The 116,778-nt window shown below is 37.2% G+C and overlaps 1 protein-coding gene across 1 annotated transcript; it reads left to right on the forward strand.

Moving 5' to 3' along the window:
- Positions 1-1,958: 1,958 nt before the first annotated feature.
- On the forward strand, positions 1,959-86,004 carry LOC139738746 (extended synaptotagmin-2-like). The gene is made up of 25 exons (XM_071649385.1): positions 1,959-2,152; positions 22,809-23,158; positions 26,975-27,016; positions 30,396-30,533; positions 33,271-33,347; positions 39,658-39,733; positions 40,267-40,356; positions 46,731-46,786; positions 47,326-47,446; positions 51,426-51,525; positions 52,830-52,900; positions 54,680-54,765; positions 55,843-55,891; positions 57,143-57,232; positions 57,871-57,969; positions 63,158-63,232; positions 64,864-64,950; positions 65,849-66,001; positions 67,626-67,682; positions 71,067-71,359; positions 79,097-79,189; positions 79,557-79,691; positions 81,468-81,573; positions 82,320-82,369; positions 85,874-86,004. Exons 1-25 carry the CDS (start codon positions 1,963-1,965, stop codon positions 85,935-85,937), a joined length of 2,748 nt encoding a protein of 915 aa, XP_071505486.1. The 5' UTR covers positions 1,959-1,962; the 3' UTR covers positions 85,938-86,004.
- Positions 86,005-116,778: the final 30,774 nt, after the last annotated feature.

Consider the following 116,778-nt stretch of genomic DNA (forward strand, 5'->3'; position numbering starts at 1 on the left):
TCAACACTTCAATAATCCTTCCATACTCTTCGTCATTTGCCTTACATGCTCGAAACGTCATGAATTTTTGACAATAACATTACTATCATTACTAAAAGTGTCAATAAGGGATGAGGAAATGCGATGTCGATATTGCCACTAGTCAATTACTAAACAAGCACACTAGAATGACTACTTGGAGATTTGCCATCTAACACCCTCCAGCGGACCCTTTGGATTGATTATCATGCAATAAGGATCCATGAGGAATGTTTCAAACAGAACAATGAAAAGCTATTTACAGTTCAGCTTGCACGATCCGTTCAGAATACCATCAATATCATAATCATAAAATTCGATCATAGTTTGGTCCCAGTAGAGACAGCCAACCATCTCTGGTATGCAGTGTTTAGGCCTACACAGACAAAACTGGAATACATTTCCGCCACCAGGAGGGCTCCTAAATGTGCGAGAGGTTTCCACCACTGGTTGATTTGTTATGATCTCTGCCCCATTTGATCTGCCTTTTACGCTTGTTGCACTCAGACTGATATTTGTTTACGTCCTGCACTCTTTGCCTGTATGAGTTGGTATTGAAAAAGGAGAGGAAAAAAGAGACAGCTGCAGTATTAGGACCGTAGGTATGTGGCACTCGCCTACGCTTGAACCTACGCACTAACTGGTGACTTGCCTCGACATAGGTCAGGTACTAGAGCAAAACCATTGGATGTCATCTCAGGGGCACGGAGTGACACTGATCGGGGGAGTTCTGCGATGATAAATCGTGTTTAATTCCTCCTCGCTCGAGAAGACTCTTACCAAGACGCGTCATTTCAGCTCTACGAGTGTGCAGCGAAGAACAGACGAATGCGGAATTCCGCCGCGAGGTGTATCGAGATATTCCGGTTAAAAGATTTTGGAAATACAACTATTGGATATCGAGCGAAATATAGGCAAGGGCATTGCCTCATAGAAGGCTGTAAATACGCCTGAGTCTGTTCGTGTTTGTTTTACACTACAAACTGAGTGGCACATTACGATTTACCCTCCCAGTTGAACTGGAGTCGTCTGCTTAATTCTTCAGTTACAGAGGTAAGGACTCACTATCAAACAATTTGACGATAGTTCTTCAATCAACGACCAAGTTTCTTCCATGCTGCAGTTTGCTGGACCTCTTCAATTACTTCATGTCATCTCATTCGATCAATAGAGCAGCAAGCTGTCTGCTAAATTCTCAAAGAAAGCTCGGAAGCGCGCCCCAATGAGCAGTGCACTGTTTACTGTCTGAATGCAAAGCTATGATACAATAAAGTCATGAAATCAGCTGATTGCTTCGAGCTCTATTTTACATCAAAACAAAGCTCTGCATGCTCCACGCTGTTTTATGTTCTCATTACTGGCCTGATCGTGACGTGAAAGGAATTTTTCGCCAAACTTGCAAGATCACTCAAAGAACCACTCAAGGCATCAGAAAGCACCTGCCATTGACATTACGTAAACTTTGCAATTACCGGAAGTTTGGAAGCTGTGATTCAAGACAGCTTTGTATCGGAAAGGGGCTTGCGTTTCAACAATGCAACTGTTCAAGAAACGATTGAGACTGCAGGGATGGACTGTGCAACGTGAGATATAATATGACTTGTTCGGTCGGTTTGGAAAACTCACCGTTTATTATCAGGCTTTGAGCGTCATCTACACACGAGTGGAATGATTTTGCTGTGTATTTGATAACATTTAACTTTCTCAACAATATTGATATTGCGAAATCTGTAAGCCGTGTGGATGTTATCGCTCGCAAACAATGACTATTTTATTTGTTTGCTCGAGGGATCCACTGAATTCGTATTCATCATTGCTGTGCCGTTTAATTCTCAGTGCGTTGCACTGTAGGTAAAAACGCCTCTAGTATTGTCCAGCGAAAAATTACCTTCGCTTCGAGGCCAGTTTTGGCATTATTCCTATCAGCTCCAATACCCAGCCACAATGCCCGATATAGCAAACAAGCGTCGCACGTCTCGGATATCAGTGTCCAAACTCAACAGGCCGTTTCCACTGCAGTCGCCGGACTTTGTGAAAAAGTTGAATCCAGACAAACTGGGACAGAAACTGAATCCACATCTCGGGAAGCGGTTTTGGACGTCCATCGGCAACATGTGGTCCAGAATTTACAATGGTGAGTTTGACACTTAAAAAACTTCCTTAGTGTACGCCAAATATGAACTACCACAGTGAGATGCCTTGATAAGGAACTAGTAACAATATTTTAACACTCAGCTATTCATCAATGTCTAGAGGAGTCGAGAACAGACTGTCGTAAATTCCTCATAAATACACCACTGTTAAGGTACGTAATAAACATAAGCAAACAGCAATTGTTTCTTTACGATTATTGTTATATCAACGGGGCGAGCACGTCCCGTGGGTTCGTAGGGCGGAGGCAGGAAGGGGGAATCCCCCGAGCTACCCTCAGTTATTTCTTAACACCGGGCGTGTACACTTCTTTGAAGAGTTTCACCAATCAATATTGACAATAATGTTTTGAATAGAAATACTTGAAAAAGCAAAACTTAAAATATGACTTTACTGTGTACAACCATCGATTTCGCAAAACATTATACAGTTGTACTGGCACCGAGTGACAAACTTATAACATTCAAGGTAATCATCAAGAGGAAATAGATTGGTCTGAATTTGGAGACTAATTAATGGGGGAACGGGCGTGACCTCTACACCTCGGCCTCATCTCCCGGTTCCCTAGCCTCAAAGTTTTAGCGTATGAGTGCTACGTACGTTAGATCTCCATGGTTTTTAGACATCTCCGTATCGTTGAAATCCGAGAGCTAAGTATTTAATTCGTGCCTAGGAAAATATAGATACGCAATTATTAGTCATCACTGCAGCTGGAGACACGGGTGCTGCTGATAAGAAAATATGTACTGATATTCGAAGTGAGTGTATCACTATATGATTAATATCTTCACCCTATACAGCTGTGATGCTTTCACCAAAGATAATCGTTAATTATTAGTGTTCTGTGTCAATATTTAGTTACACGGCTGAGTCATTGTTTCATTGTTTAGTGTCTATGAAGACTGACTGGTTTAAGTCGCCTCGTTACGAGATCTCTATGACAATAGACTGCATGTTAAACTTAGTATGCCACGTGAGTTGCTCATTTTTGCTGCCAACAAGCACATTTGATTTGGCAGCCAACAATTCCTGTAACTTATCAGCCAAAATAAATGAACAACATGCTATTTTTGGCATTGTTATACTCACATCAAGGAACTCATCGTCTCTTCAATGATGATGACATACAGTACGTGTAAACACATTATTGTTATTGTGGCTCAAAATAAGACAGAAACTCTTGATTTTTGTATGTTTGCTACTGTCTAAAAGAAATCGAGTGAAAATATTTACTCTTGAAGGAGTGAATGCAAAAAAGAGTGAATGTAGAGTGAAAATGGAGTGAATTTTGAGTGAAAATGTTCATTTTCACTCGTTTTAGAGTGACCTCAGGGATCACTCCAAAGAGTCTTTTCAAGAGAGCAAATTCAATCCACCAAAATTAATAATTCATTGCGGCTGAATCATAAGATTTTACGTGGTTTGATGGCATTGTTTACGTTTATTGGGATTTACCGATGTCATTAAAGAAATAATGTTGTACTTGCGAAAGACATACACTTTTGACAATTGGGGATTACTTTTTAACGCATTGTGCATTTTCTTTTGTTGACTACAACTATATTCTCAGTAAATTGCACAGTATTTTGTCTTTGGTCCCTCTTCTCTTCTGTTTTTTTTTTCTTCTTTCTCTTTCCTTCCCTTTTCTTCACCCAGGGGCGGATCTAGCTTTTTTCCAAGGGAGGGGTTTGAGGGGCTGAGCTGGGTATTGCGAGGGAGCGTAGCGACCAAGCCCGAGCGAGCGAAGCGAGCGAGGGGGGGGGGGGGAGGGTGTGGGAGGGGGGTATCCCCCCTCCCACAGTAGGGAGATTTTTCATTTTTAGGGTTGCCAGCTTGCGATTTTAAGCATACTTACATGCTCTATTTTTTTTCTTTTTTGCCGACCCTGGCTCCGCGGTCCCTGGGTTTGTGATGTCCCAATGGCGATGCAGAGCATCGTCCACAAGGCGATGTCTGTGAGCCGCGTGGAGCCGCGTGGCGTCGCGCCGATTTTTTTTTTTTTTAGCTATTTGAACCCCGTAAGTGATGTTTTCCTGGCATCTACTAACGTAATGGAGAACATAAAAAGCAGTCCATGATATTACGTCTTATTAGAATAAGATCAAATAACAGTTTAAAACAGGCGCGCCGGAAGCAGTTTTGGATTGGGGGGGGGGGGGGGGGGGGGCAAACATTGGAGGGGGCTCAAGATTAGACCATGCATATGTTACACAATATACACATACACACACACACACACGCACACGCACACACATCTATTATATATATATATATATATATATATATATATATATATATATATGTAAAGTGGCGTACGGTGGGTCGAAACATGGGGGGAACCAAAGTAAATAAAGTAATTTTGACGGTCTGTATGCTTGTGCGTGTGTGCGTGAGCAATAATGGGACTACAATACATTACGGAATGTGATACATTCAACAACGCAGTCATTGAGGAACATTGTAAGTTTTCCTTACATGGATTATGGAATGACGGTGTGAAACGATCGACAAATTATATACTGTCAGCAACATAAGGTGAATGGCATAACAATAAAATGCGAGCGAGCGAAGCGAGCGAGCTTGAAAATTTTGATATTCTGCAGTTCCAAAACTGGAGTTTTGTAGCTATATATTTTGTTTTGGAAATAAATGGGAGCGCATCGGGCGCAACTGCTGGCAATTATTGGCAGCAACATTAGGAGAATGGCATAACGATTCAATGCGAGCGAGCGAAGCGAGCAAGCTTGAAAATTTTGACATTCTACAGTCCCAAAAAGGGGTTTGTAGCTACAGTATATCTTTCACTTTGGAAATTAATGGGGCGGCGCATCGGGCGCAACTGCTGGCAATTACTGGCAGCAACATTAGGAGAATGGCATAACGATTCAATGCGAGCGAGCAAAGCGAGCGAGCTTGAGAATTTTGACATTTTACAGTCCAAAAACTCCCGTTTGTAGCTATATCTTTCGCTTTGGAAATTAAGGGGGGGGGGGCATCGGGCGCAACTGCTGGCAATTACTGGCAGTAACGTTAGGAGAGTGGCATAACGATTCAATGCGAGCGAGCGAAGCGAGCGAGCTTGAAAATTTTGACATGTTACAGTCCAAAAACTCCCGTTTGTAGCTATATTTATCTTTCGCTTTGGAAATTAAGGGGTGGGGGCATCGGGCGCAACTAATGGCAATTACTGTCAGCAACATTAGGAGAATGGCATAACGATTCAATGCGAGCGAGCTTGAAAATTTTGACATTCTAGAGTCCAACAACTGCCGTCGTAGCTATGTTTTTCGCTTTAGAAATTAAGGGGGAGGCGCACCGGGCTCAACTGCTGGATGCGAGCGAGCGAAGCGAGCGAGCTTGAAAATTTTGACATTTTACAGTCCAAAAGCTGCCGTTTGTAGCTATATTTTTTCCCTTTTATTCATATATATACATATTTATTTTATTTTATTTGTTTATTCATTTATTTTTGGCAGCCCAAGGGGGGGGGGGGGGGTTTAAACCCCCTAAACCCCCCCCCCCCCCGTAGATCCGCCACTGTCACCTCTCCTGCTTATGGTCTATCTCCTTCACCCTTTCTATACCGAATCTTCCTTCCGATCTGTTGATGTTAACTTTGCTCTCTCCATATTTATGTATCATTCAAACCACACTATATAGATAACACAGATATGTGATAGATCATTCAACTTTATGATTATACATGATATTTATGACAGATAGGGTACAATTCGACACGTGTACTGTGAGAGATCGAAGTCTATACGAATGCACTCGGATGTCTGAGGCTCAGCTTGATATCATGACATCTTGTCATAACTGTCAACCGATTAATATTGTACAACACAGAAATTACATAAGGATTTTTGTGTACGTGCAAGAAAATCTTTAGAATTTTCTGTATTGCCCGACTGATAAATGCGTATACTAATAATAAGAATAAAAAATAACAAATTTCAATCAAAACAAACTAAAAGAGATAAACCAGACCTGAGCATGTGAAATATAAGAATAAATGGTTAAATGAAACAAAAAGTATACAAAGAACACTATCTTACGTAACCATCAGCCAGGAAAGAGTTAAATGCTTGTGATGGCCTATATGCATGGCGATTGCTGACACTTGATTTTAAAGGACAAGTTCACCTTCATAAACACAAGGATTGAGAAAATGCAACAATATTAGTAGAACACATCAGTGAAAGTTTGAGGAAAATTGGACAATCGATGCAAAAGTTATGAATTTTTTAAATTTTTGTGTTGGAACCGCTGGATGAGGAGACTACTACAGCTTGTGAGTCATATGCGTACAACAGTATAAAGAAAATATAAAAGAAAATTCAACATATTTTCACTTTTTTTCGCATAATAAAAGAGCAATTGACTTGCCTCTTTCTAAAGGCAGGGGGAATAATATTACCCATAACATTTATCGGTAACGAGTCAGGGGAATGTGTACTTTTTTCAAAAGATGGAATTTTGTGAAATTCTCTTTATATTTTCCTTATATTGTTGTACGCATGTGGCATCTAAGTTATTCATACACTGCAGTAGTCTTCTCATCCAGCGGGTACTGCACAAAAACTTCAAAAATTCATAACTTTTGAACGGATTGTCTGATTTTCCTCAAATTTTCAATGATGTGTTCTACTAATATTGCTACATTCTCTCAATCCTTATGTTTATGAAGGTGAACTTGTCCTTTAAGTTCTGTAACACAGGAATCCAGGACAAAAGTAGCAGCTAGCGTTTTTTAAACGTACTCTCTCTAAAAAAAGAAAATCGAGTGAAAATTTTCACTCTTGAAGGAGTGAATACAAAAAAGAGTGAAGTTAGAGTGAAATTGGAGTGAATTTTGAGTGAAAGTTTCTATTTTCACTCATTTCGTAGACGTACGTAGACGTGTGGGATCACTCGAAGATTTTTGAGTGATCCCTGCATGAGGTCACTCTAAAATGAGTGAAAATGAACAATTTCACTCAAAATTCACCCCAGTTTCACTCTTTTTTGTATTCACTCCTTCAAGAGTGAAAATTTTCACTCGATTGTTGTTAGAGAGTATTGATTCACTGGAAATCTCATTTTCCGCATTGGAAAACAATAGACATACAGATGAAAATAGGATAAACACATAATAAACATTATCTGTGGAGTGTGTTTGATGGCGGAGGTAAGATGAGAAGTAATCAAGACTGAAATCAATGGGGTTGGGTGAAAGTTTCGAAATCGGAGAAAAAGCTACCCCTTTTTTTATTAGTTGTCTTGGGTCCGATAGCAAGACTCCACTCCATAGGCTGGCAGGAGTTGTATAGGGAATGTGGGCGTGGTGGCCAGGGTTCCCCCTTGTAGTTGCCATCGCTCCCAGGTCCGTTCTGGCCTGGTGCAAGTGTACCTGTTAGGGCCCCGTTTATCGGTTGAATAATTGCCTTACTCAAGTGGTGCCGGTATAGAGTACTGTCAGCCACTGACTGAAAAGAACCACGAAAAGTGAAATAATCTTTAAAGGAGTGCTACAAATCGCGTGATACTACAAAGAATTATATTACAGTCTTCCATGCACTGAAGCTGCAGCAAGATTTTCAGTAATCTGTGAAAAGATTGCAGGAGACTGTAACACTAGCAAATTGAATAAAGAACAACAAAAAAGATTGGAATAAGAAAGTTAAGCACACACAAAGGCAACATAGCAAACAAGAGCTTTTCGTCTTACCTCCCTGGAAAAATCCACACAAACAATATTATTGTGCATTAACCGGGACATTACGACTGCCCGGTATTTGTTACGCTATTCTACCATGTCTACTGTGCAAACTCACCGTTAGTAGTCTGCTGTTCGACACCGTATTACAGTTTGCTTTATTCAACAGAGTAATATCAGACGAAGAAAATAACATAAGATTCATCAAACCGAACGTTACATATGAAAATTATGCCATGTCGAGGTGTCACGTCTTTACCGAATACACACAAATTGGATGAGGAGATGATCTCGTCAGCCTACATAAACTAGGCCCGTTGGTTTGCTTATCAAAGTATCAGCTCAAACTCATGGATTTAGGTGGTCTACTTGCAACTGCAATTTTCCGTAAAAACTGGTTACTGCCGGTTTTCCCAAAACTACAATCACATCAGGTGTATTCTGAGGTAAAGGATACACGTTATTTCTATATACTGATTCGATATAAAACGAGAGGACCTATGTGGAGACTTGTGTGTACGGTTCGGGGAGGGGGGGGGGGGTATGAATAAGATAATTTATCATAATTATGTGAAGTGGTGAAATCGTCACATCTATAGAATTCAATACTGGGTTGATACTTCTATCACTGTAATATAATGAAACCTCGGCAGTTTTAAAATTTCACAACTCTCTCAACTAAAGTCGGAGTTAATAAACCTCTATATACCATCCTATTCTTGTGCTTTTCTTTATTTCGATTTATCAAAGCCAATGCGGACATGGTATTAACTTGCACGCGCAGTTTCAAATAGGAGGAAAATTAGTGCATTAAGTGACGTAACGTGGTATAAGAAAGAGCGACATAATGGCGTATTGGATAGCACTGACATGACCAGTAAAATAAAGAGCGACAAACTACCTTCGTTTGGGATGTCTTTTTATACCTTTAAAAACATTTCTTCAGTGACAGGGACATTGTGACACGCCAGTTAAAAGAAAGGCGGAAAATCATTTCGTTTTTCAAAGCGTCAGTTATGTTTCCTTGATTGTCTATAGAGCTGTAATAGGTAACTTGAGACTTGATATAGGAGAGGTTCTTGAGGAGGAGGAAGTTTTTTTGTTCCTCATGTCGCATCCTGGACATAATTATATCTATTATTGTTGTCTTTTAACGGTTCTCAGCTGTTCAGTGCATAATCATTGTAATCCAGAGCATCCTAGCCATATCAGTAACGTGTTACACAATCACAATGATACATTATTTCTATTCTAAAGAAAAAAAAAACATATGGAAGATATAAGATATCTTATAATAATAATGTGAGTTATAACAGATATTGTATTTTCATCGTATCTATAATTTTGATCCATCTAGCAGGTCTCTTCAGCCATCTAGGCCTATACAGCCATAATGGTCAGATGGCCCTGTAGTTACATCTTGTATTCTGCCGCATAGGCCTGTAAATTACCATGTATGTGGACCGGAGGGGGGTGGGGGTGGGATCGATCATTCAAGGTAGTTTGCAGGATTCGAAGCTGGGACATCCTCGTTAAAGGGTTCTGTGCCCTATCCACTAGACCAAGATTCTCCGAGTAGCATGCTGTATTGACATCCCTCTTGACGCAAAACAGTGTAGCTGTGATGAGCACACTCATGACAACGTTAATGGTGTGATTTTTCGTGTGGTTTTTCTTGAAGAGCAGAAACTAATATGAAAGTCCTTCATTGCACAAATAAGACTACATTTATTGTAATTCTCGTTCTTAATGTTATAATGCTGCTAAGCTGTTATTTTCGCGAATTTCGTGAATCACAGTTGGATCGCGAATTTAACTACACGCGAAATTGTCTCCAAGCGCTGGCATTAACGCAAGCCTCGGCGTCGATTCGCGAAAACATCTCGCGAAACTATGACCTCGTCATTCGCGAAAATATCTTTACAGCGTATACAGTGATAATAGTATAGTAGTAGCAGTAATAATAATGATAACAATGATGATGATGAGGATTATTATCATTATCAATATTTTTGTGCGTTTATGTGCGTACGTAGAGGTGTGGGTTTGTAATCATTGGGGGATGGGTCATTATTTACTCCTATTTTATGTAAAGTAACATTTCTATTTAAATAATTTGATTTGATTTTTTATTGTTTGTATTTCAATAAGTAATCAAGTGTGTAGATTTTAATATTTTACTGTTCAATAATCTCTGATAATGTATGAATGCTAATTTTGTGTTACGATGAATGTTTATGTATTTTCATCATTGGCAGGGCTCTCTGGAAGAGCAGGACCTGCTGGTCTTGATGAGACTATGCCTACCCTGTGAAAATAAAACCGAAATGAATAATAAATGAAATGAATATTTTATCATCATCATTATCATTATCATTTTTATCATCATTATTGGGGCTATTGATGTTATGTTTATGATTGTTATTGTTCATATATTGCCATAATATAATATTATGGTCGTTATCAATATCAAGAGATGCCAGCCTGGCATTGAAATATATAAAAACTTTAATGAGAAGGGCTTCATGTATGTCATGTGTATTTATGTTCGTGGTATTCAGCATACCGGTCATTGGTGACTCCTGAATCCGTACAATCGTCTAAACTCTGCAACGTTATCGTGCCTGTGTGATGCAAGAATGACGTGCGATCTAAAAGTAGGAGTTAAAAATTCAGGCCAGTTGTACATTAAAAACAAGGTTACTTATAGAAACCGTGTACCAGATTTGATATAGAATGAACTGCTAAGAGCAGACACGTTATATAGGCTATGAGTTAAGGATTGAGGAGCGATTAATTATCATGTTTGTCTGAAAGAGGTCAATATGTTTAAACATTTTGTGATGACGTGATATGAGGTCCAATTTCGTGTGCTTGATATTAATCGCTTATCGAGTACACTGTGAGGTGCATGTTTAGAATGGCCTACATCCAGTTCTCTTATTACATCACAGCTTGATATTATATATAAAGCAGTTCCTTAGGCCAAGATGGACATATTGCACTAACTCACGAGACAACACAGATTTAAAGACAAATTCATGTACAATTCTTTTATATATTTCATTCGTGCGTAATGGTTGAACATGCATGCAAAAACATTTAGTAAAGCTTGCACACATATATTACTTGTTCAGATTCAGGTGGACAGAAATTACGTTTTAGCTTTTATACTACTCTTTTTGAGGCATACAGTATGTAATAATTATAGACATAGAGTAGCAAACACAATTTTACATGATTGCATATTAAGCACATTGAACATGGTAAAGATTTGTGTTTAGTTGGATAGATAAAGATGGAGTGATGGGGGGGGGGGGTATAGGGATATTCATGGAGGGGTAAGTGGGAAACCTTGGTCAAACAGCTACCCTTCTATATGGAAGTGACGGTAACAATTACTATTTTTTCATTTGTCTATTAATAGGGTTTGGGGTGTTTGTCAAATTTGGCAACTTTTAGGCTATTGTTTTAGGGGTTCACAAGCACTCGACTTTTACTGAGTAAAATGCACATGATGAGGACAAGGGAAAATACATACGAATGAATAATAATGGATCCTTTAGAATACAGATATCCTTTGATTAGACATAATAATGATCTTACTCAAGACCGACAATACTGAATTCATAACGAATAACACTTGCGGGTGCATAATGTGTCTTTCAGAATGTATTATTATTGAAAACGTCTTACTAATAATGTTACACATTAGTGGTGTGACATTTCACAAGATCTGGATGTTATCATGATACCAAAATGCCCCCCACAAAAAAGAGACAAGAATGATGAGCGTTTGGTAAAAATGAGGGCACAGACATCATAAATACGTCACAGATCACAAGAGAACGTCACGAGAGACTGGGCCCACTAACACCGTGCTATTTACAGCTATAACTCTCCCTTCCACGGGCCTAATGGCCTCATAGCAGAAATAGATTTATAATTGCAAACAAAAAAAATGAATTGAAAAATGGACTCCTCATTGGAAATGACAGATTGGCAGGCTTGTATAAATCCACATCATCCAAACGGCATGACCGCTTAGCATTTCCGGTTCATGTATAAATCTGCATGGGAATATTACAAGTCTTGATACGGATGAATATAGTTATAGTTATATATACAGTATCTAGGTGTGTTCCATTAAAAAAAAAAAAATCATTGGGGGGGGGGGGTCAAAAGAAATCAAAATTTGTACATTGGTCTTTCTGACGTGATGCGAGAAGTAGAGCATTCATAGTCACCATTTGTCACTCAATTTGTCGCATCATCGATGTATAATGATGATGGCCCTTATAAGGTTGATCTTTTAACGGTGGAGGGGTATAGGGTGAGTAAGATCCGCAAGCGCCATGCTATTGTAGGTAGTTTAGGTTTTGGAAAGATCCATACGAGTATTTGTTCACTTTTGTTTTTTTTTTCTGGATGTGAGTTGGCATACGCCGCCATTGATTTCCTAACTACCCACGTGAACTGTGGAGTAAAATCCCACGCTCGACAAAAAATAGCGTTTTGCTTTCCTCAGTCTCAGATTTGAACATCATTCAAGACGTGTCTTTTTCTCAAACTCACCCTTGCTTTAGCAACATTCGCTAACATTTGACTATCATAGAATAGATGAGAACAGGCAGGAACTTCCACTGCACTGAATCATTGTCCACCCACTCGGGTTAGGACGTCTAACGAAATTCGTGAGATATTTTACGGGGTCACCTTTAGAGCAACAAAATCACAGCGTCCGAATTTCTGATATTTTCAAGTTTCAAATTGGTATGTCTCCGGCAAGACCTCATGCTGTTGCTATAGCGTATTGGCAATTTGGTGGTCGTAAGTTCAATGATTTTGTTTTCGCGCTATGTGGATATATGAAACCTTGGACATCAGAGCATGGAGGTAGAAAAAAACCTTTCTACCTCCATGATCAGAGTGAGGCCGGGGGGAGGGGGCGGTGGTGATGCGGGTCCAGGGGAGGGGGTCAAGATTTAATGTTCCCCCACCCTCACCCTCAAACTCTTGGGTTTTGTTGTGTGTGTGTTTGTGTGCGTGTGTGTGTGTGTGTGGGGGGGGGGGGGTGTTTCATTTTGTTCGATCTTCCCCTTTTTTTTCTTTTTTTTTTGGACCAAAAATGTGTGTGTGTATGTGTGTGTGGTGGTGGTGGGGGGGGGGGGGGGCACAACCCCTCGCCCGGTTCCTATCCGCGGCCCCTGCGTGGAACGTACAGCCTTTTTCACCAACACGGTCACAAACCCAGAAATTTTGTCAGAAAAAAAAATATGACGCCGTCAGATCATATAAAATCCAGTCCTTAGGCAGGAATCACAGCGATATTTCAGAATCAGAATCACTTTGTGACCCTGTACACGAAGTCTTTCACTAGATAGGCCTAGTGCTGGCGTCATGTATATTTAATCCTTGGGACGCAGTCATCCCATTCTCTCGGACGACCATCGGTGAATTAGAGCTGATATTTATTTCATTGTGATGAAAAAAAATATATATCTATTTTCTTCGCCCCCTGATATAACCTCGTTGAATATTGACCGAGAGAAAGAGAGAGAGGGGGAGAGTTTTTTTTTTTGTTATTTCATTGTATTTTTGCTACATGCTCTTCCATTGAAAACAAACAAAATGACAAAACAAGCCGACCTTTTGTATCCACATATCATCGATATACAGTTAACAAATGAACCAGACTGACCTAAATTCCTTCTGCTGACAGGGACATTATGCTGCGAGTATATAGAAACACAATTTCATGCAAGTTTTCCAGCATTGTGTATTTCTGGTAAGATCAATCTTGTAAACGAAGTCAGCTCAAAAGCCGCCAGAGTTGTACGTCAGCTTGAGAATTATAGAAGTCAGATACGGGGAATCAATGGCCTGTTTAAAACACAGTTCATGGTGTAGACCGCAAGAATTATAGCTATGAGGATACTTAGTATCACATTGATTTTAGAGGAAATCGACATTTACCCGCAAATGTTCTCATCATGGAAAATAAAGAAAACCTCAATTTGCACAACGAGAACAGAAATAATAAAAGTATGTAACTTGGAATTCTTTCTTAAACTGTTCTAAACAAAATATAGTATTTCATTCACTGTTAACATCGAAACAGCTTGTAATTCAATGAAATTTAAACTTGTTTTCTTCTCTAAATTTCGTATGAGAGTTAAAGCGGCACCGAGCATGACTTCAAAGTATAGAGGAATGTTAGACATTCTATGCAAATCAAATAATATTTGCTGTTTGCATGGATTACGTAGAGTTGCCACTCCCCGGTACATTACACAGCGAGTGTTACACCATGCTAATACCCCAGGCCTCCTCTTTGTGACCATGTGTGTAATGAAGTGAGACGTGCGTCGTTATGTTTGTATTCAAGGTGCCTACCTATAGACGTGAGTCTGCGAAGAAGGTACATGTAGACCTTTATTAGGAAGTCGAGTATCCCCCCTCGTTGAAACGAAGAAAGCAAATAAGGGACATGATAAGGAAATCTCGTGTGTTTCCGAAATTAGTTCGCTATAAAATAATAATACTAATAATACTAATATAATAATGATGATAATAGTGATGATGATGATGATGATAATAATGATAATAATAATAATAATAATAATAATAATAATAATAATAATAATAATAATAAGAATAATAATAATGATAATAATGATAATAATAATGATAATAATGATAATGATGATAATAATAATACATACATACAATTTCTCTTGCGCCATTTTCCATTCTGATTGAATGTTCAAAGCGCTTTACACCAAAGCAAACAGACTGAAAATACATATACAGTAAAAGAAGAATACAAAAAAGAAGACAAGAAAGTCTGTCTTCAAAACGCACTGTGAAACAAATAGGAGTTTAGATTACTCCTAAAAGACGTTATGGAGCCTGAGCTTTCAGCTCACGTGAAAGTGAATTCAAAGTGTTGGTCCAGCGAAGTATCGAACGAGTTTTGCCATAAATCCATGCATGCCAATAATTACTACATTGGAAAACTCTTTTCGCAATAATGAGATCTCTTTGTGTTGTTATTCATCATAACGAGGTTCGCCAGATTATAATAACCTTTCTTTAGTATACATCACGTCTATGCAACTGATAGTGTTGTCTTTCTGTATCATTTTACGACATCTCGTTATAGATTACTCCCTCCCTCATTTATACACTTCGTCAGCAACATTTTGTCTGAAAACAGTTGCATCTTCTTCCAACTGTCTAAAGTAAGTGAGAGGCGATACTGGAATTCATTTTTTTTTGGTTTTTTTTGTTGGGGGGGGGGAGTGTTCTAGACGAAAAAAATGAGGAAAAATGACAAACATAAATATCTGATAATGCATGTGAACATTTGTAACCATTACGCGAATTATCATCGATTGCATTGAGCCACCATCAGATAAGAACGATTGCATCAGAACAAATTGTCAATAATAATACAATATGCAACTACCCGGATTAATGCAAAATTATAAAGATCTGATTTGGAATTGCCATTACAGCTTTTATCACATCAAGCAAGAAAGTCTCGCATTTTTCAGCACTAAAATCATAGTCCTTTTCACTTCAAGCAATGCTACACATCCTGACGTATTGTGAAATTGCCATTGTTCTACAATTATCATTATTCAAACGTACAATGAACGAGCTGCGTATTACACTGTATTGACTAATAAAGTCTGTTTTGTTGCTTTTACTTTCCAATTGAATCATTTTTAACTTTCGCTTTCTTTCTCATAATGTGTAAAGATCTCAAAAAAATGTGCGGGCATGCAAGATTGGCACCAAAACAACACACACACAAACACACATACATACACACACGCACACACACATACATACACACACGCACAAAACAAGAACTTCCGAGACAAAACAAATATTTAAATACAAGCAATTTATTAATGTTGAACGACGAAGACATATTCACACACATGATACCTTTATAAGTAATGAAAAATTAAAGAAAGATAAAAATATATAAAGAACACCTCGCACTGAAACACATTTAACAAATCACCCAATAGTTCAATATGTCAGAACCAGATTTTCTCAAAATACCAAAATGATTATTCGTCATCACACAGCTTCAGCACAATCGTGTTTGCAGTCAGAATCTCTTTAGTACGCTATACACTAACACTATGAAACAAGGTTGCATCAAACACTTTGGTTAAAATTGCGTCAGTGTTTTCACTCAACTCTGATTAAAAAGGGACTCACTACTAATCTCATTATGTGCTTGCCTTGGTTGATTTTCGTTGAATGTCACACTTCCTTTAGTTTTTTACTTAAACACCAATACGCGTTTTTCTTGTGCCCTCAACCTCCTTTCCTGGTCACGTTTTCTCTTTCGCAATACGACCACGCCCAAGAAAATAGTAACAACAGTAGCAGCAACAACAACAAAATGAAAATAAACACACTCAAACAAACATGTTCATACTCATCCTCCCACCACGACACAAAAGACATCTGAACTAACTGCAATCGAATACTCAACATTAATATCAGCCGAAAGTATGATCGCGGAAGTGTGTGAAAAAAATATTTCCTTATCAACTTCCTCATCGCTGTAGAATTGATATGATGCGTTTAGTCTGTCTATCATACCAGAGAATTGAATCTTCCATATAAGATTAGCCTTTTGAGGCTTTTCGTGGCTACAAAGGAAAGAAACATTGTCATTGAAGAAATAAGATAGCATGAAGACTTTCAAAGGCAGAATATTGGAATTTGCCGTCGGAAAAGACGTGCGAGAGGTGGTGCACACGGTGGCAAGCATTTCGGCTGAGACAATGGCAAGGCGAATTCGAAGTGGTAAGAAAGCTTAGTTTCACCGTGTTGATCATGTTTATGGTTTCTCTGACATTTAGTGTAAAATGAAGAGGTCTCAACAGTTACACATATCTTGTCAGGGTGAAAACTCAGCTTAAGAAATAATTGTCGGAATATCAACAGGACGAGGGCCATCAATAGCTTACATTATGAGTCTCTTCTGTATCAGGTGATAAACTTTAATACTTTCTCGTATCATCGTATGTTACATTACTATACTGTCCGAGTTGGATCAACAGCAAGCAGCTCACGGCATTACGATGAATAAAATCTAAATGGTAAACAGTTAACTGTTATTTCTCCATCTTTATAGTTTAAGCTTTCATCATTTGAAGGTAATACAGTTATTTGGGACATGGTGGTGGAAGATCGTTCACCCAAAATATCAGACTGGCCCGAAACCTGCATTGTGCACACTTTTTTTGGACGCTTTTTATAGCCTTTATTCAGACAAATCAAATGAAATTGTTACATTGTAATGACACAAAATATAACTATAACACAATTATGTTTAACGGAAAACAAAAGGTTGTGTGCAAAGAAGTATAAATGAAACATACATAAATTGTTACATTTGACATGATTCATGAATGTACAATAAACACCTCATACATCAGAAATGGAATATACATAATTCTAAGGCACTCAGCCTTCCTACTCGAGGAAAGGAGTCACCAGTCTGAATAAAGATTTTGTCTAAAACAAAATTAATACAAAAAAACGTATGAGGTGATGGACTTTCAAAATCTTTAAGATGTATCCTATTCACCAATAATGAACATCATAATGACTAATATCTCGCAGGGTCTTATGGAAGTGGAGATTCATAATCAAATAATATTTGATTAAGTTTTAATGATATGAGGATCAGAGAAAATAAACAAGTGGAGCGGGCAAAGCTGAAAACACAAGAGATTCGAATCATTCTAGATTCGCTGAGGTAAATACAAAAGATATATCTTAACAAGATGCAATAGTTAAACCCGGTATTTTTAGTATAGTTTTCCCATTTCGCGTAGTGTAATGTCAATTTATCCTTTAATGTTGCTTTTTCGTATTCAAACTGTTTTGAGGTGGCAATTGCCCTACATATTTCTTCACAGGTTGGAGCTCTTCCAATTTTACGATTAGTATAAATCATATGCTTAATCAAAATTAATACATGATTCAACAAGGCATTAAGTTTGATATTTTCCCTGAATCCAAGTAAAACATCCAGCCAATTTATATTAATAAACTGAGGAAATTTTAGTTTATTTTCTACCTCGTTCCATATTCGATAAATTAGAGGACAGTCATAAAATATATGATATGTTTCGACCTTTTCCCTACAAAAGGAGCACAGATTTGAATGTGTTATTCCAAACTGGTGAAGTTTATTATTACAAAAAATTACATTATGCAGAAGCTTATACTGGAATTCTCTCAGCTTCCAGTCAAGTGTTGAAATTCTAGGAATAGAGAAACAAACTGCAGTTGCCGATCTATCCATGTTTAAAGCTAATACTTCTGGGTATTTGGAAAGGAAAGAATCTTCAATTGTACCAATAAAAATATTTTGAATCATTTTTGAAGATACTGACACTAAGGGGTACGCTTTTTTGTTAATATTAAGACTAATTTCAAAAACATCAATAGGGCTATCATTCAAAATATAATCCCTCACATTACCTATTCTCGCCACCTTCCACTCTGCTGGAAATTTGTTGTGTATTCATAAAGAGAAATTAAATCGTTTATAGACATTAAACCCTTTCTTACAAAATACGCCCCTGATCTAATTTTTCCACCAGCGTCAATAACATGTTTAATTTGAAAAACATTAGCGTTAAATAATTTTTCGTTAAAAGAAAAATTCCTACCTAGAAATAAAAGTGTTATTAAAAATTATTCAATTTTCATTGTGCGTTTCTTTAACAATAACATTCTTTCTTTTCAAATAATTCCATATATCTAAAAATTCTAAATACAAATTCGGCGATTTAATATTTAATAACCGGGGATCATAACTGCAATGAAAATTTAATCTCCCTCCTACTTTCTTAAATACATATTCAAAAAACTGTTTCCACTTCATAATCTTATCACCACTAAAAAGTCTCTTAATCCACATTACGCGCTGGGCATACACTGCATGTACCGATAAGATTCAGCATTTTCATTCCCCCATTATCATAATTCGTGTACAGTAAGTTTCTCTTTATTTTGTCACGACCGTTCCAAATAAAATTAAAACAAATCGTTTCCACCTCTCTGAAAACCCATCGAGGTACTGACATTATTGAAGAGACGTATAATAGTTTAGATATAGCAACCCCTTTCCGAACACTTTTGCCCTTGCGCGATCAGTCAACAGCGACCTCTCCGTTCATGTTATTGTTTACAATATTCAGGGCAGTCTGTATGGCGGTGGATCCTCGAAGCTTATCTCCAGCAAGCTCTGACCTTGTGTTTGCCTCGAAAGCTTTCACAGACAGGGATAATGCCAGTGATCAATGCATGCTCAACTCTTGCAATTCATATGATGTGGTGAAAACACGCGTGATGGTTTTGAAAGTATGTAGGGCCTAAATGCTACATAAACGTGAGGAAAACTGAACCAAAACTTTAAAACGGCGGGAGCAGTTTCCGTCATTTCTGAGTATCTGTGTCGTGATGACAGTATTACTTATGATATAGAGTAACGGACTGTCTGCATGGTCATAATGTGGTCTTTGTTATCGAACAATTTACTGGTATTGTCCTCCAAACAATAGATATGAAATATGAAGTGGGTTTATGAATAACGATATAATTATTTATTAATTCATATTAATTCATAAACGTGAATATGGAATTGATATATTTTTGTTAACATATTAATGAAGTTCACATTTCAAAAGTCAAGCTTACCAATTACCACATCTCAAATTGCATCACTATCAATTATGGATTTTCATTTTTCATTTCCGCATTCATAAATCAAATACATCTTCATATTGTTGAGAACGATATGAAAATGAGGACTGTAAAGACAGCCCCTTTGCCTTATGATCTTATCAACGTGGCATTGACAATAAATCTTAAAACTGTTGTACGAATGACCCTCAATAAGACCTGTCCCTCGCCAACTGAAGTTTTATTGCTTTAGTTTCTCTTCTATGGGATGTAAGATAAACGCGATATATATCCTTATCATCCTATTTCTTAATCTACTCCCGACTTTATCGCTCCTACAGCTGCGGCGGTTATACACTGGCAAAAAAGATCGAAAAGTTTAAGTTTGATATAGACTGCATTGTTTGATTGATTGTTTGATTGTATCTGGATAACTAGCAATATCTTCACAATGTATTTGCGTCCAAACGTGCTCCATGCTGGGTTTATTGAGTAATCATAATCTTTAGCAATAAATATAACTTTTCCTTTCGTATAATATGTGTTGGCTAATAATGAAGGGGTGGATTTAGCTGCAAACATACTCGTTATTGTGTGTTTGTATTACGTAATAATGTAAACTGGAATCATGAGTTTCATATTGCTTCATTCCCCCCCCCCCCCCGAACAGACACATTAAAAAAAAATGTGAATGAATTTTCACAGTGATTCATTTGCACTGAGTCATCCCTGATGAAGAGGAAGGATCCTCGAAAATTCGGATTATTCATTAAAATCAAGATTGGCATTTAATGCATTCCTCTGTTGTGACATTATTATCGCATTATATATATGTATATATATATATATATATATATATATATATATATATATATATATACATATATACATTCTTATACATATAAGAATCATCTTAAGCCTATTGAAGGAGGCAGACTTAATCAGAAGAAGAAGAAGAAGAAGAAGAAGAAGATATCCGTGATCCGTGTCTTCTCTTGTGATAAAGCGTTTAATTCTTCAGGGTGCAACGTCAGTGAGAATAATCATGATCGAAACGTGACTACATGTGCAGACCGAACATGAATAATAATCGTCTCTTCTTCACATCAAAATCTATTTTGTCGTCATCTCCACGATTAGTGTCTGCCCATACAATTCATTTCGTAGGATTTTAAAAGACGCCTTATGAATCAACAGGATAACTAAAAATGAGACTTTTATTACTCACTGCTAAATTGTAATGGTGGAGGACTTGTTAGTTTGTCTCCTGCTCGGCTATAGGTCATTATATCCCCTTCATGACACTGTTTGCTTACTGGCCAGAGCTCACAAGAGGGACTGGGCCCTGGGCGTGTTTGAAAGTGGCTCAACTGCATGTCATCTACGAAAAAACAATATTATCACAAATAAGTAAAATGGTATTCATCCCAGGATGTTTTCTTGGAGTGTTATGATGATGATGATGATGATGATTATAATAATGATAATATTGATGATAATAATAATGATAATAATAATAATAATAATAATAATGATAATAATAATAATAATACTAATAATGATAGAGAGACTCTTATAAAGCGCTCATTCTACCTAAAAAGATAGAACAGAGTATATATAGGCCTACATATACTATTAGGCCTATGTGTCACGTTAACAGATTATCACAGTGAAGATAAGAACAAAAAACAAACAACATACATAATACATACAGGTAAACAATTGTCAATTTAAATTGAAAAAGGTATATAGGTATTGGTTCTTTTTAAAAGCATACAATAGAAGATGCTTGTCGAAAAGATAGGCTATTCTAAAGTTTTGGACCCAATTTATTTATGAAAAAGAACGGTCCCCCAACTATATGCTTGTTAGTTCGAGGTACCTGTAATCTTTGCGAGTTCGCGATGAACGGAGATTTCGTGGTGGTTGGAATGGTAAAATATTAGGTCCTATACGTCGTTTTTGGCAGATCAAAACCCACGCGTTCCAACAGACAGTAAACAAATATTGATAATGATAATAATAATGATAATAGTGATAATAATAATAATGATAATAATTAAAAAAAATAATGATAATAAAAACGTGTTTGCAACACGCTAACTAGCACACCAGCATATCACACGCCCCCGGTACAACCCTCTGTCGTGTTTTGGCAAAAAGGTGTAGGCCCTTATGTCTGGCGTTTTACAGCAAGAACAAAGCCGAGAAAAATCGACTTTAAAGTTTTGGCAGTTTCCTTGACAGTAGAAGCCATCTAAACTGTGCTGCGCTCAGGGATTTAATTCCAGTATGTAGTATACACTTCAAATTTCCTTTCCTGATAATTTTCTTGCATCAAACTTTAAAAAAAATACTTCAGAATTAGCACTTTTAGAGACATACACCTTTTTGCCAAACCACTTTTACAGGGACTGTGCACAACCCACGCTGTTTTGGCAGAAAGGTGTATCTTCACATACACCATGAGAAATGTATAGAGATGCACTTTTTTGCCAATTTATTAAAGCAGGAAAACTGATAAAATGATACAGAGATAGCCCCAAATATCTCGGAAACAAAGGCTCGATGACTTACGAAAGTTAGTCACATGAAAATATCGGCATCGAAAACCCCTCAAATGGTAAAAACCAAAAATGTGATATTTTTCAGACATACAGTTACACCTTTTGGCCAAATCACAAGTTACTCCTGCGATACAAAAACCACACCCTGGATGTTACACCTCACTTGAGCAACGCTCCCCAGTGATGTGAAGTGCAACGGTGCCTCTTCCTTTTCAAACACAAACAGTAGCTATTGTAGAGCTCTTCAGGTAGGCCTAGGTGTCGTGTGTGTTTGCTTACAATTTTAATTGACAGTCGCAATGCGGCTGGTCTATCACTTTGACTCAGTACTAGTGCTGTACGGGGATTATCCCAATTCTTTTTCAATATCAAAGAGATTCTCTTGACACTGGCATTTTTATACTCTGAGCCCGCGTCGCATTGTCCGTTATATTCTAATCCCAACTCGTTTTATGGGGATCTAGTCGGATCGGATCGGACAGTTACTATCGATTACAACCAAACCGTTTTGCACTCCTCATCATTGCATACTCTCAGGCTAGCCATACGCGCGCAGTGCATACATCACTGTTCGCGTTGTAAGTGTTGTATCCACTCACTCCGTATCTTTTGTGTGTTGTTTGGGTCTGTGCTGTTCGCAGATGCGGTAGATACCCTACGGAATTTTTGCTTCAGGATGGTGTCCAGAGGAGGTTCTGAAGGTGGGGAAGAGATGAACAAGGAAGCTACAGATGAAGTCTTCGCTGAGGAACCAAAGCATGATCTGTTTACTGCTGTAAAGAAGCACAGCTTCACTCTGATCATTTTACTGATTGTCTGGCTGGCTGGGTATCTCGGATTCAGCGTGCTATGGCTTCTTCTCGTCGTTGTTGTCAGCGTGTGGAGAGAGCGGGCCAGCCGCCGCAAAGCCGTTACCACCGCTCTGGCGAGGCATGCAGTGAGGAATGAACGAGAGAGCATCGTCGGAGTGGTTCGAGATCTGCCATCATGGGTAAGACATCACCCTTTCACTCATATCATACATGAAAAATAAGCCGTGAAGAATAGTGAAGAAACACGTCAATGCTTCTAAGTTCTACTACTAAGTAGTTTAGGCAGTGCTGTAGATTTCTAGACAATAGTCCTGTTTGTCAGTGAATAGTGGACTCTACTATGACCAAAAGTCTGACAAGAGATGGACTCTTTATGGAGAGATGTATACTTTAATAGACACCCTTTTTTTATTGCTATTCAGGTGAATCCTTTCATTGTCTAACAGTTAGACCTGCAGATCCACTAGTTTCATAAAAAGTGAACAATAGATTTCTTTATTGATATGTGCACATGTCTAGCTAAAGTAGATCTATTAATAATTCCATGCAAAATCAAGGAGCAAGGAGCAAGAACAGAAATGCTAATTGTAATTCAATCAGTGGTTTAATAGATGACATCGCATCTTTGACTGTCTGTAGGCTTGAATGAGGTTATGTTAACTATTTAACCAACATCAAAGTTTCAAACTGAACCCTGATTGGCTATAGTGGAATACTTGGGTGACCCGCACCTCGTCATAGTTAATGTTTGCCCATAATTGAATCACATTTCGCCACTGAAATTCTTTGAAATCCAACTCACATACAGGAAAAATGCTGAAAATTCCAATGGAATCACAAGTTCACTGATCGATATTGAAAATTTGCAGCTATCGTCGTCAAAGGCGAACGATGCGAAAAAGTTGCGCGCTAAGGAAGGGGCCCGCAACTCGTCACCCGCTCTCCCATAGACCTAGCACGTAAAAGACGTGTGCGGGTGACCGTGATGTTCCCATAGACATACACGTAAAAGATGCGTGCGGGTGACATATAACACATATTCCTATAGCCCTATTAAAATTTCAGATTTTCGCGAAAAACTGTTCGGTTTTCACCACAATTTGCTTGGTTGTGGTAGTCCTGCTAAGTTTCAAGCGTACAGAAGACAGTCCCGGGCATACATTTTTGTTCAGTGCGCTCAAAACGATTTTAAGCGGGGGTGGCGGTATTCGGGCCCCTGACGAGGTGCGGGCACCTGGCTATATTGCTGACCTGGGTTTCATCCTTACTGTATTTGTCAACTGTTGTATATATTGTCTAGTACCACGGTAATTTGTTACTTTTACTCCTTTTGCTTTTAGGTGTTTGTTTGTTTGTTTTTTTCTTGAATGATGAACACCCATTTCATAAACCAAGGGGAATTTTTGTAATGCAATGCAATGACCAACTACATGTAGACTGGTGCTACTTGTACAATGTATATAGCATGGACCTACTTTGTGTTGTAGGTCCATGGATCTAGTGACACAAAGTATGGATACTTTTTACAACAATCATCCTTGAAAAAAAAATGATGAGAGGAATTTCATGTTCAGAAATCATTCAAAACACACATAAATAGAAACATCAGTCTGACATTTCTAGAAAATAGACTCGAAGAAAGTGATTCAATTACAGTGCTCAGTAAATATGAAGTTGACAAGAAATATCATTTTGGCATATTATGCAAAGAGCGCTGTGTATTCTTTGTAAAGACTGGATTTGTGATTACATATCAATTAACATGCAAATGATGCAATTGAATGCTTATCATGGGATGAATCAGCTGGTGGATGTAATTTAACTATCTCAGTTTTTACCTCTTAGTTTACATAATGAAAATGTGTATCATGCAAGCACACAACCAGAAGCAGAGAAGCATCTTACAGCTGTATGTGTTGAATTTGTGTTCCTCTAATGTGAGCAGTGATATGGCCATTCCCCCCCCCCCCCCCCCCCCCCCCCCGATTGATGGTGCATGCACAATGTCAAGGTTTTACACTGTTGAAATGTAAGCAAGTGTGTTACATTCCATGCTTTCTGACAATGAAGCATTCAGTTTATATTTGATCTCATTGAGCAAAATATTTGTAAGTGATGAGTTTCCATGCACTATTACAAGGATGGTGTGCTTGTGGCTGCAGAGAGCCTTGAATAAACCAGATATAGGCAGCCTGTACGGTGTCTTTCTATGTGTATCATCATTTGTGGTTAGAACCGAGCTTGTGAGTCAACAGAAATCCTTGTAACCTTAAAACTGCAATTTCTCATCTCACATATCAAACAGTTTCTTTTGATATCAATCATGATGGTTGTATTATTTTTAAAGTGGTTTTCTCTGTTTCATGCTCTACAAAATGTTAAACGGTGTTTAGTTCTGGCAAACTGCATTTTTTAAGGTGTATATTAAAATAGTGGGATAAGTTCATGGAAGTTACAAATAGTTTTTTTTTTACAAAGGCAGTGTCCAATTCATTAAGGTGATTATATTTTGAAATAGTACATCATACATCATTGTTTAACATTATTATAGATCAATAAACATTATATGAATGCCACGAATTTGATGTTCCTGAAATACACTACATGAAGCATACACTGTACAATTGGTATCCATTTTAAGGAGTGAATTTTTGTATTCAACAATGATCTGTTTCCATCAGAAACCAATAAAAATTACTCCCATTTCTGTTTCTCATTATAATGAATTTTAAAGTGTCACAGAAGTTACTTTTTTTTAGCATTCTAATGTTTCTTCAAGTGTATTGTTCAAATGATTTAATAGGCCTACTTGAAACTTGCCACGATTGTAATCCTCCTAGATGTGGATGTTGTACCATTCTAGGCTATTTTATTTGGAGGCGTTTCATTCAAATGAGCCTGATGAGAATTTTTTATTCATTAGATGAGAAGGTATTCTTTGAAGCATATCCCTCAATGCCTCAGAATCAATACCTCTGCCAAGCCCTTCTAACTGTCCGCTCATGCTTTGTTGATCATCAATGGGATTAGTTTGTATTTTGACTTGTACTTTGTAAGAATAGTCTTCAGAAGAGGAAGCTTATTCCTTTCATGACTAAATTCTGTGCTCTACTTTTGACTACTTACAGACTGATACAATTACTCAGTATTCTCCCTTTGTTTGTTTGTTTGTTACTGTAAAACGATCAATTTACTGATTTTGAGTCTTTCATGCTCCTTGATGAAAAAAAAAAGTAGTGTGATATATTGGAGAGAAGTTACAATGTACCTCAAAAAGAGCAGGGAAGCACAATGGAAGTGTAATCAGCAGATATTGCAGCAAAACCAAACCTGAGATGAAAATTCATTGAAGAATCATTCAATTTGCAATTCACTAGGCACAGGTCCTAAAGTACTGTAGGTCACATGTCAGTACAGTGTAGTGTGTGTCCAAAGTTGTTATCAGAGTAGGATTGATGGCATGTTGCTCTTTGTGTTTTTATTTCAAGTTAACTTGCTTTATTAATGCAAGGTTTCTATCTAGGGCACATGGTGAATCTATTACATCCTATATTAAAGAAAATATATTCAAAAGTTTCTGGTCCTTGAATTTGAAAAACAAATCAGGGTTACCAATAGTACACATTCAGTCACATGACCCAGCTAGCCATGTACAATTGTACAAGGTGCTAAAATTTGTATGATGCACTGCTGTTCATGAATATGTTCCTGAATTTTATTTGAACTAATTCTTTAGCTAATTTCTTTATAGCTTTACCCCCTGTTTTTTCTTTTTACTGATTTTCAAATATCATTGTCTACTCCAGAATGAAGAGTTACTTTAAACAAATACTCTAATTATACATTTCTAACATTTTATGATTTTTGTGATGATGATGTGAGCAAAATGATTGGTGTGCTTATTGACAAAGTGACATTTGTACTCGTAAATCTTCAATGTACACTGCTATACCTTAATATACAGTACTTTATTCAACCTGATTTCTCTGCTGCAGGTGTATTTCCCAGACACAGAAAGGGCAGAATGGCTAAACAAGGTGAGTATAGAATATATAGATGCATAGATTCACACACACACACACACACACACACACACACACACACACACACACACACACACACAAAAGTGGTTCATATTGATGTCCCCAGAAAACTTCATGGACATAAATGCTCATCAGCAGATGAAATTTTATGTCTATTCTTTTTTTTTTTTTAAGATCTGCTTGAGGACAAGAGGAAATTGTGATCTGTTCTTTCGTTAATGAGTGAAAAAAAATCTTCGAAATTAAACATAAAATTGGTACGTTGATATTTATACTGATTTGCAAAGAATTCTACATTTGTACATTGTCTATATTAATGAGCCTAATGTGTCAGAGGTCATGGTTCATGGCTTAGTAAGAAAGTTCAAGTGGCTTTTGATATTGAGTTTAGACAAGGAAGAAGGACAAACAATGACAGACAAATTTTATCAGTTAGACCTGTTCTTTTAGAAGTAAAAATGAGAGAAGGGAGTGTCCTCTTAGAAAAATCTTAAAACTGGCAAGAGGTGGTAAAAACGATTGGAAATGAGTGTGGAAAGGTATTAAATTAACAGAACTTTGTGTCCTCGCAGAATACATTTGTACAGCTTTCCACGAATTGTTAAAATGCCATGGATGATGTTACTGTCTGTAGATTGATTATGTCAGCTCTCAGAATGTCTTATTCCTCCTTATCAAGTAATGCACATCTTGAGTTGATGAGGACTGTCATGTTGCCTTCTAATGCTAATGATTTTTCTAATGTAGATCATATGTGTGTGCACAGTTATGCCCTGTATACTGAGTGTATGGGACTGTCCCTGTCATCATCATTGGTTTCAGTAGTATCAACTGAAAAGTGGCCATCCTGACAAATTACTCCTGTGCACACACTTCAAAGGAGTGAAGATTGATGCCTTAAAGGACAAGTTCACCTTCATAAACATAAGGATTGAGAGAATGCAGTAATATTAATAGAACACATCAGTGAAAGTTTGAGGAAAATTGGACAATCAATGCAAAAGTTATGAATTTTTTTAAATTTTTGTGTTGGGTCCGCTGGATGAGGAGACTACTAGGGCTCGTGATGTCATATGAGTACAACAGTTTAAAGAACATGTAAAGAAAATTCAACATATTTTCACTTTTTTTCGCATAATAAAAGAGCACTTGACTTGCCTCTTTCTAAAGGCAATGGGAATAATATTACCCATAACAGATATGTCAGTAACGAGTCAAGGGAATGTGTACTTTTTTCAAAAGATGAAATTTTGTGAAATTTTCTTTATATTTTCCTGATATTGTTGTACGCATGTGACATCACACATTGCAGTAGTCTTCTCATCCAGTGGTGACTGCACAAAAACTTCAAAAATTTATGATTTTTGAACGGTTTGTCCGATTTTCCTCAAACTTTCAATGATGTGTTCTACTAATATTGCTACATTCTCTCAATCATTATGTTAATGAAGGTGAACTTGTCCTTTAATAGTAGTACAGTGGCCTGCAAGGGAAAATTGTGTTATTCACAGAGACAAATGTTGAACGTCATCTGGAATGCACAAGCCATGGAGGCAAAATGCATACAGTGTAATAGCTGTTAGAGTTGATTGAAGGTTAGGATGATATTGATATTGATTGAAAACACAAACATACATTGTCAAATCTTGCATTAAGTGGGTCCAAGCATTGCTTCGGTAGTGTACCATCTGTAAATCACCAATGGACCTTCTTACATGAGGGCCCATACAAATTGTGCATAATCTCAGTACAGCTCCACTTCTTGCTACTACACAGTACCACAGAGAGTTCAATGGCTCAAGTCAAGAAAATAGATTACCAGTAATATCAACCTGGTAGTTGAGATAGCTTGTGCTGAAGAACGATTAATGCTAAAACTTGTATGTACAGAATAAGTCAGCCATCAGCATGAAATGCTTTTGAAGGTGGGGGGGGGGGGGGGGGGGAGAGGCTGCTAGTCATTGGTACTGTTGCTGGACAATATTAAAAAAGAATTCTTTGCTATGAATGGCATAAAGTACCTGAATCACTGATCATCATATCTTACACTGCAAACATGCATGTGGTATGTGTTAGTCCTGGAGAAATGTTGACAAAATGCTTCAGAAGTCAATATTTCCTCAGCTGTCAAGCATACTGTAGTTTCTTAGGACGTGGCTTCAGGGGACATGAGTGCTTTGCTTCCCAGGATATCTGATGGCCACAATAGTCATACTGTGACCAACTGATTCCTATTGGCCATGACTGCTGATTGTTGCTGATGCTAGAGTTTCACAACCAAGACTGGTGCCAGTGTCAAAGGCCCAAAGGCCCGCTGAGAACCAAATGAATTGGCCAGATGGGCAAGCATGACCAGGCACGACCAACTTCAGTCATGGGTTCAAATTGAGTGTACTGTTCCTCTGAATGAAAGTAGATTGGAATGAATTCTGGGCACAGTGAGATCAAAGCCATCTTCACTGTTTTCATTTTAATAGTGGATTTAAAGGTGTACATTAGTGACATAGAAAAGGAGTAAACTGCAATGCACCACAACATACTTACTGTATTTTCTACTGAAATAAAGTATATGTACTGTATGACCAGTGTAGAAGGTAACTCATAATGAAATACTATGAGATACATTGTTTGCGTCTGATATATGATCAAGCACTATTAGTATGTGTCCACTTTACAAGTAACCTGAAACACGCATTTTTGAATTGGCTATCAATTTGTAGTCTTTAAATAAAAGTAAGGGATGATTATTCAGTATTTATTTTCATTTGTAAGGTCAAACTATACATGTATCTTTGACAAATCTTGCTCATCAGTGCACAGAATACAAATGTAGATTTTACTATCAAGTCTACTGTGCAGGATTCATACACATTTTTTTTTTTTTTAGAATTCTTTCATACACCCCGCACAGTGGTTGTGGTGAAGGCAGTCAACAACTTTTGTTTGTCGTTCTGTTCATTTGTATGTGCAGAATTATTTCTGATCATTGGGATAACTTGAAAATGACATGCTAGATCTATGATTGCATTAGACATGTACACCTATTAAATACATTCAAATATGCATGTGAGTATAGCTCCTTGTGCAGTGCTAGAAAAGTACATGCTGGCCTTTCCATAACATCCTACAATGTAGCTTTGTTGTGGGGCAAATTAGTATAATGCAAGATCGATTTCAAATGAAATCTAACATAATTTGGTTACTTTATGTATTGATACTGGAAGCATTCTGCCTTCACATACTTTGTCAGGGGTGTAGCTGAATGTGTGCAGTTAATTGCTCTATATCAAAACACATAGCGATGTAAGTAATGCATTGCAAAATCTCATTTGAGCAAGTACAATTTTCTTCACATACTGTTTCTTTTGTGTAGATTGTGAAGCACCTCTGGCCCTATGTGGAAGGGTATGTAGAAGATCTCTTGCGGACCTCTGTGGAACCAGCCGTCCAAGACAACCTACCATCCTACCTGAAGTCATTCCGCTTTGAGAAGATCCGACTGGGGAGATATGTAAGTAGTTTATTAGATATCACTCGTCCCATATATATGCAGATCTGTAGGCCAATGAAATCAGGCACTTGGGTGTGATAATCAAATGCTGCAAAACATAGCAGCTTTTGAAATTGCTACGGGTATGGTGAATTTGCAGATGGATGCTTTCAGTTTGTGTGTGAGTGTGTGTTTTCAGTGACATTTTGTTGGTAGAAAAGTCATGGTTGTTTGAGGACATTCATCTCTTTTTACTCAATGTTTGTTATAAGCAGTCTTAAAAGGTACAGTGTTTATACACTGTACCTTGAATAAATAAGACCATAGATAGCCTACACATCTATTGAAGGTTGTGTACATGTGATACAAACCATACAGCCAGTATTACATATCTTCAGCGTGCCAAAGCTTCAATATATTACCATTGGTATAAACACATCACAATGCAAGGTGAAGGTTTCATTTAGAATTAATGAGCTTGAGTGTATAAATTTCCTACTTGCAAAGAGCAGTTGAATGTTACATTACTATAGTTTCTAGGATCCTGGTGATATTGTGAAATGCTGGTACTGTTGAGGAGTTTTTTTTTTTCTACATTCTCCCACAAGCATTATGTGATGAGCTATCAAATATTTAGAGCCAGCTACCAGGAACTTTTAAACAAGTGCATTTCAGATGAACAATAGAAGTATCTGTTGAAGTGAATTCAGTTTTATAGCTAAATGAACATATCAAAGAATCTATTCAAAGAGTCCATAAATTTCGTCATCAAAATGATGAAGAGTTGTTGCCTAATACTCACTTTGTACTATTTTGGCCGTGTCTTCTTAGGAAGCCCCCTTGGTAGATAAATCTGTAGCCCTGTACTAGGCATCTCATACCTGAGCTGGGACGACAGCTCTGCAATATCTATTTTCATTTTCTGCTGTCATTTCTCCGTTCCTTGTAAATCATCCTGGCTTCACTACCAATGAGTCATCTGTCTTGACCCTGTCTAGCTTACCGGTAGAGGTAGTCATTAGTGCATTAGTGACACCCCAGCTCCTCCCTCCCCCCTCGGAAAACAACAACAACAGACGATCACAAACAAACACAGACAAAAGAGGAAAATAGCCTCAAAAAAAAATAAGAGATAAGTGCAATATTAGCCAAAAGCTTTTAGCTTTAATAGCTAGAACAAGGGAGTTGGTGCAACTGCCAGAGTTTTACAGACAATACGTAGTAGAGTGGTAGAAAATATTGTATCTTTTTGGAGATCTGTCTCCCATCACACTTCACTTTTCAAATTAACTTGCGTGAAGAACTCGTCTAGAGTCTGAACAAGCATGTCTACATGAGATAGCAGTTCAAACTGTATCCTCCATACAATCAGCAAAGAAATGAATAAAGATTAAAAATATTCCCAGTATTTTTGGTTTTCTGAACAGGCCCTCTTCCAGTTGCTTTGTCATTTATTAAGAACAGCTCTACTAATTCAAATTAAAATTCAGTCTTCATAGAATTGCCATTAATTGTTGAACCATGAAGGCAATGTTTTTTGTAAGAGTTGTCATTGTAACCTACAATGAGTCCCCACTATATCTTCTGTTCATTAGACCCACACTGTCTTTCACAGTACAGGTGCTAATTCACATGACTTCCCTTCTTCCTGTAAAACTTGAAATTCAATGGTGATTAATGTGTATGTGAATAGGTGTTACATTTTTTTTTTGTTTTTTGGTTGAGTTGCTTTGAGTCATCATCTCAAGTTACTCTAGAAAGTTCAAGTGTGTCGGTAGCTACAGCTGTATTCAAATTTGCATGAAATGTTTTGATCTTTTACAGTGCTTGAATTGTCAGTTTATGCTGCAGTGAGCCTGTAGACATTTCACACTGTGATGCTTTGCATTTGGACTCTCACATTTAAGGACAGTAACAAGGGTTGGGTTTACAAAGAGAAATGGAGAAAAAATAAAACAAAAACAGCAGAGTCAAATTCAGATTGGGCAATCATCGCACTCTTCCCATGACTTTAGTTGATCATGTTTGCACGCACATGATTCACGTCATTACCCAAGGCATGTAATTTCAGTGATAAGTATAGATTATTTTTAACTTGCCACGATGCATTGCATGTTCAGATCCCTGTGACCTTAATATTTTACAGGCGGGAGTCTTGGCCGTCGCAACAACAAAGAGTGTGTCATCAAGATTCCATTATGTGATATCACCGTCTGTGTCTAGTCTTTGACCTGTGATTTCAGGCAACTTGGCTCCTAGTCTTTTGCTTCAGACTCAACCGAATCTTAAGATAAACCCTCATAGTGTAAATAATCAATACAATATTTATTAATGCCAATTTTTCACTGCACTCTTTTTGAGACGTGAATGTTATCATTGACTAGTCATTTAAATGCCTGGACAGAGGCTTTCAATGTGCAGCATACCTTTGAATCAGAGTGGCAATATTCATGCATTGCTCATTTGTTGATCTGTGTTGACCATTTCTGTATTTCCAATGATTTGAATTTTTGATTACTTACGTATCAAAACATACATCTTTAGAGCACTCAGAAAGAGAAATTAATTGTATCGCTAATTTTTTTGGACACATTATACATTCTTTATTACATTGTAACACATTTCTTACCACTTGTCAATGTTTTTCCAATACAGCTGTATATCCTGTCTCAAATGTATGCGTTTAACATCTGCAGAAAGAATGAAGACCTAGCCTGAAATCTTATCATTTCTTGCACCTATTTTTCTCTTTATGTAGCCACCAAGAATTGGAGGAGTCAAGGTGTACACAGAACATGTGGGCAGAGATGAAATGATCCTAGACCTTGAGATCTTGTAAGTGAAAAACATTATGTCATTCATTTTATAACTGTTGATGTGATTCATGTGTTCCACTGTTGCTCTCTTGTTTATTATACCAATCGACATTGAAATAATAATCAGAAGAATAAACTAACTCCGTAAACTTTGTATGGTATTGGTTCCCTGCTGTCTCACTGATGATATTGTGGTAGAATAGTGAAGGTTCAATGTGTGGTGTGGGCAGGCTGATAATGCACAGTCACCAAGGTTGATACCTTGATAAAGAGAGAAAACGGGTAATGGTTGCTTCGTCAGTCTCTCATTAGTCAACTATTACTCTTGTGATCTCTACTTGCCGCCAAACCAAATGTGATGCTATTTTTTAAAACAAAGAAACAGGTAGGTAAGCAAAAGAGAACCGCAGTGGGTTTGTTTTGTTGGATGGAATGCAAACCTAATTCAGCCTGTTGACATGTGTCATACTGTATGTGCATATAAATGTCTTCCAGATTATTGAGTGGATACACAGTAGGCCTACACAGAAACTCTGATATAAAGTAACCTCAAGTTAGGTAGAATTGCCATCAATGCTTTGCATGCATTTTTCTACAAGACATGATGTGTAAAGACTGAATGCCAGAAGCAGTGGCAAGATTCCACAGCAGCACATGAAACAAAAATCAAACTCCTTTTTTTTTTTGTTTATTGATACTGGTGAGGATGCCACCAATTATTACTTAGTTATCACTTCTTTTGGGCAGTTTCCTAAATGCAGAATAAATTTAAGGAAGACCTCAAGTGATAATTTGCTATCATAACCTGAACTTGGTAAGAGTGTGTTCTTGTTGATTAGTGAACATTTGTCGAATGATTTGAGAAGAATAGAGAAAAAGAATAGAGAAAAAGAAGAATAGAGAAGAATAGAGAGAAAGAAAGATATGTAGAAGGGAGAGGGAGAAAAATAAAGAAAAAGAAAGAAGATAGGAAGAAATAGAGGAGAGAGAGGGAAGGAAAAGAACAAAAAAAAAAGGAGTGAGGAAGGGATAAAAAAGGAAAGAGAGAAGGATAGAGGCAAAGAAAAATCACAATATGTTGACATGGTGACATTTTCAGCTTCAGTGTTGTCAAGCAGATATTCCTTTATACCTTGTATTCACTCATAAGAACATGAGAAACATACTAGTACTGCCCATGTCATTCCAAGAATTCTGGGACAAAGTTGAATAATGTTTCAACTTTGTACAGCAAATATAGCTGGCAATATAAACAATTTTTTTGGTACATTATGGCTAGTTTTCAGTGGTTCTTGTTTTAGTAGGTAGAGACACATGCGTGGAATCTGACAGTAAAGGAACTAAAAAACTTTGCAAATGATTGACAAATTGCCATGTATCGACCTAAATAAACACTGAATTGATCAGTGTTCGTAGTAGTAGCCACATTGTGACAAAAGAAATCATGGGCACAGACTCGTGCAGGATTTGAACCTATTCATGTCGATGTAGGGCAATTTGTCCATCAGTTACAAGAAAAACAAATGGATGCATAGAATTTCATCAATTTGAGTAGAAAAGTTTGTGCTCCATTCACAATGTCCAGATGGTGGCATAGTGAGCTAGCAGAAGGATAGAGTGGCATTTATTAGCAGTGAGTAAGAGATCAAGGGGCTCTGGCTTACAGTTCTGTACTATAACCCTTGTCTGCCACTTTGTACCCACCCCACCTGATACATCTTTGAGTGGGGGAAGGGGGGGGGGGGAGGGGGAGGGAGGTGATGTTGAGGAAAGAGGTAATACGGTGAGCATCCTTTGTAGTGGATCATTCGATTGCAGAATGATTCATGCTCTGATATTTGATAAGGATTGGGTTTCTTGGGTGCTTGGCATCCCAGGGAACATTTTAAATCAGTCTGCGGCTAGAAAGAATGTGTTAAGCTACATCGTTACAGCATGTTACATTATCTGTGCAGTGTTGACATGTCTGCTGACTTGTCTCACTCAAATAAATGGAGACATCTTTAAAATAAAGGGGATGGCTAGTAACCGATCAGTGGGAATCAGTGGGAATGCTGAGGGATGATTGTTCCAATCCTTGTGGGATTCATTTAAGAGTACATTATATATCTACTGTTGTGTGAAAATTATTTGCTTCAGAACGGTCTCATATTCAAGTAATGTGCAGATTAATGCCCCATCACTGACCAGGGACGCTTACCTGGAAACATTAAACTGCACAAGGAAGGATTGGAACAATCATCCCTCAGTATTCCCACTGATTCCCACTGATCAGTTACTAGCCATCCCCTTTAAGTGTGATGGGGGGATGTAGATTTGCTGCAAGGACCATTCAAATGATCCTTGAACTAGGATTGGCATGTGATAGCTGACTGCTTCAAAATAGTGGGCATGTTTAATGAGGACATCGCGGAGACATCAGAGAATATAATGTTCAAAATAATGCAAATGAATAATATAGAAATTGTCATGGAAATGTGTAAAAGAACATTTCAAGTCCTCTTGCTAATCCAAAGCAGTGCTCCCTGTATTGATGACATTACATTATGCAAGGTAACAACTGTGAAAGAACCATATGAGCTCCTTTACTATCATATTTTTTCATGCATGTTCTACAAAGTTGATTTGACTCTGAATTAAAAGTATATTTATGAATTTGTTATGCCAAGGACTATCTAGAGTCTATTCAGGCTGACTGGTACTGGAAGCATGAATACCTGTATTTATAAAAGATGTTGATGCTACACTTTTTGCATTTGAAGTGAAAATGTGAATGGAGTATACTTGTAGTGTGTTACTCAGCTCCATTCCACCATTCAGGTCATAGGGTTGTCACTGAAATTTTCCATTTATGACAGCACAGCTTCAAAGGCTGTCAAAGCAAGATATGCCTGTACGTAGATCCAGCCAATATTCTGATGCTTGTGAACATGAAGCACAGATGGTTGTCAGTCTGTCACTACAAAGAGACTGAACTCGCATCCTGCAGAGAAAAACAACAACAAAAGCCCCCAAAGTGCATGAGCAGTGATGCAGAATGCCCGTTTATCACCATTAGCTCAGTGAGCTGGATAGTTCATGGTTACACATATTCAGTGGAAGGTTGTGATGCCAGAGGCAAAAATGTTACATCTTTTTACAGTACACTACAAAGGTCTAAGAGTATACCACGTGTTGAAGGGGTGAACATGTTTTTTTTTACAGTTGTCTTCATTTTCAAACCTGACAAAGGCTATTTAGGTGTTGGAATGATTACTGGTATGAAGGCATGAGGCAATATTGAGCCCATTTTACCATTCTTTTTGATGATCACTCTGATTGGCCATGCAGTTGTTAGAAACATGAACATCATGTCTATTCAAAGCTGTAGTACTTACAACTCAAAATTTGTTAAAAGTTAGATTCTCCATTACTTCACGTTACTTTCAGCCAGCCTTAACAGGAGCATAGTAATCAGAACTATTGATTATGCATAATTTGAATGGATTATTTTTTCAAAAGCACACTTGTTATTGACTGATTATTACCCACAGTTATTGGCCCGAAACAAACTGAATACAAAGTATAAAGCACACAATGGCAAGCTGTGGGTAATATGCAGGTTGTGTGCCATTTGATGCCTAATATCCGTGAATTGGACGTACAATAAACAAAACTCAATGACCAAAGAAACAGAGTTGAGCATGCAACAATTTATTAACAGCAAAAAAGAAAAAGAAAAAAATAAACTGAATGAAATGTTTTATTGCAGTATTAGGCCACTTTAATAGGGTACAATGTCCCCCCCCCCCCTTTTTTTAGAGCATGCATGTACTATGCATGGCTTTCATTGAGTATAAAAGCTACATGATATGTTGCGTTGTACAGCAATATGGGCATTGAATTTGTCTTTAAACAAGGGGCAGTGGGAATGGTATGCTCATAAGAGGAAATGGTTGAAATAGTGTAATTACTTCAGACTTTGTTGGATAGAAATTATCTTGAAATTCATGTTTGCACTTTCTAGCTTCTTAGCAGTGATTAATAGCAAGGTACATGCTGACATACTTTCTTCAATTCAGTTTAGATTTATAGAGGTTTGTCAGTGTGTCACAGTCATCAATGTTTACAAGTTGCTAAACTGCAAAGTACAGCAGCTGATGCACATTTCACAGACATCATTAGCCATTACAAAAGCTGTTCATAAAATGTACAATGATATCTTTGTGGGTTTAAGATTTCAAGTTTTTCTTCTCCTTCCTCTTCTGGTTAGGTCTGCTTCCTTCAAAGTTCAAATACTTACAAAATTAATGTTCCTGAGCATCAAGTGTTTCTGAATCTTTTATCTGTTATCTGCATTTAACCTCAACAAATTTATTTCATTTGGTTGCAAATGCATAGATTCTATGATATTTCTACTTTATATGATTTTGTATAAATTGTTAATTTCCACAATATTTTAAATTTGCGTGCAGTACTAGCTTTTTTTTTTAGACAGCACTTGGTCTACAGCATACATTACCGTTACACACCTTTGCCAAAGACAATGATTCTTTAATAAATGACGCCATGTTGTCTTTTATTTCAGAACCCTCAAAACTTGGCTTGTTGATTTCATTTCTTTTTCTTTGTTTCTAGTAAGATACATACATTGATAAATGATTTTGTGCTGAAACTACTTTTGAAGACAATTTTCAGGTTGCTGTGCCATTTTTCTAACCGCTCGGTTCCCACACTCATTGTGAAAGCCATTTTGTGTAGACTGCCTCTTGTTGTTTAGCCCCTTGTTGCCACGGTGAAGTCATGTATGACAGCCCTGTGTGATTACGCCTACAGGAAAAGTGAAGAATGGCACAAAAGACCGCACCTGGAACACGGGGGGTGTTTTGGGAATATTGTCTCTCGCCTGACATTTGAGCATGACTTGATTTCAGTCAATATTGTACTCTTTGTCACTTTTGCTGAGAATACAATTGAGGCTGTGTGGAATTGTAGGAGGGATAAGATGAACAGACAATACAGAGTCTCATGTATAGTGCTGTATAATTAAATAAATGGCTTGTGTGCCTTATTATCAATGCATGGGGGAAGGCAGCTGGGCATTGCCCAAGTTACAGTATTACACAGTCATGTATGGTGTTCCAGTATACTACACAGTTATGTACATGTATGGTGTTCCAGTATAAATCGGTCCTTGCATTTATACCACAACAGCCAGTGGATACATATGTACCGTATGATATACATGCAGGCATTTTTAAAGTAAATGATGCAAACCTGCCACCATGTTTACTGAACTGAAGGTATAGCTGTATGGCTGTGGCATACAAAGAGGGAGTATTGCTTGTAAAATGATGTAGGTACAAAATGTGACCCGCTACAACAAAATGGTCCTAAAGTCGCGCGCGGTCGAAGCCGTGAAAATCGAGTTTGAAGTCAGAGCATCAAAATTGGTCAAAACTTAAGATTTTCTAAATTTGACATATTATTAGAGTCTGACATGTCTTCTATCATCTGTTGAAATTTTGAAGCAAAACGATGAAAGGAAAGACCAAAAAATACCGTTTTTCTGGGCCATGTTTTTTGACGTTTCAACGAAGCAGAAACTGGTTCGAACATTTGGATTGAGCGCCACAGATAGGCTCCGCCCCTGACAACGACCAGAGTGATCTCATTGGTCAGTTTGCTGCTTGCCGCTAACTGAAGCATGAAGCTCGCACACTCCCCAGTCGACTGGTGCGTGGTGGCGGGGTGCGCTATGCCCAGCCGCTTCTCGTGGCATCCTGGTCACTGATTGGTTGGTGAGGAGACCGCCGACGCTGTGTTTGAATGAGCATTTCGGGGGTTGCTAGGGCTTACCCTCTATTGTCGGAGGTGAAAACTGACTTGCGTGTCCCTTGATCGTGATTGCATCGCAAGGAGAACTTGTAGGGCGCTTTTCTCGAAACAGTGATTTCCCAGATGTCTCGACATGCGCTCTTTTAAACATCGATATCTCCGCAGCCGATTATTTTTATAACATGTGTTATATATCAATTTAAAGCAGAAAGATTAGGGAATTGTGTCATGCAATTTTCAAATAATCGACCTCGCCCGACTTTAGGATCATTTTGTTGTAGCGGGTCACAAATGTATTTTTAAATGACTATTGTATAATCAATTCTAAAAGCACAGTCACATCTGCAGCAGTTATATCATGTTTCTTAAAGACAGCATGCAATGAACTGGTTAGTTGTGATGAATGCTGCATCCCTCTGATTGTGTCATGTTTGTTTTGGTTTTATAGTATTTTGTCTCTTGTTGCACATCTGACTGAACCATCTATATCCTATCAAATCTAATTGCTGTAGCTATGCTGGAGACTGTGACATTGAGATCAGTGTGAAGACAGTGAAAAGACTCAAAGCTGGCATCCAAGATCTACAGGTAACCCTCATCACTCAGTAGATTAGTATTTTCTTATGTTTTATACCAACATAAAGTGTTAATTACCCTCTATTATTATCTTTGACAGCAACTTGTTTGTATACCATGTCAATGACAATGAAATTTGGTTCGTAGGGGATATAAACTTTGTACATATTGAATTATAGCAGCTGTCCTGCTTTGGTTTTAAGAGGTACAAACAAGATTTATTCATGTAAATGAATATACCCCCCCCCCCCATGATTCCTTTTCTCTCCCAAAAGAAGCATCCCAATAAACAAAGAAACAAAAATCAACAATACCAACTTGAAGCACAATCATGATGACAAAACTTGATCATCCCAAACATGATCCTTCATTAGAAAATTCTGTGCAAGACTCAATGTCTGCCTCGGTTTTAGAGAAGAACTTCTTATCATGTCACACTGTCAGACTGTGTTTGTGGTGTTTTCAGTGTCGATACATAGGGCACATTGACATTCAAGTGTACGTAGAGTGTTGCTGACATGTGATCATCTCCTTTATTGACACAGCTCCATGGCAACCTGAGGGTAGAGATGAGGCCTCTTGTCAATAAAATGCCTCTGATTGGTGGCCTGTCCATCTACTTCCTCAACAGACCGGTAAGAAGTTCTATGGTTGGCTGTATTAGTATCCATTTCATTGCAAAACTTTCACTTCTACATACAGGTGCATTTCCACCTGTTTGTAACCTTACCTACATGTAGTCACATTCCATAGCTTTGATTCGTAGACTCTATTGCTGGTAGCTTGAATATTCAGACATGATAAGATAGTAAATTGGAAAATCATGAGGTCTGCTCGGTACCACTTGCACATGACGCTCATTTAATTAGAAAGACAAGGTATGTGTCATTAATCAATGTTTGTTTTGATATTTGTATGAATAGTTAATTTTTACAGGTTTTACTTTAAGTGAAGGGCCTGCTTTCAGCAAAATCAGCTCGCACAGTATAAACAGACGAGAGACTGCTTTTTCAAGCAGGTATTTAAACCTCCTCAAGGAGATTCAAAATCTTGCACAAAACAGGGTGAAAAGAAAAGCAAGGTCTCTCATTTTTTTTCTTTTTAACAGCAATCTTCCAAATATTAATGTGGGCATTGAACACCATCAAGACAGGAAGTGTGTGGTTATTGAGGCTTACCATCAGGGACTAATGACTGTCAGTTTAGACATGACCTGATTGTGGTTAATGTTTTCACATTGAAGAGTAGTTTGTTGAATGTCAGAATGTGTTCCTTGTTCAGTTGACTCTGAGTTGACTCACAGGCAGCCTTGCCTGTGGATTATAGTAAAAGGAGCCCAATGTGTAACCTCTTTTTTCTTACCAGTATAATCCAGGGATGAAAATATGAGATATGGTTTTCAATGACATAAATTTCATAAACTTGAAAGGGGACTGCTAATGGAGACTTTAGTTTGCCTGCTTTTGCTTAAAAAAACACATACCTATGAAGTATTGTACGTAACATGTATTTTACTTCTGGAGTCTCCGAAAGAGACTACATTGGAGTTTTTGAGAAAATGCATAATTAGTGTTTATGAGTAGTGTGTATTTGTATCACTGTCATATGTAGCAAAATCAAAATCCTTTCCTTGCAGAGACCTACATATAAGATATCATGCATATTTTTCTTTATTTTTTTTTTTTCTTCAGACTGCTCTTTTCAAAGATATTGTTATTAACTTCTATCCTCAGAATCTCCAGAGATTTAGTGTAAGATGTTTCTGGTCGGGCGGGCAGTGGCTTGCACGGTATTTCCATATCATTCAATGTTTTGTTTTCTTCAGGTATCACTCAGTGTAGGATGTACACTGTATGGTGCAGTTAGCCTTATACAAACATAGTAAATCTGTAGGCTGGAGCTACTGTTGGATGTGTATAATGCCATGGTTTTTGAGCTATCAGTATGACAGTATCATCTCACTGAGTTCCATGGATTTTTAAAAATCTGAGTCATTTTGGACTTGTCACAGCTGAAAAGGAGAAGTACTGACTCTTCATTGTATAAAAATATACTTTTATTCATTATGTATTAATACAACAAAATGCAGAATGCTCTCTTGAAGCTTAATAGCATTGCAAGACATAATTTTCCTGAGATCGCATAGCGATTTGCCATGCATTTTGGTATGACTGCTATGCAAAATGTCATTTCAATAGCAACTTCATTACATAGAAGACTTGTACACCATTTTGTTGAAAATGTATGTCCGTGGTCTATTTTTGCTGTTCAATTTCAAGACGGAAAATTATTCCCTGCATTGGCATAATCATATGATTACAACCCCCCCCCCCCCCCCCAAGAAAAAATAAATGATGTATAAAGATGGTTGGTGAAACAGGTCTATAAAACTGTGTAGATACCAAAACCCATTGAGGATGAGCTGATTTTGTTAAAGCATGCATTTCCCATTGACACCTGCCTGAGTATAGGTCTACTAGTAACGTGGGGTATACTAGTCTTCAAGTGGGTAATACCTTCATGGAGAGACTGTTAACCTGTTGAGGATGGACTGATTTTCCTATCTAATGGGGTGTTGCAAGAAAGTTGCAATCAATAGCAAATAATTGCTAACTTTGAAACAACCATTCTGATTGGCTCAGGGTCTGCCCTATTACGAAGACATGCATGCAACAATGATTTTGATTGGCCAGTGACAATCAGTTGCAAGTTGCAATTAATTGCAACTTTCTTGCAACACCCCATAAGACACATTTCTCACTTACCCCAGCCCAAATATCAAATGAAAAAGCAAAGCTTGTTTATGGCCAGGGAACCGCCATGCCAGATGATACAATGCAAATGAGACATCTAAAATTGCTTCCCTAATTTCATGTCAATTCCTACAGACCCTTTGCTTTTGATAATATCATATTCTACTTTCCTTGCATGAATGATATTTTGTGTTTATATTCATACCGTACATTCTGTTGGAACATGTAATGAAGCTGGGTGAAAAACAAAAACAAAGAACACCTACCCAAATAGTACCATTTTCCCAACAGATTGAGTTTAAACCCAGCATACAACGAAATCATACTATTTTGCAATTTATGGCATGTTGTGACTTTCTGCATTTACACTACAATATTGACTTCCTACCAACTCTCCTAAGATACTTTGTACACACAATGAAGGGTTGACCTTTTATAACTACATTGTTTGACTCTAAACCTGTCTATCTAATCGATCTAATCAATCACCTAAGCGGTCTCTTGATATCCCCATGTATTTACCAAGAATGAAATAGGATCACATTAAGGTTGCTGCAAGCCTGTGAGCATGATATCCTTCCGCTGGTCTTGAATGTGATCTATATTGTATCCACACTTCCAGTAACAGGATATGAGAAGAGACCTGTGTCACTAGAGGATTTAAATGGCCCACTGTGTTTATTGTACCACACCCATCTCTTCCTGGTATCTTGTACCAGCAGCATGCAGTCTTGCATTATAAATACTTCCATGGCAACATGAGATAGAAATAAAAACAAACAAAACCAAAGGCTACATTATGATAATGATTTCATGGACTGAGCCACAAGGATGGTTCTCATCCTTTGCAGATGATGCATTCCTGTATCATGATGCAGCAGAAATGATCTCTAGACACTGAAATACCGTCATGCTTTCTGGCTCACTCACATAGTTTTCATGCCATGCTAAGCTATGTGCAGGGCACATTAGACACTGGAAGGAGGGGAGTGTGCTGCAGTACAAGAAGTTTGCCTCACAACAAATGACAGATTTGCTAAAAAATGAGAGAAATATATAGGTGAATATACCCTGTGATGACACCCAAAATACAGTGCTGTATGATTATCTCCAGTGTCTTGACAACACTGCTTTGACCAGAAGCACCCTCAGTAGCTTTTACTGAAATCTGAAATGTACCTTTAAATTTGGATGGTGATACAAAGATGCAGTTGGTATTTACACATCATCTGTTCTACCGTGCATGCACTATTAAAAACATGCACAGAAACACTGATTTTTACATTCTGAGCTAACAATACACTAGACATACGATAAATGTATAATACTATTCCTAATTTGACTATTTTCTGTGAGATATTTCATGAAGATTTGCCAAGGAGCAAAAGAGGGGGGGGGGGGGACTATCAACAGAATTCAGGAGATAATTAGAAGGAATGCGAGCATGGAGAGAAACTCCAACAAAATATCTGCATGTGTAGAACAACTGGCAGACAAAGTAAATAAAATAAAATATCTGACCAGTCAATCATATCCGACAAGTTTTGAGAAATTCTTTCGTCTGATTGGCTGATTTCTCTGAACTTGTCAGATATAATTGACTTGTCGGACATTTTATCCGACAATTTCCTTCATGAAATGCCCCCCAGGAGTCAGAAGTCTGATATAGAGGAAATGAAAATGACCCCCCCCCCAAAAAAAAAAAAAAAGAAAAAAGAAAGAAAAAGAAAAAAAAAAGAAATCAGAGATAAATTTAAGTTACAGAACCCAAATTCTGGTGGTTGCAACAAAAGTAAAGATGCCACTGCAGTTGTAGAGTACATCCAAATTATGTGGTTGGGGAGATAGTCAACTGGCTGTAATGGATGATCCATGGTATGGATGCATGAAAGGAATAGCTAGCATCGCAGACTTGCAACACAGAAGCATCAACCCAAGGATTTATGACAGCTGTGGCATTCCACAACTGCCTTTACACCTTTAAGAAGAGTTGAAGACATGCACGCTTTTAAAGGGGGAATGATGCTCAAATATATGTGCACACATTGAGTGAAAACAGTGATATAAATTATAGTAAAAACACATTCTTATAATTTCTACTCATACTTTAGTTTTATCATCTCTCCTACCTCTCTATTATTCCAATTAAAGTCTCAGCATCTTCATACAATCGTTATTCTTGTAATTTAAACAGTCTTAGCTAGTGTGGCTTAAAATAATCATGTAATGGACAAACTGGCATTACACAGCGCTAGAAGCATTTTATGATAGCCCATTATTTGTAAACAGTGTCTGTTTATCATCCCTGATACCATAGTAATAGAGCTATTTGTCCTAGATCAATATTAATGTTTACACACTGCTCTTGTTACCCTAGTGGCACGTGTCCAAGTGTGTGCAAAGAGATATCACCCACTATGTGCATAGAACAGCAGCCATTCTCAACACTTCTTGGTTTCAGCCATTAGATTGCAGTTTCTATTGCTTAATAGTTAAAGTGTCTAAAGAGTAGCCTTTGTTTTTTTTTATAACATAGCAAACACATCATATACATGTAAAAGCATACATTTTTGACAGATGTGTGACAAAATATACAGTTGTATGCAGATGTGTGACATCTGCATATTGAAATGCCCAGGCATTTTAAAAGTGTAAAACTTGTCTTTGATTTTTAACTCTAGTACAACATTTGTGACAAGTGGCATTTATAGAAAATAATGTTGAAAATAGTGCTTTTTGCAATGCTGCACACAGGCACTGGTCCAACAGTCCCTGACCTGTAAAAAGCACTGTTGGACCAGTAACTTTTTCAGGAATGGACCTGTAAAACATGGAAAAACTGGGTACCTACCTACCTGTACTGGTCTGACAGACAGATCGGACCAGTAGAAAAAATGGGTTAGTGTGCAGCCCTGCTGTTTGGTAGTACAATGCTTTGTGATTACAATAGTGCTTTATTATACAATATATTAGTGCTTTATAATAATATTGTAAATTCACAGTGATCCATCTCATCTGGTGCAGGCTAAATTTACATTTAGAAAAGGCAGATTTGATTATCTTATCTTTTTCAGGGACCATTACTTACATTCATTGTACAAGTACATGTATACAGATGATGGCATGATCATGCAAGCATTCTGTTATTTTAAGCATATAGAAAAGATTGTTTTCTTCCCTGTTTGAAACCCTCTCACTTTAAATATGTTTTTCTGTCTTACCGTCATCACCCCCCTCTGTCCTTTTTCCCCTCTACCCCTCTCCTCCTTTACCCCTTTCCTCCTTTACCCCTCTCCTCCTTTACCCCTCTCCTACTCTACCCCTCTCCTCCTTTACCCCTTTCCTCCTCTACCCCTTTCCTCCTTTACCCCTTTCCTCCTCTACCCCTCTCCTCCTTTACCCCTCTCCTCCTTTACCCCTCTCCTCCCTTACCCCTCTTTTCCTTTACCCCTCTCCACCTTTACCCCTTTCCTCCTCTACCCCTCTCCTCCTTTACCCCTTTCCTCCTTTACCCCTCTCCTCCCTTACCCCTCTCCTTTACCCCTCTCCTCCTTTACCCCTTTCCTCCCTCTACCCCTCTCCTCCTTTACCCCTCTCCTCCTTTACCCCTCTCCTCCTTTACCCCTCTCCTCCTTTACCCCTTTCCTCCTCTACCCCTTTCCTCCTTTACCCCTCTCCTCCTTTACCCCTCTCCTCCTTTACCCCTCTCCTCTTTTACCCCTCTCCTCCTTTACCCTTCTCTTCCTTTACTCCTCTCCTCCTTTACCCTTCTCCTCCCTTACCCCTCTCCTCCTTTACCTCTCTCCTCCTTTACCCCTTTCCTCCCTTACCCCTCCCCTACTCTACCCCTCTCCTCCTTTACCCCTTTCCTCCTCTACCCCTTTCCTCCTTTACCCCTCTCCTCCTTTACCCCTCTCCTCCTTTACCCCTCTCCTCCTTTACCCCTCTCCTCCTTTACCCCTTTCCTCCTTTACCCCTCTCCTCCTTTACCCCTTTCCTCCTTTACCCCTCTCCTCCTTTACCCCTCTCGGCTGCCCTCTTCCACTGTATCCATACCCCACCACCACTCTACCTTTCCACTCCATTACCCCTCCCCCACTCTTCTTCCCTCTTCCCTTTTATCCCAATACCATTCTGCCTCTCTGTTCTTCTACCATCTCTTATCCAATCGACCTGCTCCTCTCCCCCTCCCCTCCCCCTCTACCGCTCTTTCTCTCCCGTCCCCCTCTCTTCTTTTTCCCATGTCCCAACTGCAGGCGATAGACTTCAACCTCACCAATTTGGCAGATCTTTTGGATGTCCCTGGATTGAGGTAAAATTTATTTTATTTACAACTTATGGTATGTTGCAATAAACAGGATGGTCTTGCTGTTTGCATCACATGAATAATTATTCTCTTAAAAAAACAAACCTCAAGTCAGTATTTGTGATATTGCAAAAGATAATTAACATACTTGTGCCAATTGAGAAAGGAGGTATTGTTACCCCAGGGACAATTTGTAAGTGCAAGATTCATGTAATGGTGTTTACAGTAGTACAGTTGTACTTGCACATTCCCTTCCTGCCAAGAGTATTGATAACAAGAAATGCCCTGGTAATGTTTGCAAAATGTCATTCATCATACTAAGCACCGAAGTTAAGATGTACTTTGAGTATCTCTGCACAGTGAGTAGAGTGCTTTGATGATTTGATATGAATCTTAACTGAAGTAAGAGTGTCATATTCATACAGCCCCCAAATAGTGTAAAATTGTCTTTGACTTTAACACTACATTGTAAGTGAAGTAAATTTTTGGCCATGCATATAAGGGTACCAACAAAAATATGTACTTTCCGCTTTATTTACCACCAGCAATCTGCTGCATGGGATCTTGGAGGACCAACTGGCTTGCTTCCTGGTGTTACCAAACCGTATCCCACTCACCCTGATTGACAGTGTAGACATCAATGATCTCAGATACCCTATGCCTAAGGTAAACCTTGTCACGAGACTCACTGGAACTACATTCACACAAACCCCAAATTAGTGGTTTTTGAAAATCAATTTTTGCAATGGGATCCTAAAATCGTTAATTCATGTATGTGGACACACAAAAAGAAGTGAACTCTTGTGATATGCATCACTATGCGAAAATCTATTCCCCTTGATTCAATCTATTTTCAAAATCTTGTGCAATAATTTGCCCTGTATGGCATGTTTGAATGCCACGTGAAAAAATGATCAATATTTAAAATCCTATTGTTCAACTTGGCACACAAGGTTTAAACACCCAGATGCCAAGGTCATGCTCCAGCTATCGTTCAGGCGTGCCAGTCTGGAGCTTCAAAATGCTTTGATTTGCAGCCAAGTGATTCTTTGATTTTGCTGCAACTGAACAGTGACAAATAGAATTGATTTTCACATTGTGCTGCATAAACTAAATGTGGCTTTAGTGTCTGTTGATGCTGGATTCATCTTCAGCCAGGGATCTCCTTACAATGATGGAAATGATAATCACCATAGTAATGGTAGATTCATATAGTGCTTGATAGAGAAGTTTTCAAGTGCTCTAATGTATTGAATTACAGTGACTGTTTACAGCGATGAGTTCAAAGGATTCTCAAATAATGCCAATTATGCTGGTGTGACCTAGTTTTGCATTCCAGACAAACTGGATTGCAGTGAATCTCTATGAGCAAGGACTTGGAATGCACTTTTGATGGTCATAAATCACAAGTCAGAAAGGCTATTGCCAGGGAATTATTTCGTTTTGCAATCTATTTTCGGCTAATAAGACATTATGGTTCAGTACTAGTTCTTGTTGAAAGTGTATCTTACAATCTATTGTAACTAAAAGTGGAATAAAAGCTTTTCTCATATAGCATTGCTTGTATGTGTTGTGGCAGTGGAGGGCATCTGCACATTAAAAAATATTGCACAAAATACCGGTAACTGTATCTCAGGAGACTGAGCCAGTGTATGAGAAGTAAACAGATATCTTAGAAGCATTTCTCATTGACTTTTTCATCAAATTAGGTGGCGTACTTGTACATATGTATTAACACATGCTATAGCCTATCAAAGTGTAGTGAGATGGATTGAAGATAATACTAATTGGGCTGGTATGTACATGTATATATAACTTACAAGGACAGTCACATTATATTTAATTACTGACCTTATAATAATCCTGTAAGTACACATTTCTGTCTCTTATCATGGTGGCATTCCTTCCTGTTTAACAACAGTGCTTTTTTTTTTGTCAAGCACTTCAGCAAGTATGGCACCTGTCATGTTCTGATAAAGTGTTGTACTTTGTGGCCCGTGATAAGATTCCTGTGGTGCTCTCAGTGTTATTTGAAAGTCTTAAAGCTACATTCTAAGCATGGGAAATAAACACACACACACACACACACACACACACACACACACACACACACACATATGTCTTTCACAATTTATTAGACGGGGGGGGGGGGGGGGGGGGGGTTAGGACTGCTGAAAACTGCTTTGAGCCAGTGGGGTTCAATGGAGTCAAAAAATTTTATCTCTTGACAAAGATTCTGCTTGGATCAAAACCGTAGGCCCACAATTTATAAGTTGATTTTGCTCTATGTTAAATCATCTTTATTGCCCATTGTCTATCACCCTTGATGATGCAATGCATTTATGTAAAAATTAATGATGCTAAAAGAGAGTATTGACACCACCAATCAAGCCATCAAGTATTTCAACTGAGTAGTGCTTGCCATCACCGAATGCATCCAATAAAATGTGTTTTTTCCCATATTTTATATCCTTGTGTAATATCTCCTCTGTTTAGCTGATTTATGCTAATTACCTGCAAGCCACAATCGAAGGTTCATTTAAGGCCACAAAAGTCAGCCTTGGCAACACTTTGCAATAGGAAACACATGTTATGACAATCACCCTGTGATATAGGAGGAAGTGAGACCTTCTCAAGGTTGGCCTTGAGTTGATTACCATCGATGACAAAATACATTGTGCCAGTGAGTGTGCACACATTCCCAAGGGGTTTGATAAATGAAGTTCAGTTCCAACAAATATAGAAGAACATGGTGTAGGAATCTTGGAAGTTGCTTTCAAAGTTCATTCATTTTTTTTAAATTTATCTTGTTTTTTAAGAGCAGAACTTTTGCAACAAAGTGGATTATTCTATACACTGAATTTTGCATATTTTTTGATGCTCGGGGCCCTGTTTTATCAAAAGATAAATTTAACGTTAAGTCAAAATAATCTATGATCATCCTCTCAAATCAACTCTAAGTCCACTTAATCTATGATTAACTTCCAAGTCCACTTGAAGTCCGTCTTATCAAGACACCCAGAGTTGACATCAACTCCAACTTCCTAAAAAATCAACACATAAGTTTTCTCAACCGCTCCAAATCTATGATTAACTTAACAGGTGATAAATATCAACTTTAAGTAGAAACAGTCTAGGTAGACTCAATTGTAAGGCAATTTACAGAAGAAAGATGACTGTCACACTTTCCTAGTCTAGCTGGGGTCTTGTCACAAATGTTTGTCTGTTAAATGCTAACCTTTCTCTAACATTTTGTTGCGTTTCTTTCATGTAATTATGGTCTTTTCCTTGCATGAAATTCACGATCGGCACGCATTGCTTACGCAAACACCCTCGACAGCAGTCGCAATCCCAGCCTGCGCGCCCGCGCCTCGGCACGCCGTCCGCCCGCCAATCAAGCTATCGCCAGCAAGCAAGTAACCGAGTACAGTACTGGAACTGGAACCACGACTGTGTGTAATGCATATCTTGCCAAAGTAAAGAACCCATATGCGAGGAAACCAGTGATTTCTGACGTGCGTAAGCCTACGTAGAGCTAGCTCGGCAATAGATACTAATTAAGAGTTTAGTAGGCATATACAGAAAATAAAGAGTTTAATTCTATATAGCACCGAGTACGAGTACGACAGTAACTTGAGATCCAGCTTAACGTTAGGCCCAACTGGTTATAGATAACGTTCAGCGAGTCGTTTGTACTTACCGTAACACGTAGTGGCGTACTGCTGATTAGAGCGTCTAAGTCATTCTAGAATTTCGACATTTTGATGATGTAGACTTGCGATCTATTCTTTACAAAGCCGATCTGCGCCGTAGAGGTAAAAACAAGCTACTGTAATCACCACACTCTAAGTTTCCATAATCCTACACGTAAACACACAGGACTTCAGCCTATTGAATTAAGACTTGAAGTAATCCTACGTATTTGCGAATCTTTACGGTACACGCGTACGCAGATTTTCGTTGAGCTCGGGATGTGCTAGATCTATCGACCTACTTTTTTCAATACAACGCAAAACGGCGTATTTTGCGGTTTTGTTGCAAACTTAATACTTCTAATTCAGCGGCTGTATAGCGCTAATAATACTGCGTCGCACTAGCAGACTACGAATCCGTGGCCATGGCAAACAATCATGTTTTTGTTGTTTGTTTTGCTTAATGTATTGTTTTGTTTTTAAGCAGACAGTACCGGAAACCAGCCTCGTCCCGTGTTTTTAGTTTTGACTAAATCAATAATTAAGTCATGGTGATGAGCTATAACTATAATCGACTATTAAGTCTCTTCGTAAAACGGAAACTTGCAGTTGATTTAAAGTTATAGCAGACTTCAAGTTGGATAAAGTTAGCGTTGATTTCACAATCAACGCTAACTTTATCTTGATAAAACAGGGCCCTGATGGGGTAAAAGTTTTGCACAAATTCTATGATGTGCACCATCTGTGGTACATGTAAAACACATATTTTAGCCCCTGAAGATAATGGTACACTATATCCTTTGGAAGTATTGTAGATGAAATTTACTGAAAGAAAGGCATGGGCAGCAGTTACACAGACCACCCTGAATATTTAAATCTTACTGAGCTTATGCCTCCATTTGACAGTGTTTACACAATGCCGCTCATGAATTATTTTGATGATATGTTTGCAGGGAGTGTTACGCATCACAGCAGTAGAAGCAAGAAACCTGGTGAGGGCCGATGTGGGTTTCATCAAGAAAGGAAAGTCTGACCCCTACCTCAACATCAATGGTAAGAGACAGCTGCAGTAATTGTTATTTTTCTGTACATGGTTTGATCTAGCTGACCTGAATCAGTGGAGATAATTACAGTGTTTAGGAATTTTGAATTCAGTGTTATTTCATGACACACCCACTTCCTGTAAGCAGTGGGTTAACCCGTTGAGGACGTGTCTCGAGTATACTCGGGCAAACGTCTATGGGAAATGCGTGTTGTAGCAAAATCAGTCTGTCCTCAACAGGTTAAAGACCCAGCAGCATGGGGGAGAGAAGGGTGGCTCAATGGAATCAATCTTCATTTGCTGCATACCGGGGGTACACTTTGGACATGAAAAATAACATCATGACTAGGGCAGTCCTGCTAGTGAATATGTGCACCCAGGCTTGCCGTCATTGATAATGTTTGAGTCCAGTCAATATTCTTCTGCTGCATTTTTGCTGGGTATAAAGCTGAACAAGATTTGTTACAAAGATTTCGAATTTATCTGAGTTGGGCCAGCCTGCCCACTGCATGGTCTCCCCCATGTTACCAGGTCTGTAACACTGAGTCACAACAGAGAGGATGTATGATCATTTCATTATGGTACAGTAAACAGTCCAAGAGTTGGAAATGAGAAATATAGATACTGTATATCATCTAGAATAAAGAGACAAAATAGGACAAAAGCACTGTTCACATTCAGAACATCAGTATTGTAATATTTTCGTAAAGTAAATGATACATATTTCTTGTCAGAAAACCTGGCTTTGGTTGCCATTATACTTGGTTTAAAGCACAGTTCATAGGACAGAAAATAGCATCATGTGAATTACTTGAGCATGCAATGGTGCAGTGTGATTCTATTGTGTAGAATATCACTGTCTAGAAAGTGAAACTTGTTTGGAAGCAGCCAGAGTACCACTGATATCCCCTCCCCAGAAATTAGCCACCTCTTTTGCCAAGATTATTCCCAGGTGAAAAGATATATAACATAATAATGTTTACTTGACTGAGAACATTGTTACATAAAGTGTATATCAGACTCCCAAGGATATCTACCATCAAAGTCATATACACGCACACACACACACACACAAAGAAATGCAAAGAAAAAGAAAAGTGTGAAAGTATCATCTTTTCCCATCTTTTTCAAACTTTCATTCCCTGAAGGTATCATCAACCTGATTTTTAATTTGAATGGCACAAGTGCAGAGTTGTAGTATGTGCATTGGTAGCAGCTATAAAGGGACTTGATAATCTTAAGTCAATCCACATATTGTATGTGGATTGAACGTGGAATACAAGTTAAATATCTATCCTTCATGTTGTTTTTCTAGTTGGTATGCAGAAATTCAAGACTAAAGTGATTAACAACAATCTCAACCCTGTGTGGAACCAGACATTTGAGGTATGTGTTTCTCTTTGCTTGAGTGTTTTTACCAGCAGGTTAACCCGTTGAGGACGAGTTCCGAGTATACTTGGGCAGGTGTCTATGGGAAATGCGTGTTGTAGCAAATCAGTCCGTCCTCAACGGGTTAAGAGAGGGAAATGGCAATACCAAAACACAGTGAACATAATGTCTTGAAAATGCCATGTACGCGTACAGATAAGATGTGTACCGTTCACAGCCATGCTCTAGCCCAGACCAGCGAGTCTGTAGAATGTAAAGTGCCTATTTTGGCATCAGATGCTTCTGTGAGTTAACTCCAAATGCACTGTACAACTGTAGTGCTTCCTGTTTACAGCTGGGATTGTAATACTTTAACAGCTGATTGCCTCGTGATTTCTTTTAGTGTGTTCCAGGTTTAGTCAGCATCTGACCAGGCCATAGCTGTGTAGTGTTTTCTGGAATATGTAGAGGGGGCTTACAGTCATTTTCTGGACGAGTGTATTTTTATTCATTTTTTTAAATATTTTTGTTGCCCTCTATATAGATTGAAATTATGACCTGCACATTTGGCAGATGTACAAGCCAACAGAAGACATGTGTTAGCTTATAGTGTATGAAATAGTGAGTCATGCTTATAGAAACTTGGAAGCTTGCCTTCTTAATTGGGTTACCATTTGAAACTGAAAAAGAATATAATGTGTAGCACACTGAAACAAGATGCTTGGTGTGTGGTTCCCTCAAGCTAGAAAAGAAAAGATAGAAGCTTCACATATTTGACTGGTAGTCATTTGGAAAGAGGGCTTCTCCCAAAATGTTATATTGTGAGTGTGATCAGCAGTGGGTGGGGAGGATAAGTTGTTTCAGATATGAGACTTTGAATCTGTAAATTATTGGTCATAGTCACATACTTGTAATTCATGTGCTGGCGGTTACTTTAGTATTGCACGAAACACTCAAATAGTCAAGTTTCCATTAAATCAGTAGTGTCTATAAAAGCAAATCAATAAGTGCAGTAGAAGCATGCATGTAAATATGAAGTGAAATCAATCATAATTTTTCTCCTGTCGTAGAAATGATTTCATAGGCTTGTTGAGATAGGTTTTAGAATAAACACGGCCATTGATGATGTGACTTGATGAATAGCTTATTTTTGACAACCATCAATTTATTTCCAACATAAAATCCCTCATACTACGTTCTTACAATTTCTCTCAGCTGTGCAAATTGTTCTGTGAAAGATTATTTAAGTGCACAGTTAATGACGAATGGTAATATTAAGACTCTCCAAATGTTGTAATGGTGATTTATATTACATTCTCATGATGTTATTTCACAGAATGTGAAGTAATAGCATAGATTATGAATGCTTGATAAATATCAACGTCATGCCAATCATTTCCATCCAAATCCACACAGGACAGTTCTCTAATGAGTCAATAGTTCTGAGATATTACCTTATGTGGCATTTTGACCTCTTCTTATTATATGCTGTAATTTATTGAGAAGGGGAGAGGCTGGAAACTGTGTATGAATGAAGCAGAGCTGCCAAGTTCCCCTGATTCTGCAGAGTTTCCCTGAAAATGTCAAAATCTGTTCATGTTTGAATAAGAGAATATGAAAATCTCCCCGATTTGGAAATTATTTTTGCCCATTGAAATGCATGTAACACACAGATATCTCCCCGATTGCTGTGTGGAATCTCCCTGATTTGGATGTGGGAATGTTGGCAGACCTAGTGAAGTGATTATAGGGCAGTACATGGCTGATTGTCTAGTCTGTTGATGTTTACCTTGGTAGGCCTTGGTGTTTGAGGAACATGGACAGACCCTGGATCTGGATTGCTGGGATGAGGATCCAGGAAGCAAGGATGACCCTCTTGGCAAGTAAGTCACTCCCAGTCCACTTTCCCTTCCTCTCACACCCCAGACACATACCTGCAATAGGCTTTCATATACATAATGAACATACTTTTTTTTCCCCAATAAATATTTACTACCTTACAATAGCCATGTCAGCTGCACATTTACATCAGACTGTGGTCAGTTAAACAGATTTATCAGGTGCCAATATGCCAGGGCATTAAATGATGTACTGATATCCAATTGCTCAGCACTTATCATATTTTTAGTGAAGTATTTGATTCTCTTGTTTCATTTCCTTCTATTAGCAGTAATGTTAATTATCGTTTTTGTACACAGTTTAATGATCCTTAAATGTTACAAAAAGGAAAAAAGAAAAGAAAAGAAAAAAGTCATTGTTTTGTTTGTTTGCCTTTCCTCTCTGCTTAAAATCAAGTTGAGAAATGTTTGACCCTGGACAGTTAATACAGAGTAAATGGAAGCTGTGAGTCCAGTAGGAAACCAAGAATGAGTTGATCCCTGACACACTGATGAGTTGATCCCAGCCTGGTAGACTCTCCGTGTTGATCCCTGTCTGCTAGGCTCGAATGAAATGATGCCTTTTACCTGGACGAATAGAATCAGTTGATACCTTCTTTTAAACAGTGTTCAAAATTTAATGTGAACAATTGGACCTGTTACAGACTACAGGAAGAATCCCCCTTCACCTCAAGGAGAGGTACAGTAGTTGTTGAACTGGTTTGCATAACCAGGGCTGCCTGCACACGCACACACACACACACACACACACACACACACACACACACACACACACACACACACACACACACACACACACACACACACACACACACACACACACACACACACACACACACACACAAAAGACCAAGAACTTGTATGATTATGTATAGTATGATCATTTTAATGCATCCATTGGTGAGTGTACCTGATATGTACATATAACCTTAAAGAAAAACAAAAGTACTAAAGCTACACAAGCTCTTGAACAGTTGTCACATAGTTACACTAATTTTGTATAATCTCATTTAACATTGTGAATTTGACGATTTTGTAAATGCACATGTTTCTGTTTTACAGCATCAGCATCGACATCCATTACATCTCCCGGATGGGAACCTTTGACTCAGTAAGCTGAAATCTTGACCTTTACAGCAGTCAATTTGTTTGCCTACATGTACTGCTGTCCCTCTTTGATTTAATAGCAGTTAAATAGAGATAAGGAGTTTGCCTTGATAGCATAAATCGGACATTATGCATATTGATGTCATTTTGTCATTTAAATTAGTCATACAAATTTGTTTGCCTACTTTTATCACTATGTCATTTAATAGCAGTTATTCAAAGATAAGGAGCTTGCCATGATAGCATAACTTCAACATTATATGTTGACTTTGCAACACTGTGAATTACTGTATAATGCCTCCTAAATTGATCTGATGACCTTGATGTAATCATTAATATCCCTGTACTATAATATTTGAAACTTTGTACTTTCATTGTTCCATTTTCTTGGAAATGGCTCAAACTCATTCATTTGTTTAAGAAGTAATATGTTTTTCATGTTGAGGAATGTGTATCAGTTAGTCATTAATAGTTGTAAAGAATGAATATGAAAGCTATTAAAGCTTGTTTGCCAAACAGCTCTAGCATAAAGAATATTACTGTTTGAATTGAAGAAAATAGGTAAGGTAATGTCAGTAGACAAAGAAATGAACATGTCATCATATGTTTTATGTCTTGTACAAGAGGGCACATCGGCAAACACTGGAATTTTGAGCAAGAATTATCAGACCATATGCAAGAGATTTTTTTTTTTTTTTTTTTTTTTTAAGGAGAGTTTTAGACTCGCTGTTAAAGTGTGTACATTGGAATCACAATCGTAGCTAAAGGAAACATTGATGTGTGTGTGTTCTGAGACAGGACACCTACATGTATGTGCCAAATGAGGCTGTTGGTTGCTCCCCATGCAGGGTGATACATAACTTTACCACTTGCCCGGTCGGGCAAGCAGACTTTCAAATTCGCTGCAAAACACTTTGCTGACCACTAATTCTATTTGCCCAAAAAGAAACAGCAATTTTCTTTTGGCTTCTGTATGGTTGACTTTGGGAGTTTGTTGGGGGGGAATAAGGGGAAAAAAAAGTTGCTTCAAGACTTTTTACTTGCCCCATTTGGGCAAGCATTTCTTCTCAGTGTTCAAAAGCACTTGCCCAAATTTGATTTTCACGTGCCTTGGGTAATCGAGCAAATGCTTATATAGTATCCTGCCCCATTTTAACTCTGCCATTCCTAACAGCCACCTGTTTGAGTAGAATGTCAGTAGCATCTTGTGAATGTAACCCTGAGAGAGTTAACCCATTCTATCGTCATTCTATAGTGGCTGCCTCTTGAAGACATCAAACATGGAGACCTTCACCTCAAGCTGGAATGGCTTGTCCCATCAGAGAACTATGATGTCATTTCTGAGGTAATGACCTTCAACACCATTCATTATTTGTGTTTTTTTTTTTGTGTGTGTGTTTAAAAGATAATCTTTGTAGACATTTTATGTGGACCATTATCTAATCAGCCACTTTTGTGATGTCAACTTTATGTACTGACACTATTTACATGGATGAACAGGAAGACGAAGGAAAAAAAAAATCCATTCTTACTTTGAATAAATAAAACGGTCAAATATAATTGATGAATTAGTTGAACTGATTGTCTTGTGTGGATTGAAAATTAGCTGAATTTATGTTTAAACCATTGCACTATGAAACATTATAACCCACCTCAGCCTAAAAGCTGGCATATTTGCATATATTCCGTGCATAGAACCCCAAAACAATTGCGAAGAAAATTTTACATGGCAACTTAAATTTGTATCAATTGCTTGCTTTGATCCAGGCGCAAATATTCTGCCCAGAAAGACATACAAACTTGTTTTGATATATCTGCTTCACTCTGATTGTAATAACATTGTAATAAATCTATACAGTGTTCTTATGTACATTTTTACCTTTGTGCCTTCAGATTTGATATTTTCCTTATTCAAAAAAAAATTAATAGTTGTGTTTTTAACAGTTACGGCAAACACACACTTTTTGTGTTCCTTCTTTACAGCAAGTTGCAGACTGTGCTAAAGTGTCTTCACCAACATCTACTGAGCTCCTGTCGTGTGCTATTCTGGTGGTCAAACTGGACTCAGCCAAAGACTTACCAGTCAGTACACAACATCTACTCTGTCAATAACAATCATGTTATCACGTACCATGTAACTATTACATCTAAACTGAATAATGTGCATCTCGAACTGTGTCACCTCTAAGCACATTGTGCAATTTACAAGAATATATCTGTTCAGCTGAATAGTAGAAGTTTTAGCTCAGATGTCTACTTTATATGATCATATTTTAGCAGTGTACACAAACATGAATTGTGTGCTTAATACATGTACACCATAAGATCCTGAATGGTTTGTTGATTTTATGTCTTATATAACATTATGAATATACTATCAGTGCAATGTCTGTCATAAGTAAAAGGATGTGTAAGTGAACAAAGACAGTTGACATGGTGAACATACTATCAAGCAAACTTCACATAAACTTAGGCTCAGGTGAGCTGTTGCAATCATTCACCATCCAGCATCCGTCATATGTAGCCTTCGTCCGTAGTCCTTCGTCTGTCGTGTGAACTTTTCTCACACATTTTCATCTTTTTGAAAACAGGTGGCTCGGTATGAACAAACTTGCCAGGAATCATGGAGGAGGGGGGGTGGGGGGGTTGGGAGGGGGAGGGTATCACAGTTTGAACACATTTTATTTGGGTGTTGCCTCCCAAATTGGCTGATTTTCATACTTTTGGACATTATCAGCTTCTTTTATTTGGGTGTTAGTTTCATGAAGTTATTTTGGGAGATCATGAAATGGCGACAGAATGAAAAATTGCCCTTCATGGACATAAATACATAGCAATTACCATGATAAAAATCATGGGCATACATTCTTGTGTGGGATTTGAACCCATGATCTCCTGATTGCTAGACAGATGTCACCTCCTCTAGACTACTGAGGTTCTGCCGGATAGCCAGTGATGATGCTGATCCCTTATGGCAGCTGTAGTGTTACAGCATATTTATTCACATATTAGAAGGTTAGATTGATTAGTAAACTGACAGCCAAAGGTTGTATTTTGTCTCTCTTTGTTTGCTTTTTTTCTATATGGAAGTCATCATTCCTATCATTGTTTGTAGCAACATTGTTTTCAAGTACAATTAGGATGGGAGAATCATTTAGGAATGATACAAAAACAAACCTGACATCGATACACTTCTGTCCGCTATTACAGCAAAATCCTTTAAGGGATCATATAGTTTTTGTTGAGACCTAATTTCAGGTTTCTAACATTTTTTGGTAAGATAATGAGAAACCTCTTATGAAATATGAAAGAACATGTAATTCCATTAGGAATGCAATGTTTATTTGGTGAAAATTGATTTTGAAATGGCTGAGATATCGAAAACAGAGCGATTCTAATAAAGTGTGGAAACCACCTTTTATTACAATTGCTTTGTTTTACTTTGTTTTTGTATGTTTCAGTCATTTCAAACTCAATTTTCATCAAATACACTTTGAATTCCTCTTAACATGGTATGCTCTATACTATTTCATAAGTGTTTTCTTGGTATCTCGCAAAAAGTTACAAGCCCAATTCTCATCTCCACTAAGACTGTACAATCCCTTTAACCTGTTCAGGACAAGCTGATTTTGCTGTAACACATGTTTCCCATAGACACCTGCTGAGAATACTTGGCACTGAATCTGGTGCTTTCTTCATACAGTTTTCTATGTAAGATTTAAGATAAAAGATATGTATATGAAAATTTATGTGACTTCACATCCCATTACAGGTAAAAAGGACTTCTCAATTGCGTCGCTTTTCAAAGCATGCTCAAATACCTTACTATGAGTCAGCGGTAGGTGTGACGCAGTCCAAATTTGCCACAACAACAGCAAATGCTTTGCTGTATTGCGCAATGCATGATCACAAAAAAAGAATTAGAACAAAGTAGCAAATATGTTTCACAAAGAATTAGCTGTGCTATGCTTACCCAGAATTCATGTCATTTCATAGCTGATATTAAAAAAAAAAGAATCAAACAAAGCTCATGAATTTTTTTTTTTTTAAAACCCCAGATTAAATATTTGACCAGAATTTATAGCAATCTTTAAATATATGTATGGTACATCCATGTAGTAAGGCAGATCAATTTGCCAGGTGTATACTCAGTTATGTATTAATTGGCAAGATACAAAATGGTATGTAAAGACATATCAGGAACAGTAGTATAATATGGAATGGCATAGTATCCCTAGCCTTATTCATTTTAATTAAGCCCCATTAGTAATGATACCAGCACATTTTGTGTGTCACACCAGCAGATATTTCAGAGCAAATACCTCATGAACATTGTAGTAGTAAATGATGTACATAGTGAAACTGAGGCATGCTGTCTACACAGGCTCGTGTTATACATTTCAAACATCTTTTCGTGATCATTACTAGATATTGGCGTGTCCAATCATAGTGTTACAAACAAACCTTTTGTTCTTTTTTTCTCAACAATAAGTCATCTATAGAAAAAGAAAGCATAGTGCATTGAACAAAGTACTTGTCTTTCCTGTATATGTTTGAATTTTGCTTCACACAAGTTAGATATTGTATTGATAAGCCTTTGAAACAGCTCTTTCAATGGATCTGATTTGTGCTTATCTGAGGTTATAAAGGGATAGATTCTTGCTCATACGTAGCTTGCCATTGCAATGTTACATTTTGATTTAGCTGAGACAGACACTTGCTACTTCTTTGTACAGAAACTCTCTTTAGTTAAAGTGGTACCTGGTGTTGTAAGTATACAATTCCCCCAACCTTTTATCCTGTTTGAGTTTCTTTAGTTTTCTTTTTTTTTTCCCCATCGATTTTTGATAACACATTCATTGCTGTGTAAAACTGTATAGTTTTGGACAGCACAAGTTATGCATATTCAGCAATAAGGAAATCAAAACTCCTTAAAGAATAAACAGTTAGCTAGCTCTGTGAAACTGTATTACACTAAGTTTGTAAATTGTAACATACATCAGTTTTACTATTCTCCTTTTGAGTTCAAGTTGCTGGTCAGGCCTGTTCACAATTCATGATCATGTTTTGTAGAAAACATGTATTCTTATCCCCTTTGAAAGATCTTGCAATATTGTCTTACCAAGCCAAAACTATGCTGCTCTCTTTAAATGTGTTGAAGTTAACTCTCATTGGGAATGTGTACTCTTGGAATTCACTTTTGTTTGTTGGTTTTTTCATTTTCATTTTATTGTCATTCACATTTGAATTGACCATGGTAACAAAAACATTTCTTATGAATTGTTTGTTTCTGTTTCAATAACTTGATTGACAGTTTGAATCACTACCAGTGTACCATGTTGAGAGCACAGTATGCAATGCATGTATACAGTCATTTCACTGGCATTATGTACATCATTGTTAAAATGCCACACCTGCAAAGACTGTACAACATTATATAAAGCCTGCAATGCTGGTTTAGCCTGCAATGCTGGTTCATCCCCTCCCCCCTCCCCCCTCCCTCATCAATGACAATCATTAAGTTATCAAATGATATAATAATCTTGCCATTACATGTAATGATGGGCTAGGGAACGCTTGGCAATCTTCCATGTTGGGGAAGGAGGGGGGTGGCTGGTGTGGGGAGGACCTGAGCATGGAAAGAGGCCCCAGTGATGATATGATAATTGTGTAATATAGTGATGATATATAGTGATGATCTATGGACATAATTAACTAGACATACCTCAAGCTGCATCTTCATCAGTCATCCAAGTGCATCAAGCCCTTTATGTTCTGTTTGCCCCCCTCCCTCCTTTTTTTTTTTGGGGGGGGGGGGGGGTGGGGTTGGGAGGAGGGGGTGTTTTGTACAGGAAATAACTTTCCCTGGACCACCTTGTAATAAGATGTCTTAACTCCCCTCCCCCCCCTCAAAAAAGAAAAAAGAAAAGAATAATAATAATAATAATAATAATAATTGCATTTATATGGCGCTTCATACTGACGTTTCTAAGCGCACTTTGCTACTCATACAAATAGATTAGAAAACACAATAACATTAACAAAATCAGCATTAACAGTCCAAAAGAAGAAGAAAGAAAAGAAAAGAAAACAATAATAATGATAATAATAATGATAATAATAATAATAATAATAACCATAATTATTATTATTATTATTATTATTATTATTATTATAATTATAATGATAATAATAATAATAACAATAATGATAATAATAATAATAATAATAATAATAATAATAATAATAATAATAATAATAATAATGATAATAATAATAATGATAGAAAAATGCATATACCACTCATCAAAATAAATGACAGTTATAATTTTCAGAGGAGAGTACAATTCTGACAAATAATGATATACTTGGTTGTGCCAGAGTGTGTGCCCACAAATGGCTAAAAAATTAAGCCATGCTGATGCAATATATATGCTAAAACTGAATTCCGTGCTGTAAAACTTTCTTTAGTTTGTTCACATTTATGTTTAGTAGCGTTCAAATGTGTACAGTTGTTTACTTTGAATAGGCAACATTGATGGGTTTATTTGGGTCATAAATAGAATATTCATTATTATAAAGCATTTTTAGCTGCATGGGATTATTGCTGTATTTCCCTTTCATCTCTAACTCCGTAAATGTGGAGGAAATGTTTTTATTTATTCATTTTTTTTTTTTGTTGGTTGCCTTTCGAGTTGATAAGAGTGATTGCATTTTATAAAGCTGTTTTCATTGTCTTTTTCTTCTTTCTAATTTGTTTTTAATGTATTGCTGTACTCCTTAGTATACCATCACTCTATATGAGCTTTAAACTAAGCAGAGCTATTCATCCCATTATTCAGTGTTCAATGTCATCATGAATATGTCTGTTATTGTAATGATTCTGTCTCAGTATTTGTGGGAATCAAGTCAGTTCAAAGGGGCCATAAAGATCTATCACTACATGTGAAAGTACATTGGATCAGATCTCATAGATCAGGTATAATCATATTTTGTGTTGATTTCAAAATGCCTCTTCTTAAATTGCTAACGGGGAATAATCTCAGATTCCTTCTGAATGCCAAGATGTCTCGTTGAACAGAAAAGTATAATATCGTTAATAAAAAGTAAATTGCAAAGGTCCTGTAATAAACCTGCTTTATCAAAGCTCTATATCCAAGGACTTGAATCTTCTAGTGAAATTAGGAATTAATGTTGCACAAGATTTACAGATCGCTTTGACAAAGCATGTAACCTGTATTTCTGTCACTTCCTTGTATGCTGTACCCAGGTGTCCTCTAGGTCTACCAGTATGCCCAGTCCTGTGTGCACTCTTACTGTGGGACAAACAACCTACAAGAGTCATGTGAGTATTCCACAGATCTGTGGGTTTCTTCTTTTAGGTATTTGCTTAGCAAGGAAATGTAAATATAGGACTTATATCTTCACTAAGGTCCAACAATTTTTATAGCACCATGAAATAAAAAGAAACAACAAACAAAACAAGCCCCCCCTCCCCCAGAACACACACACATGCACACAAAAACAAAAACAAAAACAACAACAACAAGAAACAAACAAATGGCCGACGGAACAAATAGACGGACTATGATGACATAGCAAAAATATACTGATGGATGGATTGTGTTTGTGTGGATGCAAGAGATAGAGAATGGAAATAGGGTCCTACACGGTTTGATTGAAATTATGGTGTGTGTTTTTTCACTACTCTGTCATATATTTTTAAACACTGCACTAATATTACAGTTATTTTTATGTGATGATGATGGATATACATGTAGCTCTGGTTTTTGACCAGAGTTATATCCTGCACTCTGAAATAACACTTATTAATATGCTTCACAACATCATCACACACTCCTCTGGAGTATTCATGGTTAGAAAGATTGACCTACATGACTATATTTTCCATAGAGTGCTCTGGCTGTTTTGTCTACAGGGTTTACTTTATGCACTTTAAGGTTAACCCTAAAAGGGCCGGGGGAGGGGGGGGGGGGGGCAGAATTCGCCCCCCTCGACGTTTTGCGCTGTAATTCTGTAATGCGAGAAGGACTCGTCGCGAGGCTTCTTGACTTTGTTTGTTCAAGTCTCGCGCAACTTTTGAGACCAAATTTGCGATGTCCGCGCATACTTTTGCGAAGCCACGCCCATTTTTGTAATGGAATGTCGCCCCAAAACGGGCACAATTTTGTGATTTTGTGTACATTTCCTATGGAAAACAGTGCTCTGTCATGAAAGTCATGAAAACCTGATTATTTTTACAATTAATCACTTTCATTGATTAGTTATGTGCTAATTATGGTAGAAAAGTAGTCAGTGACAATTTCCAATGAAAAAACAAAGAAAAAACAAAAGTTGAAAAACAGAGAAATACATAAGAAATTCTGAAAACAATAAAATACATAAGAATTGAAATGAATTTTGGAAGTTTTTGTGATGTACAATTGTTGAATATGCTAAAACAGATTTACAGATCGAAAATTAGACTCTCAATGCTTTAAATTAGGCTCAAATATGACCTTGAGCTTAATTTTCATAATTAATTAATTAAAATTAGAAATTGATTGTTTAAAAGAATGTTATGACACAATCTTGTAGATTATGACGCGGGTCTCACGCATGCAAAATTTCATCGCGATCGCACCACCGATGGCCGAGATCTCGGGGGGCGGAATCCATCCCCCCCTTCCCGGTCTGAACATAGCCAAAAAAGCCCGGCCCCTTTAGGGTTAATGTATATCCACTATCATGGGAAAGTATGGAAGCCTTTTTGTTTGTTTGTTTGTTTGGCCAATCACAAGTTTTGAAACTTGAGTACAATGTAAGTCTGCTCTTCATTGTTAGTTCCTTCAGAACCTGTTATATTCAGTCCTTGTGAAAGTGAGCACGCTGACATTCATTGAGTTGTTCTACACTAATCTGTGAGAAGAAAGACAAATTCCTCATCTGATGTGGTTCCTGTTGTCATGGTAACAGGTCCAGCTGAAGACAGTGAGACCAGTGTGGGAGGAGACTCATCACTTCCTCATCAAGAATCCTGCCTTGCAGTCCCTTGATCTTGAGGTAAGATGGGATAGTGTGTTAGCCCTTGCAGCCTTGAGCAGTTCCCTTGCAGTCCCTTGAGCTTGAGGTAAGATGGGACAGTGTATGTGACATAACCTTGAAATGAAACCTGTAGTGTACCAAGAAACTTGCAAGGTGAATACCAGGATGCTTGGTCTATAGTGCTAAACACCAAATCACTTTTAGCTCATAAGCTGGGGTCTAGTGTAAACACCAAATCACATTTAGCTGGGGTTCTAGTGCTAAACACCAAATCACTTATAGCCAGGGTTCTAGTGCTTAACACCAAATCACATTTAGCTGGGGTTCTAGTGCTAAACACCAAATCACATTTAGCTGGGGTTCTAGTGCTTAACACCAAATCACATTTAGCTGGGGTTCTAGTGCTAAACACCAAATCACATTTAGCTGGGGTTCTAGTGCTTAACACCAAATCACATTTAGCTGGGGTTCTAGTGCTAAACACTAAATCACTTTTAGCTGGGGTTCTAGTGCTTAACACCAAATCACATTTAGCTGGGGTTCTAGTGCTTAACACCAAATCACATTTAGCTGGGGTTCTAGTGCTAAACACCAAATCACTTATAGCCAGGGTTCTAGTGCTTAACACCAAATCACATTTAGCTGGGGTTCTAGTGCTAAACACCAAATCACTTTTAGCCGGGGTTCTAGTGCTAAACACCAATATCACTTTTAGCTTGGGTTCTAGTGCTAAACACCAAATTACTTTTAGCTGGGGTTCTAGTGCATCCCCGGACTCGTCTTTGTACAGTTACAGTAGTCTCCGCATAATTGAGTGCACTGCTTTTGTCAGTTAAGAAATGCTCTGCCCGATACTACGTGATTATTAAAAGCGGAGACTAAATTTCAGACTCTACTTTGTGTTGTGTAACCTTAGGTGACTGACAGTAAGAAAGGCAACAGGCTTGGAACGCTGAGTGTTGGTCTGAAAGAGCTGCTACTGGCCAAGCCTGACATGGTGATTGAAAGACCCTTCAAGCTGAATAACTCTGGACCTCAAAGCACCATCACACTCAAGATGTGTCTGAGGGTAAGACTAATGATCAGCCACTGTCTCTTTGTCTCCTATTCAATGTTTGTCAGTATATTTGATAATCTTCACACATTCATAGATAGATATGTCATTGACAAGGAACACCATGTCTGCACACAAAAAAAAAGAAAGAGAGAGAGATAAAAAATCCCAAATGCATTGGGGTCATTCTTTCCAATAACAATTAGGGACATAACCAAGGGATTCATTATTTTTTTTTTTTAATTTATTTTATTTTTGTTAATTTAATTCAATGCTTTGTGTATAAAAAAACATTTGCACTCATCTTTCTCAATTCTTGGCTCCTCGTAAAATTCACCAGAGTTTCAGGCATGTGAATATTTTTGGTTTTACAGTATACCCATACTCTTATCACTAACATTTTAAAGGCATAATTTACCGTTTGCAGATGAAACAAAAATCCAGCATTAGTGCTTTAGAATAGTTCCAAAATGAGAGTTAGGGATGGAAACAATCACTGTAAAATTTGAATCCGTATAATCATTGTTATGTATTGTTGAATACACAAAATGTGAACAATACTTATTATAAAAATGTTGCCAGACTAAGCGGTCTACAGTGATGATTTAATGAGAAAAATACTTATATCTCATTATATTTTAGGCTTTATTGCAAAAATGTTATGGTAGGATGTTTTGTGATACAAGAGACCTACACATATGCATCAAATGTGATATCTTGAACATTTTTTAAATCACTGTTCCCAAGCGTAAACAGGATCTTTAATATAAGAGTTGCATATATTGTATTTCATTATGATGTAAAAGGATACCAGATTAGTGAATTTCTCGGTTTGTGATATTGTTCTACATTGTATCTTACCGATCTCAATTAAAATTTGATGTGACAATAGGTTAATGTACCCATCAAGCCATCATTAAATATCAGTGTTTATTGTGCATTTTATGTTAATGCTCAGACCTTATTGATGTCAAGCCAGATTTCATATCAACAAGAAATACTGCCTCCAGCTTTACTCAGAAGTTGGATGTCACTGTAATGTTTTATATCTGCAGAAGGGACATTGTTTGGGATCTTTGACTTTGTGTATTTTGCAATGTGTGTGCAGGCTTAACACCTGGGCCCTGTTTCATAAAGCTGTTCGTAAAGTTACGAACAACTTACGAGCGACTGGTGATCAGTTCTGATGTGCTATACATATCAGAATTTCCATAATTCTGCATAAGAACTGATCACCAGTCACTCGTAAGTTGTTCGTAACTTTACGAACAGCTTTATGAAACACCCTCCTGAAGGCTTAACATCTATAGGTTTAAGGTGCTCACTACCTCTAGGTTATACACCATTAGGTTAAACTCCTGTAGGCTTAATACCTATATACTTTTGCTGCTCAACACCTGTATGTTATACACTTGTACAAGAAGGTTTAACAGCCTGTAGGGTTAATAGTATGCACTGTAAAATGCTCCACACGTACATGTACTCAGTATATTGTTAGCCTTGCAATGTGTATATTTGCTAATATACATTGTAGACTGACAGCTGAGTTTCTTGTCTTCTAACAGGCTATTGAGAGGAAGCAGATTGTGTATATTCGCTAATATAGACTGACATTAGCTGATTCTTTGTCTTCTAACAGGCTATTGAGAGGAAGCAGAATGAAGACCATGACTTGTCAGACCCAAGGGATGTTCTGGTGAGTTGGTTGTCCATCTTTGTTTTGTCTTCTGGCCTCCAAACTCTATTGTCTTCAGTTGATTGTATGATGTCAGTTTTTTGTGACATTTTTTTTTTCTTTTCGGCCAATAGATACAAGTGTACATATGTGACCGGCGACAACGGTTTCAGGCAAAAGTCGGGCATTTTGAAAATTCATTTTTTCACTGAATCACATTGCCCATTTCCTAAGCTTTGCATTGATATAAAACACTTGCATTTTTCGGCACCATAAGTGGGCATGGAAAACGAAATTAAATGTACTTTTTTAAGTTGTTAGCCTGACAAAATTGCGAGAAAACGGGCTTTGAAGATTCACCTCTTTCTCAAAGACAATGTCCGAGCGGCGATGCGAGGTGAGAATCACCCATCCGTACGATGGTGCCAATCGCTGTTAAGCTCCGCCTCTAGCAACCACATCGCCTTCTGATTGGCTCACTGAGAGAGTCAAATTTCCCGGGCACCCTTACTAGCAGCTCAGCGTATGGAGCAGAAAAACAATGCGGTTCGCTCGGGTTTGTTTTACCATTACGTCTTTCAAGATGGCGGATACGATAATTGCACGTATGGTGTACATGTGTATGGTGCACGCATTACGCAATGGCATCCACACGCCATGACCATGTGCATGTAACAGGAGCGGGTGGCGAATCCACACATTTACAAATCGCGTTTTCATTGTTGTTGATTTGATTTTATCATTGCCGACCCTTTTGAAGGCAGATAAATGACAGTGCTGGCAAAGATCACGCTTCCTGTTTGTTTTGCTTTTACAAGCCGCGCATATGTTGCCTTGTTTGGTGGTGTTAATTATATCAAAACAAACAAACAAACATGGCTCGTTAGTTTCGTGCGATCTTGATGTGTAGTATTTGAATATAACTGGTTTCATGTGACCTCTCCTTTCCTCTCATCTACCTTCCCTTGAGTCAATCTGCTGTCATGATTTTTACTACATGTACAAGTAAACTTTGTTTTTTTTTTCTTTTCACACGATTATGTCGTGCTACGTACATGATATTTGTTTCACTTCCGTTGTCGAACATTGCGGTAGAATAGTTTGGATAGAAAGCCAAACGAAGAGCACGCACTACAGCGTATAAACCACTATAGCAAGAACAATGGAGCATGTAATCACATGCACGCGTGGACAAAGCATTCCCCAAACACTGCAACTGGTGTCTCCGAAAGCCGAATTATGTAAATGTGCGCGACGCACCAGCCAATCGCATGCGAGACCTTGCGCCGTAGCAACGCTGGGGATATTGGCGCGGCGTTCGAAAGAAGCTCGAAACTGACGAGTGCGATCCAACATAGGGTGCTTAAAATTCCATTTTCGATAGGAAAAACGTAGTCTTATGCTACGAAATTTAGTGTAGATGTAGAAAACATATCAAAGATTCGATTTCTGCAAAAAACCCAAATCGACAAAAATAATGGTAGAGATCTTTGTACCCCGCCTAGGATGAAATTTGCTATTGCGACTTTTGCCTGAAACCGTTGTCGCGGGTCACATATTTTTGCCATTATTTGGTTACATTCAGTAGGAGCTAAACTAACCCGTTGAGGACGAGTCCAAAGTGTACTCAGGCAGGTGTCTATGGGAAATGTGTTTTGTAGCAAATTCAGTCCGTCCTCAACGGAGTTTTTTAAAAGCTATACAGAATATTTTGTGTATTTTTTTCCACTTGTTACACTGTATGCTAGAATAATGTGGAAATTGTACCTTCTGGACGTGTTACAAGTGATGTGGATTACTATACTGTATGTGGTGACCTCCCCTGATTAATGAATGAATTGGTTGATGTTTGCAAGCTTGCAATCTCATGACATTATTCATTCATTTCATTCATTCATTCATTTATTTTTCATTTCCAACAAAAACATATAGATATATTACAAAAATTGAATACAGTGCATAAATTTCATTATACAAAGTAAAGGATAAATTTACAGAAAACTTGTACACGTGTAGGTATAGGAAAATGTTGGAAATGGGGAGGAATGCTAAAAAGCTGAGCTTGTAGGCTGCATTCCCCCCACACGTAATACAAGAAATTATATGATCGATTGACTGATAAACATTGAAAATGGATGAAACAAAGAAATTAAGACAAAAAGACCTATAACCTAACTTATCCGAAACAAAACCCTAAACAAATCCCTACACTAAGTCGCTGTCATGCCGGAAAAGAGAGGAGAGAAACAGAGTAGTATGTGTGTGTGTGTGTGTGTGTGTGTGTGTATGAGAGAGAGAGAGGGGGGGGGGGGGGAAGAAAACAGCTTAATGCGTGGAGTGAAGATAAGAGACAAAAAAATTAAACTAAGACAAAAAGACCTATAACCTAACTTATCCGAAACAAAACCCTAAACAAATCCCTACACTAAGTCGCTGTCATGCCAGAAAAGAGAGGAGAGAAACAAAGTAGTATGTGTGTGTGTGTGTGTGTGTGTGTGTGTGTGTGTGTGTGTGTGTGAGAGAGAGAGGGGGGGGGGAAGAAAACAGCTTAATGCGTGGAGTGAAGATAAGAGACAAAAAAAAAAAAAAAGATAGAAGGACACGAGAGGTAGTGGATGGATGGAGCCGCTTAGCTGTAATTTCAACAGAATATAAGGTTGGATTTTACACTTCTTTGCAACCAATAAAGAATCAACAATTCTTATAACTATTCAAAATATTTTTCTTCAGATTACTCTTAAAAGAACTTAAACTTGGAGATGTCCTTAAACTGTTAGAAAGGTTGTTCCAATATTTAGGTCCAGCAAATGTAAATATAGATTGTGTAAACATAGTTCTAGTTAAAGGCAGATGGAATTCATCTGAGTGACGAGTCGGATATTTATGGAACGAGCGGTTTCTCGCAAACATACTTGTGAAAACAGACGGCAACAAATCATCAGAAAGTTTATACATAAATTGGCCAAGACAATAATAATAAATATCAGTTATCTTTAAAATTTTGTTTTCAGAAAATAAAACATCAGTGTGGGCTCTCCAAGAAACATGACAAATTATTCGAAGAGCTTTTTTCTGGAGACGGGACAGTCTGTCGAGATATGTTGGATGTGTGTTCCCCCAAGCTATGATGCCATAATTCAAATAATTATTGCTTGATACTACTACATACAATGTATATCGTGGCTAATATGTTGCATAGTGGGATGTGCAATACATGGCAAAGATGTTGAAACACTGCACAGGTGCTAAGTTTTGGGTTGCTGTTATTGTTTTGTTTTGTTTTTGTTGTTTTTTTGTAATGGGGTATGGGGTTGGTATTGACTTGCAATACTACAGTATAGGCTAAAGTGTCTCCTAAAACCAACTCATTATATTACTGGGTGTTTGAAACTCTCTGTATAACAGGCCAACAGACGAGTTGATGAGGAGGACGAGGAGGCAGAGATTGAAGTGGAGGGCACACAGGAGAAATCGGAGGAAGGAGCCGGTAGCTCTGGGGTGGACGGAGAGAAGACCGAGTCTGGTCAGTCTGCTGGTCAAGAAGTGACCATCAATGGTCATCATGATGGTGAGGAGGATGGTGACACCAGTAGTCAGGCTGCTTCCCCACCCCCCAATGGTAACTCCCCTGGGGTAGGGGAGAGTAACGCTGCTGGGGTGGAGCTGAGACGGAGGACTGTGCAACCCTATGTACATGAGTAAGTGATTCTCATAGGGATGGCAAAGTTGTTAGTGATTGTCATGGAAAGTTCCTACAAATGCCACATGTATTGAGGAGACAGGCTATAAAAGTTACATATGGTATGTTTATGGTTTTGCAGACATTAAAATTGCCACATATACATGTAGTTATCAGGGCATCATTATTACATGCAAAATAGAAAACAATACATAATTTTCCCTGGATATTCACTAAATGTCTTGATTGATATCTTTTTTGCCTGCAGTCTTCTCCTGTGTTTGCTATGAAGAGTATCTTGTTGTGTGTCAGTCCTTTTGCCTTTCAGTGAATTGCTGTGTGATCTGATATTTGTTGTGCTGTGATTGTAGACTTGACACTGTCTAGTAAACAGGCTAATACCCACACTGATGGCTGCATCTATAGATACTTTCACATCGACAGGGAAATACAGCAGTGTTTTTGCATGGTATTTTGTAATGTGAACACAAATACTAACTATGCAAAAAACACAAAAAAACACTCAACAAAGTACCATGGTATTCTGGGTGGCAATTCAAACCAGAGGTACAACTGTATGCATGTTAGACTTGAGTGCGAATTGTGTGGTAAAACACTATCAATTGTAAGTCAAATACCTGTATTGGTACAAACAAATAACAAACTAAAAAAAAAACAAAAAAAAAACCCTACCATCACACTGGGTCAGACAATGTAGTTAAGGACATCACACATGCCGACCCAGTTGGTAGTTGTGGCTATCAACCAAATCGACTAAACTGTGTAAAGTGAAGCCCATTGAAAAACTGCTTTTTGCCTGGAAGGCTGTAACTAGCAGATTTTTACTCCCTTGAGGAAGATCATCTCTACATCAAGCTGTCCTGTGTTCTCTGTTTGTCTATTTCTCCTCAAAACTCTGAACTTGTCTTTCTTTAGGGATGGTTCTGAGTCTAGTGAGGGTCCTATTTTTGACTAGTAAGTCAAGGTTTCTTCTCTGTATTCAGTCAGTTTACTTTAACCCTGCTATTGATACTGGTATCATAGTTTCATCGAGTAATCAAATAAGGTAATAATTTCTTAATTTCCTTTTATCATTTGAATATACTCTTATCTGGTGAATGAAACACATTCATTTGGTGTCAGTTGACTGTTTTATATTTTTCTCCCAATGACTCTATTTTCTTATCTCTCTTTATAACATACATATACATTTGTACATGGGGAAAATGTTTTTATGTTTAACTGGTGATGGCAATTATTTTTTTTCTGTATAAAGTATTCAAATCAAAATGATATTGCAGTATATATGCAGACTGCTAGAACACTATTAGCAAACTTAATTAATTTCTCAAACTTGATTCTTTTCTTTCCCAAACAACTTTAGATAAACAACTTTAGATAGTACCTAACCTCTTTGTATAAGTGCTATTTTCAAACTCCCTAACCCAGGGGGCTAATGTGGTCCCCTCAAATCCCAACCATTTATCAACTGATTGTGACCAAACTTTGCGTGTCAGTGTCTTATCATGTATTTTTGAAAAAAAAAATATGTAATCAAATTTGTGACATCTATTGTTATTCTAAATTTGTCAAATATATTGTGCAAATGTGAATATGTTTTTTCAAGGAATTCATTTTTTTTTTTCAGTTTTCCCCTCATTTGTGGAGAAAATGCAATCAAATTTGTCCAGTTTTCCCTTCATTTATGGGGAAAATGCAATCAAATTTGGCATGTTTGTGGCTTGTCATGTGTGCAAAAAGAAAGCTTGGTCAAATGTTTTGAGATTTTATATTCATGATTCTAATCAATGACATAAATATGCTCGTAAAATTGTGAATTTATTGCCTTTCGATTACAATTTCAGGGCAGAAATCTTTTTCCTACAAAGTTTGTAAATTGAAGAAAGGTGGTTTTTAGTGTACATGGTTTGACTAATAATTGAAAAGTGGAAAATGTTTTTCCAAAATAAAAGAGACAGATGATTAGTTATTATCAACAAAAAGTTGAATGTTTCACAGTAATTTATTAGATATGACTTAAGTATCAGCATGCTCAAATACAAAAGCAATAAAGACTGATTATTTCACTGTAAGTTGAAAAGCTACTGATATTAACACAATACGCGCGTTCAGACTGGCAAAAGATTGAGAAGTTTAAGATCACAAAGTCTTTGCGTCTTTTGTAATCCGTTCACACGTCACACTGGCAAAAGATCAAGAAGTTTGTCGGGGATGGCATGGGGGAATTATCCCTAGTTGGAGAGGGAAATTTTGCGGGAAATTTGTGGTCGCACTGTCAAAACTTAAAGATCATGATCTTAAATTTCTTGTCTTTTGCCAATCTGACTGCACCTATAGTAAACCATCACCACCATTAACAACATTTTTCGAAAAAACTATGTGAAATAATGATCCACTGACACTTTTTTAGACTGTTTTGTAAATGATTCTTGTTTATCTCTTTGCTTCCCAGTGCTTATGTATTTCTTTTTTAATAGATTGTGTACATCTTTGTTTGTTTGTTTTGTTTTTTTGACCTTTTGTTTTTCATATTTTGTTATCCTAGAATAATATATGATAGCCAAAAGGGATGTTTGAGCGAAAAAAAAAAAAAAAAATCTTTTGACAACCGTTCTTGTAACACCAGGGAGGTGAGCTCACCTCCCTGGTAAAACTTAGATACATTCTACACACAAAAATAATTGGAAACTGCCAATTTTTCTTGACAAATACCACTATGGTGATGAGTAAAAAAAACATTGCAGGGAAACATGCAAGTTATGTTCGATCTATGGAGAGTTGCATTCTAGTGTCTTTTGTATAGTATCATGTTAGTACCCTAAATAGGCAATGGTTGACAGATGATATCACCAACAGAATCTTTATAGTTTTGAATGTTGTCTTTAATGGGTATATTCAAGTCATCTGAAGAAATATAGTAGAAATGATATAAGAAAATATATGGCCCATATTTAGGTATTCTTTTGGCCACTTAGAGTGATGATCAGGGTATTATGAATCAATAAAAGTCAACATACATTTGTATTGCATATTCCCTGTCTGTATGAGGACAGGCGCGATTGATATTGTATTAATGTCAGCTGTTGATACTTCATATAATAATTTTCTTACAGATTTTATACTTTTGTCATTTAAGTAACTCTTTCATCATTGTTAAAGATAAGAAGCATGCAACTTGTTTGGTTCTTTTGGCACTGTATGTTGTCATGTGTTTTTAGTCAATCGTTTGGTTATTGGTGTACCACAAAATCACTTTTTTTTTGGGATAATCCTTAACAATATTACATTACGTTCCCCCCCCCCCCCTTCTTTGGTTAGTTTCCTGTTGTTTTACTTTTGAATTATGTCAGTATGGTTGCCTTATGGTGTATGTATACATAGTAATCATATTTGTGTTCTTTATTTTCACTTTGTATGCTCCTCACATGTATAGTCATAACACACTGATCTCTACTCAACACATGCAATATCATGTTTCCTCCACAGGTGCTGCTTGTATATTAAATGCGGGCTCCCTTGCCTCATGCTTAGATAGTTGAGAAATAGTCAGCAGAGAAGACTTTATCAGACTTTGGGAAGATATGAATGCAGCCTAATTTGTTAGATTCCTTGTCAGGTGTCACTCTAATGATACAATGCATATACACGACTGCATACTCATGGTTGATTAGAAGATTGATGGGTCAATCCACGTCAAATCATCCAATTTTCAGAAAAGTTGTCACCCGACCCCCTCCGATTTTCTTTAAAATCGCACCAAATGTTCCCCAAAGTGTCTGACGGAAAATCCCAAAATATTTTGCCCCAAGGTCAATTGGGTGCTAAGATACAGCCTCACATAGCAACCAATGCGCATTCCAAAATATTAGTTAAAAGAAAATTATACATTTTTGATCGATTGTGGTAGCATGGATATTTATGCAAAAGTGTTCATTATCTGGAAATTGAGAGAACTTTATAGACTTTGCAAGAAAAAGTGACTGTGACGCGAAATCGATTTTTCGTTAACGTGCACGAGGTCACCGAAAATGGTGTTAAATGTTAATTTTGAAAATTTCAATGCATATTTAGAGGCTAATATCTTCCATATTTCATCACCTCAGGTTCTAAGATATTATGCTGTTGAAGGCTTTGACTTGCTCAGTAATTTTGAAAAAAATCAGCGGATTCGTGCTCACCGTTTTTACGGAGAGCGCCCTCAAAGTTGACAAAAATGAAAAATGTGTCAAATCCAAGGTCACGGATCACCTTTCGTCCCACCTAGGAATGGCATCAATTTTTGTGTATTGATAGACATTTACCTATATTATCTTGGGTTACCAAAGAAATTTTGCTACCGAAATGTTAAATGGTAAATTTACCCCACTGAAAATGGTCGTAAATGGCCAAATTTCCATGTAATATCACATATTGGGTTTAGAGGACATTTCAAATGTCCATGCTTTCAAGATGAAAAGCCGTAGCCCTGTGATATTTGCTGTAGGGGTAGTCTGTAATACATATTTTAGTAATATATACCACAAAACACTTTCATTACATAATAATGACCTTGAAATTTAATCCAAAATTTGATAAAAACAATAAGTCGCTCTATTTTCCTCATTGCACTGCATGTAATATGTGTTTTGAATGACTTTTCACAGAGCAATATTTCAAGAATTATGAAAGCTGACAGCCTGCCATATTATGGTTCTAAAATATTTGTGCTCTTCTTTCTGATTTAGTGTCAATTTGATCATGAATGTTATACCCTTGACCTTGAAGTGCTTCTAAAAATAGCTGTAAATTTGTTAACTACAAATTACACACACAACAGGTGTTTTATGGCATAACATACTAGTGATTCTTTCGCAAACACAAAAGTTTTTATGGTGTAAATGTTATATACTGGAATAACTATAGGTTCTTGCAAGATATGTCCGATTAATTACTTTGTTCTGACAATGACCCTGAATTTATGACCTTAAAATTTGGAAAAATGTCTATTCCTGCCCATAAAGACCTGTATTTAGACTGTAAGTACATAATATATATGGACATTGTGCCCAACACAAGATTCTTATTCTAGCCTGTGAAAAGCACATTAAAAGCACTGAGAGTCTTCTTTTTTGGAGGGATTTGTTCTGTAACTTATGACAATTCAAAAATCATTTCCATTCCTATATATTTTCTTGTTTTTGGTAAATTTGTTATGTATTTCTTTGTTTTTTTATTTTCTACAGCATTTTTTTTGTTTGGGAATTGTCACAGTCCACTTTTTCTACCATAATTTGAATAGAATTAATCAATCAAAGTGATAGATAGCAAAAATGGTCAATTTTCTATGACTTTTACCAAAAAGCACTGTTTTCCATAGGAAATGCACACGAAATCACAAAATATTACTGTACCCTTTTGTGATTGAAATTGAGGGTCATTGTCAGAACAAAGTAATTAATTGTAACATATCTTGCAAGCACATATAGATTAATTCCAGTTTATAACATTCACACCATAAAAACTTTTGTGTTTGAGAAAGAATCACTAGTATGTTATGCCATAAAACACCTGTTGTGTGTGTAATTTGTAGTTAACAAATTTACAGCTATTTTTAGAAGCACTTCAAGGTCATGGGTATAACATTCATGATCAAATTGACACTAAATCTGAAAGAAGAGCACAAATAGTTAAGAACCTTAATATGGTAGGCTGTCAGCTTTCATAGTTCTTGAAATATTGCTCTGTGAAAAGTCATTCAAAGCACATATTACATGCAGTGCAATGAGGAAAATAGAGCGACTTATTGTTTTTATCAAATTTTGGATTAAATTTCAAGGTCATTATTATGTAATGAAAGTGTTTTGTGGTATATATTACTAAAATATGTATTACAGACTACCCCTACAGCAAATATCACAGGGCTACGGCTTTTCATCTTGAAAGCATGGACATTTGAAATGTCCTCTAAACTCAATATGTGATATTACATGGAAATTTGGCCGTTTACGACCATTTTTAATTGGGTAAATTTACCATTTAACATTTCGGTAGCAAAATTTCTTTGGTAACCCAAGATAATATAGGTAAATGTCTATCAATACACAAAAATTGATGCCATTCCTAGGTGGGACGAAGGGTGATCCGTGACCTTGAATTTGACACATTTTTCATTTTTGTCAACTTTGAGGGCGCTCTCCGTAAAAGCGGTGAGCACGAATCCGCTGATTTTTTTCAAAATTACTGAGCAAGTCAAAGCCTTCAACAGCATAATATCTTAGAACCTGAGGTGATGAAATGTGGAAGATATTAGCATCTAAATATGCTTTGAAATTTTCAAAATTAACATTTAACACCATTTTCGGTGACCTCGTGCACGTTAACGAAAAGTCAATTTCGCGTCACAGTCACTTTTTCTTGCAAAGACTATAAAGTTCTCTCAATTTCCAGATAATGAACACTTTTGCATAAATATCCATGCTACCACAATCAATCAAAAATGCATAATTTTCTTTTAACTAATATTTTGGAATGCGCATTGGTTGCTATGTGAGGCTGTATCTTAGCAACCAATTGACCTTGGGGCAAAATATTTTGGGATTTTCCGTCAGACACTTTGGGGAACATTTGGTGCGATTTTAAAGAAAATCGGAGGGGGTCGGGTGACAAGCACTGGATGATTTGACATGGATTGACTCTGATGTCATTTGTAAAGTAGATACTAACTTTGTACTTCAACAAAACAATTTGTACATTTAGATAGTATTTCAAAGAATAATTCAGGCCCCACAATAATCAGTTGAAGAGTAGTCCCGAGTTTACTCAGGCAGGTGTTTATGGGAAATGTGTGTTATTGCAAAATCAGCTTGTTCTCAATGGGTAAAGGGAGCAGGTAATGCATGATGAACTAGAGATTTCTGTGGTCCTGGTTTTATAAGGGATCTTTGTATCCCTATGAGAGGGATGTATAGGGTGGATACATATTTGGGTTCATTCATGTGTATCGAGGCTGTGCACGTAGGTAAAGCTGTGGAAAAATGTTTGATTTCAAGTCAATGAGATGTGTAGGCCTGCAATCTTTTCCACTGTGTTGTATGAAAAGGAAAAGCCTATATTACATGATATATTATTGATAAACTTTATTGCCTGTAGTATTGGTGTCTTTTGAAATTAATAGTGACACTGTGAGGTCTGGATTATGTCTGATAACCCTCCCCCCCCCCCCCAACAAATCTGTATTGTGGAAATGGGATAGACAGTTTACTGTGATAGCAGTCATGAGAGGTGATAGAAATCTGTGTTGACATCATCAGGAATGTCTTCTCACTAGTGAATGGAGGTTGGAGGTTTTCTTTTGTTTCATTTTGAGCTGAGGGAAAAGATTTCATTTAAAAGTGAATTGTGTAATTTGTCCTCTTTTGTATCACCTTCCTGTTGAATTTGACACCTGCTATGAAATATGCCCCACACAAAGATCATAGCTATATCGTAGACAAGTCTGTTGGCCAAGTCAGAGACAGGGAGGAGCACTCACTCTTGGACATGATTATGTAAGATCATTTCTTCCTATTCAAGACCCCAGATTAATATCTCATTTCAAACCAACTTTGTTCTGTTGCTGCCAGCAACAGATATGTTACAAAGGGTAGTATCATGATGGAGTTGTCCCGTAAAACAAGATACATTCTTGTTTATCTTTATATTGTTAGATGAGATCAGTGATTTTCTCTTTCATTACTAAATGTCTACTCCCTTGCAGTCCTAAGGCTCCGTTCCCATATGGCCGTATCCAGATGACCATAAGATACAGTTCACCAAGGGGGAGAGTCATAGTTGTGGTGCACAAGGCATCGTGAGTATAACCCAATGTCTCATCTCATAGCCTGATATGATAATGATAATGACCAAGCAGACAGCAGTAGAATACGTGCTAACACAATCTTTGTGTTACTGGGGAGCTGTAAATGCATTAACTGTACATTGACTTTTTTAGTTGATTTCATTAATGAAAAATCCATGATGTAAAAGATTTTTCTTCTTCAAAAATGATGTATTACAAGCTAACAAAGGACAAAGAGGCATGGAATGTAAAACACATGCATAAAGACCATGAATACATTTGCTTGCATTCAAAATGCATGAAGAATAACAATATGAAAATGATATGATGTGTGATTATACCATTGCCTAGAATATTGTTGTTTTTTTCTTCCTAACAGACAACTGACCATCCCAGATTCAGAAAGCATGCCTGATTCCTACATCAGAGCTTACCTCCTGCCGGACAAGTCCAAGAATGGCAAACAGAAGACTAAAGTTATCAAGGACACCAGAGAACCGGTCTTTGACCACACGTAAGTTTCTTGCTGTTCATATCAAAGGCTGAAGTAGTTTGGATAAATTATGCAGTACCAGCTGCAGTGAGGGATCATAACCGGCACTTGCTATCAGTTGGAAGCTTGTTAGTATGGTGGTCACCTGTCAAAATATCAGAAGGTTGTGTATTCAAATCTATGCCCAGATTTTCATCATTGCTACTACTCTAAACATTTGATAATCGATGCTTATTTATGCTGATGAAGGGCAGTTTGTCATTTTTTGAGAGATGTTATAAACTCATCTTTTATTCATTGCCTTGTATGTCGGATGCTTTGAAAGGATGTGAAAAAGATTTCATTGATTGCTGGCTTGATCTTTGATGAAGTGTCTACTTTGAGTTGATGGAAAAATAGCAATCTTACCTTCATAGTCATGTACCACAACATTTGATTGATTGCCAGAATTTGACATGTGATAAAGGAAACTGATACGGATGTGAAGGAATTGACACTGAAATTCAGATGAAAAATTTGATACGAAATATATGTCGAGAGGGATTTTTCTCTCTTCTGTGATCTTAGATCCTATATAACATGCTCTGTCACAATCCCTTTTCCTTTGTATGATTTTTTTTTCCATTTTTTTCTTTTTGTGGTGAAGACTTATATATTTTGTATATTCACATGTTGTGGTAATATGAACCGAATGTTCACTGATTAAAGGTAAATTTAGTAACTTGGATGTTGTATCTGTTCTTTGACTGCAAAATGTCAGCTCCTTTTACATGTACTTTAGGTTTGCCCTTACCGGGCCCCATGCTCAGGCCAGCCGACCTGGCGGAGCTCGCACCCGCAGTAGACATCTGCACATGCGCATGAGCGGGATCTCACATGAATTCTCAAAAGCGAGAATTACGAAATCAAATAGGATGTCAATGAATGAGGGCCCTTTTCAAGAAAATTTTGAAAGAGCATACCAAACTTCAAAATATATTATTTTCTTTACAACCTTGCACATATATCAACAGTTGATGTTATTCAAGACAGTTCATTTATCCATTAAAGGGACTGTACAGTACTGGTTTAGGTGGGGATTCATGTTTTGAAAATTCCTAAGAGAGATAATGAAAAGCCTCTTATGAAATATGAAAGAGCATGTAATTTTAAGAAGGATTCAACGTTTATTTGATGAAAATTGGTTTTCAAATGGCTGAGATATCCAAAAAAGTGCTAATAATAAAAGGCGACATGCCCCAACTTTATTAGTATCTCTTTGTTTCACCTTGTTTTTGGATATCTCAGCCATTTCAAAACCGATTTTCATCGAATAAACTTTTGCTACCCCTTAGAATTGCATGCTCTTTGACATCTCATAGAGTGGTTTCTGAATATCTCGCAAAACGTTAAAAGCTAAATCCTCACCTCGACCAGAACTGTACACACCCTTTAACCCTCTGTGCATCACATTAGTTTCTTGTCCATAGGTATGTGATGTGTATAAATACTGTGGATATTTGACTCATTAGCACAAGAAGACTTGAAATCTGCAACCTTTGAGTGACACCTTGATATATGTAAACTAGTCTACTGGAATCCATGAAACCTTTGAGTGACACCTTGATCGATGTAAACTAGTCTATTGGAATCCATGAAACCTTTGAGTGACACCTTGATTGATGTAAACTAGTCTATTGGAATCCATGTCTTGAAAGACAGTGGTGTTCAGTTGATGATTCCATGATAGAATATTTGGTTATGTTTTGATAACCCTCCCTCTAAATAAACAACTGAACTTACTTTTCATTTCAACAGATTTGAGTTTGTCTGCTCATCAACAGAGCTGTCTGAGAGAACATTAGACATTGCTGTGAAGCACTCAGGCTCTTTCCTTGCCCTATCCAATCCAACCATCGGTCAGGTAATGATATCTAGGGACAGGTGCTACTCAATACACAAATTTAGTTTTAATGCTGTGATTCTCTTTGTTTTTGTTATATTGTCTTTGTTGGTTTATACATTTCTCTTTTTTTTTTGGGGGGGGGGGAGGGGGTGAGTTGGTGCTTTTCTTAAAAACACTAATTATTAAAAATCATTAAAAGTATTGAGTACAAGGTGTGTGTCTTAGATTAAGATTTATTATTAATATGATATGTATTCAACACAAAAGTGATTTTGGCAGTTTTCATTGGGTAGAAAGGAAGAATCTACCGCCTATCAATTTTCTCAGAAGTTGAATGGCAATATGATAGTTGAGAAATAATTGTTCAGAAGATTTAATTGTTGTTGAGTTTCTCCTCTAAAACCATGATGAGCACGAAGGCAAGTTTTATAAATGACATTGCTCAGTATACCTATTTGTTTTTATGTGTATTTTCATGGGAAAAGATTAAAACAAAGCAAAAGAATTACACTGCTAGAGTAAAGCTGCTCTCTCACATAGCAAATCACTGGAAAGGTTATATATCGTTGTACCCTGAGTAGATAAATACCAAAGTCAACAAGTGCTTTTTTGTTTAGCTCATCACTCTTTAAAGTGTTATGAAATTCTGCATTGTAGGGAATTATTACATGAGTGCATTTTTTTTTTTTTGATACTGCACCAACCAGTATTTTACACCTTGCCTTGTTTATAATGCCCCTGCCTCTTCCATTTTTTATCAACAGTTGGATGTTGATCTTGCCAGCTTAGACCTCAGCAAGGCCACAACAGAATGGTGAGATTGCAGATTGTGTATCATTATTAGGTGATACGCTATCAGCGTATCACCTATTGTGATTGTCAAAATCTCTCTTTATTTCTTTTTATTCTTCTTTCTTTCTGGACAATTTTGTGTCATCAATATCTCAAGAATGACATTACGGAATAACATGACATTTTCAGGGAACATGTCTCATGACAATATCTAGCCACAATAAGGTTTTCATGACAGTAACATATCTATGACGTCGTCTAGGCGCCATTTTGTGATTTTTGGACCATGTTACATGATCGATCATAACTTCATAACTAAAGGTCATTTCTGTATCATTTTTTGTGGACATAAAGTTCAGGTCACGTTCTATCTTACTTCTTTTGATGCTAATTACCTAGGACATCATTAAGTGCGCGTAAGCGCGCGTCAAAATTTTGAAAGGCTCAAAACAACTTTCCAATGGGAAATCTCGAAGTTTCAGACAATTTTATGCGTTTCAAACAATTTTGCGCGTGCGCGTCCGTCCGCGCATTTTCGCGCGCACAGCGCGTCAGCAATTGGAAAATACACTTTTTTTGACAGATTTGGATTCCTGATACTTTGAGCAACAATATCCATTGATTTCTAATCGATTCCTACAAATAACAAAGCAATGCACTTGCGTCAAAGTTCAAATTTCGCGTGCGCGTCTATGTGCAAATATAGTGAAAAAACATGTCTTTGTTTATTTCGCCATAGCTCTTTAAAACGTCAGGTGACCCTATGTTTTTATTGCATATTACAAAAGCATATAAATTGGACATGACGTTTCAAGTATCATTATTTCCATAATTACATTATGACGTCATCATATCGTCATCTGAAATCAAAAAAGTGGAATTAATTTTTTTGAGGTACTGTTTCTGACATTCATTTGCTCGTATCTCTGTTGTTTAAGCTCAATATTATCCCAAATTCAGATATGTTGTACTTTGAACATTTGCCTTTCAAGTCCATGTCATGGTTTTGAAATTTGATGACGTCATCATGCTTTAAATTGTGTTTAAAGGTAAAGACGCAAAATCGGACAAGTTTACGTGTTATGTCTATGGGAGGTGATTTTTTTAGAAACCATGCATTGACTTGACAACGTTTAAGCACCTTTATCTCAGCTGATTTTGCTTCATTTCCTCTGAAACTTATTTATGTTGTAGCTGTGACAATAAGCTGCAGTAATCATGCATTTTATTCTTTGAAATCTCCTCATGAGGTTGACAATTTTGCAATTTAAAACTGAAAATGAGAATGGAATGCGGACCAAACGATTCCTGATTCATCTTTCACGTACATAAGCTTACGTTCCTCTAATTTTCTCGTCGAGACGTATGGTCGAGTGGTTAGAGGCGTCGTCTTAGAAACGTGAGGTTGCACACGTACGGGTTCGATCCTCACAAGAGCACGAAAGAAAATAATATATTTTTTTTACTTTTTTTCTTCAATAGAGTACTACACCTTCGTCCATGTAGAAATCACGTTTGCATGTAAACACACCTATACGCACACACTCACACAGTATACCTTTGTTTTGCGTTGGAGACTGCATTACTTCGACTGCTGCAAAATTATAGTTTTGCAGGTTGGGCTTTTCAAACTGATATAGTATACTGTCACAACATGAAATTTGTTCATATTAATTCAGTAACACAATGTAGTCGTGGTTACTTTGTGCTGATTTATACATGTAACAAGCTATACATTGTAAAAAAGGTATTCAGTCTTCTGTATTGATGATTATTTGTCAATTAGTGGTTTTTGTGGAGTTTCAGATAGTGATAAAAGGTATGGATGATAAGTGCAGCGATAATTCCTATAGTTAGTTCAAAGCTGTGTTACAGATGTTTGATACATACATTTAGCATTGTGTGTGTGTATATACGTGTGTATACAGGTTGGCCATATGACACATGCTAGACAATTACTCTTAATTGATTAGCAAACGTGATCAGCTATGGAACTGAATATGGTACTAATGTATGATGTTAATGATTCTGATTAAACTGTGACGAGTTTAAAGGGATAGCGTAACTGTGTGTAAAAATAAGGCAATTATAAGGATATTTTAGGGCAATTTGATAACCATGCCTATAATAATTTCATACAGGTACTAATGCCTGCCTCATATTCAAATGATAGATCGTCATGTCAATAGCAAACTGACAACGTACGATGAATGTGTTATATATTGAACAACTGTCTTTCAAGTCCATAACGTTCCCCATATTTTCCCGTCGAGACGTGTCGCCGAGTGGTTAAAGGCGACGTCTCAGAGACGTGAGGTTGCGGGTTCGAACCCCACAAGATCACGAAACAAAATAATTAGCTACTTTACTGTTTTTTTTTCTTCAATTTTGTATTACATATTCGTCCATGTAGAAATCACGTTCGTATATAAACGCACCTATACACACACACAGACACACACACACGCCATATCCCTCTTTTTTGTGTGTTGGAGACCACATTGCTTCGACTGCAGCAACATTTTGCAGGTTGACTTTGTCAAACCGATCATAGTATGTAATGACGACGACTGAGGTGTTGTACTTTGAACAATTTTCTTTCAAGACCATGTCATTGTTTTGTAATTTGATGACGTCATTACACTGAAAATTGTGATTAAAGGCAAGGTATCAAAACCAGCCGATTATAGGTTTTATGTCTGCGGGACGTATTTTTCCCAAGTTGCCAGAAATGGCATAGCGACCTCAGTCGTTACAAGGCCGCTTTTCCGTCTAGCAATGCAATAGATGTTCACACGGCCACGTTAGTTGAGTGGGCATTGACTTTCCCCCCGTTATATCTATACATTGTTGTTGTTTTTTTGTCTTACCATTTCCGTGGATGACCCGTGGTCGAGTGGTTACAGATACGGTTTCGCATGCACGCTCAATATAACTTCAAGGTGCCTATATCACATTCTTTTCTTTGTCGATCACAGATGACTGTCATCTCATGACCACAAGCGTATCACCTAACTCGTCCTCAATGTGACGAGTTTTCATGTCTCGTTAACTTTTGTGTTTAGAGCTAGTAAACCTTGTGTAAACTGCTCAGGATCAAGGGGGATAAAAGTTGATCTATATAATCTAATACTCCTAAATTCTAAATAACCATGACTTGTATTGACAGCCAAAATGGTTTGCTTCACTTGCATGACTAGTCATTAATTCCATTGTGTCCTATCCACGTGCCCAACACAAATTTTCATAGTGGGATCTTGCTCTCATTTTAATGCTAGCAATTATAATTATTGTTAGTATATTTCAGAAGGGATTTAGAATGATGGCAGGTTTAATCTTAGCCTGTTGTCCATTTCACAAATTGCTAGATAATGCACATTTTGCCGCTTGTTTCAACATGCTGACTGTGACTGTGGAATTAGATGTACCATCACTATTATAGTACTCAAATATATATTTCCCTTGCATGTAGTACTTGAGGTATATTAGATTTCAATCCTTGATGCCGCTGTTCTTTCCGTGCTAGGTACAACCTGAAGCGTGTGTCACCAGACTCAGTGTCCCGCCTCTCTACAAGCTTCTCCACATGACGCTGACACACCCCTTCCTACCATCATAGCCACGCCCCCTTTTACCGTGCCACGCCTCCATCTTATCATCACAGCCATATTCAAAGCATAAGGACCTTGACACTACAGGCTGAGGTTGTATGTAAAGATTTGGGATTTGACTCTGCACAAAGGCGGTCTTTGGGAACATTGTCTATGTGTGCTGCATCCATATTGTCTTTAATCCAGTCCACGAGCACATACTGTACATGATATCATACATCCATGTTAGATATTAGTAATAGTCTGTAAGACACTACACCAATACTTGTCACAAGATGCCCACCAGGATGCACAGAGCAGTTCACATAACAGTCTAACAGTGGGTCTGTTGAGTTTCATCTTTCAATCTGACTGACTGTAGATCTAGATATTGATAAATAGGTGATCTCTCTTCCTTTCCCCTTGTGATTGTGTCATAGTTTTTATCTACCTGATTCTAAATGTTATGTAATGGTCCAAATATTTGTCCTTATCACAGAGTTGTGATGCCAGTTTTAGTCCAAGGAGAGAGTTGGGAGGATACAGTGCTGTGTTGTTTCATCAGACGATTGTTACCATTAATAGATTCAGTATACTCTACTTGCGATAAGAATAAAAGAAAAAAAAAATCAGGTATGCATGCATCACAGTCTCACAGAAAGAAAACTGCAGGTAAATATGTCGTTTTTTCTCTGAAAAAAAATCTCTGCAGTAATTTTGACATCTAATGTGTTGCACTTTGATTCATTCAGTGAAAAAGACAGAAAAAAATTTAAAGTTTCCTTCACATTATGGTGACTTATAGCAAGCTGTTGCATGTTTCTGCCTCTCATCCTTTTAGTTTTCTCATTTAGCACTGTCTTGTAAGAGGTTTCACTGGGGTCCTCATATTGTGAGGAGCTAGTCTGATGTCCAACATAATTCAGTAGTGTACTAGCTATTGAGTAGACTCATCAGTAGCAATACTGCATATTGCAATTCTAGAGAAATGCTGTCGTGCATTAGTTAGCCAAGCATGCACCAACCCATGCTGTATTCTGCAATGTGTCTATCAGTGCTGCTCCAGAAAGCCTGGAAATAACTCCAGAGTGTGCAAGTCAAGTTGTCACAGAAAGTGTTACTGTAAATGTGGAAATTTTCTGGCGAGTAATTTCTTCGTGCTCAGCTTGGTAAGATGAATTTGGTGTGTTTTTAATGCCAAGGAATGAAAACGTTAAACAGTGTTACACATATTGTATGAGGCACAAATATTTCCATGCTTTTATCTTCGTGCTCGTTTGTGGTTGCACGAAATGTGCCAAAATTTCCACACCGCAAAAATTTCCACTTTTACAGTATTACTGCATCTTCAATAGCTTTCATGTCCTTGTAGTAAAATGTGCATGTCAGGTATTGTACCTCTGAGGTTTTCCCAACAAAGCTGTGTAGACTGATGTATTGGGTTGATACCTGTTATCATAGTCTTCATATTGGTTGAGAGATCTCTGTGTAAGTTAAGTATTGGTAAATTCACTTCATTTAATTTCAGTGTGGCTTTCATGATTTCATATTATTTATCTTTAGAGCTTTCATTTCAATCTGCTTTCACTACAGACTTAGAATGCCTAGAACCTGGTTTACAACTACAAAGGCATAGTGTAGACTATAAAATACTGAGCACAAATCTGAAACTCAAACCTGGTATCTATAGCCTACAGTGTGCGATGGAGACTCAACTGTGATACTGTTGGCAGTATATGGCAATTGTTTTCATGCATTGATTTGGAGGAAAGTCAATGTGAAACAAAGGCTAGTTCATTTGCACTCTTTCTTTCAGACATTCTAGACTGAATGTCAATTTGGTGTATACCCAACCGGCTTGACGTAAAGATGTCATTGATGCTAGCGGTTCTCTGTGTATTTCAATGTAGATATTGCTTGTTGGTAACAAAGAAAATGTTGTAAATGCATTTTTAGCTGTGTTGACCAGTGGTTTAACTATGCTTGTATGTTATGGCTATGTCTTCTTTGTTGTACAGATTTTGTTTGCTTGTATATGTGTCATCTTTGAAAGTAAGTTCCCTATCATATCATACTAGTGAAATGTTAATACTGGATAGCATTTATTAAGTGTAGGTCGTCAGAACCCAGTGGTCACCCCCCCCCCCCCCCCCCCCCCAACAATAACATAGAACTTCACTTGTTCATTCTGCTCATAATGAGCTGTAACAATTCCCTATGTGGTTTATTCAGGTATGGTCACCAGAAGAACTGAAATATGGGCACTTTTTGCTTGCATGAAAATTATCCACAAGAGGTTGTATTCAAGTATATCTTTGATTGTTTATGTTTTTCTGTAAATGCTCAATTTATTTGGTTGGTGGGGACTTATTTCTAGTTATTTTGGATACGCAAAGGATGTGTACAGGAACACTTGGCATTAGCATCGCACATCTTGTCCTAATGTGATGTTAGGAATGTGGATATTTGTAACCTCATGTGTATAATCTAGTAGATGGTAATGTGCTAAATTTGAAGTGATGCTTCAATGAAGGTATTCAGGCAAAATGATATCATCATCAGGTCTACTGTGATATAAAAGCATGTGCTTTCTTACATATGCTTTCAGACACTTCTATTTCTTGTAATATAGTGTATTAACAAAGAAGAAAACACTAGCTCACAGACACACGTTATACTTTGCCTCCAGGGCCAAACAGTGCGTAATTTGATGTCAGCTTGGTATGGGGATTAGCTGTTTTGGATTGCTAGATTTTCTCATCTGGGCCTAGTGGAGAATTTGCAGAGTTGTAATTGAAACTCGAATGGTCACTTCCCATTTGAAGAAAGAGCACCCTTTGTTTGTGACTTTGCCTTCTATCTTACAGGCCAAACTTTACACTATACATCCGTTGTACTTTTCATGACTTTCATGTCTTTAGTGGGACAAAATATCTTGTGATGATGTTATTTTTCATCTTATTCTTTCATGGCACTATTTCTTTTGTTGCTCATCTTTCTTTCTCTCTCTCTTTTGTTTTTCACCTGTAAAGATATATTCCCTATTTGTGCTTTGATATCTAGAGATGCAAGCATTTTTCTTGAGTTATCCATTATTTACCACACCATGGTAATTTAGGGGACTACAGAGGTATAATCTGACATATTTCATGGAATAAAGTGTACTTTGTACAGAAAGGAAGAATCGATGGATCTTTTCCCATCAGCAATCTGATAACACACACTGTCTTGATTTATGAATACAATTTGATTTGTCTGACAGCAGCTGTAAGGCAGTCTTATCAGACCTTTTAAGGGTAGAACTGAAATTAAGTTGTCTTTCTGTGACAGTATAGCCTTTATTGGGTATCAGATATTGGCTCCTATTTTTGTATTTATTTATTCTTTTTTTTTTCTTTTTTCTTTTTTTTTTACGTGGAGTGTGGCATATTGCAGCCCGAATAGAAATAACATATTTGTTCATGTGAACCTTTTATATTAGAAAAAGAAAATGTTCTGTGTGGCTGACATTTGGGTATTCTTTTTCTTTGAAGACATTTTTTAATTATTACAGTTTTTATGGTTATTTTAGCATTTTACAGAGAAACTCTTTAAGTGTGTGTAGTTGACAAAGACCATCAGTGGATTAATCAGTGCTGACATTGTATCTGGATTAATGTAATACTAGTACAGCAAAAACAGATCTGCACGATGGTGTGAGTGAAGATGAACTAAGTTTATTGGCCTGCTGATATCAGAAATTGCTCACGTAAACCCAGGCGAATTATAAACCTCCCTCACATGCCCTTAATCATGCAGTAGGTAATGCAGTCTTTACTATAATTCAAGCTCATGCTTCTGCATTTGATGGACCTGTTTGACAGGCAAAAGGTGAAATATAAGCTTCAATATAGCAAGACGGCATTCAAGGTACACTTGACACAAAGAAATTCCCATTAACCCGTTTCATTTAAAGATGTATCTGTACAAATCATTGTACCATCTGAGCCAGAGAATTTTCTTCTCTGCATAAGTCTTCCAGACAGGTTTCTTTCTGATTTTGTTTGTTTGTGCTTTTTCATTTTGCTTGCTTCGTTGAATTATTTTAAAATGCATATATGGCTGAATTTTCATTAATTACAAGAAATCATTGTCTTGTGAAATTTACGCAGTATGGCTCATGACTAAGTGATTGTACTTTTTCTGACTTTCACTGTTACCAGAATGTAGAGTTCTCATATAACAGTGATGTAACAGTAATTGTAAATAGAATAACCTTGATGTGCATTTGTTGTGTCAGTGTGTTGTGGAGCTGATGTGTAGACCCCCACCTAACCTTTGATGTCATTGTTCTCCATCCAATGTCACCTCATAAGTAAGAGACACGAGATAGAACTAGGGGCAGTCAGTCTCTCCACCTGCTGTAAATATACCTTGTTATTCTTCTGATTTGATGTGCAGTGTATCATTGGTCAGTTTGTGTTCCGATGTTGTTTACAAGGCCATGAAACAAAATGTTAGAAGACACAGAAAGGTATAGATGTTTTCTCATCCAGACATAATTATGTGAAATCGATTCTGCCAACCAAGGAGAAACTATCAGGATGTGAACTAACGTGCACAGGTTAGAACTGAGATGTTGGAATTTAAAGTTGACACCTTTAGATTTGGGAATTTGAAGTCCACAGCTTATATGAATTCAAAATAAGTAATTCTATACGTTATTGATTTGCCCTGAATTCCATTCGTCAATTGGCACTTGGAATCAGAGAAACATGTTGTAAGTCTTCAGTCAAACGCAAGTGTTTGGTGTAAAAAATCGTGAATATAAATGTTTCTAAAAATTCCTTTAATTTTGCAGTTTCCCCGCATATGGAGGGTGCCTTGTATTTTGTGTCAGATCAAAATGATTAATCATGTGTCGTATCATGGCCAAGAATTAAGTACAAATTGCTCCTCACCTAAACCATTTTATTCAGTCCAAAGTCGTGAGGTCCATGTGACGTTTTGCAAACAGGGCCATGCATCCTAAGTACAATTTGTAATATAAAATACTGCATGTCTATTTGGTAGGGATAGCTGTATACTGCACATTGTTTTGCAATAATGTTTCATGTGAATACATGTAAAAAAAATGCAAAAAACCCTTGCCCTCATCTCATTGTCAGTGTGTGACAATTTTATTTGTCAAGCTTCAAAATGATTCACTTAAATTTCAGGCTTCATATAAATTCACTTAAATATCAGGCTCCGAAATGATTCACTTCAGTGTTAAGCTCTAAAATGATTCACTTAAATATCAGGCTTCAAAATGATTCACCTAAATTTCAGGCTTCAAAATGATTCACTTAAATTTCAGGCTTCATATAAATTCACTTAGATGTCAAGCTTCAAAATCAAAGTTAGTCACTTAAATGCCAGGCTTCAAAGTGATTCATATAAATGTGAGGTTTTTAAATGATTCACTTAATTTTCAGGCTTCAAAATGATTCACTTAAACGTCAGGCTTCAAAACTATTCACTTATATGTCGGACTTCAAAATGAGTCACTTAAATGTCAGGCCTCAAAATTATTTCAAAGGCATTTATGTTGATGTGTACTAACTATGTCAATATAAATTTCAGTTATTTTAAATGTACAGAGATCCCCAAATCAAATTGGTAGATGTAGCAGTTTACTGTTACACTTGGTCTATCTACTTCACTCCCAAACTTCTCATATAAGTTTATCCATCATTCTACTTAAATGAGCTTTGGCTACATGATTATAATTATGATGAGAGCTTTTGGATGATCTAATGTGCAATGTTCAGGAGGTAGGGTATAATCGTGTGTCGTCGGTACTTCAGTGGTTGTTGGAGATATATCAATACGTAAGAAAGCATTTCTCTATATTTTTCTCTGCAGGGCCTTTTTGAATGCTGTTTTTATGAGAATTGATACATGTATCGGGTAATTTCAAATTTTATACATTTTCAAAGTCGTGTAAGGGACACAATTGAAATGAAATGTATATGATGTGTCTGTAAATGTGGATTGTTTAGGAGTTATGTAATTTGTGTTCCTACGAGTGATGACACGTGCTTGCTTATGCTCTTTTTGTGATTTTTGTCAATTGTGTGAAATACATTAAATGTGTGTAATTCATTGTGCAAATGTTGAACATGTTGTGCTGTCCTTATTTCTTAATCCGAAAGATATTATTTGCCACTTTTATTACTATTATGCATGACTTTTGTTTGAGATTTAAAAAAAGATGGGAAATGAAATTCAGTGAGAATTTTTTATCCATCTTACAGATCCATTCACCTTCACAAGACCTAGGCCTATCCAGTATATTTTGTAACGTTTGTATGATCAGACAGCATTCAACGAATGGAAGTCGTGAGGTGAAAAATCAAAGCTTCTTTTGCATCTAAACCATTTCTATGCCAACGAGTAAAATGTGCACAGATTTCATACACAAACCTATGGACAAAAAAATCATTGTGGCACACAGAGAGTTAAGAAACTGAATCAAGGATCTTTTCAGTAAGTTGGGTTTGTAATACTAGTTCTATGTAGTCACATCGTTTAAAAGTAAAATGTCTAACTATGAGAATCGTTTGAAATAAGCTCAGATATACTGCTAAAATTTTAAACGAGTATACAAGAGAGCTGCGATATATTGTCATTTGTGGAACTATCTGGTGAAGGTCAGAATCCAAATTCTAAATTGTGTAATGATAGTACACATTATACACATATTTGTTGGTCACTGAAACATCACAATCTGATGGAATGTGATCAAATTGACAAAAGTAGAGTCAAGACAGAACTACGTATCGAGTGAATTATAAGATTGTGTCTATTGCATGGGGCTTGCCAGTTTCTGCAAGCCACAGATATATACATATGATATACATTGTACTATATATATATATATATATATATATATATATATATATATATATATACATATATATAATTATAAGCTTGTGTCGATTGCATGGGGCTTGCCAGTTTCTTTAAGCCACAGATATTATAGATATGATATACATTGTACAATATATATATATATATATATATATTCTTAATGTAGCATTTCTACGAAAGATGCCGATTTAAGTTATATTACAAAACTTTTCCTATCTCACTATTGTGTTGAGCTTAAATCTTTCTTATCCAAAGAATAAATTGTAATTAATTTATGCATTAATTCACTTATACCTTTCTGTGTTTGTGGTCAATTGATGGCTGTAAAGCCAAATAATTCTCGTTTTCCACTGTAATTTTGTACAGTACCTATACCCCACCATGCCTTTTCAGCGAGAAGACGAAAGCCCAAAGAATGTGGATCTTTGAGAAGTTGCGAATGATGATATTTTACACGGATTCAATGCAATGCAGCCTAAAATTGTTTAGCAGTTGAAATAACAGGTTGCCGTCTCAGCGACCATACGCAAGAATCAAAGCTAGATGTTGCTGTTAACATAGTCACTGATAGCAGGACATATCATTTCCTGCAATGCCTACTGGTTTATGGATTGGCAATATTCAATAATCCACAGCGGGAGTCAAATCGGATAGGACATAAAATGAAGGTCCCATGAGTGAGAGAGTCGCAACTCATTCACGCAAAAGATCCCGCTTCATTCATTCGTCGCAAAGAGCAGGGTGTTTAACCCGTTGAAGTGGTCCCGCCTCACATCCAACTGGACCCCATGGAAGAAACAGCTATCTCCTCAGATGTAAAATAAAACAAACAAACAAACATACATACATACAGAAAAACAACCAACCAAACAAACAAAGATAAATACAGTTTCTTCTTCTCTCTAAATACATACCCATCTCCCTTGTCATTTCTGATCAGTGCTGATGCAGTAAATAGTTTGATTTTTTTTCCATTCATTTATAGGGTGATTTTCCTTCTTTTTTTTTTGGGGGGGGGGGTGGGGGGTGGGGTGGGGATGGGGATTTGTTGCGATGATATCTTTTAACCCGGAGATCGATCTTGTCAAGGATGAGGGAGGATTTCCCGCTTACTTCGTGAAAACGGATATAAACAGGTGTATAAACTTGCAATCGGCAAAATCTTGACCCGATTGTACTAATTATGATAACAGACAATACCAGCAAAGACGGATATGTAAAACACGATTTCTACAACACAAAATACCCTCTCCCAGCAGAGTAAAAAGTAAAAACAAAGTAAAAACAAACCAACAAACAAACAACGCAACAAAGACATGGCTGGATTACACTATGGGATTAGATATACATGTATATATCTATGGATAGAGAAGGCCAAGTGGAAAATAGACAAGGATAATATATTTTATGGAGAGCGAAGGAAAAAAAATCATCGTAAATATATTTTTCTATACTTGAGTTTTGTGTTGTACTAAAATTGGTGTGTATCCACATTGTACGGATGAGGAGATACGCTTTGTACGTTCAAGGAAAAATGTTCTCGACTAAGGCAAATCACTTGTCATTGATACAGGAAAATGATAATAATAGTAATGATAATGACGATAATGATAACAATAACAATAATAACAACATTAATTACCAATAATAACAAAAATAATAAACATTGCTTACACAGTATGTTCCCCCCAAAATTACAACCGGATTTTCGCACTGAAAACTTCGAGTATGATTAAAGGCCTAATTTACCGTTCGCAGATGAAACAAAAACCCAGTGATAGTGCTTTAAAATAGTTCTTCAATGTGGGTTAGGGATAGAAACAAACACTGTAAACATTTGAATCAGTAAAATCGATATTAAGTATTGTTAAATATACAAAATGTGAACAATTAATAGTTATTGTAAAAATGTTTCCAGACTAAGCCGTCTACAGTTACGATTCACTGAGAAAAATACAGATATCGCCTTATATTTTAGACTTTATCGCGAAATTTTAATATGATAGGATGTTTTGTGGTACAACAAACATACACATATGCATTAAATGTCATATCTTGAAAAATTTTAAGTCACTGTTCCCAAAGGTAAACAGTACCTGTCTGAATGCTACTTCAGGGTCTGAACTATAACATCTTAGTTAAATTTTGCAGAAAACACCATTCAATTTGGTTAAATGGTCGCAGAGAAATGTGGATCTTTGTAAAGCATGTCATGTGTCTGATTCTTCCAAATTTTGTACATGTACTTGGATGCTTTTGGAATTGCATAATGTGTGAACATAATGAACCAAACTTAGAGGGAAGGGATTCCTGACATGCTCTACAAAACTCCTTGTTTCTCTTTGACCTTTGAAGCAAATCGGATGGGTTTTTCAGTAAGATGTGGGTAATGAGTTATAGTTTCACACCCTGAAATTGCATTTGGATTCTAAAGTTACCATTGTGGAGGGTCCCATTATATATATATATATATATATATATATATTTTTTTTTTTTTTAATTTATTTATTTATTTATTTATTTTTTTTTTGGGGGGGGGGGGGGGGGACATACGGTATAGCGTATTACACGTAGAGCTAGTCCATGATTATGTCCCTATGCGCTCAAAAAATATAAAGATTATACAAAGACATACGTGTACAGTTCCAATCACAATGATGGTACCGCGAGCTAATTCATATTATTTGTTTACATTGTACAAGAAACAAAAATGACGATCGTGAATGAACAATTTGATGATCATTCATGTCACTATGTCCTTTATCAGACCTTGGCTTCAATAAATTAGTACAATGTATGTAAAACAGCTTGTCTATAAAAGCCCATGAATTTCAACATGATAGGCAAACTGTACGTCGACGTCTTTAACCGCCTCATCATAGACTCGGTCAGTATAAGTAGTAAATTATGCCTAAGCGAAGTATTGTGTACATAAGGATAGTGTACTCGTTGGTATTTCTTATCTTTTTATGTGAAGGTCTTATGGAATACACAGACCCATATATAGTATAACTGAACTTCATTGCACTCATTATAGACCACTGGCTTTGTTTTTACCCTTTGTTCATTTCTTCCCATCCTTTCAGCAGTCGTAGTGCGTTATTTCAATACAAATGGTCCATTCTTAACAAGCAAGTGTTTTTAATAAGTTGATAGGTCTTTCAGATAAATCCGAAACTGACCCACTAGCTGTGATATCCCGGAAAACCAACGGACAGGAAGAAATCAGCATTGCGTCATAGAACCAAACAGGTTTAATTGAACATTGTAATACCGGTCATCAACCGCCGAGACACATGGGTTTATACCACAAACTGTCGTTCACAAAGTACATTGACTAAAAGGTCACGAAAATTAAATTAGCAGGATTTGTACTGAAGGAGTAAGTTCTCATGAGCTGATGTCAGAATAACTTAGTCATGTAACATATTCAATCACCTGACGTGATTCGCAGGTTATACAGTGTGCAAGTATTTGTACCCCTTATACATGAAGATTCCAAAGAAACGCTTGCATTTAGTGGCAGATAACATGTCTTACCAGAGAAACATGGTAGAGAGAGAGAGGGGGGGGGGGGAGGTGTACGGAGGCAGAAGTAAGAAACTACAGGGTATGAAAACTTCACTATGATTTGCAGATTGGCGCAGATATCTGGAAAGTAACATGTCAATTGAAAGAGATTGTCTACCCCCCCCCCCCCATCCTATTATGTCACCATGAGGCCTTTCAGTTAGACTGAGACTCATTGCTACACCTGAGTGCCTCTTAATCCAGAAGAAGATCAAATTTGGTTTGATTATCAAATACTGATGTAAAATCTTGGAAAGTTAAAACTAAAAAGCATAGAGTAGATGAAAACAATAAAGAGTTTGTAAACTCTGGTACGTTTGTCAATACAATATAATATACAATACAATATACAATCGCATCACTTATATAGCGCTCTTACACAGTCAATGACTAGTTTCACAACACTTCACAACAAAATTCATCTCAATCTTGGTGAGGTAATAGCAGATGATTCCATCCAGAACACTGTGAAGACACCTCTCATGTATGCAGTTGTGATGAAGTCAAGGAAGTTATTGAATATTAATGTTTTACATGATTTCATGGACTGCGGTCCTATACAGATATTAGATTATAATATCATCTCCTCACAATTCTCGCACCACTTCATATGGGATTGCTTTCAACCCCCCCCCCCCCCCCGGAAAAGAAGAGCAAGAAAGAAATGGACACATCGGACTCGTTTTAATAGCGAGATTGGCAATAAAAGCAACAAAACAAAAAGTCTCACCCCTTTCCAGAGAACACCGCTCTTCCCCTTCTTATTTCGAAAACAAGTCGCATTTTATACTGCATTCCTGAAAATGAATCGTTTGAATATAATCATATCAATTGAATATGTCCAATATTCTTATGTTCATGTTTGAATATAAACAAATTTGTTTCCTGAGATGTTTTCTGGTATGTTTGAATATAATGATTAGATTCATAGTTATAACACACGAAATGATAATAGATGTAATTTGTTTAAAGTAGATAAGATTTATTTCAATGCACGCACCCAGACATACTGGACCCTGAATGTGGAATTCTTTAGCAGATACTGTTACAAATTCTCCCACTTCTAATATCTTTGCGAAGAATCTTAAAAGATAATTGTTAGACATGTTAGATTTTTCCATTTTCCATTTGGGAATATATACAATGATTATTGATAATTTTGTGGTCTTTTTTTTCTCCATGGGTTTATGACTAATTACTTTAACTTACATTTTCTAATTCTCTAACTAAATTGTATTTTCTATCTGTTTTTGTAATATCTTTAGTTGTTTTATGTTGTGACCTTAAAACAATAATGTTTCACATTCTTTTCTTTTTGTTGTTGTTGGGAATCACCCTGACAAGACCTTGGTCTTTTGTAGTTTCCATATTTCATTTACAGTTATCATTATTGTGTTATGTATTGCATGTCTGTGTAACCGTTAACTGTCTTCAATTTGTTATTGTACAAACATTATATTTTAAAAATAAAACAGAATAAAGTTCAAGTTCAATTCACAAAGGGGGTTTAGAGCTACGTAATTTCTAAATGAATTTGAGAGTTACGAAGCGTAACAACAAACAACTAAATGCTGAAATCACGAATGATCTTAATTTGAATGCAACACCTACTGAACAGCAATTACTAGTTGTAGTTATGTAAAGGATGGTAAAGATTGGAAAATGATGACAGTTATAAAAGTTATGATGTCAAGTAACAAATGAAGAGTTTGTTCGCAAAAACCGATAAGCCCATTTTTGAAGATTTTGAAGTACGGTCTCTGTCATAAAGTACAAAATAATAACTTTTAAATGATATATTGGTCACTACATAATAAGGTACATTTTTTAAAGTTATGGTCAAAAGAAGCAAAAATTTTCTTATTCTCATTATTTTTCTTGACCTTTAATCGCAAATATCTCCATTTGACAAATTTGGACTTATCGGTTTTTGCGAACAAACTCTTCAAATATAATCTTTTTTTTTTAATGAAAGAAAGATATTATTCAGAGGGGTGAAGATTCAGATGCGAGTTTCTTCATTTTGTCCCCTTCTACAAATTAAATTTGTTCCTTAAAATGGTTCCTTCTTTCCGACATGTTTGTAAATTTACAGATAAGCAGTTGCGATCTTAACAAATTTAATTTGTAGAGGGAGACAAAGTGAAGAAACTCGCACCTGAAATATAATCTTATTAACATTATACTTCTAACAATCACAATATTATGTACTATAAAAAGAAGCGGAAAAAAAAAAACTATCATTGGATTTCAATTCAGTGCACTTTCAGTGCAGTCGACCTCTTCTGATGACCAGCGATGGTAAGTGACCGGATAGGGTCAGCTCCGGTCACTCTTGTCGTTATCGTCAGGTGATATTTATCAGCCGCCTTTCCAGGAAACCCATTCATCGTACGCACTAAGCATCACACAATGGCTGATGGCGTTATCAGACCTACGAAGGGAGGGAATTCCAGCTTTATCCTATGCATCACGCCCTCTAATGTTTATAACAGTACACCGTACCTGCACTCCGCATGGGTTTGTTTTCCTCGCTGCTCTTCATCATCTTCGCGTCAGTTGAATGAATGAACGACACTACTTCGTGGCGGTACGTACACCTGCCTTCCCCGCATTACTGTGACTCATTCATGTTCGCTGTAGGACGCAGACAATAACGTTATCAGGTACTAAGTCATGCCAGCTTTATCATTTCACCACGACCGTCGTCACCCCTTCACATAATTTGTGAATGGAAATCGATGAAATAGTACTGCTACACGGGGTGCACACATTTTGATGGGATTACTCGTCTGGAAAGTACGTCTGACGGAAAACGGATAGAAAGCAATGCGAGTCTGGCCAGCCTCCTAAAGGTCTTTGTTATGCCTTCTGTCAGAGCGGCTTTGCGGTGTGTTATTGGTGTGTGACCGGAGAGAATTGCAATTACGTACCTCTCTCTCTATAGATTAAAAACCGCTTTTCGACTGCAGGCTGTGGCTGTATACAGACAATCAATGAGAACATTACTAGAATTGCTTTGAAATAGCATGGTGTGTATCGGCTTTGAACATAACATTTTCGCCTCGACGTGATCGGGCCCTGGAAGTAGTGAGCTTGTTGTTTACCCGCCTTTTCACTCGTTAACCACCACTAGACCGTCTGTGAAAACATCGCGTGCCATCTGTCTACACTGGTGAATTTCCACCACTGATTACACTGGAATTGAATTTAGGATATGACAACTGAACTTTTGTCCATGGATTCCTACTGCCAGGGGACGGGAAACATGGGGAGAAAGATAGTGCTATTCGTTTGCCTGATGGCTGAACTATCGGTGAATTACGGGAGCGCCCAACTCCTCGATGAAAACAGAGTCGCGTTGTGCGATTTGTAAGTATTTACCCACGGTTTGTTCAAACAGTATAACAATGCTTTACTACGTTTGAGACGGGTGTACATGTGTACAGTACAGGTGTAGACAATGTTTGCTAGCCACTTTGTTGCATAATACCCGAGAGTTTGTGTTTGTTCCATCACTGGATATAATCCATTCCCGTTCAAAACAGACAGAGGCCGATGGCGATATGTTTCTTGTGCAGAATTCATTTCAGACATGAGAGACTGCAATGATAGCGCAAGAAATATGTATCATCATATATTTGCGTGCATTGCATGTGCATTGAATTTCTATTATGTTATTGCTTTAGTCCAACCAGTCATTTTTTGTTTCGTCTGTCGTGTTGATCGTGTTTCTGTCTGGATGATCATTTTCTTATTCTACTAAAACCGTTGAGTTGTGTGATACATACATGTATATGCAATAGTTTCTCGTATCAGGAGTTATATAGAGGAGTGGTGTCAGGAGTTATATAGAGGAGTGGTGCCTCGGATATTTTGAGAAGAAGGCTTAAGTTACAAGTTTCACCATGTCAATTTGTAATATGGTAAATCTTTGAACTTTTGTTGGGTATTTTGTTTAAATAAAACCAAAATTGAATTTGAAATTGTTTTACTTTGTTTTTGGCTGTTTCAGTAATTCCATACCCGATTTTCATCAAATAAACTCTGAATTCCTCTTAAAATGGTATGCTCTGTGCTATATTATAAGTGTTTTCTTGGTATCTCGCAGAAGTTAAAAGCCCAATTCTCATCTCCACCAATACTGTACCATCCCTATAACATGACATCTTTATAGGCCTACAAAGTATGTAAAAAAGAGTAAAAAAATGAAATAGATAGAACACTCTTCTAGTATACATGTACTATTCTTTCCTGTCTCACATCACCTGCTAGTATACTAAACAGGACAGAACTTTGACCAACTTTCGTTTTGTTTTTTACTTAGAGATAGTTTGTATAACTTCGGTTTTAAAACACTTTGTATGTCCGCAATTTAGGGGCTTCCAAAATAAGAAGAATAAGAAGATGATTCAAGAGGTTATGCAATGAGTCAGGTGCATTGCTATGTCAGTGCATAAATCAACTAATGTTAAGAACAGTTATAGCTGAAAAAGACATTAACGTAAAACAAAGCACCCCGAACTAGCAGATCTATAACGAAGACTGTGTATTTTAGAAAGAGGCTTCATTACTGCTCCTCTTTTACTTAGATAATTTTCCCTGTCTGTAGGTTACAATCTTAAGACCACAATGTTGATAACCAGACTCCATCATACTTTTCAGGACTGCCCTAGTCCCATCCATCTACAATTTCTGATGATGAAAAATCAAACGCATTTGTGAAATATTTTTTATGGTAAAATGTGTACTTGTAAAGACAATATACTGTTCTTACACTAATGGAGATAGGCTGTTCGTAATATATCTTGATTTATAGAGGCTTACCATTCAGGAACATAATATGGCGTGTTGCTCTTAGCAATAAACTGTTTCTCCAATTTCCTGTCCAGAGAAATGTGTTGTAAATAATTGTAACGTTTTTATATATATAGCAGCAACAGAAATATATGATTGTTAATGAGATGGCTTTGTGGGTCTGGTGTGAGACCATAAATGACAGATCCGCACCATCCCCTGGGTGTTATTATAATCAATTCACAATGAACGTTGACGGCTGAAATGTAGCCATTCATCGGATCATTGCGAGTTAGGTATATCCGAATGACAGTCCCATGTCAAGTGGCCACTCAGCCAACACAGATTGGCCGCTGGAGACTGCGTTGGATTATTGCATTTGGAGATAGAAACTGCAATAGAGCGTTGAACCTCTCTATTTTCTGTATAATATGTGCACTAATTTTGTAGGCCTTGGACGTCTATATTCATACATGTATACTTGCCGTAACGTGCACGCATCTGTAGACGTGTATCAATGAACACACATGCTCAAGTCGACTATAAAAAAAAAAAAACAAAAAAAACAAAAACGAGTGAGGATGGGTAGCAGGGTACGGATTTCATGAGAATTGGACAAAATATGCGAATATAATAAAATAATTGTCAAGTTTTACTTGCTTTCACGAATCAGCGATACAGGTTTCAATCATTATCCAACAAGTCTTCATTACTCAGGCAGTGTCAAGAGTTTCGAACATTAATTCCCAATTTCTTTCCAGGGGGCATTTCATGAAGCAGTTTAGTCGGATATTTTTCTGACAAAATGTTACAAAGCTGCTGAAATTCTTGCATCTGATTGGCTGAGAGCAAATTTGTCCGACAACTTTGTCGGACAAAAATGCTTCATGAATTGCCCCCCCCCGAAAAGTAAAGTATGACTGTAAATGGATTGTTGCTAAATTATGGACCAAAAGACATGATTTTATAAATAATTTGTTGTGTAAAACTTCTATCACCACTTATGATTTCACATGAATCTTGTATCCAATGCCATTTTTTCTTGAAAATGTTCAATTTTTCTTGATGCTATACGTCTGATGTACTTTTGTATACGAAACGTCTACCACTCCTGTGTCTGATATGCACTGTCCTTAGGGAAGCATATTGATCGTGGGGTTTAATTAAACAGGAATAGGCACGGGTTATCGAATTCCAAAACTGGAGCACAACCTGTACAATTATGCTGTATAACGTCCCATACGGCGATGACGGCTGAATACAATATATGCATACTCACATGATGGTAACCATCATAATCATCAAACTCGTGTGTAATTCACAGCTTCATTGCCCTAATTGCGACCAAGGATACACCCAGGAATTAATTTGAGTGGTCATTGATGGCGGCTCGTATATTTACATAAAATTCAGATTCTTTGTCCAGCACCAGCCGTTCAGAACCATCACTGAATATATACCATGTGTATATTTTATGCAGTATTGTTGGCTAGTGGTGTGGACAGCCAGCCATGCCTTGAGGACGTCGTGAGCTATATCGTGTGCGTCACATTTTCCAATTACTAGTCTTTCCTTGAGTTACTTCTAGCATAATCTGCATTGACGTAGTGTAAATATCTGTAGAGTCATTGCGAATGTTACGTAACCACTCAGGAAAAGAATTGGAACGATCTCTCCTTCTACCGGAAATACCATCGAACGTAACTTTTAGTCTCAATTCTAATGACAGTCCAGGCTTAAAATGCACTGATAGTATACATACATCACATGACCATTTCTTTTGTATTTTCTACTGTGCTTATAGACTAGATAGTTAGTGACGCGAATTTTTATGCTGATGTACAGGCTTATTTCAAACATAACTTATTGGATTCAGTTATGAGTATGCCTAAACAAAGCAAAGAGTACACCCTCTTAGCCAACAATGATTGATTTATACACTGACATAGCAATGCATTTTAATCGTTCTTAAAAAGCCAAAAGGGGCTGCTCAGCCCGCCCCCTTCCAGGGTTCCACACCGACAGTTGTCATTGAGGGAAAATGGATAAAATTTTATCGCTTACAGTAAATCCCTCCATTCTTTTACAGGTAGATATTCATTATAGTTTGATGCAGGCTGAGACCGCGAGACATGTGAGAGAAATAGAAAGGAGTCACCAACAAAGAATGTCGATCTGCTGGTGGCAGTCTATTCAGCTCCGAGATGATGTCTTAATGATGTGGATAATAATTATCTAGGCCTAATAAACGTTTATTGCGTCGTAAAGTCTACGATTACAGTAATATGGCGACCAGGGATCCTCGCAGCCGGTGTCTACTTTCCATCTTTGTACGTCACATTTCTGTCCTATCTTTAAAGGTAGGGAATCCCATTTGCACGCCTTAAATGAAGAGTTGTATAAATACAGTGGTATGTTGAAGAGAATATCATTTTAGAAACTCCCATAAAGTATTGAAAGTGGAAGGTAACATTTAGTACATTTTTTTGACGGTTAGATTTTGAATTGAATTGTTTTCGGGGCTCACCGTAAATTCCAGTACATTACTAGGCTACCTTTGCAGACCCATGTACTGCATGTGTGTCCATCATGTATATTTTGTGAAGAAAGTTCATCAACACTTACAAACATTTCTATATACATTCTTACCACACACTCTATATGTTATTACATCAGCTCTTGTACTTTTAGATTTGTGTTTATAGATCACAAATACAGAAGAATGCAACAAAAAGGCTTAAGTGTGGCTGACACACAGAACTACTGAGTAGTTGAGTTTTGTGCATTATTCAAATTTTAGATAACTGTTGACTTCCAAATTTCTAAGCAGTGGCCTAAGCAAGTCCCCTGAGGTTCATATTTGATATTTTGCTGCATTTTGGGAGGTCTGTAAAAGGTGTCCCCTACCTTTAATATTCATTCAGGAGTGATTTATAGAACGACATTCAGTGACGGCCATTTATGGGCTGACGGACTGACTAGAGATGTGCGTTTAGATGACATTGGACATTAACAGTATATAACCTGTCTGTCTTGACAGTTTTAGTGTATTTGAATTCTGCGTATACTTTCATTCAAGTTACTTCGCAAGTCGACTATCTCTCCTATTAAAGGGGAATTAACCCCCAAAATACATCCTGATTGAGTGAATGGAGCAATAGTAGTAGTATACAGGAATGAAAGTTTGAGGAAAATCGGACAATCCGTTAAACAGTTATGGATTTTTGAAGTTTTGGTGATGAGACCGCTGGATCAGAAGACTACTACGGATCATGACATCACACATGGACTACCATATAAAGAAACTATAAAGAAAAAATAAACAGTTTTTTTTAGCATAATGAGAGAGCACTAGACTTCCTCTTTATAAAAGAAAGCAGGGGGAATGATATTACCCTTGACATATGTCAGTAACAAGTCCAGGGAATGTGTACTTTTCATATGAAATGATATTTTGTGGAATTTCCTTTATATTTTCTTTATATCGTAGTCCATTATGTGATGTCATGATCTAAAGTAGTCTTCTGATCCAGTGCATGATATCGTCACCAAATTTCAAAAATTCATAACTTTTTAACCGATTGTCAGATTTTCCTCAAACTTTCACTGATGTGTTCTACTGATATTGCTGCATTCACTCAATCCACTCCCCTTTAAATGTGCGAGGATTTCCTGATACTTTCCTATTATTACATGCCTATAACGCCCATTCTTTCGTCCTGCACCTTCCGGCCTAAGAATTCACGCAGTCTGTTTAGTCGAAATGTTTTCTCTAAGCAACCAAGGAAGAAGCAGGGATTTAGACATTCACATTGCCTTGTAATAATGTCTAATGTCTATGTTTATTGTTTAATGTATTTAATGCATTATTTCATGATATGTACATGAAATTTTCTTTCCATCTGAGGGCCTAATATTAGGCAGTTATTCCATCCACGTGTGCACACATCGTACTACATTAATTCTTATACTTGAATCTAGTTTAATGAATTTCTGTGCTGATTTGTCGTGTAGGTCTCGGGCGAACTTTATAGTAGTCTGAATCTTTGTTATAGAGATACATACGTAAAATTTGGACATCAAAGTGATCTTTCAAAGACTGTTGGACATCCTATTATTATGTCAAGTACAACAAGTACGGATACATAACCACGAACAAAAGATACGAATACACGAACAAAATTAAAATGTGCGATATTTGATGCTAAAACATGTATTTCTATCTTGATAAGATGAACAGAATTGCGTGAAAATATATATATATATATTTTTTTCACCGATTGACGAAAGAACACAGTGTTAGACTGGGCTGCCTAAGAAAACAATTGTTTTTAGAGTTAAGGAGAAGAAAACGAAGAGGAAGAAGTATAAGAGAGAAAAAAGAAAGAAAAAAAAAAACAAGACAAATTAAAGACATAATTTACCATTTGCAGATGAAACAAAAAACAGCATTAGTGCTTTAAAATAGTTCTAAAATGTGATTTAGGGATAGAAACAACAACTGTTAAAAACTTGAATCCGTAGTATTGTTAAATACACAAAATGTGAACAATAGACTAAACCGTCTACAATTATGCATGGTTTATTGAAAAAAATACTGATATCTGCACATACACTATTTTAGGGTTATTGCGAAAATTTTATATGGTAGGATGTTTTGTGATACAACAGACCTACACATATGCATCAAATATCATATCTTGATTTTTTTTAAATCACTGCTCCCAAAGGTAAACAGGACCTTTAATTATGGACATATTAGTTGTGAGGATGACAAAGAGAATTCTGTTTAAACTAAAAAATTGCCTCTCGTTTATTGTATTTCCCGCAGAGTCGATATTAAAGTTTATCAAATACACTAAAAACACTGACAAAAACAAACAGGCACCCTTGCAGTTGTAATGTCTGCTGTTCTCTTATGATTCATTGTCTTTGAATAATTTATAGCCTATAAGATGTCAATAGTGCCATTACGGTATGATGATTATGACGATTATATTACCTTTGACTGCCATTTATCATTATCATTAATATCAGTAGTTGTAATAGTAGAGAAAGTACTAATTTTAGGATTATTCGTACACGCGTACTATTAATAATCACACTAAAGACGACGAAAAGTCATATGATTATTATCCATGGTAACAGAGATGACATCGATACTTGGAAGACAGAAATTTAGAAGAGAGAGGAGAGGTCCTAATCACAGGATATGTTTAAACTCGTGAAGGAATTGACAGCTTGCTCTGTTGATTGAACAGATTTACCACAGAGGTTTTTTTTTCCTCTCTCTTACATGTGGCTAACCACATTTCCACTTCACAAAGGTGCCAAATTGAAGGAATGTATACATGTACATCGTATGTACAGTGTATTTATTGACCCGCAATGATTGATATATAGCACGAATTTTTATACGAGATAGAAGTCCACTTAAAATATTTTCTTTTTATGGCGCATATATGCGTCATTATCAAAATGTGAATATGAAGAAATGTATTGTGCCAGTAAACTAGCCGTACTGTATTTGATATTGGTTGATATTCATGTCTTGCCACATTAGCTGCCCGTAATCAGCTCGTCATCACTCTTTGCTTATAATGTAATGGATGGTGTAGTGATGTTTTAGTGAAATTGGAATACGAGTTCTTACTGAAGCTTTGCATTGTATTTGCAAACGACTTCCGGTCATATGGTGAATTGAAGACGTATGCAGTGTCTTTAGTGTATTGTAGGCCCTACTATACTCAGAGAACCATTCACAGAGAAATCCAAGAAGCTAGTCAATCCGAATCTTTTTTTTTCTCAGTTGAAACTCGTGTGCATTAGTGTTTAGAACATTTTTTTTTTAAAATAATACAAATGGCCCGAGGAGTGAATTTTAACCCCGATATGATGGTAAGGTGTATAGTGTTTGACATGGCTAAAATCTCCTGAGTGTGAGATTGACATTTTTGTGACGTAGACGTATTCTTACGCAAATTCAGTAGTGTACATGCAACATGCATACTTTGTTTTAATGAGAGTATGATTGTAGTTGTAGGATTGAATGTTGTAGGATTGCATGCTAGTCTACACCCTTCACTGGACACGTACTAAAATTGCAGACTTTAATTCAGTGGCATTGGGCCTCACCTATGTATTTTTTTTTTCTTAAATTTCAAACGGGATAATCAAGAGGCTTGCTTCTCATCACATTAATGTCATGGTGTTCCCACCGAACTAAAAGATTTGTTTTTAGTTCGGTGGGTGTTCCCCATGTGTTCATTGTGCACCTGTGTTGAAGGGGTACGTGATATTGCAGCGTCGTACAATTACCATATGTCATGTGACCAGTATCGACCAGTGTCTCAAGATTTCAGAGATGGAGGAATTCGAAGTATTGGTGTTACAAAAAGATACCATGAAATTCTTCTGTCAGTCAATGTGGTAGTCATAATGATGTACCTAATAGTAGACAGGACATGGTAAAGGAAGAAAAAAAATGGTTGCAGCATGACCACATTGGTCATAATGACACGCACTCCAAGTAGAGACCCTTGGGAAAGGATAATACGATCACGTACCATACAAGACATGTACCAATGGCTTCCATTGCACGCTAGTTTCTCCCATGTAATATGAGCTGAACCTACAGACAAAGAGACCAAGGCCAGCTTATTATCACTCCAAGAAAGTCCTCACGTTTGTACATCGAGGATTCTTGGCCCTTTGTTATACGGACGGACACAGCATTCCGACCAGCTTGAGCCTGAAGACTCATCACCCAACTATCCCCTCGTCCTCGCCTCACACACTCACACACACACCCACACACACACACACACACATACACATACACACACATCGCTCATTGCTCAACAGAGGCCGCCTTTTGGGGAGAAAACATAATTAACATGATTATTGAAAACTAGCCTTAGTCAATCTCGGGAAATTTGTCAGATGCAGTTTGATGAAGACAGTTCTGACTCGTAAATTTCGTGTCGTAAGACATCTTAGTTAATCCGATCTAAGCTTTTCCATTAAGAAGGAAATACACACTGCCAGCAAACAGGAAATAATAAAAAAAGATACATAGAAGGTACAATGACATCAGCACTGAACATGTTTACACTGTCTAAATCATAATGATGATCAGCAAATCGTTTTCTGTGCTGGTCTTTGCCAAGTGTTTATTTCTAGTTTTATTGTAAACATACACTGTATGTATCATGCTTGCGCCCATACATTGCATATAATATGAATATTAATATATCAAAATGTTATATGTAAATAAGATAAATACTTAAAACATTTCACACCATGTGTATATCAATACATGTATAGTGTGAAATGCTCATAACTTTTTGTCAGAAAATATGATTTTATGTGATATTACCGAATTATGGGGTTCAGTGCTTTTGGATTTCACGCCTGTACAATACTTACAAGGAGCAAAAGGTTAAGCGTTGTTACACTAGATTTTATCTTGTTTCTGTAGTAATACGAATTTACGAAAATTCCCATGAACTTCGGAACTTGACAAGCAGTAAATGTCATGAACTTTGAGTCTCGAGTTGATTTATTGTCGCTTCTCCCACTCGCGTGAAAAGCAAAACAATCGTGAAATGAACAATAACAGGATCCCGTCAAGCAATTTCCTGCCCACTTGTAGTCGTGGAAAGCTTTCGAAAAACAACAAAACTTTCCAAGAGATCTGATACGATGAAGTCCAAATATGAATTTAGGGGAAAGGGTAAACAATTTTCAACCTGTTTTTGTTAATTTTCCAAATTTTCTCGGAATGAAATGGAATTTGCACATGTTAAGAGAATTGTAAACCATTCCGGCCATTCGAAACATCTGGCTTAATATGCCCAGGGACAAGGGTGCTGTTCAGTTTGGGAAAACCGCAAGCCACCCCCGCTCAACCCATCGAATAAAGGCGAGTCGAGCCCGGAGAAGCAGGCACCATTATACCCTCAAACATCTCTTGTGTATTCAACTTGCACGTCACGATTGAATTATTTTGATAGAATCAGCCACAGAAGTGAGAACCAATTTGACTGTCATCACTTCGGGCTGTTCCCGCTTCGCCGATTCTCTATTAAAACCCTACCCCAGACGGTCTTTCTGCTGCATTCAAAACAAGGAGAATATGCTCGACTCTGCCAGTCTGCGTGTAAAAATAATAACAAATTAAGAAAAAAAAATACAGGAGTTTTATTCTATCAACACTTCTGTGTTTTAATTGATTTATTCATTCATTTCTTATTTTAATTTTCAAATAATTTACATGTAAGCAGGAAATTATTCACCACTGTTATTGATTAATGATTATTTTCCGACATGCTGTCAAAATGTAGATCATCAGTTGCTATCTGAAAAATACAGTAATACAGAGGGAGACAGTAATATTGATAAAAATCATAGCACAATATACAAGTATTTTACAAACGACAAAGTACTGTATTGATAAAACGTAAAATCATATAGAAACACATCTTGTTTCATGAAAGACTGGAAATGAATATCAAGGGGCTGCTCTAAAGCGATCTTGTTTGATGAAGTCCCCTTACTTACGGTTATATTACTGCAATACATTGTAGAGAACTTACAAAACACAATAACAATAATAAGTAAACATAAAGGAAATTAGGCACGTGTAAAAATACATTTATGATTATAATTATCACTGATGACACGACCATACACACTCACCCTGTCTGCAAAAAAGATCACAATGTTATCCTTTTAGATTAAGCCTACATGTAATACAAAACAATCAGCATAACATACTACTGACGGAATGTTATAACGATTGGATATTAAATCTGACGCATTAGACGTGAGGTTTGGAGGAGGACGAAGAAAATTAGATTAAAAAATAATGATCCCAGAGTCGTTTGATTATGTCATAATAATCATAATAGTGATTAATAAATCATACCACTGGTTGGTGCAGGCTTACAATTGTATGATTTGTTAACTTTAAACATTAATCCTGCCGCGGGTAAAGCTAAAAGAACAATGACAAAGGATATACGTTATTTTTTTTTTGTTATATTACAACTCAGCTCGTTCCGTACTGCTGAAAGAAGGAGAAATAATCATCCCCCGAGCAGAGAAAAACTTTTCTCACCTGCCGATATTCCCAGAACGAACCGCAAAACAAAGCATGTATGGATCAACTTGTCTTGACCCCTTAATCCCGTAAAGACTGTACATGTATACGAGAGATTAACGTAATCCAGTATTCGTCGAAAGGTCAGAACTTTTAAGAATATTTACTTGAATAGATATTGTGTGACATATGAACGTATACATATTAGATAATAATTATCATAAATACACATAATAATCATAATGCTTTGTGCGCCCTCTGTGGATGGTGTGGGACCTGAGTGGACTTTGCCTTTCTGCTTTGATTGACAGATCTATAATTTATAAGGCGAAAACATTGTTTTGATTTGTTTTTTCCTCCATATGATTTTTTTATTTTATTTCGCCGTGATCTCCTGACGACCAAATATACAGCTATGGAGGCATTGCTTAGCAACACCAATGTATAGCAATGACCTGATATAAACAGTGTTCTCCTACAAATTTCCACGCATTTACGCGGGATGTTGGTATAATGTTCCTGTCGACCTTGTTTTAACCAAACAGACGCATACAGTGCGAAGGCATGTTGACCTGTATTAATTCATAATACCCTAATCAGCAATCATTTGTCCAAAAAATATATATATATATGTCATATATTTGTGATAGTATTTCTACAATATTTCATGTATATAACTTGGGTACGCCCTCGAAAATCCTTCCAGACCGAAATTCTGTCAGTTACATCAATTGTCAATAATTGCTAAAATGCTATTATTATAGCAAGACAATGGAATACACCTTCCCCTAGAAGGAACGTAACATGCACGTAAATGCTTGGAACTATTTTAAAACGGGAAACAATCCTTGTTTGTCTTTTATTAAAGTTCCACCAAATTTGTTGAAATTGGCTTTAATTTCTTTTTTTTTCAAGTTTCAAAGTGGTGAGTTTTTGGAGGGAAGGCAAGCTGTGCTTTATATCAATGTCAGATTGACCCAGGTTTCAAATAGCTTAAGAGATTGAAACTAAACAAAACGAGAAGATTAGCAGGAAATCACTTTTGTTACCACCTCCCGGTTACCATGTAATTCACTGGCCCTCATTTCGAGTGTCTCGTAAATGGACGTTGTAATGTAACACTATTTATGATGTAATGCATGTAATGAGTCTGATATCACTTAAAATTTGGTTTTCTGGTCAGGATCCAATGTACGAAAGCAATGAAGTTAATGGTCTAACTCTTGAATTAAAGTACAAAATCTAATATCGGGGTAGGTCCAGTCTTCAATCTTGCGAACCGTTGTGTTTTGGTCCAAATTCGATAGGTGCCGTTGTGTCGATTTTCATTTTATAACAAATATTGTAGCTTGCACAACGCTTCAAAAGAGAGATATTAATTACCACGAGAAAACACAGTAAAGTTACACTATACGTTTTATAATTATTTGCGTTGTTAACAATAGTGTTTTTTCTTTCATAAACCACGTACCAATCCACTGTTTGTTTTTTCTAAAGTTTGACAACTGGCGAGTGGAGCGATGAGTTATGACATCCTTCATTTTAGGATCTCGTAAATACTGGCTTTGTCCAAATAAGGCTGTCGGGATTGTGGTTAAACTCGCGTGCCCTTGGTCATGACTGTTCGAGTTTATACGTCATTCTCACAATACTGGTTCTATGAACTATTATATTTGTCTGTATATATAGATGGAGAGTCTTTCATAAACACAGTCACTGCTACCTGCAGTTGGAAGTAAGCGTTTGTTGCCGTATTAGAAGCGGTTTGCAGCATACGTATAATCGAGGTTTGCAATTTGACAAGAAAGGTCCAAGTCAGAAGTTTTGTATGCAGTCGACGAGAGCGTTATGACCTCAAGTAGCAGAGCAGATCAAGTGGTAAGTGTGTAACCTTCAACGTTGAGATCAATGGTACATTGGGTTCTTAATTAGTTTCTGTGCATGAGTCAAATCATGTGCCTCTGTCCTTGAACCTTGCATGTTTGAGCAGTCTGTGGTTGTCTAAAAACAATAGTTACTAAAATTTGGTCATCTTATCCTCCAAAAATGCCTGTCTTTAGCACAATGTAAACAATGCTCAAATTTTATGCTGGAATCACAGTTTTACTTTGCAAAAATAAGATAGAGTTTTCAGAAGTTAGCCGTTGGTATGTAATTATTAATATCATTATCATTTTATTGCTTATTTTATATTCAATAACCTGGAAATATACCTGTAGGAAATTTGTTATACAAATTATTTTAAAATACATACATATATTTAAAATACATATTTGTTACCCTACATCACAATACTACCAAAAAGTCGCCTGATGTGGATTTCGTTGTTTTATGGTTTAATTTTCCATCTGTGATAAAAAGATATGGCTGCTGATAACCCAAAGTCAGATGGACTTTAGCTGATCTCCGTTTGGTAAACAGAAAATTCTAAGCTGTCAAATGACACAATTGAATGCAAGTGGACTTTCGGTAAAGCGTGTAAAAATAATGGAAAGAAAGTACACACTGGACTGACAGAAGGCTTTGAAGTTTAGAAACTATACCACGGGTCCTACTTACCTCAGCGGTGCTCTGTGCAATTATTGGAAGAAAGAGCAGAGTATGAAATTCCATAGCAACCACCATGAAGCAATATCAAACTAAACAGAAAGTATGCACACTTATTTAGTACGTTTTAGTTATGACTGATATACTAACTTCCAACTTGCAAGAGCAGCATCTTCTCAAAGTTAATGGAATTGAAAGAGAAGAGTGTTTTAAGAGTTTCTCGTGTTTCGAATCCGCAAATCTAAGAAAGCCTATAACGTCAGACAGAAAAAAAGTCTTCTTAAAAAAACAAAACACGGTTAAAAAAAGACGATTTCTCATGCGTAGTAGATTATAGATACATAATGTACTGTAGTTCCAAAGACAGTATGCGTTTTCTATGTTGACACTCTGTACCACTGTCATACGTACTATATATATGTCGAGCCACATGGCGAAATTTTATTGCTAAGATTAGAAGTCATAATGAATCTCTCTTGATGATTATCCATCTCACAAGTTTGAATAGTAAAGCCCTTTTCGTTTACTTAGAATTGTTGTAGTCAAAAGCGGTAGTTTGAATTTCTACTTGCATCACACGTATAATAGGCAACAGGAATTCCCCCCCCAAACAAAACAAAACAAAACAAAAAACAAAAACAAAACAAACAAACACATGAAAGTGGTTGTCCTGGTGGTGCTAAAACCCATAAAATTATTAATGCACAGTTTTAAACATAAAATCGGAAACAGAGAGGAAATCCCCTCAAATATAAAACAAAGCAAAACAAAAAAGACGATCGAGTACTTTGGTGGACAAGTCTACTTTTTGGCCACAGTATATCGACGGCAGGATATGAATATGATGTCATAGTTATTTGGAATTTTTGGACATTGTTCGATGACCACTGAAGTGCGGTCAGTGGTGGCCATCTTCACGACCTGTAGAGGGGAAATATCTGATGTCAACCTTAAACATGCAATTACTGAGTAGGGGAACAGGATTTATGCAACAATGGTGGGAAGTTCGGAAGTAGGCAGCGAAAAGGCGACGGAAGCTGAAGAGTACGTGTACTGGTGACATAGACTTTAGTATTGCGATCTATGAGTAATGATACTTGGAACTTCCTGTGTATAGTAAGAAATTGTGCATGCGATTTTTATATTTAGTTTACACTCAGGCCGTCTCATTTGACGGGGGAAATGAATTGGGGGGGGGGGGGGGGAGGTATGATTAGATCGTATTTTGAAAATGTTTCATCTTTACCGTAGTCAGCAATCAAATAATTTTACCATTATTTTGCAAAGGCAGATTGAATGTTTTGAATAAAAACAAATCTTTACTTAGGCGTGATTTTCATAAAGATTTGAAATAGAACATCAAAACTTTCATTGCAAATATCCAATAATTTATTACTCATGTATAAATTTCTATTTGAATAATATACTCCATGTACTCCATATAGGGAGAAGAGAAAGGGTTGCTGATGATAATGGCGTCTTCTTACGTTCGCCATCGTTCAGTATCGTGTGTAGACACATTTGCCTAAACCTACAGAATTTATTGTGACAGATGCTTCGATAAGGTGATAATCATTGAATTTTTGGACGTGGTTATCCACCATGTGTTATTAGTTTACAAAAGTTAGATGTCCTGATGATGAGCTCTGCATTTGAATGTCATCCTTGTTCGTGTTGACATGAGAATGTTGGCTGGAATCATTGTTTCAATAAACATCGTGCTTCTATCTTCCATTTGACTCTTCTCCTCGTTGGCTTGAAATAGACGATGTTAATTAAAGTCACCGGCCTTGGGTGGCCATCTATGATGCCTTGCCGAGGCAAACATTGCATCTGATTGCCACAGTAATCTACATCCCCCTCACTCCTTGTTCCTGCCTGTTTTATTTGTCTGTAGCCAGCGGAGGAACAGACTTTTTACCTTGATACATTTTTCTGCATCCCAAACCCAGCCCTAGCTGCCTTTGTTACAGCAGGCAAAGATGTCCGTGGCCACCTGATACAGTTACAATTTTAAACAGGGAATGAGGCAGAGAGAGAGAGAGAGAGAGAGAGATGGAGGAGAGGGGATGTGACGATGTGAGCAGGGCTGATGAGGAATCAGTTATTAACGTGTGCCGCCAATCAAAATGGCGGCCAGACGACGTGATTAGCCTTGTGAGTGTGATAGATGATCACGCTTTTACTGCATCCACTAATATTCTCTAAAATAGATCAAAATAGGACTTGATGTAGCATCAAATAACCCCAGTGAACAGAGGAGAGGATCTGATGTACATTATGACTCTCCTCCCTAAGAGCGCAGTTTCATCGGGAATACACTACTTCAAATTCCAGTTTTCTTATGCGAAAAAAAAGTGAATTAAGTAGGTCGTAAAGTTTGATATAATACACAAAGTGATGTAAGTCACACAGTCAAGAGAGTTCTGGGGTGAGGTAACCAGCACCTCTGTTAGTTTGCATTTTGGGGTGTGTATCCACTATCACTAATTAATGTGAATTTTTAAGATTATAAACCTTTATCAAAATTAATTAAGAGTTTGATCAAATTATCTTAAATATAAATTGACATTGCAATTGGATTCCATTTGTGATTTGATGGAGGACACTTTGAAGCTAATCCGACAACGTGCTCTCGATCGTTGTTGTTGTTGTTGTTGCTGTTGTATTTTTCTCTTGACTGGACAAAGCTGGGTAGAAACGAAGAACGGCAATCGTCTGATCGTGACAAATTCCTCACACTAAAGTTAAGTACTCGGAAAGATTGTCAGTCTAAAGTTATATTGCGAATTATTGGGGAAAATGGATGGTACATTCACTTCTAGTGTGCATTTTACTGGACAATATTTCTCAGGGAAGATGGCTAATGAAGTTTCCTCTTAGATTTGTTTCCCTCTACCACGATGCGAACATTGAACAAGAATACCAATGTGGCAACGTGACAACTTTCCTTTTTTTCAACATTGACATACAAACCGACCAATTTCTGTGCTTGACATGAGAGTTGCTTTTACTCATTTTTGTGTTTGTTTCCATGTGTCTTGTCAATGGTATGTTATATGGGAACACATAGCAACTGAAACCATTTTGTCAACGTGGCTCGTACTGCAGCTGTCACTCCATAATATTCGAAGAGGCATCGTCACCTAACACTTTTCTTGTGCGCACAACAGCAACAATTCATCTCCAACGATCACATTTCTCCATAGAAAATCCGGAAGAAGAGAATTGATGTCAAACAGGATGCTGACACACAAACTGAGTAGGCCTACAAAGTCCAAGCTACCGTTATTGATGTTGAAGCTTGCTGTGGAATGTGATAATCCATGCTTTGTGAAAAAAAAAAATCTATATAGGGATACACTTTGGACCCTCGAGTAGTGATTACCACTACCACCGCCACTTAAAACAAACAAACAAACAAACAAACAAACAAACAAACAAACAAACAAACAAACAAACAAACAAACAAGCAAACAAACAAACAAACAAACCAAAACAAAACATAACAAAATAAAACATACACGACGCAATACATATAGTCCATCATATACCAGCATGTATACCTACATTTGTAAGAAGGAACGATTGCCATAAAGCCGTTAGCATGGTTAGTAACAGTTATTTCGGTACAGTGTATTGAACTAGAGGTGACAAGGGATGTGCTTCATGACGTGAAAGCCAAGAAGACATTGCTGTACTTGGCTCTTCAAGCCTCAGATGACTTTCACACGGGTTTAACTGGGTTACATTCTTCAAATGACGAACAAACCTTCACGTCACACGTCTGTGATTGTCGTTAGATATCAGTTCTCTGAGTTTCTGTATCCTGATTCCTGAATCATTCAACAGTCATGCTGATCAAGCCTTGATGTTCCCAGCCTTCAAAACTGTGAATTTCCTGCATGGGAAACCTACGCTGTTCATAGG

The sequence above is a fragment of the Diadema antillarum genome, unplaced genomic scaffold (assembly GCF_040938485.1).
Source record: "Diadema antillarum isolate AM-2024a unplaced genomic scaffold, OU_Dant_1.0 seq00000767_RagTag, whole genome shotgun sequence".
NCBI lineage: Eukaryota > Metazoa > Echinodermata > Echinoidea > Diadematoida > Diadematidae > Diadema > Diadema antillarum.

What these genes read in the sequence shown, in the direction of transcription:
- LOC139738746 (XM_071649385.1), top strand. Translation starts at nt 1,963, where the DNA reads ATGCCCGATATAGCAAACAAGCGTCGCACGTCTCGGATATCAGTGTCC. An exon ending in TTCGAGATCTGCCATCATGG is followed by an intron (nt 23,159 to 26,974) that starts GTAAGACATCAC and finishes TCTCTGCTGCAG; the next exon opens with GTGTATTTCCCAGACACAGA. An exon ending in CCCCTACCTCAACATCAATG is followed by an intron (nt 51,526 to 52,829) that starts GTAAGAGACAGC and finishes TTGTTTTTCTAG; the next exon opens with TTGGTATGCAGAAATTCAAG.